Below are 144,179 nucleotides of genomic sequence, written 5' to 3' on the forward strand. Positions count from 1 at the left end.
CATTTGTGACTGATAACCAGGATAATATGCATTGCACTTGCAGGATAACCTTTGCCATTTTCTATTTGGCAAAATGGCTGACTTTTATTATTAGTCATTTATGAATCTCAAGAAGCTATCTCACAATGTCATACTCAATATTGTTATTTAGACAGCACATATTCTGGTTGCTTATAAGCTTCAATGTGAGGAGTAAGCATGCTTTTTAGATTTCATTTCAGCTGTGGAAATTGCCCATAGAACAATAAATGATAAGCTGCATTATTCACCTTCACAGCTTTCATTTCACAATTCATGTATCATTATTGCTACCTCTCAGGTTAATTTTTGGTCATTTTGCTGGCTTTTCAATTCATAGTGAATGTCTCAAGCCATAATGATAACTGTTCTGACCTACATTTCCCTAACATGTCTTGTTGTCTCCTGTCTGCAATCTTTTTATTTATCTTACACTAAGACATGAGACCTTGGAATGGGTTTTCTATTTTAGATTTTTTGTTATGAATACGCAAATACTAACATTGAAACGTCCCATTATAGGATCAAATATCTTCCAGGAAAAAAGGATATTTGAAGTAAAAAATATTACCTGTATCTATTTTATTAATATCTGTATCTATCTAAGTCATTATGCAAATGTATTTATGATATTTAGTCATAGAATGAGTTAGTACAATTTTTTTATAGGTATTAGTCAAAAATTGCTGGTAGTTTTAGCAGGAACAGGTATATTTGTATCGAGCTAGGTCACCTGCTTTGACCTTTACAATTAGCAGACCTAAAATACCTAATTTAAGTCAGTAAAATGACACTTGTCTGTCAAGATAATATTTCCTCGTATTTTTAAAAAGCAAATTCCATATGGCAGTGACATAGATATTTCTAGTTAGAAATGTACTTTCTGATGCCACCCCACCCTTTCTTCCAGATTGCTCACTGAACAGCCACCCACCACTGTGATACCATCTTCCCAATGAGCGACTGATCCGAATGATGGGGGACAAGGAAGGCTGTAAAGCTGAGCCAGGAAGGAATAAGGGGTTGTTTGCGTATTGATCTTCAGGGCTGTGCAGTGTGGCAGAGGGTTTTGAATCTTTTTCTAAGAAAAAAGTCAAATATTATGAAAAGCAAAACAATATTTTCTACTATGTACATATTTGACAAAAATGATTACTAATTTGTGAATAAACTAATCTGTTTTAATCTGTAATCCATTTGTGTATAAGTACTCTTGCTTTATTACCTTTTTTTCCTGTCTCTGTTCTGTAAATTTAAATATTTTTTTCTACAAGCATTAGGGCTTTTATCTGAGAGCTACAGGCAGATATACAGGATGGGGCCAAGCAAGTGGTGACTAGGCACTAGGCAGATATGTGTGAAGAGTAATGTAAATCACTGACGGGCCAACCTTGTAAGTCTTTCATTTTATGACCATTCATATACTGATGGCATCTAAAAACATATTTACATTTTGATTATTTGCCTTTAAAGACGTGTGTAAAATAACTTTGGTATATTAGTTTGACACTAGTTTTTTAGAGTATTAAACACTCATGTTAGGGACTCATGTAAGACCTAAGTAAAAATAATTTAAACTAAACAAACCAGGAAAATTGTCCATTTACCTGCAGTAAAGTTGATGCCGATGAACGAGGAATGTCGCTGGAAACGAACAACGTTTTTGGTGGAACCATTTGGGTAACAATCATTCGCTATCTATTGTGTGTATGGTCGTGTAGTGATTGTGGATAGTTCTGCAGTACACTTTCTCCTGTACACGTCACTTCTTGCATCATTCAAATGATTGTATCTAGTGTGTGTACATTATTGGTGGATTATTTTTTATGTATATTGTTCAAAATCATTGTGAATAATCGTTGATCTGTTGTTAGTCGTTTGTTTTCTAATGACAATTATTGCACGTGTGTACCTAGCCTTAGCTGTTTAATTGGACGAACGTTGCCATACATCTATAGGCTGGCTTTACAAAGACCTATTCTTCTATAAAATTTTTCTTTAACCTGGAAGAAAATCTCATGGTTCAGTTTAAATGTTGTCACAGTTAACTGTCACTAATTTTTTTAAATAATACTCCTATTAATATATTGTTATCACATGGTTCTTACTAAAAGAAACTAACCATAATAATGCATTAGGCTAGGTAAAACATGCAGTTTACAGTGGTTTCCTTTCATTTTTTTTTTAAATTGACCTTAATTTTTAACACAAAAACGATGTATTTAATGCAAGAAAGCTTTTTGGAAAATAGCATTACCCATATCCTCACCCAGTTTTAGATGCCTAAAAGATTAGAAATGCATGGGTTGTTTTTAGTTCTGCAGTGGTCTGATGTAGACCAGGTTGGCAAACATTGGGATATGTGTGCTATCAACCATTTATTACTGTTACTAATACAAAAATTAATTTTGACTTTTCCAATAAAACACATTTTTAAACAATTTTCAAATAGCCTTTATTGGAATTTAAGAAATATTTACTTATAGTATTGCCAGTTTCACCCTCTTTAAATTATTATTATGCAGGTGAGTTTTTATTAGGGGATTTTGATATTTTGCTAGAGGTAGGTGGTTTATTCTTTAGGGTTTTGTATATGGGCATTGAAGCAGGTGATTAAGAAAAAATTTGCACTGTTCATTTGTGCAATACAGTTTTTGTTACTCCCCTAAATACATTACTTGAAAAACTTGAGAGAACACTGAAATCACATTTCAGATCTCAATCACAAAAGTATTCAAGTTAAAAATCTTTCTTTTTTCTTTCCTTTTATCCCAATCAATTGAATTTGGTTTCTTGATGTGGGGTGTTTTATATGTTCAGCCACATCACAATTTTAATTATTAATAAACAAAGAGTACCTTCACATTGTTTGGGATTTCAAAGTGGCATAAAACATTACTATTTTTTTACATTTTTTTTAATTGTTTCATATATTTATTTATTAGCACATGGATAAAATTTCATAAAACTTTTTGTACATGATCAAGTACAAATTTACATCATATTCCCTCCTAAATAATGTGGTTGCCCATAGGAACCCAAAGTAGCTCAAAAGGTTATCCCCTGACTCCTATGGAACCCATAGCTCAATGTGTTTCACAGTAACAAGTCTGCTTCTTCGGGAGTATAGAAGGTGAGTTTTCTATATGACAAAGCAAATAAGTAAAATCAATCAATACCTACAAATTCCACAATTCCACTTTTCATTCACAAATATTAAATTCCAATTGGTTTACCTCTAAAAGAAAAAATCCATTTATAACTCTGCAAAAAACCCTGCAAAACAGGCACCCTTCAGAGCAGGAGTTGGGCAAAACATCAAAGCTATCTCATTGCGGGATCTACATCAGATGACTATTTATATCAGTCCATAAAATTTATCCAGTATTTCTTAGGAACTGATATATCGCTGTATTTAGGAGAAAAGAGATTACCAATGATATTGTTTCCCACTTGGAGTTCTCAAATAACAAATATTACCTCCGTTATTTTGCCATACACTAAATAATTCTTTTTATTTTCAGTACATAGAAAGGTAGGTATATTTGTAGGACTTTCAACTGAGCCCATTTTGTGACATACAAAATGGGCTCAAATATAAAAAAAACAATCTTTTATTAAACACAAGCCATAAAAACAGTAGATGTAAATTCCATAAAAATGCTCAGTACATAGTACAATTGTGTATACCAAACAACTGTGTATATCATTGAGATATTGTAATAGATTCTGATAATCTAACACGTTTCGCAGAATTAATCCGCTTTATCAGGGATTATACAAGACCTCAATAGATAGAATGCACAAGGGTGTAAAACCACAGTATATAGGACTGAGTGTGACTAAGCCTGGCATGGGGTGGAAGGCATGGGGAACAGGAGGACCCCCTCCAGCACCAAGAGAGAGAGACGCTCAAACCAGAACCATATATCAGGTCTATATGCTGAAGGGCTCCTACATCCATTTAGATTTATACCTTCAGTGGTCTTCCACTGACTTAATTCTGATACCTAATTAAAGTCAATGAAGAAGGATCGCATGCACAGAAACAGACTACATACAAAACCTTCAATTTTGTTGGCATATTTTATATATTTATTTTTATATATATTTTTCTCAATAGTACATCAGTGTGACCTCTGGAGAATTTGTCCTGTTGGCTGTCCTTACATTTAAAATATATTTTTTTCTTACCACCTTTGGGGGGATAACTCACTTTAAATTTGTTAATAAACGCGTGTGGTACTATTTATTATTGCACATTATGTAATTAATCATTTCATTTGTAAGCTCTAGCAATATTTGGTAAATCCTAAATACCAAACCCTACCAACAAAAATGTATTTATAATTTATATTATTTTTTAAAATCAAATGTAAAAGATGTTGAAGATGCATTTTTATTATTTATTTATTTGTCATTTGTTGATTTTTTTGTTGCTTTATTTCAGTGTTATATAATTTATGGCTTTAGGAACATTTCCTTCTTGTTCTTTATTGATTCAACATTTTTTTTGTGTCTCAAGGAAAAATTCGGAAACATGCCCAAAACTTTAATTTGTTAATTTCTGCTATTGTATGGCTGTGGTCTGTAAAAATTACCTCTCTTTGTATTTATGGATAGATTTGCTTTACAGCAGACATTCAACTCCATCTTGTATTTGTTGACAGGGGAGCAGGTCACTCTGCAGAGACTGATAATCTTCATTTCCTTTTGCTAGCCTATTGATCATGAAATACAATACATATCATGTAGGCGGACACTTTGTTGTCAATGGTTTTTCTATTGATATTGTCATTGTAACAAACAAAACATCTTTGTGCATATTTTTTAAAGCATAAAATAGACGATAATGCAAAGAATAGATGAATAAATATATAGAAAATGATCTGTCCCAAATGAACCTCTGATATGGTCTTGTCACAAAACACAGATCTATTTTTTTTGTTTCTAAACAGACTTTCAAATCATATTAAACCAAGATTTTTCAGTTCCTTTGTGTCTGGACAGCTTCTGTTTCTCTAAAATTTTACGCTTTAACAGAAAAATAAAGGACAATCTTTATTTCCATAAATCAGAATTGTCACTGCTTTACATAAATTTTCTCCCAGTGGTAGGTCTCATTTGGGGGTCTTTACATTCCAGAGAAAGAAAAGAGCATTCTCTTTGGTTTCTTTAAAAGAGAGCTGTCTAGGGCATCCAAAGAACCAAATTTATGAAAATAATCTGTGTATTTAGAAAAATGTGGAAAGTTTTACTTGCTCACGTCTTTTTACCACACATTAGGTAGCATCAGTTCCTTTTACATCTGTTATATTTATTTTTCATGCAATATGGGACGGGTTTGTTCTTATTGTGTATGTACAGATTTACATTTCATGGTTTTGTTTAGTATGTTCAGGATATCGGATTCATAGGTTGCATAGAGGGACACCTCCTGCCTTTGTCAGTCCTCAAGTTATTTTCAAGTAATTTTATGTTACTAATGTATATGTTCATGTTAGTTTTGTAAAATGAAAATGAAGTTTAGATAGAATCATTGAGTACGTGTTTCTCCTATTAAGAAGGAGGTACATAACTCAGTCAAATGATTTTGGATTTCATTTTAAGAATAGACCTATAAAGATTTTCACACTTTGCTGATTCTAATGAAATTCTTGGCAGCTATTTATATAACTTTCATGTTTGCCTCTGAAGATGATCAAATGTCACTCCATCATTTTTAACAACTTTAAATGTGGAAAAGCAATTTCATCTTGGAGTTCATGGTCAGAAATTGCTATGTTCTTTTTAATGCCAAACAAAATTTTTGTCAATATGCTAAAAGCCCTTTTTATGAAATTCTTCTACTTGATTACATACTGTATATATAATGTTGCATGTGTATGTGGATTTTGTGCATTTTTTAATGTATAAACACCTCTGAAATTGCAATGGTTTTGTGAACCTAATCAAATGCTACCATTTCAAAGAAAATGGTATGGACCATACTAATAAAAGGACTTTGTATAGACCTCTAGATTTTTCCTAGATGATTCATTTTAAGTTACAAAGACATGAAATACACACCAGGACCGGGTCCCTCATTAATATATTCAGATATCTTTTGCTACTGGTATAGATTGTTTTCTTTAACAACTGACAACAACAAGCTATTTATTGGGTTGAAGTTTATAATATTTTTTAACTACAGGAGTAATAGATATCCTTATCATTTTAAGCTATCATTTTTTTTTTTTTTTACTGACCTGCATTTTTACTAACAACAAATTAACAGGAATACTGTATGCAATACAAACTTCCCAGGTATGAATATATTAGTAAAATAGCAATTAAAAAGCAAAATAAAAGCAAATAAACAAAGTTGTTCTTGTGTCTGAAAAATGCCTAGGTATATATCACATCACTTTATGTACTTAACTTTGACAGCCGGTACTTGCAGAGAAATTAGACCATTTTAATGCTTCAAATATCAAAACTGTTAATAACATAACAAATATTGTTGTCTGTTTTTTGCTGCATAACCCAGGTTAACTGATGAAAGTGTATCTTTTCCAGTCTAGGAGAACTTTAATTTATTCGGGCCCTATATATACATATTTTAAAATTAACATTTTAACATCAACCCCAGTGGATCTAAATACAATAAACATCATATGACATATAATACCATATAATCCTTATTGTCCAGTACAGTATGGATCCCAAGAGCCAATATATTCCTTGATCCCCTACCTCCCAAATTTACAGTTAGTTTTGATATCTTTTTCTTCCTGAAAAAGCCAATAGGCCTCTGTGAAACATATTAAAACAGTTTAATTCTTTTGGTTGTCAAAGGGAAATTACTAATAATACTAGGTAAATAAAGTGATGTACAATGTACACTTATTCTTAAAATGTATGACCCATGCAGAAGGGTTTTTGAGACATAGCCCCTGATTCATCAATAAAATCCGCGCTCGCTGGAAGCGCGAAAATACGCGCGGCCATCGATCGCGGTTTACCGCGGTCCGGACTCGAGTGTGCGCGTACACTCGCCTCACTGCCAGCCGGATTCCTGCATTCACAATAATAAGCAATAGGGAGCGCGAATCTGCCAATTAAGGCAGGCCGCAAGCTTTTTCAGTTGCTGAATAGCGCGATCGCGTACGATTTCGGATCGCGAATACGAATGCGCGACTGATAATCCGATTCTGCTTGATGAATCAGGGGCATACTGAGGATTTTGCTTACTTGTTATGTATGTATTGTTGTTATATACCTTATATTGGTATATATTATGTAATTTGTTTTTACATAACACATATTTTAGGTATTTTATTGATAATATAAAAAAAATTATATTTTCATATTTAAGTATTATTGGTGTTAATTGGTATTTTTAAATTCCCATACTGCATAAAATATTTTGGATTTAAACTAAATTGGGAATACATATGTATTTTATTGCTGCCACTGTGCATATGCAAACACAAGTGTTAGAGACCTGTGGCAAAGAAGCAACAATAAACCTTTTTTTAACAATATTTTAACCAGAACTAGATAAAGACAAGGGGTAATGATCCTAGGCCTGATTTATTACTTTGGTGTAACAAATGTATAATTTTCCCTGATTTTACCTCAAGTATACTTAGTAAATCACATCCATTCTGTTTCTTTTCATTCTAAACTTTAGACAAAGAGGGAAGTGTTTTATGATTCCTTTAAAGGCTTTAGCATTTAGTTTGATTGCTTTTTTTCAAGTCAATATTAGGACAGGTGAATTGTTAAACTTTAAGATTTGTGGATGTAAGCAAATGTGACAGATTTATTTGCTGTTTGAATTAAATTAACCCACAAAGCTGGATGTACAAGATGCAGTTGTGATTAAATCTTGTCACTTTTTATCTTTTTACAACAGTCAAACAGTAGCCTTACAACCTGCTTCTCATTAACAAAAATAAAAATGTTGTGTTTTAGATTTACTAAAGCCTTTGACATGTAGAAATATTGAAATAGAACAATGCCTGCTACCCAATTTCATCATAATATACCCTTTCACCTCCTGTGGTCAGAATAGATAGTGTTATAGAGATGATCAGAATACTGAATATTATTCAGAATACAAAGCGTGGATAATAAAACGTAGTGTTTTTAAATGGTCAGTTTCAATAAATGTGGGGGTTTGTGTGTGCTGGAAAATTAGATCTCCCCTAATGCATTTTTTTTACAACTCTTAAACACTGTATTTTTTTACATGGTTTCCTGTATCAATTACAGGGCCACCCCATGTACCATGATTTGTTTTAATTTGTTTAGTAATAAAGTAGAGAGTGGAACAGAAATAAGAGAAATAGCAGAAGACTTTTTCAGCAACCTGTGTTTTGAAATGCCATCACTTTGCTTCTCCCAAGCCTTTCCAATAGTAGATTACCGGCTTCCCCTGCTGCACATTGTGGTTCTTTCTAGAAGCTTGTATATCCTCAATTGACAAATCAGCTGGCAAGGGGACCCACAGCATATAGCAGAAAAGAAAGTATTCTATTCTTCCAGAGATAAGCATACTAACAGGCATATAAAAGTTAAGCACTGTATATCAATCAAAGTTGTTAATAACAAGTAAAATATTAGGAACAAGAGCCTATAATAAAAGCTTTGCTTATATTACATTCTGGACTTTGGATCCACAATCTGGTCTCAGATTTTGAACATAGAAAATTGAATGGCAAAGCAACACTTACTGATGCACAGAATAACTATACAAGGTTTAGAAACATCAAAATGCTACCTTACAAAAACACAAAGGTTTCTGAAGTAATTGGTTCAGTACAATAGCCATAGCTCCTATTCCGCTGCATCTCTTTGTAGTTCTCTCCATTGGCTTCCATTTCACCTTAGAATCAAATTCAAGCTCCTGTGTTTTGCCTTCAAATCCCTACACAGTTATTGTCCCACTTACCTTTCTGACTTGGTAAAAAAGTACTCCCCCTGCAGCTCTCTCTGCTCCTCCAATGACCTCCTAATGACTTCCTCACTCATAACCTCATCACATGCACGGCTCCAAGACTTCTCTAGAGCTTCCCCAACTCTCTGGAATGGTCTTCCTCGTCTTATTCGGCTTGCTCCTACTTTCTGCTCATTTAAAAGGGCGCTCAAAACCCATTTTTTCAAACTTGCCTACCTATCTTCTTCTGTCTTTTGAAACCATCGCTACTTCCCACCACTACATATCTCCCATCCTAAAGTGTGTAAATTCCCCAACCTACTAGATTGTAAGCTCTTCGGGGCAGGGTTCTCTCCTCCTATATCATTGTCTGTATTAGTCTGTCATTTGCAATCCCTATTTAATGGACAGCGCTGCGTAATATGTTGGCGCTATATAAATCCTGTTTATTAATAATAATAATAATAATAGCCAGACAGTTAACATTTCCATAAGACCATCACTATCCCCCATGTTTCTCTCCACACTGGTTACCTTTAAAATTAGATGACATGCTCTAAATAGACAGATTTAAAGTTGAGCTCTCAATTAGTACTAGCTGTTCTCTTTTATTAATGCTTTGCATAAATTACCAAACAGGCAACCTAATTTTTTTTAAATTAGCTCACCCAAATAAATAGATTTAAATGGAGGAATGCTGAAAAAATTCAGCAGCACTTCTGAACATGTTATTATGGCTTTAGTTTGCATTAAATAAATGTTGGAGACAAAGACGGATTAACCAAACAGTATTATGTAAAAGTGATATGCTCTTCCAGCATAAACCTGGCATTTCATTTGCATACGTTTATATTTAATCAACAACAGGGTGCTATGTGTTGCCAGGAAACATTATTTAAGAATTCAGACAGCAGAGTGCCCCTGGGAGCAGTATGGCACATAAATTGAACAGTAAAATGATGTTGGGTGATATCTGAACATACATATCACCAGTAAATGTCTTAGCTTCTTCTAAATAAATGTAACTCTTTGAACACATAATCAGACTGGTTTTGCAAAGAATGAAGGCCATACAATACAGTGTAAATGTTTCTGTTTCATTTCATGATGGGTAGAATATAGGATAATGACAAGTCACTTATTGGTCCTGATTTTTTAAAGCTCTCCAAGGCTGGAGAGGATTCACTTTCATCAGTGAAGCTGGGTGATCCAGCAAACCTGGAATTGATCTGGTCCAGGATTGAAAACATTTGCTAACAAATTACTTTTAGGAAATCCGATCCAAGTTTGCTTTAATAAATCACACCCGATAATTTATTATTACAGAGTCACTATTGCTGTAAAATCATTTTGATTTGGGAACACTGCAATCCTGCCCATCATTTTTATTCTGTTTTAATTGTTTTATTAAATTTTAAACTTAAACATTTTAATTCATTTGATCTAATGTTGGTAAAACATCTCAGTCATCTCAGTTAACGTAGATTCATTATTTTTAATCGTTTTGTATGCACAATGAATGAATAATACAAATGTTAGTATTTTTGAGATATTAAATTACCAAGTTTTTATAAAGGACATGTAGAACTGCAATCTGGTTATAATTAGGAGTTTTTAGGTTGCCTTTACTACAACACATTTTATTATGACACCTGTAATTCTGAAATTTTACTGAAACCAATAATTGTTAGTTGACATTTTTTTTAATCTGGCTATACATAATATAATAAAACAAAGCGTTTTACTTTGCTTACCAAATGTTGCTGTGTTATTTGTTCATCTTCATATATATTGTTTTACCAATATATTCAGGGGTGTAGTGGGGCAGGCACGGTCTGCACTCACTTTTTTAGGGAACCCTTGTATCGGCTCTCCCTGTGCACTCACCACTGATAGCCTTCACTGTTACCGTGCCCCCTCTTTTTTTTTTACGACTACACCTCTGAATATTTTCCCTTTTTCTATTGGTAATTCTTAATATATTTTTTTTGCTTTACTGTCACTGGTGTGTCACTTGTGCCTCAGAGAGAGCAAAATACTCGATCACATTTTATGGTGTAGATTGGTGTGAACGTTATTTAAAAATGTATCATAGGATGCACTTTGGCATAGCAATGTGAGATATCTGAAAGATGTGATTGGGAGCTGAAACTTATGTTTAATATAGAATATATTAAAATGGTTCTTCAGGCAAATGTCTGAATACATGGTTGAGATATGTATACAACAGGAGGGTTTTGAAAGTTTTTCTTCTGAAACAACCACCTTTCTGGGTTGGCTTTCTGATCATCATCAGGCTAGCATGGCTTAATGGCTAGCACTTTTTCCTTTCAGAACAAGAGTTTTAGGTTTGAATCCAGGTTCTAAACTTAAAAGTGAGAGACAGAGAGGATGGTGGTAATCCCCTGTCCAATGGGGACTTTAAGAGTTGGAGAGGCAGTATAAAAAGTTAAATTGCTGAACAAGGAAGAATAATTGGTTTATTAAGAACTATGTGTTTCATATGACTGGCTGTTTAATGTATTTAAAGCACAAGTTTGGCTGTAAAAAAAAAAGAAAATAAAAAGTTTAGCAGGTATTTTTTTTAACTGGCAGCACAGTGTTTTATGCACTATATATATATATGTAGTATGCAGGTTCTGTTTGCATGGGTTTCCACCAGGCCCACTGGTTTCCTCCCACATTCCAAAAACAGGCCGTTAGGTTAATTGACTTCCCCTCTAAAAGAAAAAAAAATGACCTTAGACTGTATTAAAAGACATATGACAATTGTAGGGACATTAGATTGTGAGCTCCTGTGAGGGACAGCTAGTGACATGACTATGGACTTTGTAAAACGCTGCGTAATATGTTGAGGCTATATAAATAACATGTAATAATAACTGTGAATGTAGCTGTTTGCTTGGGATTTTGACTCTAGTCTTTCAATATAAGAAACCAAGCAGTTGATGAGACCACAATCCCTTCAAATGTATTACATTCATCATTAAACCCATTGGTCAAGGACAAACATTTTCCATTTCAAACACTGCAGGATTTAGCAATCTCCCGATTACCCTGTGAAACTTGAACAATGTACTAATTTAGCTCACCAATACCTCTTCTTTTGTTACGCATTTCATTCTGCAGCAAGTGCAGATTAGGTGTGACGTGTGAACCATGGGAAATTACAGAAATGTCATGCTCAATTTGTCGTTTAAAAATTATATATTGAAATATAAAAGGAAATGAGCTGCACTGTATTTGTATATATTTAAACCGACATGATTGCAAATAAAATTTTGATCTAGATTTTAGAGAACTATGTGAAAAAAAATCGCCCAAAAAATCAGAAAAGTAAGTTTACCCTAATTTTTCAAACAACTTTTGAATGATTCCCATATATTGGCAATTCAAAACACATGAATTAAAATAGAATGCTTTTGAAGGACTAGTATCCCACAATTTTCGTACTATCTAAGCTTTGGTTTTTCTGCAGGTGACTGCAGTAGAGTAAAGGAAAGCTGACATGCCATTTCCAAAAAGAACATTTAAATATATCAACAAATAGGTAACAAAGAATCATTTTCATAAGTGACTGATTTATGGATCTAATTAGTTGAAAACATCTGCTCTATGCCTATACATAGAGATTTGAAACTGAGTATGTATATACATACACCCCAGGAACACGTTGCTGGTACCGGGTTGGACCTCCTTTTGTCACCTTCAAAATTGCCCTTGCAAAGTTGCTGCAGATTCGTAGGCTGCACATGATGTGAATGCCTCATTCAACCACATGCCAAGGGTGCTCTATTGGATTGAAATCAGGTGACTGTGGAGGCCATTTGAGTACAGTAATTATTTCACTGTATTGGAAATCATTGGAGTATAGTAAACTGGTTCAAGAAAAAAATATGTTTTGAGCTTGGTGACATGGTGCACTATATTACTGAAAGCACGAATCAGAAGATGGGTACATTGCAGTCGTAAAGTGATAGTCAGCAACAATGCTAGGTAGGATGTATTATTTATACAATGATTAATTTGGTACTAAGGGGTCCAAAGTGGGCCAAGATATTATGCCCACACCATTATTCCACTACCACCATCTGTGGTCAGTTATTACAAGGCAGGATACACCCATGCTTTCATGTTCACACCAAATTCTGACCCTACCATTAAAATGGTGCAGCACAAATCAAGGCTCATCAGATCAGGAATATTTTTGAAAGTTTGTCTTGTTCAGTTTTAGTGAGTCTCTAAATTGTAGCCTCGGGTGCCTGCTCTTACCTGACAAGGAACAGCACTCACTGTGGTCTCATCTGCTTCAAGGTTGTGTTGTGCATTCTGTGATGCTCTTCTGTATACCTCTGCTGTAAAAAGTGGTTCTTTGAGTTACTGATGTTTTTCTATCAACTTGAACCAGTCTGCCCGTTCTCCTCTAACCTCTGGCATCAACAAGGCATTTTTGCACAGAGAACTGTTACTCATTGCATATTTTAACCTCTAAACTCTATAGATCATTGTGAATGAAAATGCTAGCAGATCAGCTGGTTATGAATTACTTAAACCAGCCCACACTTACATCACTTTTATATATAAAATGTTCCTTTTCATTTATATTTAATATGCTTTAGGAGTGATTGTAATTGTGCAATGCTTGACTGCTTGCCTTGATCAAATATTCTTGTTTACAAAAGCAACAAAATGTGATTATGTACACATATTTCTCAAACTCTATTTTAAAAATGCCTCTCTTTAAACATTACCAACAGGGAAAGAAAAAAATTAGGAGAGTTTTAAAACACAGAATGCCCAAAGCAAACACATCAACCTAAAGACATACTTTAGGCGGAGATGCTGAGTAATTAGGCGGACATGTTCTTCTGACGAATACTCTGCTGTTTGTGCAGAGGGATGAACATGTGGTAGGGCACAAGTGATCTCCTCAATGAGGGGGCACACTTTATTACATTTTTATTGTTTCTAAAAGCCTAAATTAAAATGCTGCCAGAAACTTGGCAGAATCCTTTAATAGTAATCCAATAGTTTACATTATTAGGTCTAATTGTTTGCAGGGATTTTATTGTTTCCTTGTACCTATTTCTTGGATTTGTGTACCGTTAGACCTCTGTAGCTTGCCTTTAGGGCAAAAAGTGGAAAAATGTACAGATTTTTTGCATGGCAGGTAGTGCAATGATTATATTACATATTACAATATTTATGTACTTAACTGTATTCAGACAGGAATTATTAGCTTTATTTATGGTAAGCCTCAAAGCTCAGAGGAAGAGCAATTAACCTGCTTAAACCTAGTTCTCAGGATTTGTCAACTTAGGATGCGGAGCTGGCCAGGCTGTCATTTCACTGTATGTGATAGAGTGCTCAGCCACTAAAAACCAACAGACTTATCCTTTAAAATATCAGTGCACTTGAAATTCAATTAGAATCTAGTGCTATGTTCACCATAGGTTTACTGACTATTTTTCTACTGACCTATTTGCTGTGAGTATATTTAACATTATGGTGAAGATAAACTAGACTTGTCTTATTTTTTTAGTACACCACTAGAACTTACTGTTAGCATGCCTGACATAAATAGTAGACATTTTATATTCTGTTTTGGGGGAAAACAAAAATGGAATTATTTCCACTTTTATTTTATATTTTTATATATATATATATATATATATATATATATATATATATAACTAAAATATTATAGGGTAAATTTTTAATCTAACATTACTAAACATGGTAAGGCAGAGAATTAATTACTGTCATTGAAAACACAAAGACCTGGAAGATTCTCCTTCCATAAGTTGTCATCTGAATGTTATATTTACAGCTTTTGACCCTCTATTAACTAAAAAGACATATTTAGCATCCCAGCAGTAACAGATTACCTTTAGTTTTAATGTTTGTCTGAAAACGTGTACTAGGCCATCCAACAAAATGTGAGACACCTCCCCGTAAACAACAATTTTTTACAAACAGAAGAAAACATGTAAACTGACTAGAAATTTAAAATATAAAGCATCTTGTGAAATATATATATATATAACCCTCTAAGATTTATATCTGAAATATTAGTTTCTGATCTGCAGGCCCTTTAAATTTATTTCAACAACTTGAAAAAAGTTGCAATGCAAAAAAGTATAATTGTATAGCTCTGGGTAAACATTTTTAGATAATAATTTCAAATCCAAGTAGATTGCACCTAAAAACATCTACAGCAATATATTAGGTTCTAAACTTGTGTTATAGGGTTTTAACCACCTGGGCGTTGTCTAGATGCACCTAGACAATGATGTCTAGATTTCTGTAAAAAAAGCGGTACACTGTTTTTCATGATATTTTTTTTTAAATTGTAGACCTGTAACTTACATAAATATGTCCGAACAAGGGTCTAGTAGATATCATGAATATAAAAAAAGTTTAAAACACAATCATGTAAAAAAAAAAAAAATTTACTTTAAATAAAATTAAATAAAAAACACAAAAATCAGCCTAAACAAGAACTGAAAATGCAGTAATTCGGTATACTGTATAGTAATATATTTTTCTAAAACACCTCCCTAGTGTGGTAAATTTTACGGGATAAGAAGCAAGAGAGAGGACGTGTCCGGAGGAGCTGCGGGGACCAGGTGAGTATATTCTTACAATTGTAATCCGATTGTCATACAATGTATGACAATCGGATTACAATACAACGTTTGTTAACCACCTGAAAAAAGTACGGGCTTAACGCTTTTTGCAAGTTTTATTACCCCGTACCAAGGTCGGGTTTACCGGCCAGGTGGTTAATTATTTGTGATTAGGTGCTACAACACAACTGTAGTAGTAAACAAAAATGCAGATAATATGTTGTTGTTGTTGTGTAGTTGTGTCATTGTGTAGTATAATGAGTAGCTTTTTGTGCGATTATTAAGATTAGGTAGAGCTGCAAGTCTCTCACAGTAACAGGATTCTTTTAACTTAGAGTAGTAGAAGCAAATTACAATGCCCCAGCACAGGATTTCTCCCTTGCAATCCGTGGGGGAGCTTTTGCAGTTGCTTGTTCTTACCTCTTTTTTTCCTCCTCCATTTCATTATGTTAAAACAGGTACCTACCAGTATGACGGTGGTACGATTGTGAACATCTAGATGGATCATCCAGGTTTTCAGGTGTCCTCATGTCCTCAATGGTCCAGGCTTGTGCCCAAGGAGTCTATAAAAGAAGTAAGAAATAACAGACACAGTTGAAGCGAGCAGTCAAGAAACCTTCCCTCCCTTCCTTTGTCATAGCCTAAAATTAATGGCTTTAGTCTTTTTACTTGAGGAAGATTTTGGAGGTTAATGGTGTCAGTGGAGGTTGATCTGTGATGGCTAAGTTCCTGGTTGGTTAATTGTTTGTTCTGGTATAATAAGAAGAGTTGATGTTTCAGGTTATTAGTGTAAGTGTAAAATGTTAATGGTTAAATAGGGCAATAATAAAGGTTGCAGCCAATTAATTCCAGCTTTGAGTTTTTCAGACTAAAGTAACCACCAATGTCTAGGCCCACGTTTTTTACTCACATTGGAGTTAACTAAAGGAATGGAGCCTGTCCACTTGCAAGGTTAACCTGTGTTAAATACCCATCTGTCATCTGTCAAGGAAATGTCAAGGAAAAGGTTTTGCTATTACATTATAGGTTGATTGAATTTAACACATAATCACCTAATTTACTTAGCTCAGTAAACATTCACTTTGCAAACTGAGTATTCATTCCACCAAGTAAAAAACCCAAATTTTCTGCATGACTCAGCATTCCAGCTTTACTTATTTAAAATGGAAGCCCACAGCAATTAGCCATATATATTAGATGCAACTTTTTTTAATGAGCTTTTACAATATTGACATAAGATGATGGTCATCCATCCACTTTTTGTCCATGGTATGTTGTACATTTTTCCAGTTTGTGCAGATAACTACAGAAAGTGCTGTAATGAAAGCATCTGGAGTTCAAGAAGTGGAATTGTGTATAATATGAAGATCATCACTAATGAACATGTTTGCTTTTCTTAATCAGATAGTATTTACATTATTAAAGGTCATATAGCAATACATTACCATAAAACTGCAATATCTTAAGCTACGTACACACGTCCAATGGTTCTCGCCCGATAATTGGCTCAGGGCCGATATCGGACAAGAATCTGGTGTGTCTACAGCACCCGTCATCTATCATCAGAACGACCGTCCTGGCGGATCCATGGGCGATGGACGATGAACAATCCAAATGCAAGGGAAGTTGGGGAGCGCGCAGCAGGGTGCCGCTCTGTTGTTCTCCCCCTTCCCTTCTGCATAGAGCTGATTGGTGCTGTATGTACAGCACTTGTTCATGCATCGTGCAGTCCATTTAGTCTTTGGAAAGGATTGTGAAAGATCCTTTTCAATGACAATAATTGCACGTGTGTATGGGGCTTTACACCAAGCTCATCAACTAAGCTAATTAATTTCTAATTATTTATTTCCTAAAAGCTATTGTCCATGAAGTGTGGATGCATGCACTTCTGTAACAACAGAGTAATATGCTGTATCTGATATGTTTACTTGATTGATTGATTAAATCAGAAATTTGACATAAAATGTGAGAAATACTTCCATAATACCATGTACTATGGTGGCTTTGGCTTTATTCAGTAGCCTTTTTTTTAATTTTCTACAACTAAATGTCTGCTCTATTTTGATTTTTATTGAATGCCTATCATCTTTGTTTTACAAATAAACATTTACTACTGGTCAAAGAATTCCCAAAAAAGTATAGGTTAGCTGATTGGATAGCACAGTAAAGGAAACTTGGTTTGCCTGATTAAAATAGGGATACAAAATCGTATACATGTCCAAGCCTTAAGTAAAAAGAAAGAAAAAGTAGATTTGTAAAAAATGCCATACATTGCTTCTAATTGCAAAAGAAACAAAAATCATACTCCAAGATTGTGTATTGCAGTTCCATTGGCAGTTACTTTACTGCTTATTCTGCCAAATTTTGTGTGCACTTGTCCTTTCATAAAATATATCTGAACTTTTCTTCAAAATACCTTGAATGTGCAACATAAATGTGTGAATAAACTGTAAATGTTATATTTTCAGAACTTTTTCCATTTCTAAAAAGACAATTTTCTTTTCTTTACTATCTGGTAATGCCCCTGTTATTTTCTTCTGCCTTTTTTACTGAAATTTGCCTAATGTTTGATAGTACAGCAATAGACCATGTTGAATAAGGTGGTATTTAGAAACTAGCAGGTCTATTAAACATACTAATTTGTCTGCCTTAAAAGTGCATATTTCCTAGTACAAACTCAGGGTGCATGCATTGAAGATAAATTTGAGCTTTTCTTTTTGTTGATGCTTTTTATGAGTTATGAATAATTTTTTATATAAATGTTTATATTTTGTTACTAACATTGGTGGAATTAGATTCAGTGCAGTATGTGGTATGTTTTGCCCAGGTGAGCAAACATTTTAAATTTGGAATATCTGAATCCAAACTAAAGTTTACCTTTCTTATCAACTTGGTTGGCAGGATAAACAACATTGGTGACTTCTTAACTGTATACAGTGGCCTGCCTTTGCCTGCTGTAACTGTGGTAAACAATGGTGTGTAAGCCCAATTTTAAGATTTATGGCGGTAAGCATTTTCATTGGGTGGTGGTGATCGGGCAGGACTGAGAATTTGCACTGCTTCTACCACTGTAACACTGTGGCCAAGGTATATGGCAGTGAGGAATTTAAAAAATACAACAGCAACAGTACTAGTTACCATGTGTGTTTCATTTGATTTTTTTGAAGACTTTTAATCCTAATTTTTTTGTATTTAAATGTTTTTGTTTTTATTCTTTCTACTGCTAAAAAAAATTGCAGCATTGTTACCCTTGCTACTGCTGTAACTAGATGTCGGCACCATTGATAGCCCTATCAGAGAATAACCATGCTTTGCTCTACCCACAGCCTCCTAAATTGACAGCACATTCCCCTATCTGTAGAACTTAGGGAATTTACGTAAAAGTGCTCACTACAAGTGAGTTCCCAACCCTCTTTTTAGCACTGTCTGGCATGGTGGAGAAGAAATCCAGCCACCCAACTGAATATACCGTTCCTTGGTATTTTACACAATTTTCACAAATGCATGTTTTTTGTTACTTTTGAAGAGTGAACAAAATTCAGCCCCTAGCTAAAAGAGACAAGGACAGAAAGAGTGTAGAGGAGGGCATCTAAATAAAGTAATATAAATATTATAAGTTATAATGTAAAGTACTTATATAAATAAAGGTCAACTACACTGTATGGAATTAAACTCTTGGGAAGCGATGCATCCAGGGACATATTCGCTTATCGAAGTCCACTTATTGCATATACCAAATGGAAAGCCACGGAAAGGCTACCTTAAAGAGAACAGCTCAACTCTACATAGTTATTGCTCCATCGCTGTACAATCAACAGGCAGGGGGAGGAGAATAGTATTCTCTAAGTGTGACAGCAAAAGTTTTATACTCCTGTACTGTACTGTAAACAGCAACACAAATGTTTTGGCTAGTAAAACAGCAACCATATACAAATGATATATCTGTATAAAAACCTTAACATTCATTTGGAATTAATTAGAATTCAAACTGGAAAACCAGTATTGCTCCAGGTGCTAATTATAAATGTTTTTTTTTTCTTTCATATCATTGGCAATATTTTAAAACCATTTTCAGCTTCCTTACCACAATGGTAATGTTTCTTATTTTCACATGAAAATAGTTTTATTTACTAAAAACAGTAAAGTATTAATCTCCTAAAACTCAAACACTACTGTGCAATATATGTGGTATTTAAAACATACATTTGGAAAGATGTTAAAATGTTTTAGCCATTCACTTTCTACTAACCTAATGATATGCCCCTAAATAAACAAACTGCCTAAGTACTATATGGAGTTAACATACATAACTGTAACACACAATCTAAAATACATCATTTTTACAAAGTGACTTTTATTGCAACCAGTTGGTTTATGACAGGTGGCATATGCAGTTACAAATAACTTCAAGGTTAAACTCTACATATCCTATTCTTGCAGCAGACTGGGTGTTCGGACATCTGGAAAGTAAAAGCATCATGATATAGCTTGGGGTGTTTTACAGAACATTAACTATAATGTTGCAATCCACCACCTGCATTTTATCTGTACTTAAATTACTCTTTTTAAACAGGCACAGTCATTCATCAAAAACAAAAAAAAAACAAAAATACTAGATTAATACTACCAATATAGGTGTGATACGAAGAGAATTTAGCTATTGCAAAGGTTACAAAATCAAGTCAAAATTAGGATGCACATAGTTAGCTTTTGCTTAATACAATGACCTTGCATGTCCAATCTCTCATGGAGCACAGGATGGCGGTCAACTTTGTGAAGCTGTGCACAGCTAAACCTTGTGGACCATAATAAGAGGATAAGTGCAAAATACACTCTCCAAATATACAGGTTGTGAAACACCCCAATAATATCGCCATATTTTACCCTAAAACCAAACTGTTCAGGTTGTTTGTCTTTGATATACCAACCTACATTTTTCTGGATAAAATGTTAGTCCTATTTAATCCTTGACAATGGATAATGACTACCAGAATATGGAGGGGAAGAAGAGATCTCTTTGGAGACTTTTGGAGGTTTTGTTAAAAGTCACGTGCTTTCCTTTTTATTATTATAACTGATGTTAGAGATTTGGCTTATAGTAGTGTTAAAATGAAGTTCTATAGATAAATATTCTCCAATTATTCATCTATTAAAATAATTGAAGACACTTTACAAAAATCAGTTTTGTTAACATAAAAATATAACTTTTTAAAACATTGTAATACATTTACCATTTATATATTTATGTTGTTAAAGTAAAGCCAAAGTATTTTGCACTTCTGGATATTGCAGGTTATGGTTTAAGTCTGTGTCAGCATTTTGTTGTTGTTTTTAATTTGTTGTTTGCTTTATTTGGCGTTTCATTCACTTCCTGCCCTATAGACACAACTATTAGTGAGAAGAAGGGGACCCCCTCTTGTAAAATTATCAGAGAACAAGTATGTTCACTGGAAGATTTCTACTTTATTTCTGACCTATTGGCAACCAATTTTTGGATTTCCCTAGTTTTAAAAAATGGCTACCAGAACAAAAGGAGTCACTGATGGTCTGGATTTTTACCTTTCACCCCTTCTGGGCTTTGTCAATCATTTGTTAGTGAGGAGCTTAAAGGCTTTTTTAATGCATAATGCATCTCCAGCTTAGTAAGATTTCTTCTTAATCTTTTGCATTGTGAGGGTCAAAGGTGGAGAGACAATGCATTCTCAACCTAATCCACACCAAAAGGTGTTTTTAGGTATTTTGCTGAAAGTATGCAAGGAAAATATAATATGTATCATATTTAACATTTAGGAGTTTCAATTATATTATAAGCAAGGCTAGTTTTACAAATTGGTAACAGTTATGTGGTGCCCAATTTCAAATTCGCTTTAAACAGAGCAGCATAACCATCATATAGAATATTAGGTCCCCGAGAAAAGTTACTGGCATTGTGATATTTTCATTTGTTGTGTTAATATACAAAATGAATACATTATGAAAATGCTTTTTTGTTTTCTTATAGGTAAGTGGCACATCCTTTTCATTTCTTGATTCGAAAAATGGTTCCATTGGTAAGTGTTCTTCAAGGTATTATTATTTGTTTGTATTGTACAAAGAGACTCCATGGTTCCTGCTTCCGACTTTTTTTCAGTTTTCAGCCTGGTCCATTTGTGTCGTTACAAAACAATTTTTATTGGCGCTTTCTGATGTTTTTTACTGATGCTGCTATTTGCATGCAAAAAGATGCTGCTTTTGTGGTTCGCCAGTCTGAAATAAAAGCAATAAAGATTTTACATTTGCATTTCACTGAGGTTTATACTTGGTAAATTGGAACATGCACAAAGCAGTTAATTTATTTTTGATAGAAATGTCTTAGCGTCTGCCATACTAAATGCTAACCATTGCTGATGGTAGGTTTGAGCATGATTTGCGATGTTTATGTGACCTTGTGAGAAATGATTTGCATGAAACCTTCAAGAACACGAGGACCCTTCATAGCTGAAAAGGATTTGGTGTGAATTAGCAACTGCTGAGATATCTGTATTGGATTACTGCTGTTCAAACGATAGAAACTTCTGTCTGAAAGTCATTCATTTGAAACACACAATGTATGCATGAGACTGGTTTTTGTTAAGGTTTAGAGGCTTATTCACACTTGTCCATGTTCCTGCATAAAAACACATTAATTTTACATGGAAATGTTTTTTCAACTAGAAATTCAATTTTTTTTCTATTCTGTGTATATATTATTCATTTGTGTGCTACAGGTTATTGTGTTTTTATAGAGATACTATTAGGGCCTATATCCACCTATATTTGTGTTGCGAAAACTAATGAGTGCTTACATTTAATGAACTAGCTCAGTGCTGCTTTCCAGTGTCTTTACTACCAGATTTGTCTTCTAACTCCTCATGAGAGGTGTGTATAAACCCACTACTGCACATGAGTTTTAGGGAAGAATAGAAAAAAAAATAAAATTAAAACTAACCTTTACCATAACCAAGATTTGATTGTGCTATGTTAAATTTACCTACACGTGCTAGATAATTGTTATGTTCTTCTAATGCATACAGCTGGGTCTCATTGTTGTTTGATCTGCAGTGGTGGATTACCAAATTACTAACTAGGGACAACTGATGTGATTTCCTATGGAGGGGAACCAGCAAGGTCCTCCACCCTCCGCACTTCATAGGACTGAACAGTCGTGTGTGTAGCATTCCTTCGTTCTAGTGTCACCCGAAATGATCCTCTTTTCAATTATGAATTTGTTGTGTGTACATAGCTTAACTCTGTGAGACAGCAAATATTTCAAGTGACACCAAAGTAAGTGATACCTGTGCAGAAAACTGGCAATGGGTAGAACTGAGCAGAATGCCTGCAGAAAACTAAAAGGGAGGCTAACACTAGACCGCACTAGATCAATCACCCTGCTCATGGAAAGATAGCAGCAATGATTGGTCTTTTTTATGGAATTTCCTGCACAACGGCATTTCCACCATTGTACATATCTGAATAAAACACAAAAAGTGCACTAAGATTAAAGTAAGCAAATACTTGCTTTTTGGATCTAGACAATATTTGCACTTATTTTTCAGTTCAGCCTCAAATGAATAACTTTTTACATAAGTTGTGCACCGTATATATGCACATTTGCAATTATATTGAACGCTTTAGCCATAGCATAGCCTGCCATTTCCCCATCAATCTCTACCAATATTGTTCTCTTCTTATGTGCCTCTTAGTGTAGGCATAACCATCATTGGCCAAGAATATGGCATATCTTCAAAGTAGTGAATTTATCCTATAATTCTTTTAGCTTCTACGCAAGGCTAAGTTACTATTTTTTGGTGATTTGTTCCTCAAAATCAGGTAAAAATGGAAAGATATACTGCTGTAAAACCAGTGCTCAATCTAGGAAAAGAGACTGTGGAACTCGAGATTAAAGGTTCAGATGCAGCCAAGTTTATTCACAGGAGAGCTTACAAAGATAAATTACTGGCCTCTAAGCCATTTCAGGCACATGGTAAGGCTATTTCTTTATATATTGACTATTAACTGAGGCCAGACAATATCTATTTCTCTGCTTTGATTATTTGGGCATTTCGCACTGACTGCAGCTCAATAGCAGCAGGACATTAAGATGAGATTATGAGAATTTCTGCATGGTTTCACTGAAATGCATAAAACGTTAAAGCTTTGTTTGTAATTAAAGATGTGAAATATAGCAGCAAAGTTAGTTCCTGTTGGGAGTAAGTCATAACATTACTGAAATACTTTTTCGGCAAACAGCATCGCAAACACTTTAATTATTGCAATCTGCCTGCAAACCCACCATGTTGATTGTACATCAGCTACAAATGCCTCAATTAAAACACAAATTATGCAATCAGATGTACTATAGTAATTTGGCACTAAATGAATGTGACTTCGGTCTATTAGACATGTTTTAATGCTCAATGCTATATCCTACAATCTAAACATTGTAAATGATTTTTACATGCATTTTGTTGATGATGTGAAGCAACTGGCAAACAGATTAAACATCACTTTTATGGGACATAAACATTAAAATTAAAATAAACAATAGTAAACTATTGTTAAAATGGTTTGGTAAGGTATGCTTACTCTTTGCTATATTGTCCCCGCTAGCGTCAGAACATCATGCTTTCTCCCTTTCTCGGTGTTTCATTATCTCTTCTTGTAATGCTTGGCTTAGGAGTTGCCTCAGGGTGACAGTCTATACTTAGATAAAAAGATGAGCCTGTCAACTAACAAATCCCTGCAGGTGATTGATGGAAACGTCAGTTTAGCTGTTGTTCACATAGATGAGAGGAGACAACTGAAGCTGAAGGGGCTGCTGCAGATAGTTATCCTAAGGGTAAGATGAACCATACACAGTATGATTTTCACCAACAATGCCACCAATTTGAGGATCACTTGGGCAGTGCAGGGGGTCAGATTCTTAGCAGATAAAACTTGCTAGCCACCAACATTTCAATATGGTACACAACATTAGCTGCAACAATTTGAAATATTGTAAACTACCACACTTTATGCCATTAATTTGAGTTATCACTATTTATAGTACAAGTTTTAACTGAGGTCCAAGGCTGTTGGTAGTATGGAATTTAAAGCAACTCTGTAGCCACCTAAACAATGAAAACAAACTTTTCGGCCACTTCATTGGGTACACATTTTCAACTGTTAGCCGATGGGCTTTAGCAGTAGTAGAGATGCAAGATGCCACTTCTGCTAGCACAAGCCCACCTAAACTGGTCAAAGAAAGATTTGAAATACTTTGCCTGGCCTGATGAGTCCTGGTTTCTGTTGAGAACTTCAGAAGGTAGGTTCAGAATTTAGTATCAAAATCTTTTAGGAATGGATCCATCCTGCCTTGAACAGGCTGGTGGTGGAGGATATTATCCTGGATTATTTTAGGCCCCTTAGTACCAAATAGGCATCCTTTAAATGTCACAGACTGCCTTAGAATTCTTGTTGACCAAGTCCATGCCTTTATGATCACAGTGTGCCCATGTTGTTCTCTACAGGATAATGCATGTCACAAAATCTAATCATCCCAAACTTTTTTCTTGATTTTGACAATGAGTTCCTTGTACATGAATGGTTCCATAGTCACCAGATCTCAGTCCAGTAGAGCACCTTTGGGATGTGGTGGAATAGGAGAGTCACATTATGGACGTGCAGCTGACAAATTATAAGAAGCTTTAATGTCAATATGGACTGAAACTCCTGAGGAATTTTTCCAGCAGTTTCTTATATCTAAGCCACAAAGAGTTACGGCAGTTCTGAAGTCTAAAAAGGGGATCCAACCCAATACTAACATGGTGTACCTAGTAAAGTGACCAGTAAGAACGTAACTCACGGGTGCAAAGACATATGGGTTGCAGGTGGTGCTCCAGTGCATTATCCCTATCAATGACTAATAATAAACATATTCAGAAACACCAGTACACTGTAAGTTGAAACCAACAAAATTCCTATATTGTGCACACAGGTTAAAATACATTGCCTCCATACAGCCAAAATGCGTCAGCTGGTAAAATTAACCACATATCATAGGTAGGGGGGGTACACCAAACATCGGACCCCCAAAAGTGTGCTTAATGCTTTTTTTATGAAGTTTTATTGGCACTCCTTATTTGCCTTGTGCCATTAGGCAGAAGCCTTCTGCATCCTGGGCTCCCAACCTCCCATGTAAACATTTAAAAGATGCACTGCTGTAAAGTACCTGGTAATGTGTTCTGTAGACCCAGCTCCCATACAGAACAACAAAATTAAATCTGCTTTTGAGCCAGTACATATGTACTAGTGTACCACTTGAGTGTTTGCACAGGAGCTAGTGATGCAGTGGACCATAATAATTATATCTACTTAATGGCACATCCCAGATATGGTGTGCCAGTTTAATTTCTTAATTAAAATTTTTGTTTCGGGGGGAAGGATAGCTATACTTTACTGTAAATGTTTGTTTTGGCATTGACATTAGGTAATGTCAATGAATCATAGGTAGAATTTGATGATTTAATCAAGGAAGAAGAGAAGCTGTAAACAGTAAAGGCGTGCAGTGGCTCAGAGGTTAGCACTTTGGCTGGGCTAGGTCCCAGGTTCAAATCTCAGCCAGGACACCATATGCATGGAGTCTGCATGTTCCTTACGTGTTTGCGTGGGTTTTCCCCAGGTACTCCAGTTTCCTTCCAAATTCCAAAAACATACTGTTAGGTTAATTGGCTTTCCCCAAAATTGACCTTAGACTGTGATAATGACATATGACTATGGTTGGACATTTGTGATATGACAATGGACTTTGTGAAGCATTTTGTAATATGTTGCACTATAAATACTGGTTAATAATATTACATTTGCAGAAGTGTTGAGAAGTCACTAAACCTACTACTGGAGGACTTTAAAAAGAACCTACATTGCCATTATATTTCCATAAATGAAAGCCTCTGGGTGTCATTTTACTCTTTGTTCACGCTATGGTGATTTACTGACCTAATATCTAACTATGCATATTGGATGTTGGAACATGCTTCCCCTTGGTTGCTAGTTCATTAGATAAAAAAAGACACTCAAGGAGAGTATTTCAGCAGTGGTGTCTCGCATATTTCCAACTCTAACAGGTTCTCCTTAAGTTTGGGTTTACAATATTTGAAGGTATGTTAGTGCTAACATTTAGAAATATGTAATGGACTCATAAATGTATGTCACTAAATTTTCAAACAAGGCTTTTAATGTCATATGACTCCAACTGATATCACACTGACTTTTTACAAAAGCAAATTGTATGTATGTAGTCTTTTTTTTTTCTACACATTTATATAAATCATTTAGTATATTTTCCAGAAAGCGACTGTTTCCATGTAAGCTAAACCCTGTAAGCTAGTTATTGCAAAGCAAGATAGTATTTCTCTCCAGAAATAAGTGAAACTAATGGTAGGTTGGGTTGAGAAGTGGTTGATATGTTTAGGTAAATGTAACATAATGCCCTTAGGCTATGTTAAAAGCGGTGTCTCACACTTAATTTGGTTCAACACATATGGAAGAAAAAAAGATGGTAGAAGTAAACACCTTCAAGCAGATCCAGCAAAGGCTAATGAGTCTAGGTATATAGGATAATACAGTAAATGTAAACGTACAACCCGAGAAGGCATTGGCGGCAAAGGTAAAAAAAACAAAAACACACTCTGTTTTACTTTACTATATTATTATTTTTTTTATACATTATGGGGTCTATCCACAAAGGAGGTGAATCTGACATTCACTGAAACTCCCTGGCTGAGATACATTTACTGCCATCTGACCTGGAAGATTCTCTACTACAGAATGTTTCAGTAAATCTAAGGTACATTGCTTTATATATAGATAGTAAAATTTATAAATAGTATTAGTAAACTTTAACATTGCAAGAAGTTACAGTGCAGAGACGTAGGCAATATAAATGTTTTCCTGTACAATAGATGTTAACAAGATTTAAACTGAATAACATTGTTTAAAGACTTTCCAAGTGTTGTACCAAATCTAATATGTACCAAATATACCATCTACTATTGATTATTAAAAAAGATGTAACATTGCTGGTCTATCTAGGTTTTATTACTGTTCTTTCTGAATCCATAAAAAAAATACATGAGGCAGAAAAGAGGGATAGTGTACTGAAGGAAGAATAGATGACCGACACATTGTACTGCCCCCTAATAGATGCTATCTATTGTCAGATGGATCTCTAGACCTCATCATATGAATTATAAGCCATAAATTCACTGGAAAATATTTTAGATAACATGCATACTATAGGTAGTCATTATTATCAGACTTGGTCATCTCTATCATGCTAGGAAGGTCACTCCTAATAAAATGTTCAACTCCAATGCATAACACTTTATATTACCTGGTATAGCATGCTTAATTAATGAGTATGGACCACTGGTGTAAATGCTATGTCCTTATTACCAAAATATCAACCCAAATACCTGCTGCTTCATACTCCTAATACTTGCAGATTGCTTCACCTGGCCTGATTCATAATTCCTAGCTCACAGTACTGGCTGTTTAATTTAATTACCCACACCCAAAAGTTCTGTGCGCAGTCAATAGTGATCTAACTTTTTCACATGTTGTATTGGTTCTTCATAGTCACCACAACAAGGATGAAGAAGAAAGGCTTCACTCTTCTTCTCTAGAATCTAAAATGTTATACCTCTATTATGCTACTATACTGATCCTTTTATGATTCCCCAACCTGACCTTCAGTTGCCAGACTGAGCCTCCAACCACCAAAATCACACTGAGATTTCCACAATACAAAAAAAAAATTCAGAACCTCCTTGTGAAGTCCCCTCTTCAAAAAAACTGTTACTTTATGGAGTAAAAAAAAGTAATTATACATACCAATGTTCAAGCCTTATCTAAACTGTATACCTCCCACATCTATTGACTTTATTGAACCTTAGGTTGCAAGACATAACAGTTAATGGGTGATGAACTATGACGACTGTACCAATAATAGTATCATAACTATACCATTAACAGGAATGTGATATATATGCAGCAATATACCAGATATCTTGTTTTTAATGATTGTATATCTTAATCTATGTGTATACAGTTTTAACGATTTGGAAAGGTATGTATTTTATGTCTCTTGAGATGTTAATGAGGTATAACATTTTTTTAAATATACGTTTTGGACTAGAGGTGTTGAAGAACAAATATAAGCCACAATTGTTCTAGTTACTGAATTAAGTCTGACGTTGTACAACAATATTAGAATCTCCCAGGTTTTCCTATTTTATTTAAACACACTCTCAGTAAATGCCTCCACCTAAAGGTCAGGTCTTAAATACAGTGCTTTCAATTTATGGCTGTTAGCCCCATCACACAAAGTCCAAGTGGAATGCTTTTAGCCTCCCACTTTTAATACTTTTATTTAAGAGAATACAGCAACTGAAATTGTGTTTTAGGGTCCTCCTTTAATCATGAGCTAAAATAAAATTTTAATGGTTCAAATAATAATAGAAAATATTCAGTGCTTTAGCTGGCTATAGGCTAATATAATGTATTTAATATGAAGTCAATAAGTTTCAGAAGTAATGTCAGCTGTTTGAAGACAATAGCCATCAACAACATCCCAATGTATGCACTGCTGGCAGTAAAATTCTCACTTATGCACAGTATTGTGCAAAAAAGTGGAAGATGTTACATTTTACTGTATTGCAAAAGGTACTGTCTCTATTCACTTGTTTCACCTAACTTCCAAATAAAATAACTTAATTTGTAATGTCTTTTGTAGGATGATGAATGACTGACAACTTAACATTTTCATTACAGTGCTACTGCATTACGTTTGGTTTGTGGCATGATTGTAGTGCATATGAAATATTGGGCCTGTTTTTTTACAGCTCTACAAGGCTGGAGAGGATACACTTTCATCAGTGAAGCTGGGTGATCCAGCAAACCTGGAATGGATTTCTTCAAAGTCATTTGCTAGCAAATGTTTTGAATCCTGGACCAGATCAGTTCCAGGTTTGCTGGATCACCCAGCTTCACTGATGAAACAGTATCTTCTCCAGCCTTGGAGAGCTTTTTTAAAACAGGCCCATTATGTAGGAAATTATATATTTAAGAGTCCTGTTTGTGTGTTTGGGGGAAGAAGAACAAGAGTATTTGTAAGACTATATATAGCTAGTGCATTGCTGGCAGTTAATGTCTATAACCTTCAAATTCATGCTTTATAACGTTATGCTACAATGATCAGAATTGATGCAGGCAGTAATAATAGGAAAACACAGTAATATGCTTCTAGATGCTCATGTGGCGTGGCTGCTCAGTCTTCCTTATACAAAATCAATACAACTTTGGGATGACACTCTGTCCTCTTGTATTAACACAGTCTATTTCTAATTGACATTCAGTGCAGATTCTTTGTCAGCGGTTCCTTTCTCTCGTTTATATGTATCAATCTACTGTGTGCATTTAAATCATACATTTGCACTTGAAGTATGACATTTCTGTTATTGAACACCATCTTGTTAGCAACTTGCACATGTACAAGTTTAGCACAAACCCCTAGGAAAAAGGCTGCAATAAGCAAAGCATTAGAAATACTATAAAAACCGAGCCAATTTCCGTGTGTATTATGTAATTTATATATCCCTTAACCTGATTACAAACCGGGACTCACCTTCTATACCTTGGTATTATTCATTATCCCTAACATTGTTCTAGGTTATTCCCCTACCTCAGTTTTACTCATAATAATTCATTAATTGGTAAAACTCAATTAGTTGGTATGATAATTTAAAAGCTAGAGGAACTGTAAGGAACTTACCCGCCCTGCGAGCCTGCGGTGTCCCTGGGGTTCCCAGCCACAGATCGGATTGTTACTGACCATTCTGCTTGCTGCCTGCCCTGACTTCGGATTGTTCTTGACCTGCATTTGCCTTATCCTCCTGTACTTCGCTTTATTGGACTTAACCCTTGCCTGATTTAAGGGTATCTGGAGTTGGTCGTGGTTTGTGTGCCCAGGCACATTACAGGAACCTATATTTTTTATGCCCAGCAATGCTAGTAGGTGGGCTTAATAGAGGAAAATACTGCTTTAAGTTATTCAATTGTGTGTGAATATTCACTTATCCAATCATGTAGAAAGCAAAATTCCAGTTTACATTGAATAACCAATCATTTGCAAATATAATCATAACTGCTTTATTGTACTTCTTAAGTAAATATTGCTAATACAGTGATTGTATCTTACCAAATTTGATGTATGTCTGGTTAGTTAGAAGTTCCCACAGGAACACATTACAATTTGTTCTCTATCTTAAGTGGGTAATTGTGGGATTTCTAAAACCAATAGCATTGTCAATGGAACCTCTATGATGAGCATTCATTTTCTTCTAGGAATACTTTGAAAATTGAGTCAAACAGGTAAAGCTGGGCAAATCATCTTAGGCTTAGTAAAATTTCCAGAAGTTTTATTTACCTAAAAAGTTTGGTTACAAACTATAGTATTTGCTACTTATAAAATGCTTTCTTTTCAGCTCCTGGTAAATGTAAGCACTTTATTTGAGCAATTACTTAAAAAGTGTGATTTGTCTTTACTGCTGAATTTTACATGCTTTTAACAGGTAATTTGCAAGATTGGTGCCCTAAGACTGATACTAAACATAAAAGATCTTATGTGCATTTAAATATATTTATCTTTCCATAGTGAATGATTTTTAACAAGTTAAATGTAAAACACCTAGAATTCTAAATTATAGCATAGTATATTTACAGTTGAATTGCAAGGAAAAACACCCCAGGACATTTTAAAACACTATTGACCTAAATTCCAATTATTTAGAATGAATAATTTCATACACTCCTGCTCTATATAGTCATATATTTGGTGATTTCACATTGTCCCAGATGTGTGGGTCTCTTTTTTTTATAATGACTAGGAAAAAATTTTTATTGTTATCTTGACCCTGTTGGGTAACTATTTCTTCGGTTAGAAAAAGATATACATTGACGTTCCCTCCTATTTCCCCCCAAATTTCACCAGCAAAAGCAGGTGACAAGAAATCAACCCAGCAATTAAAAACTGGGCAAACATTCAAACCCTTCCTTTCTTCACTAAAAACAAGAAAAACATTTTGGCCAGGATTCCTCAGTCAAGCTTAAGTCCTCAGAAACACCTTACTAAATGTTATTATAAATGAGTCTTCAACGGGCACAAAAAGACCTGTAAGCATTTCAAATATTGTGTATAATGTTAAACATTATGTTTTGAAGGAAAACATTTATAGGAAGCAAAACCTGAAGCAGAAAGCAATTTAGTATCCAGAAATCAATATTCTGCTTACAAGCTTCCTTTTGATTATTTATAACCTTTTTTCCCAAGCAGGTGTGCCGTGTAAAATGCATACTATAAAAACTTCTAGAACAAATAGTTTTAAATGTAAACATGCTACAATACAATGTATTATATGTATGTATTTGGGTCCTAACAGTAAAATTATTCTTTTTTCATCTATCAATCTTAAATTGAAAATGGTAAACATCAAAAGCTTGCAGATTTTTTTGTATTTTTCTATAGCTTTTCAATATCTAGATTTAGAAAAATTAAACTTAAGGCTGCATTTTTATGTTACAGTAAGGTGATATGTTTTCACATATTGTATGTACTGCTTGAGGCAAAATTAAATAATAAAATAATTTAAGTTTTTAAACACTGAGCATAAATACATAAAATAATGTCTGATTTGTTATAGTTACAAATAACCTTCAATATATAGATTTTCTTGACTCTTTTTTTGCAAACCACATATTTTGAGGAATTAAACTTCAATGTTTTTATGTTTGAATTCTATGGTTGATGGCAGTAGCTTGCTGTTATTTGCGGTTCTTGGGAGTTTGGGTGTGATTATAGTGTTCTTATATTTTAATTTGTTATTGCAAGACTTACATTAAAGTAATATATGTATTTTATCTGCAATAAAGGGTTCCAAGAGCTAAATGCACAGATCCCATTCACTAAGCACACTTATAACACCTTCTTCAAGACCTCACATAACTACACCATAAGGGGGAATTTTAATTACCAGTTAACATATATAGGTATTAAAATTAAAAGATCAGAACAAAGCAAGTGTAAACACTGTCAACTACCTGTGTACACGGGGGCTCATAAGGATTGAAAAACATACAAAAAACACTCCATCCCTCTTTTTTCAATTTTTCTGTGTAAGGGTGACATTCTTCCCACTGGCCAGCAATGTAAGAGAAAGTCTTCCCACTGACCAACACACTAATGTGTTGTAAGATAAAACACTTTTTTTTATCTCTATCTTCCTAAGGGCTGGCAAAGCATTTCAATAGAAGAGGGGGGATATCAATACTTGGATTTAATTCACACAAAAATTTTTATTATTATTATACAGTATTTATATATCACCAACATATTAAGCAGTGCTTTAAAAAGTTCATAGTCATGTCACTAGCTCTCCCTCAAAGGGGTTCACAATCTAATGACCCTACCATAGTCATTAATCAGTTTAAGTCAGTTTATGTCAACCTATTTTCATGTATTTGGAATGTGGGAGGAAACTGGAGTACCTTGAGGAAACCCACGCAGACACAGGGAGAACCTGCAAACTTCATGCAGATAGTGTGCTGGCCGAGAACCTCTGAGCAATAACCCCATCATTCAAGTTATTTTTACACCAAAGCTATATATTATTGTAAGGGAGAGTGGAATATCACCTTGCAATTCATATAATGTGCATTCAGCAAAAAGGATTGTAAGGTGCCCTGATATTTACCCAATGTGTTGCTGAATGGCCAAGGAGCCATGGAGTTGCAGAATCCATGTGAGTTTCATCCATGCTGAAAACCATGCTGTGTTTTGTTCTAAATTACTGTTAAACATGCACCTACTGTTCTACTGTTAAACATGCATCTATAGAAGCTTTTCTATGCATTTCTCCGGTTTACCTGTAACATTGGCAAGAAACTGTACTTTTCTGCCACCACTAAGATTTTGTGATTTTTTTGTCATAAACAACTTTTCTGTGAAGGTTTGCATCGACTTGCCTGGGGGTGTACAACCCCAGTATTTGATGGCCATGATCAGTTTTTAGTATTTTTCAATAAATGACTAAATGTTAATGAATTAATGTTTATATGAAAATCCCAAACTATATGTGGCCCTCAAGGACTGGATTTGGACACCCAAGAACTAAGCAGTATTTAATTCATTGTCTGTAGGTAGCACCTATTTGGCTGACGTAGTCTTCATCCTTTGATATCTGTGCCTGTCGAAAGTACTACAACACCATTCACAAAAATGTAAGATATGTTTTAGAATCTATGAAACAAAGGTTTGGGGAAGATTGGATAAAATGTCATTTAATGGGTTTTCAGAACAGGAATTTAGATAAGTGTATAAAAATGTCTTTTCCCAGACTCAAAAATTGATCTAATAAATACCAAGTTCTATTATGAATTGCCAGTGCTTTGTTGTACACAGAGCTAAATATGAACTTATTGGTATTTGAAAATGCATGCAGTATGCAATAGGAGACAAAATGTTCAGGAAGATACAGCTTTTTATAATTTACATCCGCTACTTTATGGAAGTTTTCCTTTAGTTTAAAGCATAATAGAATATTGTACCCGGAAAGTGTTGAAAATACTTTTTTGAAGCAAAATGTAGGTTAGACGTTACCTTTCAGGCAGATCACAAGGCTAGCCTTTAATGTTTTAGTACAATGCCATTCTTTATACATCCACAAAATATCACATATTTTTTGCAAGACTTTTTTATGAACAGCCCAGCCAGGAAATTAAATTTAGACCCAAGACTAAAAATCTTAATAGCACACTGTTAGAAACAGTTTTACTTTTTCTGTATGCAAGTATTTAAATGGGGTATATAAGGTTAAAACCTTAATATGGAAAAACATCAGGAGGAAAGTGTGAATAAGGTACTTGTATGACCCATATATGCAATATTTGAAGAAAAATATACAGGGAAAGCCAATTATCTGGACATCACAGACAGAACAGCCCCAGCTGTACTTCAAACAAATCATTATAACTAATCCGGTGTGAGCAGGTAATTATTTCCCATTATACTGGAAGAAATCGGCACAAATAGCTTATCTCTCCTTATTTTCTTCAAGATTTAATAATTAAAAGGAAGCATTTATTTTAACCAAAAACACAGCCATCTATGAGTGCTATTTAATAGAATACTAACTATATTTCATTTGATACCACATGAATTTGAATTTGTACTATAAATCATAGTTCGAAGAATTCTTAATCTTTTATTCTGTTTAATGTCTGGATTTCCCAGTATTGTTTGTACCCTATGTTTATAAATCATTGTTGTTCTTCATAAGGAGCCAACGTTTCAATTTTCTAGTTTGTCACAATGAATTCTGCTAAGACTCTCATATTTGCTTATCATCCTAATGTGAGTAGGTTTTCCTGAACACAGAACTGAAAAGTAAGAGTTATGTATGAAACTCAAGGGGCAAAAACACAAAAATGAATTTCTTTTAATGCTTTTGTTGTGTAGGATGCCTGTATTCCCCACTAATTCATGTGGTCACATCCTTTAACAGTCATATAGAGGCTGGTGGAAGTTATTATTGCAATTGAGGTAAAAGAAAAAACTCTATAAAAAATAAAGATATTTATGATATTTATTTTATTGTGCAAAAAATTGAAAAACAAATATTTGTAGAAGATACCTAGGTAAAATTAAACTGGTATGCTTGATGGTATCCATGCCACATTTGGAAAAAGTACATAAAATACCATTGGAAACCTTAACTGAAACATACTCATGTGACTTCGCTTCTCAAAGATCCTTTTCTATTTTGACTCCTCCAAATGTATTCCCCCTACATAGTATGAAGCATGCATGTTGTTGTCCACCAATTGCATAACTTTACATTTATCAGTATTACATGTACATTGCCACTTGGCTGCCCAGTCAAATGGTATCCAGATTTGCTTGTAGGTTATAGGCATCCTGTATGGACTTAATTCCATTACATAGTTTGGTGTCATCTGCAAACAAAGAAATGGTAATTTTATTCCCAAACTCTATATCATTTATAAAGATGTTAAACAGTAAAGGTCCCAACTCTGAAACCTGGGGTAAACCACTAATAACCTTAGACCATTCAGAGTATGAATCATTAATCACTACTATCTGGATGCTGTCTTTGGATGCGGACAGTTCTCTATCCATTTACAGATTGACTTTTCCAAACCTATCAACCCTAAATTGTATATTAACCGTCTGTGGCGTACAGTGTCAAATGCTTTAGCAAAGTCCAAGTACACTATATCAACTGCTACTCCACTGTCTACTTGTTTACGTACTTCCTCAAAAAAAGAGAATACATTTGTTTGACAACTTCAGTCTTTCTCCATGCTATCACTTGTAATATTATTATAGCATAAAATCATTTTCAAACGCTCTAGGATCTTTCCGACTATAAAAGTTAAATTTACTGGTCTGTGGTTACTTGATAATGACTTTGCTCCCTTTTTAAAGATAAGAACCACATTGGCCTTTTGCCAATCCATTGGTACCATGTCAGTGAATAAAGAGTCTCTAAAATTTTGAAACAATGGCTTTGAATAAACAGAGTTCAGCTCTTTGAGAACACATTGATCTTTTAGGTCCTGCTCCTTTATCAACCTTAACTTTATCCAACTATTTCTCAATCATATCTATCTTGAGCCATTGTGGCTCGTTTAGGGCTGTGATATTTATATTTTGGACTTGAGCTCTGCCATTTTCCTCTGTGTACATAGAGAAAAAATTGTAAACAATGTAAAATGTAAAAATAAAATCCACTTTTTCTTTATCCCCAGTTACCAACCCCAAGACATCCCTTAAGGGCATATATGCCCACATACCCAGGTGTGATCTTTTTGCTAATATATTAAAAATATGGGGTTTGACTTACTTCCTTTTGCAATCTTTTATTCATTTTAAAGTTTTGCACATTTGACTTTTTTTACATCTTTTGTTATCTTCTTTTAGTTTTCAAAAGATGAAGAGGAAACTTTATTTTTTGAATGCCATTTTTTATTCCTTATGGCTTTTTTACCATTAGCTGTGAGCAACATAGGTTTTAATTTAGCCTCCTAAAATTATTACCCATTGAAATATGGTTAAGGGACATTTTAGGTACTTAGTGGTTACATCTCCGTAATATATACAGCCTACTTCATGAATACCCATGCTTCACAGCACTGCAATTGTGGTACTAGAAGTAAACTAAAGGCAAGAAATGTTCAGCTATACAATTTAAAGTCTAATTGTACAACCCTCCTAAATGTACAAAATTGTATATAGTGAGGGTTAATTAAACAATCCATTCAATTTGTATCCTCTTAGGCAGGCACTTTAACTAACATTTTTTGATAAATCTAATAGAAAATTTTACAGAAGAAGAAAAAATGCTGATCCTAAATTAGGACACTTTTTAGGGTTCCACAATAACTAAATAAGAAAATTAAATTTTACAACAAACTATAACTTTATTATATTTTAATATAAAAAATCCCCTTTAGTTCTCTTACTATACATGGAACAGTGAACTAATTTGATTATATTTGGTGACTCAATATTTAACAGGAGAATCACTATCCCACAATGGATACAATCACACACTGCAGTCTGCCATGGTTCCATGAAAAGAAAACGATTAATTGTGCCAAGAAAAAGAGAAATCAATTGTAGATCAGTTTACCATTTGTGATAAAAGCTTTTGGCTGGGTGACCACAAGTATCTGATTTTTAAATGGAATCTGTACTTGAGAAGTAATGACTGAAAACACTAATCTTACTTTTAATTCAACAATGTTAAAAACCTACCTTAATTTTTTTTTAATATAATGAATCATGGTTACTGTGAAGAATTAGCAACTTTGACCAAGCATGGTGTTTCAAGTCATGGAAAAACAGAGAAGGTTCTCTAACTTTTGAATTCTCAGTGAAATAACAAAATCCCTATTCAAAGTAATGTTTCATGGGTTGTAAAAAAACTTCTGAAAAGACTGAGTTAACTTAATTATTGTCCTGTGTTAGCAGATCTTTGGAGCTGATTTGACTGTGAAAGTAAGGTATTCAAATGGTAAAACTGGGAAAGTATAGAAATGTAGCTTAGCAACAGCAAATTAGATGGTACTGCATTTGTTAATGTACTGCATTTCCCAGCCTAATACATGCTCTGCTGTACAAGGTTCAAAATCAAATAATCAAACTCAAAGAGTCATCAAATAATGCAGTACAATGCAAGAATTGTTTTAAATGTAAGCTAATTGAACTAAAATGTAAATTACCTTGAAATATATGTTATGCTATTGCAGTTTCTGTACTCCATTTTAGTTAAATTCTTGCCTAATTCAACAATTCATCTTCAACTAGTCTGACTAGTAGGGTGAATGCGTATTGATTCTATAGGTTACAGCACTTTAATAAGCATTTAGGAATATTGAGAAAGGCTTCTAAGCTTCTATTCAGTAGATGTATTACTTTTAGTTAGTTTGTTTTTTTTATATATACAAATATAAAAGTCATTGGATTATAGTCAAAGTGGATCTTTGGCTGGAATTACTTTTTGTAAAGTTATTCTTTATAGGTACACAATGATATTGCTGGCCACTGGTGAACTACAAATTTTGTTCTCATGCAGAGTTACTCCCTGCTGGTCCTTCTAGGAGTGTTTATTACCTTTGTTTTGTGAGCAGACTGTCACCAGTGTTATCCAAAGCCCCTGAGGTACACAAAAGTGACATAGAGGCAGGGGGATGGATCAACAGCACACAGTGGGAAGTCACGAGAATCAGAAACACTCAGGTTAGGTACAGACCATCACAGCTTCTGTTGCTTAACTTAAGAGCAAAAAATTCCATTCATTGGTAGTCAGCAAGTATTATTACTGTACATTTATAGACTTTGTGACAAATTACTCTAATACTTACATATATGGGTGATAATATTAAAAAAAAAACAAAAAAACTTGTAGTTGGCAAAGTTAGAAATATAAAACAAACAAATAAAGTTATACCCATAAAGTTATACAAATGATACAATCCCTCCCCAGTAGGGTCACATGTAGAAGTAAAAACCCAACCACAATTTTACTCTTTGCGCTCTAAACAAACATTGAAATGCATCCATAACATATTTTAAATGCTAACTGTCATATCATATTAAAATTAAGGTGCATGATTTCCTACGTACCAATAAGTGAGCATCATATTCCTTTTTTTACCTTCATGGTTATTAAATAAAGAGATCTGCATCTTTACATATTTTAATAAACATTTAACACATTTTTTAAAATCTCAGACAAAATTTACTGACTATGTTAACATTACATGATCCGTATAATTTATCAATTACTAATAATAATAGTAATAAACAGGGTTCATATAGCGCCAACATATTATGCAGAGCTGTACATTAAATAGGGGTTGGAAATGACAGACAGATATAGGCAGTGACACAGGAGGAAATGAGGAGCCTGCCCAGAAGAGCTTACAATCCAAGAGGTATTTACCAAAGTTTAGTAAAAATAAATTTTTCTTTAGTAAATACACCCCATTATGTAAAATCTAATGTACTTGATATTGCCATAATTGGCTTTTTATTACTATAAGCAAATTCAGATGGAACAGTGAAGTGTAGCTTTTCTTCATTTGAATACATAGACCATATTAGATTTATGAAAGATTAGTTTAGCTCTAGTAATCTTACCAAAGGTGTCTGGTACAATCATACTAATTAATGCCTAATCCTTTTATTTCCATAAATACTTGACTTTTATTTATGCATATTTGTAATTTATGTGCAATAATTATGAAGGAACAAAGCTGTCATAATAAATATATTAATAGGTATAAGAAATGATTTAAGCATCTCTGCTTATACAGTGTAATAATATTCAATAAAAAAAGCATTATTTAAATAAATGATTCCCAGTTAAATTACATTTCCAGATTTATTTTGGAGCTTCAGAGAGAAATATTATCAATCACTGCATCAGGAAACAAATAGATCTAACATTATGTATACATAAACTCTAAAACAAATGGTTGCTTTCTATAATGATTTGTAGACACTAAGACGGTCTGTCTTTACTTGATAGACTAGAAAGCATTTCTTTCCTCTTTGTAGTTGCTTGCTTGTGAAAAAGACAAAGCAAACTACAGATAATTCTATTGTTAAGCTTGGTGACTTCTAGTTAATGACAATTAACTGTTGCCACCTTGTGTTATTAAACTACATGATACCAGCCTTCTGGTTGTTGACCTGTTCTTTCCTGAAACAAAACTCTAACCAACCTTAGATATTTGGGTTTGATTTCTAAGTGGAAAATATTAATTTTGCTTCATATCTTGAAACATCATGTCAATACCCAATGTATTATTTGTAATTAGGTCGTTATAAGGAACAATGTATAATCCAGAGTGCTCTACATATGAATCTAATAAAATGAGGGTCAGAGAAATACAAGCTTTACCTATGCTTGTAATAAACCTATTTTTCTAATACAGACCACTAAATAAAATTAGGATTCTAATTTGTCCTATATTGAAAACAAGGATATTTACATCTTCATTCTGTCCTCTGCATTGCACAAGCACAGACAAGGTCACAGTGACAAGAGAGACCAGAATAAAAATGTTCTTTTCCAGAAATCCGTATTGATTCTGAATTCTAACCATACATTGACATCTCTCTAATGAGGTCAGTAAGTGTGTAGCTTTAAGCTGATTTCATCTTTCCGAACAAACTTAAAATCAGAACATCCTCTTATCTAAAATGCACAAACTATTTTGTTAGCTAGACTCCAACAATAAATGTTTTATGTTCACTTGCTTCCAAAATATTTTTTTTCCAAATTAGGTTTCAGCATATATACTTTATATAGCTGGAAATTTTTTAAGAGATTATTATTATAAATAAATAGGATTTCTATAGTACCAACATATTATGAAGCACTGTTATAATTGCTACATTGGCCATTCATACATTCATTGGGCATTTACTGCATTTGAGAAACACAAGAATCAGGAACCTGCACATTTCCTAAATCAGTGTTGTCCAATTTTCCAGCCACAGCGCGCCACATGTATCTGGCCCTACATGGTGGAAGGCCAAGCATTAGAAGGGAAAATTTGGGGGCCTGGCCAATTTTATTATTTCAAGTTGAAATAATGCATGGCTAAGATGAACTGAGTGTGTCCAGGAAGAATGAAATACATATATTACAAACAGACTGATATCAATGACATACAAATTATACCAGCAACAAGCAGATATTACCAATGACAATAAAATATCAACAGTGCTCATAGACAGGTCCTGCTAATATAAAAAAGGAATAAGCCTTGAACTAAAAAATAGATATAAATGGATACAAGTATGCATCATTATGAGAGGGTAATGATTTCTTTGACTAAAAATAAAAATATGCTGTATATGGTGCATAAATCAATCAAATCATTAATGCATGAGTTGTAAACCCATTGTAATAAATTGTGAATATTCTAGAATTTTGGACATTTTGGGTCACACTTATTAAAGCCCTTATTAAAACTCTCCAGGACTGGTAAAGATAGACTATCAGAGGTGAACCTGGGTGATCCAGCAAACTTGAAATAGAAAAAAATTGCCAACTAATAAAAAGTAATACATAGGAGAAAAAGAAAATGCTAATTTCTGTAATTTTGAATGATTTCTATACCATCTGCCTATTGACAGGAACATTTGGCCTTTCATCAAACATTTTAAAGATCTTTTGAGTATACCATTATAGATTGTTGCTCATTTGTGGAAAAATCTTATTAAATAAACACTAAAACAAAAATATTTTAGCATTTTAGTACAACATGTGCATCATGGATGCTATGCAACATGTGTAAAACCCAATATGGTATTATTATCATATTAGTCATTTTCTACCAAACTCACAAATTCATTTTAGGAAAAGATTTAAAAAATGCAAATTAAATCTCATTTACATTCATGCAGAAGGGTGGAGAAGGTTTTCCTTTTGAAATATGTATTACAAAGAGACTGCAGTATTTTTTATTTCTTGGGGAAAACGATGAAGGGAAGTTTAGTAGTTTGATTTTGGTCTTTTCATCTATTACTGTGTCCCCTGTGCATGCTGAAAAACATCTAAAATCTTTGACTACATTAATAAACATAGGGGGAACTTTACTTCCTAATTTGCACAATAAAAACAAAGTGAAACTTTACCTTGAAATATATGTATGGTAAATCACAATTTACCACAAGTTAAATTCTTCTATTAAAATGTTTTACCTTAGATAAATTTTACCTATTTTTCAATAAATTAAATGCATTAAAGCCTTCACGCACCATGTTATTGAGTTTTTTGAAAGGTCATATATGACTGGAATTTTTTACAAGTGACTTTAAATCTTGATTCATCAAGCATTTCAAATCTAGTTAGAAAAGATAATACCACAAAAGTGCTACCCCTTTGAAATGGCAGCAGTGTTGCACTTAAAGAAAACCTGTTAAATTGTCAAATTAAATTACTGATTTATAAAAGTAACCCTTACTTACCATGGATGATAGAACATGCTAATTTGAGCTTCCTTAACCCCCCTAGAGTTCCAATTCTGTCAGTATTTTTATGCAAAAAGCGTTACAATTTTTTGCATAGAAATATATTTTACATTGTAGGTCTGTAATTCCTAGGAATAACTCACCGAACTATGTCCAATATTTAATAAATTTAAAAATAAACTTGTGAGTGTGACTTGAGGTTATCGCTTCCAGCATCTTTTTTCCACCCCATGTCACACTCGGGGTTACCGCTGGGGAGGTTAATATGCATGAAAAAGCAAATTGCCAGAGTGCTGGACAGGTTCTCCCATAGTAGTCTATCTTCTCCAGTCTTGGAGAGTTTTAATAAATCAAGGCAACTATGAACTTTACTTTACTTGCTTACTTTATACATTGCTTTGTTTATTCTTTCAACTTTTCTACATGTTTTGCTGTGTATCTTTTTTCAATTTAACAAACTGAACCTTAGGAACTTGAAGAAACAAAGATACATGTTGGCAGATTTCTTTAGTGTCAAAGAGAATAGGATTTTTTATTTGCAGTTATGGGTGACCTGGTAAGATATTTTGTTAGCAGTGATAAAAAATAGAGTAGGTCAACCATGATACAGAACAGTGTTCAGAGAGCACAGAAAAATTCAGCGCTACAGTAGAAAGTAATGTGATACCATGCCATCAGCAGAGCAGCAGAGAGCAAATGATCAGAATGGACTGTTAAAGCTGAACAGGATGTCATCTTTCCTTAATAGGCACATTCCTGTAGCAGGAACTGCGGGGCTTAGTATGGATTCTTTTGATTTAAAAATCTGCTGTGAGTCCTTTAAAGTCTTCATCTAATGCTGCTCAATTCCCATGGCAACCAAATAGGATTGTGTTAGCTGGCATCCAGGATTACTTTTTAAAGTCCCAATATGTTTGCTATGTTTTATTCCTTATATAATGTGCCACAGCTCAAAGTGGTTTTGAAGTGTGCAGAAATGGTCAGTTATGTTACTTTTAATGCCAAGAAATATGTTGTCTACAAAGAGCCACTATAATTAGCTTTTCCCAAAGGAATACTAATTTTTATTGAAGTTGGTAAACCAAAGCTAAATCCCACAAACTTCTGCACAAAGAAAAAGTCTACCAATATGTTCGTATAAATAGTTATTTAAAGTATGTGTCACTTTTTGAATACCTTCTTGGCATTCCCCTGTGTGAATAGAATTATATGGGGAATGACAGAATACATTAAGCTACTTTAAAATGGCAAAATACAAAAATTATCAACATTTATATTAAAATCTATGGATAGAGCTATTTCCTGGAAATGTGCAAAATGGGTGCACATTTAAGGCAGCCTATGATTACTACATAATCTCAGCCTTTGATGACTGCAAAGTGCCTTGCTGTGTTTACTAAGATGAAAGGAGATTTCATGTTTATATATACATATATATATATATATATAATGATAAAATGTGAAAATTTATATATGCTGTAAAATGCAGGAAACCAGGACACTGGTTCAAGATGGCTCTGCTTACCCCTCAGTTTATTGTTTTTAGACTTAATTCTTATACATCATGCTGGTGTTACATGTAAATATATATATATATATAAATAAGAAAAAATGTGCAGTTTCACATATTTGCTTCCATGCATGGGGCCATTTGTAATAGGAATAATAATATTTTAATATTTATTATATTATATTATTACGCAGCGATTTAACAACAACATATTACGCAGTGCTTTACATTAATAAAGGGCTAACAAATGCTAGGCGGAGATGGGGGGGAAGCACAGGTTTACTTTTTTTTTTTTCCCTTTTTACACAAAAGGGAAGCACAGGTTTACTTTTTTTATGTAGACCGAAATGGAAGCTTTTTTTATATAAAGCTAAGCACTACATGCATATCAGGGTTCAATGACCGAAGGCCCTGACAGTTTCAATTACAGTTGCTTTCCGTTATGCAGTCGTTGCTGCCATTGCCTAGGGCAAGGGTCAATAGTGCCCTTGGACCTGGACAATAAGACTCCACTGACCTAATTGGTTGCTATAGTTGCTTGTTATAGTGTTTTTCCTCTGGCCTTTGGTCCTAAGGTTCATTCCACCTTGGCCTCCACCATGGACTTGCACTGTAAAGTTTCTGCTGCCTGGACCACTGGGACACTCTTTGTTTTTTTTGTTTTTTTGCTGTGTTTTTCATTAAATATTTTTTTTCAACCTTGAACAATCTTTCTAAAATTGACAATTTTTCCAGGCCTTTTAGGGGTTTAAATAAAGGGAATTAATAAAAAAACCTTGAAAAAGATTGGGCCTAAACCCGGAAAATTTCCTGCAGGTTACAATTCCCTTCCATAAAAAAAAAATAACAATAAACAATTTTTTTGCAGATCAGTATGTATAGCACAGTTTTTGAAGCATTATTTACTGCAGAGAGAATAATTCCATTCATTTGAAGGATCTCAGAGTTTTCTCCTTTGTGATCATTAACTGATGGCTGTCTTCATGCGGACAGAATTTTATGTTGTCTTCTTTTGGATCAAGAATAGCAGTCATACAATACTTTAGAAATGCAATATGTAGTATGTAATGAACTATGTGTAATACTATGACATTATAAATTACCAACGTTTCAGCAAGCCAAATACAGTTTAGAAACAAATCCCTAGTTCTCCAAAACAGTATAATACAGTGGCTGCATTGGCTCACTTGTGTTTGGCCCATTGCCACATATCATATACTGCAACCTATTTTTTTAAGATTATTTCAATTACTGAATTTTATGTGAAATTTTGTAAAATCAAAACATGGAGGTGTTCACAAAAATCATACTGCCTGCTAAGCAGTTTGTTTTTTTAAAATTGGCATTCCTATACTTCACCATCCAAATTTTACACTGCAACTTATTAGATTCAAATTTGCCTTGGAAGCCTGAATGGGATGATACAGAAATAATAATGAGCAAAAGTTAAACAGCACAGGTTTCACGAAGTACACTCCTACTGTCCTCAATCTAATCCTGCTACTGCTGAGGGTCAAACAAAAGTCAGATAAAAGTAAATGAAAAATAAAATAATGAATACTTTCACTTGCTACTTTTCTTTTTGCTCTTATGAGTTGTATTTAATATACTCTGAAAACATAGAACGTTGATTTTCTTGCATGTATTATAAACTTTACAATCTATATAAATTGAACATATACCAAAAACAACAGCTCCTATCAAAAACAGTTTCAAGGATTATTTGGAGCCTACAATCTGATTTTTACACTAACATTGACTTTCATGGTGTTGCCTGAATTTATTAACTGAATGCGGAGAAAATTCTTTTTGTGTATCTAATAGCCTGCAGCTAGCACTGCCAAGTACCACAAAGAATTCCAGACAACTCTAGAATAAAATGTATTTTTATTTCAAACTGAACACAGATTCATCCTTATTTGATGTTATTTATTAGCACATAAACAGTACATATGTTACATTTTTCATTTTTACATGTATACATTTATGTTCGACAATTGACCACCTATTTGGGGAATTGGTCTGGATTTTAGGAAGCTGATTCACCAAAACAAGGGATAATATTTTAAGAATTCTAGATGCACATGCCAATAGTACATACTCCTAGGCTGGGTCTACACGGACTGTTTCCCCAGTGTTTAACCTAAGGCTTTAAAAGCCCATGTTTGAAATTCAGGCATTTTAAAGTTTGTCTTAAAACCGCTGGAAAACCTCTCTTTTGCATTTTGACACATTTTACCACCTTTTTAAAACAATGTTTACAAGCATTTATAGACGCTGAAAATGCCCCCATTGAAATCAATTTACTCGTGTTTACCCACATTAACACCGCATTTTAATTTTTAAAATCAATATTATGCAGCCAGACAGTCACTAGACTCTTTTTTACACCTTTTAAACATCCTTTTATCACAGTGGTGCCTACCTCCTGTGGACCTAAAACCTGTCTTAATATCTGTATGTTAGCTATAGTTGAATGACATTTTGTATGGTGGCTTACCAGGTAGCTTCAAGAAGTAACTAATTTATACCACTACACTGGACAGAAATAGGTGGGGATTTCTATTTACTCCATAAACCCCTTTTAATATAATGCTACATGTTTTGCTCATTCTTCCTTCATAGTGATTTTCAGAACGTATCCTCTGTTGGTACAAATTCAAATTATCAATAATTACTAGTCATAGTAACTTTATTCATACATTCAAAGCTTTATTAAAAAAGAGTATGATTTTTCTTGTTTGCCAGACATCATAAAAAAAGTTAATACATTTTCAGGAAAACAGTTGTAAACTATATCTGAACCATACACAAATATACTTTATAGCAGGCATGTACGAAGTCCGGCCTGGGAGACAATTGCTGCCCGTATTTAGATTTCCACCGGCCTGCAGCCTCTGTCAAAAAATCAATAATATAATACTGTAAAATAAACTTTAATGAAAGACAATGTACTGCTTTTAGACATATAATCCACTGTATTACATTCAATACAGTTATTTTGTAATGAATGCAATACAAAATAATTTGAAATTCCCACCACTCTCCCAATGCAATGGCCGCACATACTGACGTCACTGAAACTCAGATGCAGAGTATGCCAGCCGGTGGATGCGAGATCACAGGGATCAAGAAGAAGGACGCCGGCGGATCAGGTAACGTATTATTTACTATAGTTTTTCATTGTTTTAGCTACCCCGAGTATGACTCGGGATTACTGCTTTCGGCATTTTTTTTTTTACCGCTGGGGAGGTTAATAGCTGCTTAAGGTGAGTAGCAACATTGATACAAGGTGAAAAGGGTCCAGACAGCTATACACATGGGTGTGTGCCCAGAAGTGCTGGGTTCCAGGATAGTTGAAATAATTCTCATATATCAACTAATTTATAATAGAAATTTGTATGCATTTTGCCTACACACTAGGACAGCAATAAAACCTTACCTCCCTATGGATAGCTACGTGTGCTGGTATTTACTTGTCTTCTCTCATTGTCAAAGCAGAAATGTAATTTCAGTATATGACTTTAAGGATTGCCACATAGACTGAATTACTTGAGTTTAGGGCTAATAGTTTAAAAGTTCTGTGGGTCTTTGGAAAAAAGAGTGTAAATTAACAAAGCCATTAGTTTTCTTCCATGTACTCATGGAACCATCTTTTTCATAAATTAGTGTGTTTTATAAGCACTAAAATGAAAAAGGAGAGAAGACAGTGTCTGGTGGTCTTCCGGTCTGATTAACAGTCTGGCACAGGTTCTGGCACAGGTAAACAGAACTCCTAAATATTTACAATGTCTATAATATACTCCATTACCCCTGTTACTGTGGGGATAGGACCCATAGGTTTTCCTAGTTCCTGATATCTAGGCAGTTAATGCTTTGGTTTTTAATAACACAATAATATAATATTTTTTTAGTAAACCACCAATATAAGAACCAGCATTGCACTAGATCATGAGCAAAGTTCCCCCCTTTTTTACATCAGTATAGTTATGACAAAAAGATATAGCTGTATATTTTAAAGTCCCCACAGTTCCTAAAAATGCTGCTGTAATTTTGACTACGAAGACAGCCATTTGAGATGGCATACATTGGCAAGACTGAAATGTTGTTAAAAGTGAAACCTCTAGGAGTTTATGCCTGTCAGAATGAATCATAGTGCAGACCAAAATGAAGCGTTATATACTCTGAGTATTGAAAAAACAGCAGGCAAAATGAAATGTACCTGGCTTTATACAGCATGTTTTCATTCATTATGCAGTACAGACACAGGTTGTATTTATATCTATTGTACATTTGAGGAGCTTGAGATTCCTGCGTTCTGATGGTAGGTTAAGATTGTTTCAGTAATTTATACAATGTTGACAGTCTGATTAACTTTACAGGTAAAAGCTATTTAAAACTCACTGTATAGAACAATATGTCTACAGCATTGTAGGCAAAGCTTGGAAAACATGTGTGTTTATATTTGTATATCTGTATATGCATATGCACATGCATTGTGTATGTATGTAGTGGTGACATCTGGGGGAACTGTTATCAGTTATAGTGATATTTGGGGGAACTGTGATCATTGCAGCACATGGTCCATGAATAACATCTTTAAATAAATTTAAATAAGCTTACAAAAAGAAACTCCGTTTCCCTTCAGCAGAATGATAACATAGTGTCCAGCACCAACTTATACACAGTCCCAAAACTGGCACGGGTTAGTCCCATAACTTGGGGGTTTGTAGCTTCAGCTAGCAGGGTGCCTCAACAGTTATTCTAGAGTCTTTGCTCCAAACTCTGGTAACCAGTTAACACACCTGAGTATCCTCATCCACTCAGGTAAAAAAAAAAAAAAAACTCCAAACAATTGAAGGCTCCACCTGCTAGAAATGTTAACCTCTAGCACACCAGGTCCCTGTTTGGCTAAAGTTTTCCCCTAGGTTCTGTGGTGCAAAGAAAAGACAGTGGAATAGGTTCTCTCAATCATTTACCCGTCAGTTGATTAACTACATGGGCACCTTTCCCAGTTTCCTGCTAATCTTTAAGGGGACCAGAAGCCAAAAATGAGGGAAGTATATATATGAACATACACATTGTATAAAGAATATGATATATTATAGTATGGTATATAAAATTATTTACATTTTTTTTAATACTGTGTAGCCTCTAAATATGTTGTTGCAGATGTAACAACAAAAGATGTAAATTTTTTTTCCATATGTCATCCTTTCAGTTAATTTATATTTTAATTTATATCACCAAGGTAGCCACAAGCACTTTCTTTGTACTAGTTCAGCAGCAATGTTGTCACCCTTATCTGGGATGCAGAGATGAACTTCACAAGCAGTCATGCAAGCCCACAGTGCTCTGGCACATTCTAAAAGTGATGGAGCGCATACATGCCTATAAAGATTAAGGTCCATACAAAAAGCCTACAGAATTTTAACAATGCAGCTAAAGAAAACTGTTTTTTCCCAAAAACATAATGTAGTCTTATTTTACTTATCATATTCTACAAACCTTAATATGTTATCTCAAATTCCCAGCGCCTATGGACATCTGCACACTTACGAAGGGATACAATTTTTCTTTGAAAATATTTGCTGTTTTCTTTCCTCCATATCAGTCATAGATGCATCCTGTTCGTTCTTTATAATACATTGGCCATTATGTAATAACCTTTCTCAGCTGGCAATTGGGTAACATTAATGTATGGACATTGTGTGTAGGTGCTCATGTTACCGTTTCTACCCACACATCACCTTTAACCTTTTCTTTGGAAATATTTTTTACATTAGCATAAATATTAAAGAGGTGCTATTTCTGGTGCATGCAACAGACTGCCTTTAGCTAATCAGTTTTCCATGCATTTAAATAGGAATATTAGAATGTCTGTAATTACTTTAGTACATGATCCATCACTGCATTGACTTTCACTGAATATTAGTCTCCCTGAATAATATATATAAACCTGTTCAAATTGTTGTATTGTATTGAATTTTGTCATCTATTAAAACGTACAATCTTTCCCATTATCATATATAGAAAATTCCATAACATAAGCAGCAACGGATGACTGGCTCTCTAGTTAACACTAGTTCTTCACAGATATGAACCTAGCTCTGGGAATTTGCACTTGTATGGAAGAAACATTTTCAACAGCACTAAGAGCTATGCTAATCTATGCAGAATCTCTCAGTAAATCTTATTTAGCAAGAGAATTTCAGCAATAGATTGTAATAACTGTTCAGTGAAGTGAACACATTTTATCTTGCTGAATCATTGTATGACATCTATACAGATAAATAACAATGAATACTTTCCTAGCTGTAGATTACAAAACTGTATGATGAGAAGGCATTCACATTATAACATCTTGTATGATTTTATTTGGAATCATTACTATTTGTATATTGTGACAGCAATGTTGGTACACTAGAAAAAGAACTCCGGAGGTTCCTTTTCTTAAAATGTCTACCATGTTTCATGCTTGCTCTTTGTGTGTTTTAAATGAATGTTTCCTTCGTGGAAAGAATGATGATGTCCAGTACCTCCTACTTAATTGTTAATAGTCAGTTGAATAAAAATCAATGTATGTGTGCTTGCTATGAAATATTGCTGTTTTCATATTGCTCTTTATCTTATCACATAACATGCTTTCTAAGCCCAGATGAATTTAAAGCAGAACTCCAGGCAGGCAAGAAAGATTAATATTATTGTAGTTTTGTAACAACATTTTAATAAAAGCAGTGTAAGTACCTGAATTTGACTTCTTTAGCCTCCTGCATTCTGTGTATAGCACAGCTTGAACTGAGGGTAGAGAAGCAGCACAAGTAGCAAATCAACTGTGCTATAGTACTAGAAGCATGCTGTTAAGGGGAGCAGGCAGATGTGCCGCTTCTCTTTATACTGTTCAGTCACAGAGTGGGCATGATATCAGTTAAAGTTATGTAGCTACATAGAAAAAAATGAAGTCTCTTGCCATGGTAAACAAGGTTGTGTTGTGTGGCAGAGCTGTCTATATTTCAGAAATAGGTGGAGAGAATTACTGGGCCTGATTTATTAAAGCTCTCCAAGACAAGAGAGGATAGACCAGTGTTTCTCAACCAGGGTTGTGTGGGGCCAGACAAGGGGTCCAAGGCAGGAAACTGGAGGCACATGACCTAGGTCCCTGGGTATTGTGATGCTCAGGAACCTGGGGCATGTGCCTAAACCTCATTATTCATTTCCATTGAGAACTTGGTAAAAAAAATAGAACTGTATTTAGCTTTGAGTTGAAAATAAGGGTAAGTGTAATGCTAAGAGGATGGATCTTAATGATGGAGCCACACAGCTAAAAAGCTGCGTTGAAAAGTCTTATAAACACTACAACATGAGTGGGTGAGAAGGCCACAAGGCCAAGGCTGCACAAGCCTAATTTTTAAAATCATATATTTGTATCCACATTTGTACCTCACAAAACCACACCAAGTATATAGAACTTTTTTATGTGTCCTAATTGTTAGCTGATATATACTTAGCACTATAACATAAGCTATATGGGCTTCTTCATTAGTAGTCTAATTTGTGTTTTTAACATAAGAAGTTTAACTGATTAATATCTCAGACATCATCAGCATATTTTACAAACTCCTTGAGAAAACTCTAAGTAGATATTGACCATTGTGCCAATAACATGATTTATTGGTTGAGAAATTATTGACCAACACAAAATTTGAAACATTATTAGACCGTAAGGAATAATAAATCTTCATCTTGGCTAAACAAGAAGTCAATATGATTATGCTATATGCCGATATGGTTCAAGTAGCTCTAAAAACTTCTATATTATTGCAAGGGAGACATTGACTTGCAGACAGACTGCACCTGGGCAAACATATCTTGCATAAGAAATATTATTTTCCTGTAATTTTAATACTCATGGTTTTGATAAATATATATATATATACTTGGCAGTTTTTTTTTAAACTGAATCAGCTTACAATCAGCTAATATTGACCTTAGTAGACATAGGTAACAAAGTGCCTTGATAATGAAAGCTCTTGGCATTTACAATATAAGGAGGATGCAATCGTAAGTCATAGGAAAACAAAGAACATAATATGCCTATATCAAATCTGGGATTAGAGAAAGTTGAAACAAACTTAGAGAATTTGATTGTATGCTTCTGAGCCAGGTGATGATTTTAAAGCAGTATTTGTGGAAATTAGTTTGGGGAGACAAATAGAAATACTGAGGCAATTCATCTACTAAGTTGATAAAATAATATTTTCTTTGGATAGTTTTACACTTTCACCTAATAGTTTAAGTCCATGTCCCCGTGTTTTTAATATCAGCTTCATATTAAAAATATTGTGCACATGAACCTTTTTCAACCCTTAGTTTGTAGAAGTTTTAGTAATATCCCCTATTTAGTGTTATCCTATCAATATAATTTTCATTTTCAAGAGGTCTCCAGAACTAAACACAGTATCCTAAAAAAGACCTATAAAGTGGAAACAGGACCTTTCTTCACCATGGAGATCCCACTAGTAATTATTCCCAAAATTCTATACTATTTCAACCTCTGCTGGCCTCTAAGTTTTCTAAGTTTGAAATATGCACCCAAATACATTGAGACATTTTTGTCCATATACTGCATAAAAACATTTTTGCAAAACAATATCACCAAAAGAAATTCATATTTGTCTAAAAACAAGGTAAATAGTAAGTAATGACAGTTATTGCAGAATAAAAAGTACCAGTTGTATTAGGGGTACCAGGGTTTTTTTTTTTGCCTTCCCCTGGACCAACTATGTTCATAGTGCTTTTAATCTGGGACATGTTTATTTCCCAAGTGGTTGAACTTAATGGTCTTTTTTCAACCTGACTTACTATGTAACTATGTAACAGGCCCAAAGCTGCATTGTAAAAAATTGTTCTGGTTTGTAAAGTATAGGTGCGAGTTGAAACTGATAAGAAATCCCTAAAGTGTGTACATGTTTTAACTCTCTAAACATTTAGACTAATATACTAAATATAATTTGACAAGCTGGAGTGCACCTTGTATCTCCCAGTGGGAAAGCTTGCCAATACCTTTGAATTGCACTAAATTAAAATATAAAGTAAATAAAAAATAATTAATAAAGAAAAACTATGATGTATTTGTGAAGTGTTACCCTTTTCATTTTCGAATAGGTTTAAATACCAATTTTATGAATTGAATGGCAGTAGTGGTGACATTTTTTTTAAAACAGCTTTCGAATTGTATTACATTCTGATCATATCAATGTGCCAGGAGATGAATAATACAAACAAATATGAAATATTTATTTTCTATCTATCACACTAAAATGACCTTGAGATCCAATAGCAGGCAAATAACTACAGAAATTTATTGTAAAGTTGCAATGTTTACTTTGCTTAAATAGTCTATAAATAATTGAATAGGTTGTCAAATTTCCAGGGTGCTTGATACATTTTCAGTTTAAAAGTGAAAGGTGTAAGCACTTTATAATGTATAAATAAACATTTCTATCATGTTCTGGTAAATTATCATGTACATGCAAACAGGAGCTGAATTATAGGAAAACAATCGCTAGGTCTTGCAATACATGATAATGATGATGATGACCGAAAAGTTCTAAATGTATATGCAGTGGAATAGAAGACTCCACAACAATAAGCAATGTTTGCACATCCGGACAAAAAGGAATGATTTGCATGGCTCTGTCCACTAACCTGAAATAAGGGATAATCCTTCAATTTTGGGATATGTGGTAGAATAAACATTTTCTGCTAAAAGAAGGCCTTACCATGCCATGGAACAGGATTACTGAGTATGGAATGGTTATCAATTTACCAAGAGCAGGGAACAGTATTTCTATCTATTGAAGGTGGTACCTGAGTTTTCAAGTAGAAGTTTCATATGATATCATAAATATTTAGCAATTTCTACCAAGCTACATGGCCACTTGCACATTCTCATACTATCCTTCTCTAATTATACTAATCATGCCTTCTTTCTGTATTACCTGGAGTTAATGAAATCACCACATTATATGCATTTTTATTTGCATCCTGTGGCTGGGATCAATGGGTCCTGCAGCAGGTATTAGAGGCACCCCCAAGGGCCCTGGCAAATGCCCATTTTTCCCTGGCTGAATACCAGCCGTGCTGGTATATTTGTCTTAAGGAGTATTCTGCAGTGACCAGGTCTCATTGATACTACTGATATATTAAATGTTGAGCATTCCAATATTACACTACAATAGATCCCAAAGGTCTGAAGCTGCAAGAATTATAGACAGTTTTACAAACAGGGAATGCTTTATGTGTTTTTTATTCTGTTTCCTTGTACATTGTCCATTGCTCCAGCATACAGAATCAGGAAAACTGATGATTACCCTATATTAGGTCTCTTTTGATGATGATCATATATTTTTCAATTATAATTGTAAATGAATATCATGCACACATGGTACAGTAGCTCAATAGTAAAATCTAACAGTATGCAGTATTATAAAATAGATTTTCATATCCCCTCTGCCATCCAGTTCATCATGGCTTAAACTTGTCAGGGTCAAATCCTTTCGATAATCCTTTTGGATATAAACCATAGGAATATTCCTAGGGATATTTTGTATCTTTAGATAGCAAATAAGGGTTCATCATTAGGTAAACTATATAGATTGATAATATATGCCTGACATGAACTATAGTTAGTTATACATACATCAGTTTACTATTTTGTTTACTCTCTAATCTGATCGATTTATTGACACAGCTGAAATTCAAATATCAGATAATCAACAATTTTACAGGGAATTCCCATACTCCTTAACAAATCTAACTTATCCTGCACTTTTAATGAGCCCATATTCCCCTATGTATAAAATTGACTTGCTGACCTATGGTTACAGAATTGTGAGCATTCAGTCACATGTTCACTGTTGCCCTCCTTTATGATTCAGTGTCATATAGCCATGCATGATCATTTAGGCAACGACTGAGAACTCTGGAAAACAGATAAATCAGTTCTGTGTCTCGTCTTGGACTTATTTTTGCTGCTTACAAAGGAGCTTTGATAGGATTTGAAAAGAAAAACAGACTTTGGAAAAGAAGATTATTTATACTTACATGTTCATAGAATCTTCTCTTATTTGCAGAGCAAAGCCTCTGGCAAAAACTTCCTTTTCAACAAATTTTGGGGTTGTATATCTGTCACCTGTTTTAGATCCTGTAGGATATGTAGGGGCTTGCAGTGAGGCAACACAGGCATCTGAGGTGTTGGTTTGTAAACACAAGCTTTTACATTTTTTAGATCATAAGGCATAAACTTTGCTGATTGTAGAGCTGTGGATTTGACTCAAAAGAGGGCTTGCCCTGACAAGGGCTTGTCAAAAATTTCTGCTAAACTTCCTGCCCCCCTGTGTCCTAATTGTACAGCACAGTCAAGCCTTTTTGATCCCATCCTACCAGTAGTACAAAGGTACCCCATGTCCCAACCTGATTGGGGGCCCTGGTATAGGCTTTTCCACTCAATCTTTATATTGCAGCTCAAATTGACAAATGTGTTGGTGAAATTGGTTTTCATCTTTTGGCTTTTTCTTTATTTTTAACTGGTGAACCTGCCATTGACACATTTCCTGTCCTAATTTGATAACACTCAACAGTCCTGCTGTAGCAGGACAACAGAATGAAAACAGGACTAGTTAGAACCTTCTTCTGTTCTGTAACATAGATCAATAGGGTCCTGTGAATTTCAGAACAATATAACAACATAAAGTTTTTTTAACATATTTTATTAATTTGGAATTGTAAACAAAAGTAGATATATGATTTACAAAATATAAAGGAACAGTAAAGAAGTCAGACACGGAACCAATCAATTTTATCCAAACACATTTAGTAAGATAATATATCATCATAAAATTCAGTTATACACAATATTAAGCCCCATAAAATATATTACAACTGTCCACATTCTATTATCATTGTGAGTAAAAGAATAATTATTAGGGATTAACTAAAGGAAGTGGGGGTAGGGTCCAGGTGGCCTCTATAGTCCAGAGACTATAAAGTGGTGTAAAATTGTCTCTTGTATTGTGAACATGAGAGGTGAGATCCTCCATGCACATAATGTTTTTAACCCTAGTTAACCACTTATTATAGGTAGGGAGGATTGTCTCCATGGAGCAGGGATGCAATCCCTAGCTCCATTGATTAAGTGAACTAAGCTTTTTCAGTATTTAAAAAAAAAACAAAATCATTTGTTTTGCTAAATTTATTTGATCTACCTGAAGATGTTTAGTAAATCCTGAATCATATGCCATAAAAGACATATTTACAAAACTAAATTTTGAAGGGAATCACTAAAAGATTTGCTCAGATGACACATTAAGATTTTTATTTAGGCTGAATTCTACACAGCAACATATATAATATCCTCATATACATTTGATTCAGGTCTAAGGAGAATTAATAGCATCCTTCTGCAAAGTTAAGTATATATCACACAACTACCTGTGTGCTGTATCAGTTTAATATTTACAAATTTAACAAACTGAAATGTGATGTGTGTTATGTTGAACAATATGAATGAAGCATGTGAGTGAATCAAACTTTTTTTAGAGGTATTGTACTTTTATAGACACCTCATTCTTCATGGAAAATGGTTGCACCATGGACTGACAAAGCATAATTAGGGTATTTGCTGTTACCTAGTTCATTTTCAGACTGGCTATAGAATTGAATAATCAATGTCATTATCTGTTTCTCCCTCGTCTAAGTCACATCAGGAGAGCACAGTGGATCAATATGAACAAGAAAAAATGGCAAGGCTCTAGCTCCATTGAGACTTGTTATTTGCCTTACCAAAGACCTGTAAGCTGAATTGTGAAAATGTTTGAATGTTTTGCTATTTGGAGTTTGAAAAAATGTTTTAATAAAATGTATTTAGCTATTGTAGATTTTTGTATGCAATGGTATTATATTGTGTTTGTACAGGCAAGCTGCCAGAAATGTGTAATGGTCTAAAGGGCTAAAGAAGATTTTGCACTTCAAAGACATTGGGCTCAAATGTCTTTTTATGAGTTTTGGTTTACTCAAAGTTCCTTAGGACCTCATCAGAGAATTTTGAAATCATACACTGAGTATGAGGCAAGCTAAACATCACACTTTTTATTTTATAAATGTATGTGTACAATTGTATGTAGAGAACCAAGGTGATTCAGCAAACCCAGGTTCTATTGTGACAGTTTATCTTCACCAGTCTTGGCGTTCCTTAATAAAATTTGCCTGACATAAACAATCAATTGAATGTTGACTTGTTGATTTGAAGCAAAAGTTGGTAAAAGCTAAGAAACTTTATAACCTACCGGTATATGCAAAATATCGACACACATGCAATATGTACACATTGGCAAGTTACAGTATATTTAATTTGTATACTATAATCACCGTAAATTAAGTCACATCCCGCAGTGATTACAAATTTTATTTGGAATGTCTCTCTGTCAAATGTAGGGGTCTTGGTTCTTTAGTGTAAAAAGCATATTGTAAGTCAGTCAAATATTAGCTTATTCTTTCAGTCAATAGAAAAAAGGACAGCGTTATCTGACCAGTTACTGTGGGCAGCCTATTAACTTTTCATGCGCCAATGTGACAGTAAAATGTTAAAATACAATGCAAACATATTCAAATATTTAAATAGCAGACATGGTAGACATAAAATCCTATGTACTACAGATCAATTATTCTCTGTGATTTCTGAATCTCTTCCCATTTTTAATTTTTTCTTTTAAAAAAAGTGCACTACCTCTAGTAATTGTCTAATATTCAAGAAGTATCAACAGATAATGCAAAATTATTAATATTCTATCAAATTAAAAATCACTTGCAATATCAAACCATTAAAATCTCTGGCACATTTTCCTAAACATAATGAGTCACAAAAATATCAAAAATTTATATTATTTTATGATGTTTATGGTACACGTATATAATAAGCAAACTGAGATTTCTGAGTGTTGCTTTTACAACACTGGGGGGGGTGTCATTGTTTTTTTTAAATAAATATTATTATTCACAAATTGTGAATTGAAGATGATCCCCAGGCAAAAAATATAAACATATGTGAACTACTTGTCTGGTAATAGATTTGTAACTCTCTGCGGCCACTTTATACACATCTGCCAAACAGCATAGCCAGGAAATAGCATCTACTGCTTGAACTGAAAGTGTATGTATTTTTTAACCCATTTTTTCATATTTTGACCTGAAAAAAAAATTATTGTCTGTGTCCAATCGGGGAAATTTTCATTTACCTCGTTCCCAAAACAAAGCAACATATAAAGGAGATTTTTCCTCATTTCTTGTTTCTGTAAAAACTCACTCCTGTATCAGTTTTCGCATACTGGAGAAATGCACCAGCACATTGTTGCCCATGCAACATTTTATGGTACCCTTTAATAAATTATAAACCCAATTATAGTAGAAAATATATAGTAGAAAATGTTTGTTTATCAATAATTTGTGTTTATGATATCTGTATCAGTAAATAATCATTTTACTTATTCCTATTCACTATGGCAATACTTTTGAGATGCATATCATTCATATTTTATTTAATAAAACTCCTGATGAAGATGCAGCTGCCAAAAAACACATATAAACCATATAAACCATCCATAAGCAGTGCTTAAAATGACACAAGAAAAGGAAAAGCTAGATTCAATACTATGGTTGATTGCAGTCTACAATATGAGATGGCCAGAAAGGTAAGTTTTGGGCTGTTTCATTGGGGGCATTTGAAAGGTTATTGGTCCTAATGGAAATGAAAAATCTGCTTTTTCAATTACATTCATCTGAAAAGCATCAGCCTCCTAGTGTAACAGCTGGGTCTGATATCTTGCAATGGTTCTGCCAGTTGATTCGTTTCATCACTAAATTTCATTACAGACTCTTTCTTGAAAAGGTATTTTATTTGGAATGCCAGCATTGCGTGTCCCTCTGCAGATGTTATTTCAGATTAAAGTTTATGTAATAGTGAGTAAAAATGGCATGTTCTTCTCCTCTTAGCTTGATGAAATTATATTTCTTAACTGTCTATTGTAAAGCTACACCACTTGCATAACAAGTGGTCTAATGTGATATTTTAGGTGGCTGTACAATGTCAGGATTTATTATACTGCAGGATAAGACAGAGAAGATTCCTTGCAGATATATTCTCAAAATTCCTAAGGGATGTCTTCTGTGATAGGGCGCTCAGTGTATTAATGGCTTTCTGGTTCCCCTGAGGATGTACAAATAGCTATCTGCCCCTCTTTTATGGCAGCCTATCTTATTTGCATTTTTTATTGTCCTATTCATGGTATAATTTCCATCGAGAATTAATTTGGCAGAACAGTGATTTAGCAACTGTGTTCAGTTGGTCAATGACTATAATCTGTTGAAGACAGAATTTAGCTCATATTCAGCGGAATAAAAGAGCACACAGACAGAGCGTCTAATATTTTATGTTTACTAGCTAGAGCTGGAGAAGTTTATGTGCTTCATGAAAAAAGGACATCGCATATTGATATTATTTGTGGTAAACTCATAATTAATTTCCACTCATGCTATTTCTTTTAACTGGTAGATAGTAAATCTCTGAGTGTGCAGGTGAAAGTGACATGTTCATGACTTACCGACATGTGAAATGAAGAGTTTGTTTGCAGCTGATAGGCATAATAAATTATGCTGATGGTGATAGTACTAAATTGTAATTGCTATCCAGTATAACTAAATGCAACTGCTAGGTTACTAAAAATGTGGACATGTTAAGATTTTATTATTGATAGGAAATTTTACACTTTATTCCTCTTTATCCAAACTTGTACTTAAGGGGGGAGTATGGGGAGGAATCGTATGTGTCCCTAACAATTAAGAACAACTAAATTATCAATATGTAAATACTGTTAATGACTATACTTAAAAGCGTCAGGGGCTATATGATATTTGATGTGTTATCCGGTCACATGAAGCTTCGATCTGGGCGGAATTAAAAGGGTAGGCCATTAAGCATAAGCACCATCAGGGAAATGACTTGTTTGTTTCAAACAGGAGAAGAGAGACAAGAAAAAGAAAAAAAAAAGTCCTTACAAGCCATTGCAGGATCAATGGGTTTGGGTCTGTTAGAGAAATATTGTCATGGTGAACCCCAACTGGAGTCCTAAATAAACTTCAGACCATTATTTTCAGATCACCTACCATATAACTGATGTGGTTTCTGGATCCCAGAACTTCAGTTCAAGTCAGCTCTAAACAGTCCAGTAACAGAGCCTCTAATGGCTATTAAAATTTTGGTATTAGACTGGTAAATGGTGGTGTGTTTAAGGTCATTGCTCAGTGCCAACTTGTACAGAGGTGAAAGTCCTCTAGAGTCTTGGCTTGGAACTAAGCATAAATCTTTACAAAAATCAGAAAACCTACAGCATTTCATTGTTTCATTGTTTCAATGTTTCATTTCATTGCCAAATTTTGGTAATATACAATCTATGTAGCCCAAAAAAACTATGCTTTAGAAAAGAGGTCAGCAAACTCCGGCCTTTAGACCAGATACGGCCTAGTCCAGGGGTGGGCAAACTTTTTTAGTCAGGAGCCACAATCTAAAAAAAATAATGACACCCTGAACATGATGTCATGATGACATAATCCTGGCCACTCTCCCATCGCGGATCTGAGCCTGTGATGGGAGAGTGGGCGGGCTGTGTCACTGCACACAACCGCCCCACTCTCCCAACGCAGGCTCAGATCTAGGGACGTATTTAGCGGCGGAACACCCAGAGCTGCGGAACACCCAAAAGGCCGGAGAAACATTATTATTACTACACAGTATTTTTTATAGTGTCATCATATTACGCAGCAGTGTACAAAGTCGATTGTCATGTCACTAAATGTCCCTCAAAGTAGCTCACAATCTAATGTCCCTACCATAGTCATATGTCATTATTGTAGTCTAAGGTCAATTTTTGGGGGGAAGTCAAATAACCTAATGTCTTGTTTTTAGAATGTGGGAGGAAACTGAAGTACCCAGAGGAAACCCACGCAGATACGGGGAGAACCTGCAAACTCCATGCAGATAGTGTCCTGACCGAGATTCAAACCTGGGACTTAGGGCTGCAAAGGCAACTAACCCCTGGGCTAACCCCTGGGCCTTTGATCTGGGCATAATGAATTATGATAAACATACATTTAAATAAATAACTATATTATCATATGAATTGGATAATTTGATCAAGATCACAGTGAAATTTTTTAAAGAAACATTTCTTTTAAACAAAATTAGTATTTTCTTTTATTTATTTTTTTATTTGAACTCCTTATCATTAGAACCTGATATTGTATCTGTCTCTAAGAACATCCAACATCATGTTTCCCATTGATCATACTGTATCGTTAAATAAAAAAACTTTCCTTGGGCACCTTTTTTCTTCTGGCCTTGTGTTCCTTCTTGACCGCCTGAAATTGCCTAGTAGTCCAAAAAGTTTGCTGTCCCCTGCTTTGGAAAAAAGGGGTAATACAACATTGTCATAGAATTGGTGGCCTTTAATAATTGTCCTGAGAGATAAAAGCGTAGACCTGGCATTTATCATGATCCTTATAAACTGGGAAAAGCTTATATATGAAGCAGCACTTAGAGAAGTAAAATCTACAGTAGTTACTTATATAACTAAATGCTTTAGCTCTTCCCCAGTAAGAAGATTAGTTTTTACTAACTCCCAACAAGAACAGAAAAAAGTAATGCAAATGAAAAATTTGAAGAAAAATGTTATTTTAGCATCCTCTTACCACTTCTTAGTGTGTTTTTACAAGCCCTGAAGCGCATTTAAATAATTTAATTGTTTGGAATATTATCTAGTTTCAGCAAGTATGTTATTGCTCAGCCAGAGACGCTGATGTTCACTTCTTGGCAAGGAATGCCTACCTATCCTACTTTCATTTTCATAACGTTGGCGCAAGATACAGAAAAACATGCAACGAAAAACACCAACCTGATTGTTTTTTCTGTTGAAAATAAATTACCTATAATACAAACCATTCATTTATTTTCTAAAAAAAAAAAAAAAAACTGTAGTAATTTCCTTCATACTAATACCTTTCCTGCTGCTACCCAGGAGCCATAAAATATGGTGCTTGATTTAAACGAATAACTCCTACTAATAAACCCATACTAATTAAAAAAAAGAATTACAAAACAAAAACCATACAGTATATCTAAAGCCAAACTTTTTTGGATACAAGGGTTAAACACTTGTCCCATTGGGAGTTTTTTTTATAGTTGCAACAGAGTTTTGCAAAAAATCTTTTGCTACCCAAATAAACCATATATACCCCTCTCAAACAGTGAACTAGCTGCTAGATGTAATTGATTCTTGTAATTATCAGATTATTAATCTTTATGGCCTATGCCCCCTGAAATTTGTGAAACTCCTATCCTTATAAACCTATACATTATTACAGTGATAAAGGTGGCCAATGCACCCGTGAAACACAATGTTGGTTAGTATGGAACCGCAGTAAAAGCATTTTCAAGAAACCGTGAATGCCGATTGGCTAATTGTACTAAAAGTTCAAATCTCTAAATTACATCAGTGAAATATAGTCTCCTAAATAAAATCGCTAATACAGTTAGTACTTATAATATGCTGAAACCTAAGTAAGGAAATTTGGAATAAAAAAGAGGCATCATTATGGTGGAGAGAACCAGATAAACACCTAGCAGACCTTCCCATCCCCAACCAGGCCGCTTCTTACAGCTCCAACCTTGGAGCCTGGCAAAGCAGCAGTAAAAGCCCAGCACCCATGCTGCAGAGGAAGTCAGTATGGCAGTGAGATAGAGAGGGGGGGAGATAGAGGCATCAGCTGCAAATAGTCCGCCCTAATGTGCTTGCAGATGCCAACAGGAGGAAAAGGGCAATATATTAATAGCTTTGTGCTGTGAGATGCATGGTAACCTACAGTACAATATTTTGTTTGTCTGTGGCATCACTTTAACGCGGACCTAAAATTTTTTCAATTGGATAATAGATATTTACATTAAATAGATATAGATATTTTTACATTAAAAAATAGGTGGCTAACCCTTTTATATAATGATAATTGTTTTAATTAAAAAGGGAGGACCCGTCCCCTTCTGTTTTCACTGGCGCAGCATTGAAGACTTACGTGGTAACCTGCAGCCCCTCCTGGGATGCATAAGTCAAAAAGAGATCTTGCATGCAGAAATTCCCGAGAGATTGGGCATGTGCAAGAGAAGCATTACTCCTGAAATGTAAAAAAAAATAGTCACAATCTCACACATGTGCAGTGAGATTGGCACTTTTATTTTTAAATTGACAGGAAACATCCCGATGTTGCGCCTGTCCAGTGCTAGATCGGGTAATGTCACAAGAAGAAGGAAGAAGTTGGTGGTGACGGTGTCCAGCCCGTGCAGCTAAGTAGAAGAAAAACAGGACGACGCAGGACAGATTGGACCAGGATCGCAGAGGAATCAATGGCTTTCCACCTCTAGTGGTATATTTTTTATATACCTTCTTTTATTTTCGTACTGATGGTATGTGACATCAGGGATGGCATGCAATGATCTGATCAAAAGCTGCATGCCTTTCAACTGGGCTGTACCGATGAATGAGAACACTAAAGAAAGGTTTAGAATAAAGCCAAACCCTGTTTTAACCCCTTCAGCTGCAAGGCAATTTGTGCACATCTAGCAAGTGCTATTGTGTCTTCCAGTGCCATCCTCCTGGTTTCCTCTGTCTGGGAAAAATTATAAATATTCTCAGAACCTTTGCCCACCCTTCCCTTGGATTTAAAAATCCAGAAATTCTAGTGCTTAGTTTTACCCTATTACTCCAGCATTTTGTTTCATTATTAATGCAATTACACAAGGGTGGATGAAGATTTGTCACCAGCAAATAGTACAGTGGATAGCACCTTTAGAACCCAATTTATAGCTAGACCTTCTATTGCCAAGGCTCCATATCTAGATTCTTTAGGAAACAATCTTCCTCCTCTTTGTAAGAGTATATTAGGGAAATAATGTTATCAGGTCTCACACCTTCAAGTAACAGAATTAAGACATTTTTGAATATAACCTCTGTCAGAGGATATATAGGGTGTCTACATAATATACATCAGGTACCTTGTTATCATGTTTAATACTAAACATTGCTTTTTGAATATACTGTCATTGAAAATACAAGCTGTGAGTATTCAAATATTTAATTTAACATTTTTTAAAAACTTTTGTTTGCCTTAATATCTGCCTGGCAAGGGACAACTTAAACATTGTCCTTCCGATTAGCTTTAATGCCCAGGAAAAAATAGGCAAGTTTGGATTTCAAGGTTTTTACAAAAGTCATTATTTCTATTCATATTTGAAAATATAGTTTTGTACAGAGTTCAGCCATAGATCATATGTTTGTCTGACACCTATTTATGCAATCCTGTAGACAAAGGGAGACAAATGTTTCTTTTCATGTTTTTGTCTAAATCTCAAAAGCAAGACTGCAACATTTTGATGTCAAGGATTCAAAGCATTTTATTTGTTTGCATTACGTTTTTATCAAGTGACTGATTGCTATGTCAGCCTTGCAAACATACAAAAATAAAACCCACATTTCCTTTTCAGCTATTAAACTCTATTTGTAATTTTATAATGCTCAAGAACAACCTTAGATTTTCTGATTTTGTCAGTAAAACTAGACAGGAAGACTGGGGAATGAATTAGGGTTGGATAAAACATTTTTTGTACTCCTTGATGGATTTTTAGCAAAATAAGATTTTTCACACAAAAGCAAAAATGTACTACTGAAGAAAGTAATGGTTCTGTCAAGTCACATAGGCTGTAATGAAAGTGAAAAGTATAGGCTGTGCTTGAGGAGTTCAGTTCCATTAAACAATGGATTCTGGTTCTAAGCATCAATGACTCTTAATAGGATGAATCTAAAGATCTTAACATTACCACATGTGTTTCTAAAAGAAAGGTCAGAAATAAAATTCAAGACTTCCCTATTTGCAGATTAAAATTACAAAAACAATAATCCTAAAAATATATTTTTTCTACTTATTTAAAATCTGATTTCTAAGATAATATAGTCCTTTGTAAAAGGTACAAATATAGTTACTGTAGTTTAAAAAAATAATTTCAAAATAAATATATTGCTGAATCAACCAATCAATGAATGTCACAAAAAATATCCAGGAACCACAAGATTAATCTCATTACTCTCTCATCCTCCTCCCCCACCAACAAAAAAAAAAAAACATAAGGGCTAATACTCTAATGTTTTATACAGACCCCTTACAATACCTTCTGCTTTTGATATGAGATCCAATTCTATTATTTCTATTCTACAGTTTCACAGTCCCTTATGCGATGAATAATTTGCTTTGCAGAGGTTACATTTTTTTGTCTCTATACCAGGGTTTCCCTGCCTTTTTAACACAGGACAGACCTTGAAATAACTTTCAGGTAGCCAAGGAATACCTGCTATAATAATTATATCTGCAGCTCACAATACATTAAAGTGGTGGCCAGTGGGAAGAATGTCACCCTTGCAGATCCTTTGTGTCACATACATTGACCTAAGAGGCACAAATTACTCAAGGAACTCCTAGCAACCTCCGAAGAAACCCTAGGGTTCCACTTAACCCTGATTGGGAAACATCACTTTAGATGCTAACAGTCTAACCTTTTGTCTGTTGCAAGAACCTTGTAAATTACATTATTATAGGTCCTCTATATGGCTTAGTTTATACATTTATACAAGGTAATTATAAACCCCCTTAAAGGCCTCTTCTCATAGAAGAGAACATTTGAAAATTCTGCAACATTCTGAGAACTTTTTTTATGAACTGGTACTCAAAAATAAACTACATATTCCAGATTAGATGTTTCTTTGCACAGGGCCAAAATTATGCTTCCCCCATTAAAGTCTATTTCTCCTTTAATACAGGAAGGTTTTTGCTTGCTTTAGAAATGATTATTGAGTCCACCAGTTGTCCTCCTGAACATATGTTACATAAACATGATAATAAAAGTGCTTTAAAAGAAATTTGCTTTAGAGCAATTTAGAGCTTTAGAGAAATTTGCTTAATAGCATATGGTCTGATAAATAAGCCATAATGTTTTTTAAAACCATGAGCATGTGTAAAGGTTCCAACAAAGCTGTAAACTGAAGGATATGTGTTTTTTTCTATGTTGCCTTAGGAGCCACATAAAATTACCCTATTCCACTTCTGTACACACTTTTTGTACTGCTGTAGCAACTCCTCAAGACCACAACAAACCACCAGAATATACTCCCAATTAACCACAAGAATGATCTTATAGCAAAAACGTTAAGTAAGTTTAAGGCCCTAAGGCTTTTTTTGTAGCCAATTAGCCAATCAGCATTCACGATTTCTTGAAAATGCTTTTACAATATCAACCAACATTGTCTTTCAGAGGTGCATTGGCCACTTTTATCACTGTAATAAAAAAAAAAACATATACATATAGAAACATTTTTAACTAAATAAAGATGGCCAGACATTCTTTTGTTAAGGCTACATACCTAGTGTCTCACTTATCTCTTCCTCACTAAAGCACAGGCATTTCTCTCCTGCGCATGCAGACAATTCTGACTCTGGGCGTGCCTACGTTCTCAAGCTTTATAAGTTTCGCCCAACCCACTGGTCAATCAGAAAATAGCCCCATTATCATCCCTGGTAATTTAGCTAGCTCAGACACAGTGCTGAGCCCCTAGACTTGCTGAGCTAGTTCCTGTACGCTTGTTGGGTAATTCAGTGTTTCCTCTGTCTAGCTCCTGTGTTGACCCTTTATTGCCCAGTCAGTTGTTTCCAGCCTATTCCCTTGTGCTGTTCCAGTGTTGCCCTCTGTCTGTGGATTCCTGTGTCACCAGTGCCTCCTGTTGCTTCCAGTGTCTCCTGTGTCCCCTGTGTCTGCAGTGGCCCGTGTCACTGGTGTCTATTTTGTGAATCCCTGGTATTTGACCCCTGGCATGTGACTTGACCTCTCTTGCTTGCTTCCTGCCTTGACCCCGGCCTTCTTTGACAAATTTTCTGCCTTGTGTTTTGGTACTGTGTATGCTCCTGCCCACCCTGGTGTGCTCATGGACTTCAACCTGGCGGTAACCAACAGTGCACCATCCTCACCACTAGAGGCTCTGGAGAATACCCTAGACTCTGCGCCTTGGCCCTTCTCAGGGCTCACACTACTTTTGTGCGAGCTGTAGTGCTCCCTAATGGCCCTTTCTCCCCATGCATGACACCTAGTTTCTTTGGAAAACAGTTTCTTACCCACTGACTTTAATGGTGTTCAGACCTGGGATATCTTGAATCCTAAATCATAGGACCAGTTCAGCCTGACAACCGTAGAACCCAACAGCAGTAATTTCAAGCAACATTACTGACCATATTAGTGTCCAGCCATAACACAGCAGAACAGCACGAGAAAACAATTCTTGTACATTCCTTTACTGACAAATTACCCTTTAAGTCCAAACAGACAGCATAAAGCAAAGCTAAAATTTGCAAGGGAATGACTCAGAGAACAAAGAAAATAGCCAATTCTTCATTTTAATATTTGAAATAGAACTATTGGTCAAAACACTATAAAGCAAAGGAAGAAGCATATCCATTAAATTAACTACACTGAGCCTATTCCATTTTCTCACATTCGTTCTTCTAATCTAAATGCATTCTTTTAGATTACATTTTAAAAAATGCTACAAACTCTGAAAAAACATTAGCAGCTTCAAACAGGCAAGTTTTCAATTTAGATTCCATGACTAGTGAGGGGATTTAATGCTTTCCTAAATTGGATTAATGTTCCTATTTATATCGACTTAATTAATACTGCTAAGCTTAACATCTATTAATAGTGCTGCAATTATACTGTTGTTGTTCAGTAAATGTTGTGCAGCTCACAGCAGTCTGCTGTAGAGTTGCTGTGTGGTTAGAAAGTTAAGGGAATGGCTGACTTTACAATACACATGGTTCATATCACTGTCTGCTTTTTATTTAGATAAAAAATCTGCGTACTTTAAAAGAAAGTATTTAGCAGCGTGAAAGTCTGTTAGACAGAATTAATTGAGGTTCTGTGCAGTACTCTCTGGATACCATTTCCATCAGGTGATAAAGCCAAGGCTATGAGTGATGGGCCCTTGCAGCTGATCGATGTGACAATTTCTAAACACTCCCTCCATAAGACAGTTGAGGTTGACCTTGCCAGTAAAAGACGCTTAGAGGTACCCAGTGTATCACCTGAAAACGCAGGCGGCAATCTCTCAACGTCTCTCTTTTACAGCCAAAAAAATCCTTCATTTCACAAGATTTTACAGCCCTGCATAAAGCTGCAAAGGATTTTTACGCCTTCCACACTTTATTTGTGTACTAAACTCCTGGTAGATCCGCTTTACGGCTTATCTTTTTAATAAATTTCCAAGCAATTATATTTCCTGCTTTGTAGTTCAGTAGCTTACAACATTAATTATCTGGAGATATTAAAGGGGAAAAATAGTCATGTTGGTACAGAGAGGTGAATTCTTTGAATATGACAAAAATAATTTGACAGGTTGCATTTACATAAAATACACCAAGTATCTTTATGCAACTTTAAAGAAAACTACAAGATAAAATATGGAATTCAAAAGTAAACAAGCTATAAAGTTGCCTGCCTGTTGTCTGTATATTATTTTTGGCTGACCTTTTTGTCAGGTGAGGAGATTAAGATGGCACAGTTCTCAGCAGATAGGAGTATAAAAGTTTAGTTCTGCGTTACACAAAAAAATCATAAAGTTTTAAATCTTCAAACACGTTCAGTTATTTACATGTTATTACATTTAACAAAAAAAGTTAATTCCTCCTTTAAGATACCTGGTAGCGCAATGCAAACTAGTAATCTGTGCATCCAAGACCAATAGGGTATAAACACAATGTGGATTACATTTAGAGATATCCAAACTTTCATACAGTTGTTTCAGGCTTTTTGATACCTATTGTACCTTCAGTGCCAACTAAATGGAGCTTACCTTCACCTCTTGGAAAAAACACCACCTCTTTGTGCGACACATCCATTGGTTACACAGCCTTGGTGCAGTGCAGGTGGACAGGACTGATAGTAGTAAAATAACAAGGTACTTAATGAAAAGGCAGATTTTTATGCAATACTTACCTTCAATCTGGATCCCTTCCCTTTCTCAAGTTCTCCATTATGGTCAGCATTATTTAACCCATGTCTCTGAACCCAAGCAATTATGGGCCCACTTCTAGATGTGACATGGCAGTAAACCAGAAACACAGTGATGAGCTCTACTGACTTTCAGTCTAGCAGTCTTTAACCAGCTCTAGGTGGAACTGACAGCATTTCCAGGACCCAAGTCAACATTTATTATAAATATATAACATGAAAACTAGACATCTCCAACCCATTTTGGCTACTCCTGTCCTTAGTAACGTCCATCCTGGGATTGGCAGCAATTTCATATTTTTTCAGACTGCTGTAACTTCTCCTATCCCAATACTCATAAGCACATGAACTAATTGGCTTCTTATGCTGCCTTTCCTTTTATGGAACATTCAATAGATGCATTTTAAAAAAAACATTTATTGGTGGGTTCATTATTAACAGAACTTATTATTTGTGTCTTTTTTTCAGCTTGAACTAAAATTGATAGTTTTCAAACTCTATTCTGGATTTAATCTTTAAGTAGGATGAAATTCCTGGAACCATTAGGGTTTGTTTTTCTCCTTTTGACAAATATATAAACTGTTTTAGTATACAATAAGGTGTCAAATGCTGGTGGACCCCATAACCACTAAAAGTAATTTTTTTCTCACTTGTATGGTTGCAGGGAAGCTAAGCCACATGCAAGGTTTTTTTTAGGATTCCTTTGAAAAGATACTTTATGAACTAAGTAGTCCAGTTAAAAATAAAACTATGCCTTGATCACACCCTTGTGTGATGAAATAAAAAACTAGCATACGGAAATGTCATCTTTGAATGGCCTTGGAGATGTACAAGAATGCAGTGTGATTTGACTCATTGGCGAACACATAAATGGTGTGACTGAAGTTCATAGGTTTCCAAGAACCTATTTATGGTAATGTTAAAGCAATTTTTAGTGTTTTTTAGCAGAACTGAGTGATGGAAGACACTGAAAAAAATAAGGATAGATATATTTAATGTGCTGGTAATTTAAGCTGCCCAGTAGTCTAGTAAATGGCCCCACCATTGTACCCTTCCTTAACTCGTTATAATTCAGAGTTCAGAGTATAATTCAGAGCAACACACTGTCTTCATGATACATGTTCGGGAATACCTTAACAAACAGTACAATATATACATAAAAGAAGCTGTAGGGTAGAAGATTTTCACACATTTCTCAAGGTGTGATGTCTCAAGACATGTATTAATCATCATTACGCTTGACAAGTTGTATGATAACATTTAATTAATTAGTTTGAAAGACTAAAGGACACACAATTAACACCTCCTGCTGTAAATGAAGTCCTAAACATAATTAGGAGAAATACTTCATCTGTCTTAAAAAAAATTATGTTTTGACATAGACAAATTAGTTTAAACTATGAGGAAATTAATCAACAAAAATGAATTAGCATAATATTTACTTTATAAAGGACTATCAGGTCATCAGAGGACCCTCCATTCATTCAGAAGATGGAAGGAGCTTTTTTGTGTGTAAACCTCACTGCCTTGTTCTGAGACAGAGATTTGTACATCTACCGAGGATAGGGAAGAAGGAAATGTTTGACCCTATCAAATACATGGCCAGCATACCAGGCAATGCCAAGGGATCCAAAGTATGGAGTGGGTGGGAGCTTTCAAACAAGCACATTCAAATCAGACCTTATATACAAAGTTGAATGGCATAACATGTACCTGAAGCCTAAACATTTTTTTTGCTTTTAGATACAACAGGTAAGGGTTAGGGATTCATTCTCTTTGTTTGCACACTATTGACACTGAGGCTGAAAGGGGATGAAAATCCAAATTTCTGAGTTGTGAACACAGCAGAAATGTTTTCCACAAGGGGCACATTGTAGCTGTTTAAAATTCCTCTCTTCCTGTTGTGTCTAATGGGGTACAGTTGATCAAAAAAAGTAAAACAGTCCTTTTATAAAATGTATTGTCTATAGTCTTCCTGCCATAGGTGGTCAGTGTAATTGTTTATTTATTTAGAAAACTTATTACCGCCCTGGTAGGGTATGCATCCACTTTAATTTTAGAATTGTGTGTATGTGTGCATGAGCCAGAGTAAAGTCTGTGATCTCCAGATAACACATAACATAAAATCTTCCAGCCTGTAACCACATATTGATTATATGTAGCTAAAGACTGATTATGTAACATAATGAATTACATTTTTGATGTTATCTTTGTCTGACATAGCAAGGCAGTTGTAAAGGTCATACTATTCTGTGCCATACTGCCAGATAATAACTGTAACTGTTAATATACAGTTAGTAACTTGATGCAGCACATTTACCATCACCTATTCTACTTGCTGCAAACTTGCTTGTCATTTTTGCTACCTAATGTACAATTAATTTTCCGTGCCCATTTCTTGAAGTTGGGTACTGTGCCACATACTGCAAACTGAACCTACAAAACCCATCTCCCCAACCATAAAAGTTTGCTGAATAAACAGAATTAAAACTATAGGCATATTGTTGGGATAGGGGTTATTACAACTTTATTACCCATCTGGCCAACTGTGGAAGAAAAACGCTGTTTAGCACATTTTTTTACTGACCAAAAAGTAGGTATATCTACTTGTTTTGTTAGTTTATTATTATTATTATTATTATTATTTTGCTATCTGTTTCTTACTGGAGATAGTTGCCTTGATTTCGTGTCCCAGAGACACAACCAAAACTTCTGAAAATATTCCTCATTAGAGATATAACTATAGACTTGTGTATGTAATATGATGGCGCTATATAAGTAATAATAATATTTAGACTGTTGTAACCTGTGCAAGTAGACAGCAATGAGAAACAAAATTTGGATTTAGGAACAGTTTAGTCATAGTCACATTGTTGATCATGTGTATTTTTGGGCTACGGGAATTTTTAAATTTCTATTGAGTTTAATAATTCAGCAATAACTTTGTTGGGATAAATAAGGCTTTCTCCTGGTAATAAGGTATCTAAAAATTAAAGGTCACTGATTATTAACACACAGTATTTATAAAGTGCTGACATAATATGTAGTGCTGTACAAAGTCCATAGTCATGCCACTAGCTGTCCCTCAAAGGGACTCACAATCTAATGGTCTCCCTACCATAGTTTATGCTATATATAGATTATGGTCATATGTCTTTAATACTGTCTAAGGCCATTTTTTTGGGGGGGGAAGCCAATTACTTTAACTGTATGTTTTTGAAATGTGGGAGGAAATCAGAGAACCCACAGGAAACCTAGGCAAACAAGGGGAGAACATGCAAACTCCATGCAGATAGTGCCCTGGCCAAGATCTGAACCTGGGATCTAGTGCTGCTGCCTGCCACCATGCCACCCTGATCTGACATAAAGACAGAGAGGTATTACATCATATTTTATAACTGATGTTTAAAAACAGCATTTGGATGTATAATTTTACACCAAATCTGCTGCAATATGCTCCAAATATAGCAGGGGAACTTGGATCACATGATTGGAAATACAGAATAACATGTAAAATTTTTAATATACTATTTCAAGATAGTACTCTGCTGTTCTTAAAGTGATTAATAATGTTTCCCTGCACACTGTGACTTCCTCACAACAAGCACTAGTTGCAGGAGGTATCTTGAGTCCACCTCATTTCCTGTCTGATGTACTACAAGCATTATCCAGCCCACTTCTCCCCGCCTGTGCTGTTCTGGCACTCCGTTTTGAGAACATTTTGAGATGTTTTTCATTCAACAGAGTTTTGTCAGTAGTTCTTTATATACATCCGGCATGGGATCTAATGTTTTGGCTAAAGTTGCGTTTTTCCAATATTTGATTGCACCTTTATGAAGATATTCAGCATTTTGTAAATGCATCATGAAAAATAATTTGTGTACTGGACCTATTTTTTGGGCATCTTTGGTTGTGGCTGGCACAGTGACACAGTCTATTGCTAAACTATAAGGTAAAGAGGAAAAAGCTTGAATGAAATTCAGCATGGTGTATACATATTTTTCTTGTATGTGTACTTTTCCCATAATCTGTTAACTGTGCTTAATTGAATTTTTAAGATTTACCGCTTTCTTGTAATTGTAAAACCCAATGGTAATCAGTATTGCATGACTAACCTAAGCCTATTTGCAAATGCCACTGTACATATAATGTGAGTTGCAAGGCATTCAAGAATGTTCTCCTGTTCGTGTTTTCTAGATTAGTATAATCCATCAACTAGTATATCACAATGGTTTCTTCTATTTCTTGCTTAGGTATTAATCTTAGATATTTATCTAATACTTTACATCATGATTTTAATAAAGATTAGAATACCTGCATACCCCATTTTATTGAGCTGATTTTGTGTTTTGCATTATGACATTTTGAAAAGCTGATATGTAAATACTTACACATTTTTCAATTTAGGACAAATTTGTTTAAAACGTGTTTTCTCAGCTAATATACATGATTTATTAGTGTTAAAATGACAGAATATGTAGCTTGTATTTATTTGATTGCCTTGGTATATGAATAACCATGACATACTGAAAAATATTTATAATGCTAAATTAGGGTATATCCATGTAAGGCCCCAGTTCAGTGTCAGCGCTCACCAGACACCAGTTCCCCAATCCAACCTCGCACTCTTCACCTATAGTAAGCCTTCGCTCAGCCTAAGGAGGCTACTTAGGCCATCACAGCACACAATTGCCCCCCAGGACGTCAGTGTGCAAATGATGGCGACTGGGGAAGGACTGACAGACGAGCAGAGTCACAATGAATAACCAGATGATCCAAAGTTAATGCACAACAGGAGAGTCCAGAAACAAACCCAAGGGTCATACATACCAGTCAGTCCGCCAAACAAGGTATCCATGGATAAAGACAAAACAGAGTCAGGGTCACATGAAAAAGTCAGTCCAGGCAGAATACAGTCACAGGGTCAGGAAACAGGCAGCAACAGGAAATCCAATGGATAAAGACACCAGCAGCAGGTCAGCTAAACTTAACTGTACAACAGAAAACCGGTGACTAGGAACAGAAAGGCTTTGGAGTCCCAACAGCCCAACCAGGGCAGAATGAAGCCAGGCACTAATCTGCTCCTAAATTCCATTTCAGCTGTACACAGCCTCAGAGAATGTGCTGGGGATGTTGAGCAGATCTTAGGGTGCACAGCTAAAGGAGATGCTGTGAGCTGCTGAGCAGAGGCAGACAACTAATTTCTTGATCTCCTTGCTGCTGGGCATGGCACTGCCAGAGAGAATAAACAGAACAGGATATACTGTGGTGGCGCACAGCGCGGGGGTCGGCCAGATAGGTCTTTCCTAACAACTGAACCTCATTTTACAGTAAAAATATTACATTTCCCTTTATATCATCCCTTTATATCATACCTGCAAAGATACTAAACATAATTCCTATTATACCACTGTCCTACCCCTTATACTTCCAAATTACATGAGATATAAATTACAGAGGCATGGCATGCTGACACTACTTTGAGGGAACTTGGCACCTGCAGATTAAGGATTATCAGCCTGATTATTTGATTTTCTGCTTTCAAGTAAAGAGCTCTAACCTTCTGGTGAGTTTGCTTGACATGTGGGTATAACAAAATTAACTACATATGGGTTCTTGATGTAGTGGTTGGTACAACTCACTTTGGAACAATTAATTTACATTTAAGCTGTTTCTGGTATTAATGAAACACATGTTTTAGTTGGCACAAAACAAGGTTTTAGGTTTCTATTATTTTGTATTTTATTGTTATTTGTTATTGTTTATAATGTGAAAGGAAGTTTGGAAGCATATTGGGTAGTACCGGTACTACATAAATTGGGAATTAAAATTAAATGTAGTATGGTAACTTTGTCTTTGTGTATCTATCATATCTGACACATTTTTAACACACACTTCAATAGAATTACTTTAATATTCATTAAGGTACCTGGCGTCTCACATAGCTACTCCAACTGCTCATCAATTGTCATCAATGCCTGGAACGATAGTTCAAGCAGTCAAATCTACATTCTGTTGTAATCACACTAACAATTCAACTCTTCTTCAAACTGACACATTTTACAAAATGAAGATATAGCAAATCCGAATTCCCCCAAAAAATTTTGACATACTTTGAAGAGATTACCCACAAACTGTTTGTCTACTAAGTATTGTGAACGATGGTGCAGCTCAGGCTTCTGTCTACTTTAGATTTATTTATATTCACAAGATTTATAAATATACTTCTGTCTAATGTGTTATTGGCACTGTCAGATGATATAAAACTTATATAGAACTTTTCTAAAAGTAAAATAAAAGTCAAAATGTAATATGAAATGACTTCCAAATCTGAATTATACCTTGGCATGTGGCATAAAGACCTCCATGATTAATTCATTTTATCAGATTAGAACAGTCTGCTCATAGTCCCTCTAGGCTATTCTTTTGGTGCAAAGTATGAATGATTCAATGCGTATATGAGTATCTGATTTATATGCTCCAGGCTTTGGTGGTAAGTACAGTTTCATATGTTCTTTAGTAAATTATTAATTACATTGAACACGTTTTGTTATATTTACTATGGTCAAAATTGTGAATATTTTCTTGCAATACTTATGGAAACCGATAATATTATTAGTATTATTGCTGGCTATTGTCACGTATTAGTATTAAAAACATTATTTTAGAAAATTATATCTAAGGTAATACCAAGAGGCCAGATTTTCACCATCTCTCAATGTTTTCTTGCATAATTAGCTCTTTCAGGAAAGCAAGCACATTCCTTTCCTTATTTTATATTTTGAGGTAACTGCAGAATTGATAACTGAGACTCTAATACACTATGTGGGTAATAGATTATCAAATCTTACTTGCAGAGCCACAAAACTGCTGTAGGTATTAGGTTATTTCTCAACGGACATTCTACTAAGTTCCCCACTAATAAAATAAGCCTTCTTCTCTTCCTGTTCAACCTAAGATTCCCCAGAAAGGTATTCTTATTATTATGTTTTTAATGTTAGTGAGTACTTAAATTGATTTGTTTCTAAGTAATTCATTGTTATTAAAACTACTGAAGATGGACAGTATTCTTGTCCCAAGTGGTTACTTTCACACATTTGTTTGCTAGTAATTTCCTACTGCTAACTTTAATTTTTTTAAATAATTATATAAAATGGGTATATAAAGAAAGGAATAAAGTGCATAACTAGTTACAATGTTTGCCATCTACAAATTAATTTAAGAAAATAGCAAAAGTTACATAAGGCTGACTATTACCAGTTGACTTAGTTGTTAATTTCTTTGGGGAAAGTATACTGTAAACAATTTTCAGATCAATGAAGACAGCAACAGCAATAAAAAAATCAGGAACACAGCAACATGCTAAATCAATAGGAATATTACTTTAAGGAAAACTTCTGTTGAAAATGTTCTCTTTAAAATAAAGTCTCTTTGAAACAGCTATTCTCCAGGCTCAACTGTATTGAGCTAAAGGGTCAGATAAATCTTGTGTTTTTCCTGCAAGTCTTAGCCGATGTAAGCCCCAGGACAGTGAATGTTCCACAGCAAGGTGTAGCGTTTAGATGCTGGTCTAAACTCTGGACTATAAATGAGAGCAAATTATTCAGTTTGATATAGTCATCCTGATTCATCACAAGCTCTGTGAAATGATGGCAAACTGCTGTTAGCTTTGCTTTTTTAAATCAGTTTCATTAAACCATCCTGAACTCAATACTCAGAACTCTTATGAAAACAGACATACATTTGCATAGACACTTGATAATAAATTGTGTATTGTGAAGGTAAATATCTATATACACCACTAGTAAGGCAGTAGAAGGTCTTGATGCAAAATATATCAAGGCCCACCCTCTCCGTAACCTCCCTGGTGGTATGCATATTAAGTATTTTTAAATGTAAAATGGGTACATTAAAAAAAATTTAATTTCCCGCCTGGCCTCCTAGTCACACTCTCGCACTCGGATGCCCGGCCAGTATCTGCTTCCCCTGGCCACACGCCCCCAACGTTCACACTCCAGGGACGCAGATGCTGGCCGGGCATCGCCAGGTTACACAGATGCCTGGCATCCTCTTCCCCTGGCGATGGACTTTACAGGAAAACTGCTGAAGGACATACCAGGGCACCGTTTACCAGGTAAGCTTTTTCAACTCCCTGGAAATTCCACCCCGAATGTGGCTTGGGGTTACCGCTTTTGGTATGGATAATTTACCCCGAGCCACACTTGGGATTACTGCTAGGGAGGTTAATCCCCAACACTGATTTACAAATGCTTATGCACAAAGGTTGTAGGACTTCATATCATATCCTCATGGCATTTAGTCTACTAACTCATAAATTTATGCATAAGAGACAGTTATAGGACTTTTATAGGATATTTATAAATCAGGGAACCTGACATTTCCATAAACATTCCATATTGGGCATCAATTACTACCATTGAAACATATGGACCTGGAAGATTCCCACAAGGAAATGTCTGATTGAATGACAGATATCCTGTTTTATATATAAGTAATAGAATTTACCTGAAATTATCTTCACTTACAGAATACAAACAGATAAAGACAAATAAAAAATACTTACTATTCATTTATTACAATGAATATATAAAAAATAACAATAAAAACCCAACATTTTGCATTATTAGGAAGCACTGATGCAGAAATTACAAATAAAATAATAAGTGCTGACTATAATATATGTCTTGATGTATTTTTGCTGTGTTTACAATGTTGTGAATTGAGCTAAGTTTCAATAATTCCCTTTTACAGAGCTATACAGGAGAATAAAATGGTTCAAAATCCACATGTAATGCCTTAGATGAAATGGCATACACGTGCCACTGGAATTGACTGCGCCTGTCAATTTTGTGGGATGTATTTAGAAATTACATTGATTTAGTTGGGTTGTTGAGTTCAACAAAACAATCTCTCTTTACAATTGGTCACAGTGAACATGTCAATATTGCAGCTTGCAGTGACATTCAAGGTCAGAAGAATCAGCATTATAATCCAACTCATTACTTTTCACATTCTTAAGTATTTCCTATACAGAAAATCACAATAATAAAACTGAAACAATTATTAAGCCTGCCTTGTGTAAAATGTGTCACAATTCATAGTACAATTTAAAATCCAATAACCTTGTAGAAAAAAGAAAGCTTTTAAAATAGTATAGTAGAGCTGACATGTTAAAGCTGGTGCACAAATTAAATAATTCATTGCAACCATTCTGAATTCTCATTTTTATATTATCATGTTTCTTGTACCGAAACTCAAATATTCAATCAAAATACTAAGGGCTCTATTTAGAAAACAGAGAATATGACATTTTCTGGTGGGAATCAATTACTTTTATTTAAACACATGAACCAAGAAGATTCCCACAAGGGAATGTTTGAATGAATGGCTGATTCCCTGTTCCTGTTTTTCAAGGTTTTATAAAAAAACAAATTTACATTTATACAGCTCAAGAAATATGTAAACAGCTTTCAACCTCTAATGTGTGCAATATCCACCCTTCATTTGACCCAAAAGTATACTTATATTCCAACATAATATATTGACCAGACTATTTATTCAAGGTAATGCTCGAGATCAGTGTTGCTCAATCAGGGTTATGTGGAACCCTAGGGCTTTTCCAGAAGCTGCTAGAGGTTTCTTGAACTTTGAGTGACTTTCAGGTCAGATTAACTGATACCAATGGCTTTTTTGACTATCTGCAAGGGTGACATTCTTCCTACTGGTTATCAAAGTAAAAGGCATTCTTCCTACTGACCTCCATACTAATGTACTGTGAACTGTGTATATGTTAATGATAGTCAGGGGTTTCCCTAAAGAGCTGAAAGTTATTTTGAAGGTTCCTTCAAGTTGAAAAGGTCAAGAGGCACTGATCTAGAGAATGGTGCTGCTCTACAACAAATGCAATGTGTTCATTGTCCAATAGGAACCAAGGTATGATATTTTTTGTACATTTTTGGTATATCAGTTTATTCATTTACTCAATCATTACACCTTGATTTACAAGGTGTAAAATTTGTTTGGCTTCTGTCAGCCATTATAGCTTCAGCTCACCTAATGCCTTGCAACATAAGGGCTTGTGCCACCAAACTTTTTGGTGTGTTTGTGACTTATGCTGCCATGCTTGTGCCACAACTAATTTTAACAGTTAAAAAATCAATTTATATGCTAGTGATACTGTATTTTGTTGCCCACTGACCCCTTTAAAGCATCTGGGAAGTTTCACTTTGTGTACATCTGGAATGGGAGTTGGTAGGTTACTGTAGGCTGGAAGGAGGGTTGATGCAGAAAGAATAAGTACACATTTTGTAAAATTGTACTTGTCATTTAGGAAACACCATATTTTTATGTGGCAACTATAAATAAATGGAGGAGACAAAAGAAAGAAGCTTGCGGTTCAGGGATAAGGTTTAAATAATAATTATGTAATGATACACACTAGTTTCATTCATAATTATACAAATTACATAGTATCCAAAGAGTATCCCCAGTGGAGTTGTATAGTCAGAGGACTGGGATGTTTGGTACTAGACATAAATGTTCTAACTATTTAAATGATGTGACCGTTTTTAGTAGCAAAATAGTCCGGACGCGTTTCGCCAGTATGGGCTTTCTTTAGGGGTTTGATTATACGGTCCATTGATAAGTACAGAAAATATGAACATAGACATATACATACATAGACATAGAAATATATGAAACTATTTAAAGTAATATGTGTATAGGTATATTTGGGTAGTATAGTATATACATACCGTCTCTTGGAGACAAAGATAATTTGAATATAGATGGCTCACATAGTGAGTAAATGTGTTAGGATTCAAAGTAGCAATAAAGTGGTATGTAGTTAATCCATCCAGTGTATTTAGAGTGGGGCTGTAGATCAACAGCAATATTCCAAGTAATCTGGTAATATGAGTAATAAAGGATGATTACAAAGTGTAGTATAATATATAATATTGTATGTTGGTAAAACTTAAGGTAAGTAATTGTATGATTAGGTGGTATAAGATTAAATTCGATATCAGAGTTTATATATTGTAAAGTGTGTTTTCCTGGATGAGATGCAATTGTTTGATGTCACTGTCAGTGATAGCTTTGAGGAGGGACCGACGCTGAAGGAGCGTGCAGTTCTGCCGGAGGTTGTAGCTGTGATGGAGCCTGTCTTATATATAGCATGGCTTCCTTGTTTGTGTGAGCTGCACGTGGCTCCCTAGTATAAACTCTGAAAGACCTGAAGTTGAAAGATAGTGAATATACACATATATTTTTTTGTTTTTCATACCTATGTGGCAACTATGTGAGGCACATAAGAAGAAACATAAGGACTTGTCAAATCCTGGTGCCAGATTAAGATTTATCAGTGAAGAATATATATTGTAATATATAATGGTAAGTAAAATAATGTAATTAATATGGATCATTTGCACAGACTTTAGAAAAGCCCATTTTATCATCTTTTCATCCTTCTTTTCTGTACTTCAGTATAAAAAGTGCTTGTTACAGGCACAGAAATCTTTGAAATATGTTCAAGAGCTGGAGCACGATAATGCTTAATAATTGCTGATGTTTAGCATGACCTGAAGATCCTCTGAAGAGGGGAGAGAAAACTGGGACTGAAACCAAGTTTTGTTAAAACTGTATACATTTTAAATAGACTAATATGGTTTTCCCAGTAAATATGAAATGTCCCAAAATTGGACAATGATAAATATAGTATAATATAGAGAGCTGACAAACCATGCACAATCTTTGTGGGTGTTTTAGGCCCTTGACACCCTATTTTATCAATATATCTCCCTTGTGTACAGACCAAACGTAATTTTCCCATATAAAAAGCACTTTGCTTTTTTATTGCAACTTTAAAAAGGGATAAGAAATAGTAGGTGATTAGAAGACAATCATACCATGGTGTTCAGTAGGGTTGATTTTTTACAGGAGCTTAGGTTGTTCACTTAACATTGGGAATGATCACTCCACAAGAGAATTTGCACTTGGCTGAGTAATTGTGGTGAAAAATAATTTTGCAAACAATACCCAATCAAAGGCATGGAAATGTAGGCGTTAGATGCCTTTCAACTGCAGTTGAAAACCACCACTGTTACATAGCTGCTCCCTTAATAATGCTGGGCAGTTTAACCTTGTTGTGCCAACTACATTTCATCATCAACTGCTCTTAACCTGTGAGTCATACTATTGAGTGTGGTTGTGGTTGAAATTGAAGTTTGCTGTGGTACAGTGTTTTGAGGAAGTTTATGGGGATGCAACAGTACCCCTTACAACCCGCTCCCACCCTCTGTGAGCTACTGTTGAACAAAGTTGCATTCACATCAATGGAAGGGTATGGCCAATCAAGGTCGACCAGAAGCAACTTGTGTTCAGCAACCACAGTCACTATCTACTGCAACCTCAACTACCTGCACAAAATGATAAATAGGTTGGCAGGGCAATTGAGCCTGTGTCAGACTGATGCAGTCAATCGCAGATCTGAAATTAGTCTTACTTTGCTAATTAAACAGCCCAGACTCATTTAGTAAATCAACCCCATTATTTCCTAAAATAGGACCACAGTATTGTTTTTGTTAAGTATCAGTTACTTTAAAACTAAATTAGCAAACAGTATGCAAAATTATGAAACAGTATGCAAATAATTTCATATATATACAATCATAATGTTAGTATATACATTTATTTTCTTATATATTGTGTGCATGTCAAGATCATGTGCAAAATGGGAATCAAAATATTATCCCTGACAAAAAGCTGTCTCTTTACAAATGTTGTTCCAGTCTTTCATATTCCATGCAGGAATAAAGTCATTAGCATTAGCTCCAATCAGTATCCAGTGTGTCACCTACATCTGTTAATCACTTGATTTGGATACCATATGCTCAATGTAATCATGCTGTCACATACAGTGTTGTTTACTCATGTAATGTCACATGTGTACACAAGAGAGAATAATTGGAATGCACTTGCTTTGAGATTTGCTTATTTACAGCCTTTCTAAGCCCAGAGCTGCATTATAAACTACTCTCAGTACCTTTCACTAATATTATATTTTATTATCACCTTAATTCTTCAAGATTAGTCAAATAAAAAAAAAACTAAAAAAGTGGTTTCAATTGAGCATATGCTATGCAATCTAGAAATGATTTATAGAGGTTTTTGTGGTTTGGTGATTTATAGTGAGAGCCGGGAAGATTTTTTCATGACAGCTGTGGATTGATCTGAACAGTTTGACGGATGCAAGCAACACAATATATTGGCCAGCTTCTTTAATCAAGGTAATGCTCTAGAGAAATGTCTGCTTCACCAAACCATCAGAAAAAGTGTGTATAAAGGATGCTGCTTAAGTTGTATACATCTTTTATTTGTTCTACAGCAATATGAATCAATATTAGCAAGGAGCCTTTTAACTATCTTTTCTTGCATTTTAAGACTCTCACATATATTTAAGACTCTCACACACACTCAACACAACAGTGTTCATAGGATGCCCCAGATCTAACCTGGTGAGTTTGTGTTGTTGAGCCTCTTAACAGAAAATCTTTAATTTACTTATATGGGGTAAAGTTAATGTTTTTCCTTGATGCCCACTTACTTTTATGTGAAAAAGCTGATGCTTGGTGATTGGTCCAGTGGTGTTTATGGAAACTAGAGACAATTCTCAACCCTGTGTAAATGCAAAACTTACACATAGTTTCCTCATTTCTCTAGCAGCTAAACAAATTGGCAGGTTGGCGATGAACTGTGTAGATGCTGTTGGGTATAAAAACATTAAAGCAAAGCTGTTGCTTCTGATTATTACTGAGCATCACATTTGGTACTAAGTGGTATATTGCAGTGTTTTGCAAGAAACTCCTTTGGCTTTGTAAATGTTTTAAACTCAATGGGCATCTTACATCAGCTGGTCTACTGTATTTCTTGTTTAAAGTCATATTTGTGGACACAATGCCAACGAGAAAGGCTCTGAACTTTTAGGAAAGCTTGGTAGGCTGTGCACAGCTGAAGGGGATTCTAGAGGCTGATCAGCTCCTGACTCAGTCCTGCTTTGTCATTGGCTGCTGGGGCTTTATAGCTACTCTGCTTCCAGTCTTTTGTGCCTGTTATAGCATCTGCTGGGCTTACCTGTGTTGGAGTGATTTTTGAGTATTCTTCGTTACTGACCTGTGCCTGTTCCTGACTATCTATTGTACTCTGCCTGGAGTGACCTCTGGTTGTGACCCCGACTCTGTTTGTGCCTTTTGTACTTCGCTTGGTGGACTGATTTCCTGTGTGTTTGACCTCGGCTTGTTTTTAGATTTCCTGACATTCTGTAATCTGTATTAATGGGCTCTGGGTCAGCTGCGGGCCTATCTCCAGACACCATCCCTTGCGCACCCTTAGTCCTGGGGGCAACCGAGTGCTGGGAGATGTAACCAGCCTCCCGAGGCTTAGCGGGGGCTGCTATAGGCGAAGACTCTGGAAATAGATTAGGGGATTGGTGTCTGGGGAATACTGGTATTGACCCCGGCCTTACAGTTGCATAGTTGCCTTCCTAGGCAGCACAGGTTCATATGGCTGTTGCTTGCTATGAGGGATATTTACCTTTACGTTTGGTGCAGTAATTCCCTACTGAGTACATTTTAAAATTTCATCTTTGAACTTCAAACTCTCAGAAATCTTGTTTATCCCAGTAACCTTGATCATCTTACTATTAAATTATACTAATGGACCTTTTTTCTAGCCACTGTATTGCATTTGTAATTCGTAGTTTCTGTCTGACACATTAAAACAATATACAGAGGAAATAACAGCTTTCTGTCCTACAGTTGTCCTTTCTAAAAGCAAATCTGTAAAATGTTATATACTAAGCCAGCTTTTTCTTTGGCTGTGTACCTTTGTGCAGTCTAAATATCTAAATATTACTTAAGCCTGGCTTTTAGTGCATGACATCATTAAAATCAAGTTATAACTGCATGAAAATGTTGCAGTAAAACAGGTGGAGGAGTCTGTGCATCGCACCATGCCAGAGAATTTATATTAACACCACTTAATACACTTATTATTATTAATTAAAAATAAAGATGTTATATTGTATTTTTTACAACAAAGAACATCACACGTATGAATTTAACAATTATACCTTGCTCATCCCATACACTTGTTCATAGGCAGCCTTCCAATACCTCAAACCCACACAAGCATAGGTGAAACAAGCATCTCCCACCAAAGCATGAAGTACAAATAGTCCCTGAGTTAAGGAGATCCGACAAACAGACAACTCTTAGATACAAAAGGGGCTTCCCTGGTGTGCAGGGTGGAGGCTTGAAAGGAGGCAGTTCTCATGACTTGCAGAAAAAATGTTTTGCTAAACACAGCTGAGCTCTTCTGCAACATCTTGTAACTCTTTAATGACCAAGACAAACTCTGCAGCTGTCTCTTTTTGCATATCAAAGCACAGCTTGCTCCAGGAGTTAATGAATGGCTAGGCATAAAGTTTTGTTTATTTTTTGCTTTTTTTTTTGCTTTGTTTGTAGATAACTCACAGTTGGGATTTTATACAGAAACTGACACCACGCTGCCTAATAATATGTGACATTTTTTGGTATTGTTTACCAGGAGTTCCAATCTGAAAGCAGTCTCATGTGCATGCACTTGTGAAATCTTGCCTAGGATCTTTTTTTGCTCAAATGGTAAACAGACATTATAGTGTGGCTAAACTATGCATCATGGTGAAAGAGAAGAGAGGATTGAAGAGAAAACATCAAGCAATTTGTAAAGGTTTTCTAACCTACCTGACTGACTGTTTCTCTTAAATTAATCATAGGGAGGTCAAGATCAAGGTTTCTTGGTCATAATAAAGCAATACATAAATGCATAAAGTAACTACAGCCAGTTACTCTATTTAAACTTTTACTACTATAGTTATTGGGTGAGTATTTTTATTTCTCCTTTTTTATGGATATCTCCCTTCCCAAATCCAGTTGTACCATGTTTTGTTATTCTTACCTATTTATTCTCTACTTTTCCTTTAGCCATACAGGTAAATTTTTTATTGTATTAACTACTATAGCTGTTTGTGGTATTTTTCTGCAGCTTTACTTTTAGAAATATAGAAGGGCAATGGCAGAAAACAAGTAATCCCTGAATTTGACTTTTTTAACTTTATGTCTAAGTATTGATTTATATTTTTCCCAGGCATGTTTCTTTTAATCCACCTACTGTAGGGGTTTTTCCTGAGGTTGCTAGGGGTTTCTTAGGCTGTGGCTGACTGACCTACCCAATGGTGTCATCTTCCATGATCATGCCACAGTTTAGTTCTAACCCAACGTTATAAAAATAATGTGAATAGGAGATTAACTATCCAACAATTACTAATTCATTATGTGAGATGGCTGGGTATTTTTCCCCAATAAAATTATACCCTAATAAAATAATAATAAATAATATAGAGTCTCATCTCTCATCTCAGTATCCACTTAAAATCCCCCAAAGCAAAACTAAACTGCACTTTTCTTTGGACAAACTTCACTTGTCTTTAGAATTTTTCTTTTAGTCTCTGAGATTTGTCTCTGTAGCCTCGGAAAATAAATGAGCACAGCAATTTTCCATGTAGCATCATGAGAAGATCTGGAAAACATGGCCTGTTCCCTGGGACGCTACAGGTCAGAATGTATGGAAATGTTAGCACATAACTGAAATGAGAATTACAATGTTTTCTAATTCAATGCAAAACCTGGAAATAAAGGCTTGCAAAAAAAAAACATTCTTTCAATTCCCATCTAAAAACACATAGTTTTTCTCTACAGACCAAATGCAGGATATTTTGATTCTATTTTAGGATTAAAGCTCCAGGTAAGTAATGCAGAGAATGCACTTGAGGAAAAATGCACATTTTGGAATGAAATACAGTCTCAAAGACTTCCACGCTATTATGTTTCTACTTTAAAGGGCTTTGTTAAAGAATGCTCTCAGGGGGACCAGGCTAACTGTGACTTTTTGTAAGTATACACAGAATAACTGCTAAACACTTTCAAGATTTTTAATTTGTACTTTCGCTGAAGCTCACAAAACGCATGGGATTTTCAGCAAGATTTGTCTATACATAAAACCAATCCATATTACAGCTGCAGGCATTGACCAGCATGTAGAAGGTAGTATGATTTATTTGTTTTACTTTTTTAGGTAAAACATTTCTTTAAGTTCAAAAATAACAATGAAAAATGTACTCCCATCCCAGATACTCTTTTGCACAGAAAAAATAATTTTTTTAGATAATTTTATATTATAAAGAATAGAAATCAGGCATATGTCGACTGTGTCAGAAAGAACTAGCCTAGAATGACAGTATTTTTGGACCACACAGCTATAATATACCTTTTCATACCAAAGCAGCTTTTTATTGACTTAAGAATATATTGTAAAGGTTCATTTGTTTGCCAGGGACTAAAGTGAGAAGAAAGGTTATAGAATGAAAGTCTCTTTCAATAATTTAATTGACTGTAACTACAGTGAATCAATTCATATCCAATTGTGGCAGTGTTGCAACCATATCACTTTCTTATAGATAAAGGCAAAGTTCTGTGGTGCATCTTTGATACTTCCCTCTTTATATTTGTGCTGGGCAGGGGTCTTCTATTTTCTGATAAATTTGCCTTCATATTAGTGGACATTGATTACAATATACTTAGGGTTATTTCTGCATATAATATCAGTAAGGAGAAATGGGGATTTTATGCATATTTTATTTTCTATTCTGCTCTTAGTTTAACTGTGGTAAGTCTCTTTGGTGTGATTCATCACAGCGACCACAGGTTGTGGTGCCACTCATTCTAAATGGTTTATCAATACACTAACCAAATGCACCTCTGTGTACACAAATTGTATTACACAACAACACTTGGAAACACTGCATGTACAATTTTTGATGCATTATCAGCCCATTCAAATAGATAGGCAGGTCTCATACACATTACTTTACTGGAGATCTGGAAAACAAAAAATAAATATATCAGTTTTTAACAGGAACTTGCCATATTACATATACACATACATAAAGGCTACATCGACAGTAGCATATATCTATGATGTTGTATATACGGAATAGTTATCATATATTTTACATAAATTACATTGTTCAATTTTTGCATCTAACTCTCACCCTGAAACATTGGACTCAGGACCTCTTTTTGTCTTACTCTGGTTTTTGGAGTATGAAGCTTTACGGTTGCCCCGGTATTGATGTATATGGACATATGCAAAGCAAATATAAATCTCTAGTATGACCAATTTATAATTTATTGCACTTAAGTGTAGTTGTTCTTATTCATATTTGGACATATTGTAAATTGGGGAGCCTGACAGAATTTAGCACCCCTTGATTTTTATGTAACTCATAATTTGTATCTATGAATAATGATATTCATAATAATTGTTAGCATGTATAAACATATAAATAGATAAAATTTATATTTAATTTCCTTTTACCTTAAGTCATTCATTAATAATGTGTGAAAAATTGTATGATAATATAAGACAAGAATCTTTTACCTGTGAGGAATTCAGTATCAACCAAAAACAAAAATTAAGTATACATTAAAGTTTAATTTAACACTAAGTGTGCAACTATGGCCCAGTCCACATATTGTAATTCTCAAAAATACAGCACTTCCTGTACTTTTCACTCAATTACTTTATTCACCTTTACTCTAATGTATCAGTCTGGCAAACATAAAACTTTTTTTCAGACTATATGTAATGGAGAAACCTTGCAACTTTTAAGTATATCCAGTTTGTTTTTATTGAATTAACATCAGAATAAGTGATATTGATCCTAATGTGTCAGAGTAATTGAGAACATTATGGAACAGCAAAGAGGCAAGTTCAATAGGCTAAAAACTGCTAAACACCACTAAGCTTACATCTTCCATTTAATTGTTCTTCTTTTCATTCTTTTTCAGCTACACTTATTTAGTATATATTCTCAGCTAGAATACTATTTTACAAACTATATACAAAAATGTGAATTTAAAAGATATAAACCATTCCAATAACTTGAAAAAAAAAGACACTTCATATTGCCCAATGTTATCATCTCAACATCGATACGATCAAAACATAATATGATCCACATATGACACAAAACATGATTCCCTTTGTCTACACGGACTGTTTCCCCAGCGTTTAACCTGAGGCTTTTAAAGCCCATGTTTGCTTCAAGGCACGTTTCTGAGCGTTATTTTAAACGTTGCTTGCAACGTTTGAAGAAATTAAAACGCTGGATAAACGCGAGAAAACGCCGGAAAATGCATGAAAACGCCTGTAAACGCTTTCATTGAACTCAATGGAGGCTTTTTTAAGCGTTTTTAAGCTTTTATGAAAGCTTCCATTGAAAACAATGGGGGCTTTCATAAATGTTTTTAGCAGGACTTTGGACTCTGGAAGCCCCTTTTAAAAAGGAGACTCCCAGATCTCCACCACCCCACCCTGGGGAATGAGTACAGGGGTACATAGACCCCTTACTCATTCCCTGAAAGGGTTAAAATATGTGTAAAAAAATTGGACGAGGCTTTAATGTTAAAATATTTTATTAAATGTGTGTGTTTGTGTAATTAAACTTTTTTTTTTTTTTTTTACAGGTTATCCTAATGACAGGATGATTTCCAAGGTTGCAATGAGCACAGCCCTGGGAATCCTCCTGACAGTGAGGGATCGCAGGGCACTAGGGGTTACATGAGGACAAGCCTCTCCATTCACCCCTAGTGCTCTGTGATTGGCTGAGGTTTTACATTTCTCAGTCATTCAGCACTAGACATGAGTGGGGAGACTTGTGCCCATTCATCTCTAGTGCTCTGTGATTGGCTGAGAAATAGGTTTCCTATCCTAAAAACAATAAAAAACAGCTGATGAGCTATGTGATAGCTAAAACCTTCCAACATCTACACCCCACCCTGCAGCATACATTACTCTGATAGTCTGATATTAATTTTGTGCAACTTTAGGTTCATAGTGCCAGTTTGTGACCTGTGTTTAATGCCTCATTTTATATGCATCTCTGAAAGATCTTTAGCGAAGAAGCTGAAGAACTACTCTCTTGTAGCCTTAGCCTAACAAGGCAGAGATAACTTATGATATATTTTCTTATCTCATCTTATTCCCTGCATGTGAGCAGGACATAGACATGACTCATGGATGTGACCTGTAGAATAATACTTGTAGGGCACCTACACCATGAAGACGTATACAGCCACAGGAAGGTTTGCTCAACTTGCTACAAATTGTAGTGCTGTTTTGAGTATGGAACATAAATCTTATATATCTGCAGAAAATTATGCCAGACAGACAGTTGTGCATCTGCCCTAATTTTAAAATCTATGTTATCTGAGCACAATGCTGAATTAACTACATGAAACTAACTACATGAAAGTTTGCTGGTTTGCAACTTACCATCAGTAAATATTTCATAGTAGCCCCAGTTTCTCTGTAGTGCTTACCAGTTGGCCTATACTGGCAGTACAATTTCTGACGTAATCCAGTCTGAGATTTGTTTACTAAACTCAGATCAGTGAAATATAATTACCAATTAGTTGTTATTTGTGTCTATACACTGCATGCAATCCATCAAATGAAATTTGTTCATACGGAACTGTCACAGAAAGATTTAATTTTGCATGTAAATGCTGCAACTAACAACATCCTTCAATGCAGTAAATTCCTTCAATGTATCAAAAGAAATGTGCATTCTACTTCATCTTCTAGACTAGCAGACATCCTTTGTGTGGGACTCCTGTAGCAAAAAATCTGCTAAAATATACCTCCTATGATTCATTATTGCTGATAGTTGTAGAAAATGTGCAGGTACAAGTTTTTGATTTGCACTTTACCTGTTCTTTTTATACTATAGTAAATGTAACAAGTGTGCTTTAATTTCCATAATAGGTAATCCCAGTGCTACGGGTAGTTTATGAAACTTCTGCTAATTTTGCTCACACTTGGGGTTTATTTGCTAACAGGGTTTAAGATGTTCATTCAGCAAAGTATTATTATTAATACACAGTATTTATATAGCACCATCATATTACCCAGCGCTGTACAAAGTCCATAGTCGTGTCACTAACTGTCCCTCAAAGCAGCTCACAATCTAATGTCCCTACCATAGTCATTTGTCATTAATGTATTAGTCTAAGGTCAATTTTTAGGGGGAAGACAATTACCCTTACTGCATGTTTTTGGGATGTGGGAGGTACCCGGAGTAAACACACGCAGACACAGGGAGAACCTGCAAACTCCACACAGATAATGTCCTGGCTCGGAATCAAACCTGGAACCTAATGCTGGAAAGGCCCTAGGTGTGTGCTAACCTCTGATCCACCGTGCTGCCCACTCAGCAAAGCAAATTCACTTAGCTTGATAAATGTGGAAGTAGCAGAAAAGGCTGCTGTAGAGAGATGCCATTGTAAAAAGACATGTATATTATCAGGACTGACCAAATGATGATAGAAGAAGTGGCCACTGGAACAACACAATGATTGGAATGGGGTATGTGTGTGTATAAGTAATAATTTGTGTGGCAAATGTGTTTTATTGTCTGTGTGTAGTATTTAGTGTATGTTTTTCATGGGCTATGATCATGTCATGGTAATGATTCTGTCGCTGAGAACAACTGGAGATCCTGATGGATCCATAAATGACCAATGGGGAACGACTGCCATACCAGTCAAGGGAGAAGAGCAGGGCAGAGTGTCGCTTGCTCCTTACCTCTCCACCTCTCCATATAACAGAACGGTACTCTTTGTACAGGGCTCATGGATTCATTTGTCATTCTTTTTCCTGGAAACAATCATGAAAGATTTCTAGCGGCAGAGATTGTAAGTGTGTACGCAGCCTTCTGCTGTGCCTACTATCCTTTCATGCTGAACTATGTGACTCTAGCAAAACAGTCTCCTTGCCTCAAGGAAATAGAATCTTACTGCCTTACAACCCTGTACTATGTACTGGTTCCACTACTGTAAGTTGTTGGCAGCCCCAGAGTGTTTGAGGACTACAACTTGGGCATTGCCACTCAAAGACCATCTTCCCTGGAAGGGTGCACTGGTAAAACTAAAGGGTGTTTGTGCCTCTTTTACACTCCAGTCAGGTGGGCTGGTGGCACATACGTTCCTCCATCTGGCCAGTGATTATCATGTTGTCATGTATTGAGCAAAGTAGATATTGGCTTTGCCTAATATTCTAATCAATGGTAATTTGGATCATTACAGTCAATGTAATTAGGTTGGTAGTCAATAGGTATTCAATTCAGAATAATCTTCAGTGTAAAATGTCCTTACTTTGGTTGTCAGAGGGCTGAGGCCCCCTGACATTGATGGTCAGTGGGAGGAATACTGCCACCTTAGGTTTGTGACTAGTGGAAGAATGCTTACATTGAATAAAAAGAACCCAGCTTGTTTCATATGAAGCCAGCAGATACACATGACACCTAAATACAAAGATTGATCTACATATCCACAGATATAGGACTAAGCACAGCTGCCATCAATGTTTCTCATGTACAGGTTATTAGTTTGATTGAGCGAACCCCCCCCCCCGTTCATTTTTAATTATAATTTCCCCACCAACACCAACCACTGATGTGATTTCCTGTAATATAATAGCATATTCTGCAAACGCTGTATCATGAAAGCACTAATGAGTAATAAATGTATGTTTGTAAAAAAATATACAAATTATTAAATATGCACAAACATTAGTTTTGTAAATGTATGATTACTTAAAATGTAATCATACATTTTAAGTATCATTGTCAATGAAAATAGTATCAACTGAAAAAGAAAAGTCTATATACCAGAATAAACAAGTCTTAATTCTGCACAAAGCTATCACTAAAACTTTCCAAGGGGATGTCTGTATTACAACGTTGAAATCATTAAGTATGTTAAAAATTAACAAACATGACAAATTAATTTTTTTCTGTTTGACAAGAATGAGACAGGTACTAATTCCACCATCTGTGATTTAAGTGCAATAATTATAGTTCTCACAATGACATTTTCCAGATTCCAGACATAACATGATTGTTCTTTTTGTGTCGACATTTTTTTCTTTATTCACAGGCAATCAGTAGTGGGGAGGAGACACCCAGACAGGGATGTGTAGCTGAAGGACCTTAGATGACCTTCAGTGAAATTACCATTTTCCATTTTCTAGCCATTCTGCATATAATATTTCTCGAAAGACAGGATGTAACTGGATGCCACTGTTTAGAGAACAGGTGCACCACCAGAGATGGTAATCGGGTAAATGTCACATACTTTGGTTATAATTAACTGGGGCAACACTGTTTTTTTCTGACAGCTGGCTTTGTTCCTGCTACCTTCACTATACAAGTAAATCAGAACATTTACATTCCTGCTATAGTCAATTAAGCACATTAAACCTGTGTCTGCTGGTTTATATTTTTTATTAAAATCTCCATACCACAATTTGCTATCCTCAGCATCAGCATCTGACTGACTATTGCAACTGTCAGTCAGGAAATAGAAACGGAAGCACAATACACAGGAGCATATTTATAATGGGCACTGTAATATTTTCCAGCAAACACTAAAACAAACAAGTGAAGTACACACAGTGCAGTTTAGTTATATTCAGAGGGGAGGATGAGCAGGGAGCACCCTGCTGCGTCCTCCTCCAAAAGAAATGACAGCCCAGGTTTGCTGTTTAGAGATCCGCCACTCCAGATCACTAAATGACATTGGGAGGCTGTACACATGCTAGAGTTTCACTTCACAATCTGTTTTCAACACACTAGATTTTCCTGTCTTGGGTGAAACTTGCATGTGTATGTATCTTTACAAAGGACAGCAATAAGAAGAAAATGTGAGTGTGTCACTGAAAACAAATAGCAACTTGGCATCTCTTGAATATGGCAACTTGGTAATGTATACCATGTACCCAAAGGTATATACATACCTGGACATTTTGAAGAGTACAAACATTTTCTTAGGGAGCGAGATGAGTGCTATGGCAAAATTGGGGGCATGAACCCCTAATTATTGGCCCCTCAGTAACTGTACAGTGCCACCATCAGAGATTAGCAAACTGATCCAGTACATAGGCAGGTCAGTTGCTGACCCAAAGCCTGAGAGTGCCCATCTTTGCCTATATGGTTTGGAACCAATATGTATATACCCAAATATAAACCAAGATATTTTTTTTTAACCTGAACATTACAATAGAAAAAATCATGTTTATATTCTGTTTATATTCAGGTCACACTACTAAATGGTGCTGGGTCCTCATTTCGACACTTAGCATCTATTTAACTTGGCGCCTCAGGAACAATGTATTTACAGCAGTAGTATGTATTTTCAGTACTACAGACCTTGCACTAGGCAAGTCCGTGACACCAGAAAATTAGGTTGTACCTCTGGAAACAGGTTAATGTTTCCAGCCCTAGCCCTGATAGTATTCATCTGTCAGACAGTTCTGTGCTTGCAGGCTTTTGACTAAAGAAAATGTTCATCTATCAAGCTAATGAAACCATTTGTAAATAGCATTTCAACCCAGATAAATAAGGATATTCAGGGACTGTCTAGTAAATAAATGACATTAAAAAACATCTTTTTTTATTCTGGGGCTTCCAGGTTCAGTCCTACTGACCTGCATATTAATTCATTCAGGCAAATTCCAAAAATATAGGTGCTATGTCCTCGTTCTTATCTTTTATTCTATTTGTTGTCATCTATGTTCATTAAATGCAAAAAGACAGACTGTGGAATCACAAAGAATCTCATTCTTCACTAACAATAAAATATATTTTAAAATGTATTTATATTAGTAGTAGATATTGTTAATGACTTAGATAAGCTTTTAATAGTTTAAAAGAAAACATTTGAATACATATTTTGTTAATTTGAGTTTTTGCCAGGTTAATAGGCAAAGGGTTAAGATGCTCTTTAATCAATTTGCAGGGAAGATATACAGACCCCCATTAAAGCATGGTATGTTGCTTGCCATGTCATACATATTTGTAAATTTAGTGGGGGGAAAAAATTAGGAAAAAATTTTAAACAGCAAAACTCAAATCATCTGCACTGGATTTCAGGAATGGAACAAGAAAAAAACTAGTGTAGTGCATTTAGGAAGTTCTCTCATCTTTGCTCCTGAGATATAAATCCAGCCCTGATTGCTACTGCTCTATAACAGCGAATAGTGTTTGCTATGAATTATGGCTGCATTTTGCTGTCAGCTAACCAGGATTCTTTTGTGTCAAGGCTATTAAAAGGTCTGTCAGGTTTGGGAAAGAAAAGACATCTCAAAACAAAACTGAGATCTTTTCATTGCCAAGTATGGTATATGTTCCTCTAGGGATGTAACCAAGCCAGCTCTGTTTACAGACAGGTTGTATTCTTATTGTGTATATTACTGCGGCAAAAGCTTGCTTTTCTAAATTTGAAAAAATACCTCTTGACTGCTTCTTTTGTGATGCAAAGTAGTAATTGCCCCACAATTATATACATAGCCTTGCAATGTATAAATATGGAATTCTGGTCAATGCTGTATCATATGAAAAAATTCTGTTTATGGCAATGTATGTTCTATTACAAATAGGCAAGAAATTGTGTTTTTTTTTCTTGCTTTGGTAATCTCTTTTAGTTAGGTTTAGTTAGGGTGTACTGATAAAGAATTATAGTGTTAAACTGCCAAGATATAACACAATCAGGGGTATCTCAGCATTTTCATCAACACATTATTTTTACAAAATCTAAAGTATGCAAATGAAAATGATTCTATGTAAACAATCCTAGCAGGACTATAGTTTGCTCCCAACCCTGTGACTAACACGTTTGTGCAAACCTACCATCATTAAATGTATTAATAATATTAGCTATTTGAATTATTATTTTTTTTATAATGGTTCTTTCAAATGCACACATATAGGGGCATCACAGAAAGACAACAGATTTTTAGAAAGGTCCCCACTTTATGTTTTGTGATTTGTAAATTACCTTCACAAATTCACTGGAGACTACAATTACCAACTAGTAGTTAATTATCTCCTAGTAATTAAATCTAATTAACTTGTCACTGTATGAAAGCACAGGGACTTGTAGAATTTTTATGCAGGCAAGAATACTACATAAAAATGCTCATATTATTTTATTATATAAATTAATTTATTAAAGCAGCAACTCATTAGCAACATTTTACACCCATTGGATGCTGTTTTTAGCTTTCATTGATTAAACAGGATATTCTATGAGACAGGATCACATGGAGAGCCTAGTGCAACGAGCCTTGGACAAGCAGATGTCTTTTTGACAACAAGAAACATCTGATTAATCATACTCTGTAGCCAAAAACATATCTATGTTGCTCAACATTGGCCATATGGACTAAAATGGCAATGATCACCTCCCTGCTTTTTGAAGAGAAAAAAGGTCTGCCTATGTTGCATGGAGATCACTACAGTTCTTGTCCAAATGTTTCATTGGGCTGAAATTTTTTTGTCTATCCACATTCATAAGTGTCTGTAAATGGTAATTAACTTGGTGAAACAATAACAATAAAATACTGGTTGAAGTTTTTTTTTCAGTAATACAGCAAGTTGTAATTTTTTTTTTACTATTTACTGTGTTTATTGTGATAATTTACTAATTGTTATGTTTTATGTGGTTGTCAATGCAATGTATTCTATAACACTGGTCAACAAACACTTTTTTGTCAAACAGGATAAATAGATTTTAGGTTATGTTTGATAGACAGATTCCAAATATGCTATTGGTTTTGCTAGATTGGCTCCAGTTTTTAAAATAATGACCTCAATAATAACCTCAATGAAAAGTAATGAAACATGAAAATTAAGCAAAATTTAACTAGATATGCCTACGTATACAAAATTACATCTTTGAAATACCTTATTTCAATATATTCTATAGACAGAATATTTACAGAACTAATCACAAAGAAGTCATTGAAAAACTCTGTTTGTATGATTTCCCTTTATGCTGATGATTAGGACAATCACGTTGAAGGCTCCAGCAGTAGTCTGCCATCATGTGTTTATCGCAAATTTAAACTAGGACAGAAGGGGGCAGTTAAATAAGGTGGCAGAAGGGTTATTCAGGGGTCAGCCACTAGTGGAGGGTGGATTGGGGATAGTTGGGGGGTGGATTATGAATAATTTTAAGGAGCTTCCCATGTTACAAACAAACATTTGATTGTGCAGTACTAATTGTAATAAAAAACAAAAGTCAATCTGTAAATGGATAGAGAACTGGCTTAAAGACCGCATCCAGAGTCGTTGTAATTAATGATTCATACTCTGAATGGTCTAAGGTTATTAGTGGTGTACCCCAGGGTTCAGTGTTGGGACCTTTACTGTGCAACATCTTTATAAATTATATAGAGTTTGGGATTAAAATAACTATTTCTGTCTTTGCAGATGACACCAAACTATGTAATGGAATTATATCCATACAGGATGTCTATAATCTACAAGCAGACCTGGATGTACTGTTTGATTTGGCAGCCAAGTGGCAAATGATATTTATTATAGATAAATGTAAAATTATGCACTTGAGAGAAAACAACATGCATGCTTTATACTGTCTAGGGTGAATAAATTTGGGGGAGTCAGAAATGGAAAAGGATCTGGGGGTTCTGGTAGATCATAGACTTAATAATAGCATGCAATGCCAAGCTGCAATATCTAAAGCTAGTAAAGTACTTTCTTGTATTAAAAGAGGAATAGACTGCAGAGATGGAAACATAATCCTGACCCTGTACAAAGCATTGGTCAGACCACATCTGGAATATGCAGTCCAGTTATGGGCACCAGCTCAAAAAAAGGACGTAATTGAATTGGAGAAAGTGCAAAGAAGGGCAACTAAATTATTAAAAGGAATGGAGGAGCTCAGCTATGAGAAGAGATTCGCTGATCTGAATCTATTCTCCCTTGAGAAGAGACATTTAAGGGGGGATATGATCACCCTGTATAAATATAAACGGTCCATATAGAGAACTCTCCCCCCATTATTCACTTTGAGATCATTACAAAGAACAAGAGGGCACTCTTTGCGTCTGGAGGAAAAGAAGTTTAAGCTTTAAGAAGTTTCAAATAAGGAAGGGAGTCTTCACTGTAAGGTCTGTGAAAATGTAGAATCAGCTCCCGCAGGAAGTAGTTTCACCAACTACTATATATTGCTTTAAGAAAAAGCTGGATGTTTTTCTAGAAGCACAGAATATAACTGGGTATTAAGGCTTTAAAGTAAAAATAACTGTGACTGTTGATCCAGGCAACATCCGATTGCCTCATGGAAACAGGAAGGAATTTTTTTTCCCCTGTTTAAGCAAATTGTACCAATCCTCTGCCTTCCTCTGGACCAACTATGTCTTTTAGGGTTTTATATCTGGGATATGTTTATTTCCCTAGTGGTTGAACTTGATGGACTTATGTCTTTTTTCAACCTAACCTACTATGTAACTACATAACTCTCTGCCCTGATGAATTTCTACCATCACCTTTATATCTTGATGGAACTTCTCCCCTTGTTCCTCACTGAAATCACCAAGGTTTTCTGGAAATTTTTGCTATAACTATGGAGAGTTTTGTACCAGTTCTTCATAATTTTGTGCTTTTATGGTTACCCTAGAAGTTTCTGACAACCATGACATAGCTGTGCCAGGCAGAAGTTTCAGTCATGTAACTTGTGAAATTTGAATCATTTATCAGTTTCTGAATCTGGGGTCCATCAAAGATTCCTGCTTTTAATTTTTCAGTACTCAATCCAGGGAAGAATCTACAAATGTATTTGAAGCAATCACTGTCTTTGTTCAAAGCTCGAACAAATTGCTTCATGAATCCCAACTTTATGTGCAGTGGAGAGAGAATGATTTTTTCTTTGTCCATTGGCTCGTTAATAATGTTCGCTGCACCCTTTTTTCATGTTTTCTCTTGGAGGCCATGTCACTTTTTTCAAGTGATCCTGCTTTCCTCTACTATCCTACAAGCAGATGAAACATGGGTACTTTGTGTATCCACTTTGCTGTCCAATTAGGTAAGTTCACCATTTTTAAATCAACATATATGGACCATTGGTGTTCATGATAGCACAGCTTTTGTAAGACCATTTGGATATTTTCATATTCTTCTTTAAGTTTCGTTGATTGACCAGTTGAAATTGATGCATAGCAGTTGCCATTAGGCAGTAAAACAGATTTCAGACTTCGAGTGGAACTGTCTATGAAAAGCCGCCAGTCTTCTGCTCAGTATTCTGGTACTCCCATATGGGCTAGTAGTCCAGGGATGTTACAACAGTACACAAAGTCTCCATCTTCACTGAAATAAGGTAGGAGTGTCACCTCTCTTGTCCTATAAACTGGTATTTTAACTTCTGGTCTCAGACAGTTCTTTTCTTTAAGCCTGGATGATAAAAGTTCAGATGCTTGTTTTGATAGGCTTAGGTCATGTAATAAATCATTGAGTTCTTCTTGGGAGAACTGCTGGTTTGATGAAACACTTCCTTCATATTCACTTCCACTGCTAACTCCTGCATTACACTCCAAACCCTGTATATCCTCCAGGTCAGATACAGGAATATCAGGGACTGTCCTGAACACTGGTATGGGAACATCAGCACCCTGGGGCACAGGTCGTCCTGCTGATTCCAAATCAGGGTACTCCCATTTGTTTTTCTTGTAGTGATTAAAACCTTTTACATTCACGGCACAAAAATAACAATCATTATGATGATTTTTTGAGCTCGCGCCATACCATAGGTACACCAAATTTCAAACTTTTCAGTTTTCCATTTTTCCACTGACGTAGAAACTCTACACAAGTTTTACTTACAATATGGGGAGCCCAAAATTTATCTTGGTCCCCCAGTTTAATATGAAAATATGCAAGATATGCTTGTTTGACTAATTCTGTAATGTTTCTTCTCTGTTTTTGCTAAGAATATTCACCACAAATGTGGCAAAATACATTAGGATAATTTAAACAACTTCTTCTTGAAGAACTCATATTTCTGTAAAATAAATGTATGAATAAAAAAATCAAAGTTTAGTGAAAATGATGCTATATTTAATAAATAAAATGTAAAACATCGGTGTAAATAAAGATTGATAATAATAATATGCTGTGTTAACATTTGTTGTTGGTAAAATCATCTATTCCGAATCCTGTATCACAAGAACTAGAGCCAATTCACAAAACGTAATTTCTGGTATCAGCAGTATTCTGGTATCAGTATTCAGTTCTGGTATCAGTATGTAATTTCTGGTATCAGCAGACCTGAAATACACTAAACATATTAAAAAATCCTTGACAAGTGAAAAACATTTTTTTTTGTTGAGCTGTGTAATTATAAAGGAAAACCTTGACAGTCAATAATACAGTAAGCAATGTGTTTGTACTGGTTTTGATATCAAGAGCATCAACACCATATGAATAGTTATTATTCCATGCCTGTGTATTTGGTCTCTTGCTGATGATTTATTGAAATACAGATTCTGACTTTGGGATAGATTAACCTGGCTATCAGCTGGCCAAGGGGCAGTTGAAGAAGTTCCAGACAGTGCTAAACTTTCCTACTCAACTATTTAGCAAACATGTTTTTTCTTTACATTCCCTGAACATTCCTGAGTATTCTTTGCAAAGTGAATTTATATTACATTTATTAAGCTGAGTGAAAACTTTTTAACAAAGTGATAATTTACTTGCTAAGTGAACCATCAAAACTCCCTCAGTAAACTGATCCCTGTTAAACGTTTTTGCTGCATTGTCTATTCTGCAGTTTATGGTACCTATCCAAATAGAGATCACTTTTGGCATGTTTTCTGTTAATTATCCTAAAAATAGGACTGTAAGATCCTTGTTACACGTGCCCGCCACTTGGTTCACACCAGGAACATAATACAAAGCAGTATATGCCAGTAAAGAGCCAGATAAATTAACTCAGTGACACATGGTGACATTCATAAATTGCACAGCAATTTCAAAATGCAGAGAATCTCAGGCAGGATCAACAATGCAGATAAGACAGCTGCTGTCATCCTAATTTAAATGCAAAAACACCAGGTTGTCCCAAGAAAATAAGATTTTCCATTTTAATAATTCCACAGCACTTCAACCTTTTTTTTAGTGATTCACAATCTGAAGGCTGTGGCACAATCATACAGGATTTTGTTGTTGTTTTTTTAAACGAAAGCAAGCATAATGCATTCTAATGCAAATATGCCAACATGCAATATGCCAAAAATGAAATATATACAAAACTATAGAACTCACAGCAATATTAGTTTTTGTTTTTATGGTATTTCCACTAGTTACCCTTCTGTTGCATTTGGTACTATTGATTTTGTTGCCCATTTTATGGTTCTTCTACAGAATACATTCAGTCTTGGATACAAGACAAACCAAAGGTTAAGTCCTTGTACTTTTTTTTGTTGGTAAATACTGTAGTTAATTTATTGTCCTGGGTTGATGTGCTGACACCATTTAGGTATATTGCTTGTTGTTTTCTAGCATTTCGACTGCTGTTCATGAATTCATGATGCTGTTTCAAGCAGAGATGTTGTCTAAATGCAAATGTCCCATCCCGAGTATCTTTTGCATTTTCTTTAAAATTGTCATCATTGTAGCCTTAGAAAATTTGAGTCTAATTTTCGGAATATAAGCTATTGTTGCATTTAGAAGGTATTCCACAAGAAAATCTCATGAAACAGACATTTAACTAGGTATATGTTGAGCAATCTCCCACATTTTCAGATATACAGATAACTACGTTTTAATGGGAATCTGGACATCAATACAGCAGGAAACTAATTTTTGGAGAAAGTCAAAAATGTAATAGTCATTGATAGAATTATCATTATCATGTTTAGAAAAAAAAACACAAAAACCTGTATATTTATACAATGGAACTGATGACAAAAACAAGTGCACAAGATTCAGGTGGCACTTTATTTTCTTATATAAGAGTGTTTTGGGGCTTTTTTATGGCCTAATTATTGCTAATACTATCTATATCAACCTTATTGTAAATAAAGACACATCATTGCAAACGTGTATTCATTTTGAATGTCCCTTATAAATAGGAATTTGAAGAATCAGAATTTACATTTAGTGGGATGTTACAAATTCACTCCTTTAATAAATCCATTCTAAAGTGTGTACGGGTGTCTGTGCTGGCCCACAAAAAGTAGAAGATTATTTCAAGCTACAGAAGCCCACGGACATGTCATTTAACACAAAGGTTGTTTTAGATTTGATTTGGGGATAAAGTGTGTGTGCGCATGTATGTATCACACAAGGATGGATATCATTCATACAGAATTCAATAGATAGTAGCTATACAAGTACAGTATATGAATACATGGCAATATTTGCTAAATTTTGGGCAGCCAGAAAGACTTTGTCTATAACTACTTTTAAAGAATATCTAAACCCACAACTAAATTGTAATATATTGCATTTAGCCATTTTTAGGTATAGTATCTGCATTTTTGTCTTCAGGCTTTTTTTGCTACATTTTATTCTGGTGACACTAGCTGTCCTGCCCTATGGGTCACTCATTGTTCTGTATCTTGGAGCAACATTGTTATCCAAGGACATGAAGTGTACTTGGACTTAAGGACAATTCATCTTAATACAGAGACTGTTCTGTAGGATACAGAAGTTACAAATTGTTTGACATCATGCTGAAAAGTACATTGATATATGAACGCACTGGAATTGAATTTGAAGTCAGGAGGACCAGTCACTGTTCTATGCTTTTCTTTCTACAGAACTTAAAATTAAAAGGTAATAAAAGGCCCATTAGGTGAAAAGTGACAGCAGTCATGTAGAGATTACAATGCTGAATTGTCGGCACCAAGATGCTTTAGTTGTCTGCACTTAAGGATAGTTTTAAGTTTAAACATCTCATGTGGCTGTAATGTCAGGGTTCCCTGGTATAGGAATATGTCCTTGTTGAATGGGTCATGTGCCTGCTGCCACCCCTGCTGCCTCCCAAGCCTATTGCAATGGCAATAGGAAAACAAATTTGTATAGGGCCAAGTACTTGTCTTATAGGGCTCAAAAATTGAGCAGGCATAGCTGGGCTAGGTACTTCCCACTTCAGGTTTGTTATGAGTAACACTCAGGAACCAATCTGTATTTGTTAATGTCATATAACTTTAATACTTTTAGTTTAGTCTTTTTTTTAGTTTTTTTGTCTTCTAACTAACCTCTTTAGTTTTTAGAAGCAGACCCCAGCTGGCTCCTCTTTCCTATTTTTTTTCTTCAGCCAATCAGACAAGCTGGCTTACATGATTGGCTAAACAAAAGGACCAGGGACAGGAAGCAGATCTGACAAGGACAGCTGCCGGCGGTTGGGCACAGCCCAGTGCCGTATGTGACCTTGTAGTTGGAGACTCCTGGTTTAGAGGTCCTTTAAATGTATGGTAGGAGCATTTATAATGGTATAAATAAATAGTTCTTGTTGAAACAATAAAGTACATTAAATAAAAAGACAGATAAATGAAAAAAAAAAACTTTGTTTGCATCTTTCTCCTAACTGTTGAAATAAACTCTGAACCTGTAACCTAAGATTTTGTTTCCTGCTCTCAGCCACTAATTTTTCGAAATGATGCTGATTGCTTTTCTATTACATTTCAACCTCTGTAACTAGCATTTACCGAGCGATGACAAACACTTCCCACAAGGTTGCTGTAAAAGACCAATTAAAAAGCAATACTTGGAACTGGATATTTTTCAAAACCATATGCTTAGTATTTGAGTTTCCAGATGTTCATTTAGCTCAAAGTGTTAGTTTAGTGTAGAATATTGGTATAATTTTGTATACAACATAATTTTTCTCTGAAAACTCACAAAGACCTCTACCTAAAGTTGTAAATTTTGTTTTTTTATGAAGCTTGCTAGGGACATTACTTTTCCATGAAACAGATATTCAAATATTTTTAAAAAAGCAGTGGATGTGGCATTCACTAAACATTCACTGTAAGTAAATTAATCACTGTAATTTAAAAACGCAAACACTAGGAATATACACCTGTAGCAAATTTTTGCTGTATCACCTATCACCAGCTTCACTTATGAAAGTGTATCCTCTCCAGCCTTGTGGAGCTTTAATAAATCAAGCCCCATGTGTTTAAAATATCCTATTACATTTATATATTGTATTCTACCCTGGAAGCTTGTGAGTAAGCGATAAATGAAAGAAAATTGGAGTTATTTAAAGATTTAGTGGAGTTGTAAGAAATTCTGCACTATGTTGTCTTGCTGCTGCAGGGGACTAGTTTAGATTCCAGGTGATAGTAAATGTCAGTCCGAGAGTGACAATAAATGACATTGCTTCTGAATGAATGTTTTCTAAATAGACCAGTTCATATTAAATGGCAGGCCTATAGCTTGTGCTGGCCTCATATGTGTTCTCTGTCAGCTATCATTCTTGTTAAGTGTGAATTGTATAAACAGCTGATGACTGTTTAAGTGGCATATATCCTCAGGAATTTCTCCATAAGAAGAAATACGGTAGACACTCTTGTTAAATTGCCCTGAGCCTTGGTGTGCTTGGGTATTATGCCTGTTGCGTAAAACTATGACTTCTAAGCTTTTCAACCAAACAGAATTATGAGTATGTTGGGTTGGTATTGTCATTGTTCATGAACCAACAGTGCTCTGTGAAATTGATGACATGTGCTTGGAAAGCAGTACAGCTTTTCTAAGAGCCTCTGAATACACCAGCTTAAAGCTATCCTGCTCATCTCACTGTTATCCAGACAAAAGGTTTTAGCTCTGAACACGGGCTAAAGATGAAAGATGTGACAACGCTGTTGCCAGCTAATGAAATGACACCTGAATGTGATTTATTCATCAAGCCTGGCAATATGCCATATGGGTTAAATAGAATGTGCAAAATATAAAGGGTAACTTTTAAAAAACAATCCCCATTTTCTGTCGATCCCCACCATCTCCGTTACATTTCCTAAAATGCCTAGAGACAATAGTCAGCATCTGCTTGATATCACTTCCACATATACAATTTTCTTGTAGAAGGTTTAAGGGAAGATTTCCATACCTCCATTGAGGTATATACATTTATAAAATAATGATCTTTCTAATGGTGAGGAAAGTGGAGGGTCTGATTCATTGATCAGCTCACGGTTAAGTGAAGTATTACTATTGTTACAATCATCATTAGTTGCATTATTTTTGGTGTTTTGGTTTGATATATTACTTACTTATAAGGTATTTCCTGTTGGAGTTTGGAGAGCTGGTCTTTCAATACTTTCAAAAATGCCCTGCAGGTAAGACAGCTGTCAAGAAGGGGAAATATTTTGTCAAATGCTCTATTGAAATTGGCCCATAGAAACAAAATTATGTTGAAACTGCAGTGAGACTGTGCTGTTTAGGAGAACACATCAAATTCTGTTTTGTAGATCTATATTAACATTAGCAGAATGGTTAAAGTGCCATAAATTAAAAAGGATCTCCTCTTTAAACAAATGGAGGTTGCATATTCTTGCAATATCACCAATCAAAATTCTGTTACGGGAAATCAAATAAGAAAATCTTGGACTAAAGCTACGTACACACTTCCAATTATTATCGTTGGAAAACGAACGACGAACGATCCTGCACGATATCTACGAACGATCGTATAGCACCGATCCTGCACATAGAGATAACGACACGATCGTTCGTAGATATTGTACACACAATAGATACGATCGTTTGAGCGATAGAGAAACTATGTGCACGACAGGAAAGTGAACGAACGTTCGTTCATTACGCATGCTCAGCCCATGGACGATCAACGAACGACCGTACACACGAACGATGTTCAACGATCGTCGTCCAATCCGATCCGCCGGTCCGGTCGTTCGTTTCCAGCGACTTTCCTCGTTCGTCGGCGTCGTTGGTTACTTTTTTACGAACGATTTTTTGCCCAATCGATCGTTCGTCGTTCGTTTTGAACGATAAAAATTGGAAGTGTGTACGCACCTTAAGGCCTTGGAAATCAGGACTAATGTAGGCTAAGGAATTTTCTGTATTTTGGGTGTGTCTGCTTTAATATATGCCATAAACTTTTATCATAAAATAGAAATGCACTGTAACAGAAAGCCCATACTCCACTGTCACATTGTTGATTGGCTTTTTCCTTAATTTATAGGGTCTGATTTATTAAACACTAAACACTATGTTTAGTTCTGATTTATTAAAGCTCTACAAGACTGGTGAAGTTAGATTATCATAGGTGATTATACAAACATGGAATAGATTTCCTAAAAACAATTTGCTATTAGTTTGGTTCTCCCATGATAGTTTACCTTCTCCAGGCCCATGGTGTTTAGCTGCCATGTACCAATGGACAGGGTACAGAAGTGAGAAAACTTTGCTGTGCAGAAGGAGATATGTAGGAAAGAGGGTCTTGAATCGTCATGGTGTAAAATAAAAACATATAAAAAGGGGGCTGTATGAAGGATAAGTGTAATAAAAGTACAGTTATATATCAAAAGTCTATAAAAATAAGTAAAAATGGTAAATTTCTCATCTGATCGCATCTACATTTTGTGCTTTGATTAAAAAAGTCTCTTCATCTCTTCTTTCTTCAAAGTGTCATAAATAAATTGAAACCTGTGAATTGTTCATTATGAGGCAAATGTTGCACCAGTAATTAAATTAACATATTCTTTCAAATGGTAGTGGGATATATCACTATGAAAGAAAAGTCTTCAAATTGCTAATTAGGTCTGTTATTGGTCAGATAATCTGAAAATAATCCTAATAAACAGATAATGTACAGAATCCATTTTGCTTGATATACTGCATGCACATTTGTATTTGACATAGTCACTGGCAAGTGGATCTCATGGGAATATTTATATAAAGGTCTGTGCACATAAAATGCATTGCCCTATCATTGAAAATATACAGTCAGACCTTATCACACGATGATCAATCCCCTCTGGCTACTTTACCTGCCTGCCACCTTTCATTAACAATTATCTGAAAGTATTATTACCAGTTCAATCCTCTGGGAAACATAAAGGTTACTCTGCGATCACTGTGTCTGTGTGAATTAAAGCTCATGATGGATTTGGATTAGTCTGCACATACATGGCAGCAGAAAACAGTGAGATGTGAAGAAAAATAGCTGTAAAAGTCTATATTTACACAGATGTCTCAGTGTGAGCAAGCAGTGGAAGCCTGACAGCCATTCATATGTGATGATGCCAGTTATCTAATATTAACAATATTGTCTATGATAAAGCAAGTACAGCTAGTTTATGAACGGTGAATTAATTACTTTGGAACATATGAAGGATCTTTACATATGTAGGTATGACATGTGAATGTGTGCAAGGCTTTAGACATAATAAAAAGCTAGAGTTGTGAAAGGATAAATAGTTAGATATAAAATGATATATTACAGTAGCAAAGAAAATGAATGTACTATTATAGAGGCAATATATAATATTTTCAACACAAATTTCACAGCTTGGTGTAAATGAATTTATCAATGTATGTATTAGGAAAATTGTTTCTTTAGATAATGTTTATTAAATATTGGCTGCTTACATAGGTAGTCTTAGCTTATTGATTTCTGGATTTGTGCTTCAAAGCTACTTCTGACAATGCAAGTCTAAGAGCTGGACAACTCATTAAAAATAATGCATTCTCTATATGGTTTACACCTTATCTTGGCAATTATTTGGTTTCATTTGCATGAGCGGTAACTTGGCTTTTAGCTCCAATACCACCATAAATGTTGGCATTTTTCATCAATATTCCAGCATTTATTGAGGTTATTTGCTGAGCTGCCACACGCAATAGTTTTCTACCACTCAAAAAATGCAGTACAAAACTGCACTACAAACTGTTACACACCTGCTTGTGTAAATTTCTTTGGTGTTCCCATTGACTACTACGAGCCGCTGTTTTCTCAGCTCTAGGCAATGTCTTCTCTGTGGTTAAATTGCTTGAAAAACATAAACTTAGCCATACATATAAATGAACACATATTGTTATATTTTATCTTAATATTATAATATTGTATATGCTAACTGTAATGACTAGTCTAAAATTCTCTCCATTTACAATAGTGAATATATAGAAACGAGCAAGCATTTAAAGTGGAGGTAAACTAATCATCCCTTGCTTCTTCAGCAGTGCAGATATCTTACCTTCATCATTTTCTACTTAGTTTTTTTAGATATAGACAAGAATGTGACTTTCTGTCTTGATGCAGTACTCAGGCCTAGGTGGCAAATTCTCAGACCCAGCCACTGTCATGTCATGGAGGGATAATGGAGGGATAATGTCATGGAGGGATGTCCATAGGCTGCAGAACTATTCAACACAGAGCTTGCAGAGGACTTGATCCCTAGCTCAAAAGGAGCATAGAATAGTTTAGAAACGTTGCTAGTGTGTTTTTTAAAGAAAAGATAATATTAGCCTTATAATTGATCACATCATTTCTTAAAACAAAATTTCATTCGAGTTCCATGTAGCATCAATAATCCACATATGGCGCTGATGTTGTAAATGTGTTGGAAAGGCCACAGCGTCTTTAGTGTCAGTAGGAGTTAGGTATTTACACAGAATGACTGGCTGAGCTCATCAAGACTTTTGGAGGTTGGTGCAAGGCATGGACAACAATTTAGGAGAGGTGTTGGGTTTAAGACATCCAGGGATCTGCATATTACCATCTCTTTCAATTAAAGAAATTAGCACAGAGAGGAACATAGACATGGATAATAAAATCTATAAAATAAATGTATGGCACTAATATACTAATCAATGGTTTGGAAATGAAAATGGTAAAATGGTACTTACCCCCTCAAAGCTCCTCCACAGGCAACAGTCCTTTTGGTAGTTGAATGCCAACCATGTTCTCTACAAAATAAACAGTGACGGAATGTTATACAACCGGATCTAAGATGGCTCCAAGAAAAAAAATGTACTAAAAATGGTAAACAATTTCCAAAGGGTAGGAGTGCACCAATGGGGTGGCCTGTCTGACCTAGGGTGAACATTTAACCAGAGGCTTAGAAGCAATGTGCTCTGGAACCAGTGGAGAGATTAAGATTGTGTATTCACATATTTGTATGTATATACGTATTTGCATATGTAGAAAATATAAAAAAACAGCTGGCACATGATTGGCTTATTGAATTTAACATGGCCTTATCTACTAAGCTGAAGGAACATTTATTTTACTATTGAACAACCCTAACAGATTTCTGTGCCTTGGCATCAAAATTATATGTAAATGGACAATAAATGATAATGTAGTTTTAACTTGCACTGACATGTTTCTTCGTAATGCATGATCTAGTTAATTCCACTATTTTAAAGCAGGACAAACTGCAGCACAATGTATTATTTTTTTTTTCCCTTTCACATTTTTCATCTATGTGTAATACAGTTTACTTCCTTTACATTTTTCTCTCTAGCCTCAAAATAAAACATGCTGCAGTTTTGTTCCTGCTGGTTTTTTGAATGGTCCCATTTCATTTCATTTTTAATCTGTTTTCAGTCTAGGTTTTTCACATCTCATTCATAGACTGGTGAAATCATATAGAAAGGGTAGGATTTAAAATAGAATGAAAACTGCAAGTCCTTTTTCGATAAAGGAATGAAACCTTAAAACACTTAGTAAAACGAATAAAATATGCAGTAAAATCTCTTTCTTTCATGACTTTAAAAAATAAAGCAGGAATAATGAAAAAATATTTCCGTGTCTACACCCAGCATGACCAAAGGGTACAGCAGTGATTACTATAGTACGTACTCATCAATACTAGTATATCTCATTTTTTGTGCTGCAAATGTTGTAATTTAAATTAATGTTTTACATTTTCTTACATTTTTTCAATACTAATTTTTTGTTTAAATACTTAAATTACCTCTATACACTCACATCGTCTGCATTAGCATTCATGGTATAAATACAGTGGATTTACCTGTGGGTTTTGTTTTTTTATATTTTTCATTTCCTTCCCTGTCTGCCTTTTTTACATGTTTATTGGCTAAGCCTACAAAAGGTAAATACTAAACAAGATGGTAAATGGCTGGGTGCATTCTCAGCAAAACCATGATATATTCCTCCTTCATATGCACAGCAGAAACTGTTTAATAGATACTGCCATCTAGTGTACATATTTATAACAGCACATTTCCCTGTGTATAACTGATCACTTATTGTGTTCTCCCTCCTACTGGATGTGCACAAATAAATAAATGGAAATGTTTATGATAATGAAAAATATTGTTGAAAGAGTTCACTCTAATACTCTCACCTTGTGGTCATTTTGTGTAACCATTATATAGACATCATTTGTATTTGCATATAAATTACCTGCACAGTATGTCACAGCATGTCATTAATTGGTACATGTATGTATTAATTGTGTAAACAAATAATTATAACCCATGAAGATCAATGTTTTTGGTGAAAGCAATTTTTGACGTGGCTGGTCAAAATTCAATTTTACATAAATAATATTATATAGCTGCATTACAAATACATTATTTTAAAAGGAAACTTTATCAGTGAATGCACTTCACAAAGCAACTTGGGCTTAGATACTAAATAGAAAACTTTAACAATGAGCCTTAGAATAGTCAGACTGCAGTAAACACACAAACTTGCACTTTTTTTATTTACATTGCTATTTAGTTATTTACTTATTGGCTATGCTGTATTTAATTGATAACACACACAGATCTGTACATAATTTTATCTCTGACAGCCTTTGTATATGAATATTGTACTTAAATAAAAGACAGGATAAACTACCTTGAGTTTGTGGTCAGTGATTTATCAAGGGAAGCTGACTTATTTATGATGATAGAATAAGCATTAACGTGCAATCATTGTACAGTGCTAATTAAAAGGTAGAACACATGTATTACAAACAAGTAGTGGATAATACGTTCCTTTTAGAGCAGTGTTTCTCAACCAGTGTTCCTCCAGAGGTTGATCGGGGTTCCTCGTGCAATTTGTGACTCTCAGGTCAGTTTAAGTGACACCAATGATCTTTTCGGCTATCTATAAGGGTGACATTCTTCCCACTGGCCAGCAATGCAAGAGGCAATCTTCCCACTGATTATCACATTAATTTACTAATTATAGAAGGGGTTCCTTGAAGACTTGAAAGTTGTTTAGGCATTCAGATGTGATAGAAAGGTCAAAAGACACTGCTTTAGCAACTCAGAAAGAGGGATTGTTTATTTATGGGCTAACAAGTGAATCATGAATACTTAATCATGCACAGATGAGTTTAGGAAATAGAAATTTCTTTTACATGTATGAAGATAATAGAGCATGGACCTAGTATAGAGGCTCTATTCTTAGCAACATTATTATTTTCACTGTTACCAACAAGATCCAAATTACAAAAACACATTTTACACTTGTCATTAGTAATACTAAGACACAATATAAGAACAGGAAAAACAGTAGGTTATGGTGAGGGACACATATATCCTGCTCGCCCTCCTCTGAGGTTTTTGCAATGAAAACAAGAGCTTTAAGCTTTTTTCTCCTGCACATGATTAGAATTTCAAAGTGCACACAGCTTCACTGAGTACAATATGAGCAGTCTCTACTACTTTACTAAACTCATGTGAATTACTATTCTATCGGAAGATTTCTTCTATTATAGTTCAAATACACTAAGGGCCCAATTAGCTAAAGTGTGAAGTAAGTTAAAGTAAAATGTGTTCACTTATAATATCCAATCATATTATGAAGAATAAAAAAGCACTCTACCTTTATATGCAGGGATGTTGGAAGTAAACACAGGTTCATTGCTAATGTTATGATCATGTATTCTAACCCTTTCTGGTAGCCAATCAGTCGAAAGTTACATACAGACATTAAATGATTGTCACCCAAGATGAATGATCATATTCATTTAAATGAAAATCTAGCATGTTGGGATGACTGTTTTTTTTCTATGGAGGAAGACAAAGTGGGGTACCTTCTTCCTGTCCTCTCTACATAGAACTGAACAGTGCTGTATGTACAGCTCCTATTTGTTCTACTGTCACAGGAAATGTTTAAGAATATTTGTTTCCAGCAGCAGAAATTATCTGCACACAGTTTACCTTGTAGGGTGCTAAAACTTGATTTCTCATAAGAACTAGTGCAATATGTGTACTGTCTTTATACTGGGATTAAAAATCAATCATATTTCAAAAAAGAATGATGGACAGTAACCCGAAACAGACTAATCAAACAATAACTTGCTTTAATATGTCCAATTATAGGCACTGAAAAGTAAATCACAATTGATTGTTAGGGTCTATTACACACTCATCGTTTTCTTGCATGGTTATTTGAATAGAATATTCTTGGATTATTACACAGATCAACGGGTAGAACGAGATCAGGTACAGGTCAAATACAACAGGTATTACACAGATCAACAGGCATTAAAATGCACAGCACTTGTATTCTTACTTTTTGTGTTATTTTGGACATTTGGCCATGCACTGCTATTATTTCCTCCCAAAAAATGCCTTTCATACTGATAAAAGCTCATTTCAGGAGTAGATTTAATATGTGCATTTCCTGGCAATTGGTTCCTTAAAGATTAAAGAGAATTTCTAAATTAGCAGCATTAAGATTGGACATACTTTATCTTTATTTCACCAGGCAATGAATGTACAGTAATTAAGCCATGGCTAATTTTCCCCATGGAGAGATCTATGCAATCGCCCTTATCTTAATTCACGTCAGGCCTGTGCAGTAATAGAGGAGTTAAAGGGCTAGATTTCTATCAGGCAGATCCTGGCACACATGCTGTCAAGACCAGAGCAAGCAATGACAGGTCAATCTCATCAACGTTGCTTAGAATCCCTCTCCTACTGTTCTTAGCAACAGTGACAATTTGATGATCGACAAGGCAGACTAATTAGCTGTATTCTGCAAGCAGCATTTCCAAAGACCTAAGATTTGCTCATGTATTCTACTGAAAACAAATAAAAATGGGAGCTTCTTTTTGTGAGATTGTTTGTAAGGCTGTGTGAATAGTACTTTGTGCCTCTAATTAGAATGCCTCCTATTGATTATCAAGTGCTTTCGCTTCTGGGATCAATAGGGGAGCTAAGCCGAGGGACAATAATTAATTGTGTCAGCTAAAGTCTGGAAATAACAAATCATACAACATCCATACAGCAATCAGTCTCTCCGGTGACAGGAAAAACATGAACCAAGAAAAAGACTGAGAAAATATTATACTAGAGAAAAAAATAGCCTGTTAGCACATTCTCTAAAACAGCATTGCTATAATCCCCCTATTTATATTCATTGGTAAATAAAACATATAGATAAACTAAACTGCTTGTAATCATTACAGGTGCATTAGTAACTATCTTACTAGTCCTTGATGCAGCTTATAGGCAAGAAGCTACTATTAAATAAAAACAAATCCCCACTATACTCACCGGTTCATGTTTTGTTGCAGGGCGCCACCGCCTTCTTTCTACTTCTCTTTCTAGGTAGGATCTTTGGCCATCTTGATAGGCCGGACCAGGATGGGGTAATTTCTGCAAAGGCTTGCATGAGTTCACTAAGTGCCAGGAAACATAGGGGAAGCCAGGTATCTTGCCAACCAACCCTGAGCTTCATATGCTGTGCATGCACAGCTCAACATTTTTGACAGTTTCACAGAATGATCAGACAGGTAAGAATGATAATTGCAGAAGAAACATCTCCTGCCCCCTTCTGCAAAAATGTCCCACCTGATCCAAAATTTTTAAAATTGGAACTTTAGTTCCTCTTTAAAATGTGTAATAACTATGGACATAATTTAAAAAAGAAATAAACATACAGTATATGCATGTCATTATGTTAAAATTTGAGTCCCCCAGGGATACTAACTTTAACAACCTTTAATGTTGAAACACGCAATTTGTAACCTTTGTAACTTCATACATGTAAATTCATACTGAATACTGTCTTCCCAGGTATATGTCACACACAGTGCTTCACAATAAATAGGGGTTGCAAATGACAAACCTGAATAATGGACAAGTACCAAAATTACACAATAGAAGAAAAGGACCCTGGCCAATACAGTACACAATCTAAAATGTGGGGGACCATAGTACACAATGGGAGGAGTGATATAGAGAGGTGGAAAACTAACGATGGGTTAAGAGACAGAAAAAGACAGATAGGGAAGTTTGAAAAGGTGGATTTTAAGGACTCTTTAAAATGTGTAGAAAGTAGGAGGACCATTCCAGGGAGTCTGGGCAGCCCTAGAGGAGTCTTGTAGCTGTGCATGGGAGGAGGTTATAAGTGAGGAAGTCATGGGTAGGTCTTTAAAGGTCTGTATTTTCTCCAGCCTTGGAGATCTTTAATAAATCAGGGCCATTGTGGGGTGTAACAAATACCTGGTGTAACAGTAAGAGTGAAGTCGTTAAGAGTTTCAGAAACCTGCCATACATCCATGATGGGTTGGATGACAGGGAGAATGAAACTTTATCCAGTACTGAGAGGGACAAGTTCGGGGTGGACAGATAGATTTGAGTGCTTTCTGCATACAGTTCGACTGACCCTTGGTGAACACTGACAGGGAGAGGAGTGAAGTAGACCACCACGGTGTAACCAATATCAACTGTATCAAGAATATCTAGAGTTCAGGATCCGCAGTAGAAAAAATATTTAATAAATAAGGGCCTTATTAAAAACAGATGACCATTGGTCTTATACATCAATCCATTTTGTCATCAACATTGCTCAAGCATGGCACATTTGGCAAAATCCAAATGTTGCTTTTCATCAGGGATAAATCTAGATAACAATAGCATTCACATATTTATGTCATAATTGTTACATTTGCCAACAACATCCACACTTTACAAACATGTCCGCAAATCTGCCCAAAAACTGATTTTTCTTTCTTTATTGTCCACTAAAAGTGTGTTTACAAGGTCTTTTGATTCCCCAGGACTCTTGTAGGACCACTGTGCTGCCCTGCCTTTTTTACATAAGCATGCTGAAAAGACTTATTGTTTTCACATGAGAGAAAAAAACAATTTGATGTGTGCTTTGCCAAACAGAAGGATACGGTAATTACCTTCCCCACAGCATCTGCTTCCTGCAGTAATTTTCGTTTTTAAAGAAACACCGTGAACAATGTGAAAAAATGTATAAACAACAAAAAAATTAAGTATTTAAAATGCTTTTATGTTCTACAATTTTTTTTTCCACTTGCTTTGTGCTGTTAAACTTGCTAGAAAAAGTGACTACTCTCTAGCACAGCCTCTTACTTTCTTGCACATCATAGCCCATTCCTCAACTGTGATCATTTATTCACTCTTTCTGCTACCCTAATATCCCTTCACTCCCCTTACCTCCCTATATAACCTTAGCACCTAAGGACAAAGAAGAACACTAAAACGTGTCACTTGAGTAATAGCCCTGAATCTAATAGGGCTGCTGATATTACATGAATGGTGATGGTGCTCACTACCATTGCCAGGGTTTGGGGATGTCTACACCAGAGAGGCTTTGACCTGTAAATACCATGCAAAGGATGTTTAATACACATATAATTATATGGGAATTTTTTTCTGAAAATTAATGATGTGGCAATTGTTTATCTCCTAAAGCAGACCTAAACTCAACATTTTTACTTTACATAGAAGGGAAGACATAGAAGGGTAAAAAAAAAAAAAAAAAAAGGGTGCACCACTGCCCCGGTGATCAAGATTTAATGGGAGCGCAGAGCCTCCCAGGATACCTACGTCATGCATCCCAGGAGGCTCTGGCTGCTACTTCTGCACATCTCGATCTCAGGCATGCACAGAAGGGACATTTTTTCCACCAAGGGGAAAGAGATGCCGATCTCACACATGTGAAGTGAGATCGTCTCACGTTTTTTTTACCTTAACAGAGGCTACGTCACTCAATCACGCACCTGTGGTGTGCGAGATCGGGTGACATAGCAAGAAGACCGAAGAAAATATAGAAGGTGGCGGCTCCCGGTACTTCCTCAGCGCTGGGTTGAAAAGGAATTCCAGGACGATGCAGCACCAGATCGCAGGAAGGACCTGCATGATTAAAGGTAAGTGTCATTTTTTTCCTTTAGTTTAGTTCTGCTTTAAGAGAAAAATAAAGCTCTATTCCAAGCAAATTAGAATGTATGTATTAGATGTATTTTTCACAAAGGCAGTTTTGTGCATTTTCCCAAAATATTTTCTTATAAAATCAATTAAAATCAATGCATAAATGCAAATAATACACACTGATGCAAATCTAAGTGTGCTATGCTGCACATTGTAGTGCATTAGTGTTGGTTGACATATAATGCAAAGCGAATTGCTGTGCACAGTAAAATTTAGGCAATGTGTTGGTATGTGTTTTGATGCAATTTCCCACAAACAACAAAACTGTATAAAATAACGATTTACAACTACATCTGTTAAGCTAGAAAGGGTCTCTTGTCTACGTTCCATTTTGCAGATACAGTGACTAAATGAGCCATAAGAAAATATGCATTTTTTTTAATATGTTATCTAATTGTGTACATAAAGGTCAACAAGACAGACTTCACTAAACATATTAAACAGTGCAAAATACAATGATTATCCTCAAAGCACATTACCTACCAGCAATTAATTAATAGTCTCAGTATGCTGTAGTTAGGTTAGCCACTCAGGTCAGATGTTATCTCATTGAGTACTATGTTGTACTTGACATTGCACAACCTTATTTAATAAGAATATTATTTGTAATTAAATTGGTCCGATAATGCTAACATAATTTTTGGAAAGTGTAATACCTAATCTGATAAACTTTATTATGTGTGAAAGCTGCACTGTCCTTCTTAGCAAAAGGAAGAAGAGATTCAGTTTATGAGCCTGTTTTGTTAATTTTTGTTCTCATCTTACATTGAAAGCAGATAGGATTGTTAATTGTTTTTTTTAATAGTATTGAGTTAAGTCATTTATTTAATGATTGTCAACTTTAATTCTACTTAATTATCTATTTTTTTATTCTCAATGTGTTTTATTGCCTGATTTGTATTTAATAGAAAGTTCTATCTATATGATTCAACTAGACAGGGCATTGATATACCATCATATTCTATTGTTTCACCTAGCAAGAGGAAATAAAACTAATTTGTGAGTAAGGAAATGACAGGCAACTGGTAGAGTTATTTAACAGAGTTACAGTCTGTGTAAGATGAGTTGATGAAAGAACTGTTTAGCGTGCAAGAAGTTACAGGACATTAAACAAATCAAACTTTGAGTTCAGTAGTCTGTGCCAAACCTCGGATTTTCTGGTCTCTGGGATTCAATAAGAGAAGAGTGTTTCTGCATTTTTATGTATTGAGATTTTGCTTGATATGTTGGTACTCAGCATGGACACGTAGTGTGGGCTTGTAGTGCTGACACACCAGAGTAAGGGACCTGGTTTATTAGAATTTATTCTGTCTTGGAGGTACAGATGTTTCCCTTCTGCTATAATTCACCATGGATAACAACAAATTACACTTTAGTAAAGATTACAGTTTTGAGAAGTTGGAATGCCTAAAACATATATGTCTATTTGCATTATTAATTATCTATACAACTCCAGTTTTTCACATTGTTCTACTGATAATTAAGATTTTAAAAAAATCTTATTTTAACCAGTTATTTTAGAAACAAAAATGTATGTATGCAAGTAGGCTTGCCTAAAGTATTCTTGAGTTTTACAAGTTTGGTAATTGTGAAAACCTCAGACACAAAGGAGCAAACAGTAACCTTTACTGTGAGAAATTGGTGTCCCAAATTTTGTTCTGCATGTTATCAATTGTCAGGGCTAACACAATTCATAATCAGTCACTTTAAATGACTATACCATTTCCTTTACCTTATGCCTGTGTATGTAGAATAAATACATAGAAAGAATATAAAATATGGTACCTTCTGTAATGGGGTGTATTGTGAATTAAATAATGAATATTTCCTGATTTAAGTGTTATATTTTGATGACATTCCTTTTTTTTAAATTGCACTTAATGTAATAATTTACAGTATATTTGAGTATTTTTTCACTTGCAGACAGACTTTACTTTACTTTGCAGGCTGCAGTGTTCATCTGTGTTGCCCTCTATTTAGCGTTGTAACTGTCAGACACAGCTGCATTATTACAAAGAAAAACAAAAAAAGTAAATAAAAAACTATTTGATTTTATATATTTGCTGAATTGTCCCTGATGCACTAAATAAAAATACATATATATATAAATACAACATGTCTTATAAACATAACAGGACATTTCTTATTAATCTGCACTAGATCTAACAAGTATGGTAAGCAGCATTTTTAACAGTTAATATTTTACTGCTTCTTGCTATATTTGTAGTCTGCTATTGCTGCACTAAGCCTGCTCATTACTTTCCTTATATAAAACCTAAAAATGGACTACATTGGGTAGGAAGGGGTCCTTTAAGGAAACATCATTCGATTTTCTGTGACAAGCTATCACCTGGGCAGGACATTATGTGTCAAGTTGTAGCTTCACTATCGCTCATATTAAACAAGTTTAGAGGTTGTATTCCCCTTGGTAATTGAGGGTGAAATTGATGGGAACAGAGATTTGGGTACCAGAGTGTAGGAGCAGAAATTACCTTTGTCAACCTTATAAAACACCAGCCAAGAAAAGACAATGCCTGTGTTTTATTTCTGTATAACTCTAACTTGTTCTGACATTTCCATCCATAGATGCCGTGAGGACCTACTGTTTATTCTGTAACTGACTGTCTCAGATGTCTGTTGAAGATAAAGAAAGATTTTATGTACTTGAGCTAGGGGCTGATTAAGTTTTATAAATTAGAGTTTTAGGGAAGGCTGAAAGTCATTGTTGCACTGATATTCTTGCAATAGATATTTAAAAAATTCCGATGGAGGACAAATAACTTCAGGAATGTGCTGTACCTCATCCACACCCTAATCTTTACTTGGCTCAACTCCATGAGATTGGCAGAAACACTGTAATTTGGTCTGAGGACAATCTGTGAGGATGTCATCATTGATTACCCTAAGTTTCCCTGTATGAAACCCAGAGTTCTCCCTTCCCATTTTCCATTGCTCTCTGGGCACTGTGCTTATGGATAGAAGATTATTGCTCCTCCGCAAGAGTATAAGGGTGGGAGAGACATCAGGGGTTTAATAGTGATGTCTTATTAAATGAGACTCTGCCACCCTTCTGTAATGCTATCACATACGGGCCTTATCAATACATTTTGGTGAAAAAAGCTCCATGCTCACATATACGAACATAAACACATGCATGGGACATGCAACTGCCAAATTTATCTTCTACAGATTCTCTGCTTTTCCAAAATATTATATATATTATATGTGTGTGTGTGTGTGTGTGTGTGTGTGTATTTTTCAGACCCAAAATTTATTTTTTACTGTGTGGGTAAAAATATGAAAAAAGTTACATGTTTAAAAGTAGTTTATCCATCTTTAGTTTTTGTTATATAGTACCCATTTGAGAAGAGGGGAGATATACTGGGAAAAAAAGTAGTGGGAAATTTCTGTAGTGGAGGTCCAAAATTGTTTTTTTCAGTAAAATGGGAAAAGGTGAAAACCAAAAGTATGTTATCGTTACTGCCAATGTCTTCCTGTGGCAGTGCTAAACATTCCTATTCCTCTTATATGTGTCTCTGTTATCACTGGGACACAAAGTAAGCTGAAATATCCTCAACGTGACAGCTTTAAGCATCCTATGTCTATGAGGGCAAACTAAAATGGTAGTGTATAAGGAGTGGCATATCTATAATTTCCTGGTTCTATATTTGATATTTGCATAGAGATTTCATTGTAAAGCCATTTGTATCACTTCCTATCACTTTTTTTTTATATCTGTCATTTTTACCTTCAGCTGCGCTTTTTATATACTACTACAACTAAATATACAGTAGACTCTGTTACACTGGGGTTTAATGAATCTAAACCATTTATAGATCCTGCCTTGGAGAGTGTTTATACTTAATGACTTCAGACATGAAGCAGATGTGGTGGATGTGCTGTATAATGACACTTAGAATTTCTAGAAATCTTACATCTAATACTGTAAAACAATTCTATTGGAAGATACTAACATAATTAATAGAGACTCCACTTCTACACATTTTGTCAGCTTTGCTGTAAATTATTGCCGGGGGCAAATAATAAAAGAAAAAAAATTCCTTTTTACACATATTCTATAACATAATGTTAGGTGTGCACATTCTGTTACTTACAGAAACAAGGGTCAACAAAATACATATTAATCAAGTCCACCAGCTCAATACACACCAACAGGTTGTTAATGTTTGCATTGCATACTATTGTAGTTAGGGAACCCAGACCATAATTGGTGGCTGTGGCACCAAAGCACTGTTTCACCCTACTTGCATAATTGTTAGTTCCATACTGTCAGAGGAAAATTCACACCTCTTATTTCCTGGAAGCCTAAAAAACTGAATGCCTTTATATGCACCAAGTGCATTTTATAAAGATTCTTATTGTCATATAATAAGGATATATTGGAGCAGAAAAGCAGAATTACATTTACGGTTTTAGTTAGGTCTCAAAGTCAAAAATAGCGAAGGATTTAGGTAACACAAAGATTCTTGAATGTTTGCTTATACTCATAGGTTCTGTCACTGGTGGCAACTTATCATTGGCAGGGTTATTACAAAAGCATCTTAAACAATTACCTGCTCCATGCCGACTGAATCAGTGATCACGGACAAGCAAGATTCTACAATGGTTTGCAAGCAAGTAAGCAAAGACAGAAGTGATGTGAACCAAAGAAAGTGTACCACAGAAACATCCACGATCACTGACTGATCATACACACAATAAATAGCAAACAATCATCGCCCAATCAGATCCGCCAGAACGGTCATTCATTTCCAGTGACATTCCTCGTTCATCATTGTAGTTGGCCTTTTGTTGTTCACTTTTTTTGTTAACGATTATTGGACGATCAATCGTTAGTCATTTGTTTCCAACGATAATTATTGCATGTGTGTACGTAGCTTAGATAGTGGCTACACTTGTTTTCTGCTTTTTTTTCACGCTTATTTTTACCTTTGATTCTAGCAGTTCTACAGTGAACAGTCAGTTCTCTTCATCCTGGAGAAGCAGTGTTGTCACCCTGGGATACTCTCCTGATTTCTGATAAAATGTCTTCCCCTCTCCATAACATAGAAAGAATGTGTTTACAGAAGATAGTTAATAATTTAGTTTGAGATTTTAGCAAACAGGAAGTTCCAAAGACACAAGCTTTCAAACAAGAATAACAGGTATTTTCTATAAACGTAAAAATGTACTTAGCCTGATAGAAAAAAAAACATGAATGGACACACCACATCTAAAGACTGGTAAGTTGTCTTGGGTTTAAATATATTTTAAGGTCAACACAAAAATAGAGCACCATATACCAGTCTTGGGATCTGATGGCTCGAAGCTAATGGACTAATGTACATTGTACAGTTTTACTCTCAAAAGAAAACAAAGTCGGGACTGCGCATGCGCGTGGACGGGTAGGACGCTCTCCTTCAGGCTCCCGGTCCCGCGCCCTCCATACGCCTGGCATAACACCGCTTACCAGTATCAAGATGGGACGCAGATCACAGCGCAGTATCAGGCAGCAGGGAGACACACCGCGGCCACGTGAAATCGGCTCCTTCTTTCATAAAACGGGCTCTTTGGAGGAAACATCAGAGGACTCCCCTCCCCCCAAGATGGCGCCTTCATCACCACGCGCTCCTCTCGGCTCGCCAGGGGACTTACATACCGGCTCCTCTTCCAGCGGTGAGTCACCTCAGATCAGTGGAGAGTCTAGGGCAGAACTACAGAGGCATGAATCAGGGGGAAACATGTTTGCCAGCCTGGCTATGCAGGCTAACCAGGGACACAGGAGCACGGTAGCATCTCCCCCCAGGAGGGGGGCTGCTTCTAGCAGTGACAGTGAGGGAGAGGAGGATGCTCCCTTTACCAGACGAGATCTGCTGGCATGCTTTGGCAAATTTGAGCATACTATTAAAGAGGAAATGGCTACCTTTAGGAAGGATGTGTCCATTAGGATGGATGACTTTGAAAAAACGGCGGCTGATATACAAGTACAGGTGAACCAGCACGCTGAGACCTTAACCTCTCACTCCATACTGTTAAAACAGTTGTTAATGCAACAAGATGACCTAGAAAACAGAAATAGACGTAACAACATTCGCCTAAGGGGCCTCCCGGAAGATATTACACCTCCTGCTCTACATGCTGCAGCCACAGCGATCTTTAATTCTCTTCTGCATGCTGCCCCTGATTCGGTGATTGAAATAGACCGCATCCACCGAGTTCTAGGCCCTAAGAACCCTGACCCCTCCAGGCCACATGATGTTTTAGGGTCCATTCTTTTGCAATTAAAGAAGCCATAATGAAGGCGGCGAGGCAACAGGAACCCCTTCAGTTCCAAGGCTGTGAGATACAACTGCTACAAGATCTTTCCCGCCATACCCTCCTGCTACGTAAGGCCCTGCGGCCAGTTTTGTTGGCGTTAAGGCAACGGGAAATTCCATACAGATGGGGCTTTCCTTTTCAACTAACCGCACACAAAGAGGGGAAGACAGCGATTTTTCGATCAGAATCGGACCTCCCGTCCTTCTTGGCAACATTTGATCTGCCCTCCACTTCAATTCCTGATTGGCCAACGATGCTGAGACCTCTACCACCAACTCCAGCTGTCCAGTGGCATACGCAGATTGGCAAAAATCGACGTCGCCGTGCTCCACCTCCTCAAGATGGACTAACCTGATCTGGGTTTTCAGAAGGACTGGTCCTACTCCATCTAGAGTCCTCACCTTCAGAACGCCTTCTTTGAACCTTGCACTCCTGTCTATCTGTGACCTCCACGGGACATTTGACCCACCCCTTCAGGAGATGGGTCTGGGTAATTATATATCATATAAGTCTCTACTACAGATTATTTGCTGAGCTACTCTCAGGCGAGTTGTGTAGCTCGCTGCCACTTTCAAGTTTCAGATTATGCCTAAAGTTAGGTTACTATATACCTCATTGTTGAGTCTGTTGAGTAGACTCCCAGTTCTTGTTATTTCATTGTATGCACATTGCCACTTTTCATATGCGTCCTGTATTGTATTGATGATGTTGACGCCATGGCTTATGCGGTGTTATTACCACCAGCTTAAAATTTACCCGGTATTTATTGGGCCGTGTGTGGGGGGCGGGCTGGGGGCCCCCACCCATGCCGTCGTAGAGTTTGTATAACTCCCCCACTTAGGCCTCTCAGGTTTTCTGAGACTTAACACCTTTTGGTGCCTTACGTACCTTTGGTACTTAGTTACTTGGTTGTCCTTCCTCTCCCCTTATCCCCACCTTTCCTAGTCCTCCCCCCTCCCAGCCCTTCCCTGTATCCTAACCCTACTACTCCCCTGCGTTTCTCCTATCCGCCCCCACTCCCCAAGACCGGATTGCACATTCTTTGACCTTTGCGCTTGATCTGATAGGTGTTTCATATTGTGGTGATTTATTGTTGCTGACATGGACCGTATTAAGTTAGCGACATTTAATGTCAAGGGCCTGAATGTCCCGGAGAAACGTTCAGCACTGCTGACTGAATTGGCGAGGTTGCGGGTCCAGGTGGCGCTACTCCAGGAAACTCATTTTAAACATGACAAGATTCCCAAATTATTCAATAGGAAATTTCCAATCAGTTACCATTGTGGCTTGGTGGACTCCAAATCTGGGGGTACTTCCCTCTTGATCTCAGGGTCGGTACGTTGGCATCTTATCGATATATACAGGGAGTACAGAGTACTGTTTGTCAAGGGCACTCTGGAAGAATGTCTTGTAACCTTTGCCTCTATTTATGCCCCCCAAGTGCATCACAAACGATTTATGAAAGGGATGCTTAAGAAGCTGGAGGAGTTCTCTGAGGGTCTGCTCATCTGTGGAGGGGACTTTAACTTTGCTCCTGATCGTGACCTGGATACATCCGGTGTGGCGGGTCCTGCTAGCTCACATCTTTCCGCTCAATTGAAACACTGTCTACATTAACACCAATTGGTTGACGTATGGCGGATCTTGAATCCGACTGGTAGGGATTACACATTTTATTCCCACCCGCACAGGATGTATTCACGCATTGATCATTTTTGGCTTAAGCAGAGGGATCTGACACAGGCCATGGATTGCAGGATTGGGAACATTGCATTCTCAGATCATGCACCGGTGATCCTCACGCTGCATTTAGCCTACACCTCCCCCAGGTCGTGGTGCTGGAAACTAAATGAATCGTTATTGGCTGACCCAGTGGCTGTTGCAGAGCTGACCTCAGAAATGAGAAGCTATTTTGCCTTGAATGTTGCTCCTGAGTGCTCCCCCACTGTGATCTGGGAAGCGCATAAGGCTGTGATTAGGGGAATTCTTATAAAACACGGGGCTAGATTGAAAAAGGAAAGACAGACGGAGATTACCTCCACTATAAAACGCTTGCAGGAGTTGGAGCTCCTCCATAAACGCTCCTTAGACAAACGGGTGGGTTCAGAGTTGGCTCTTTTACGCCAGAAATTGGCCTTGCTCTGTCTTGGCAAAGCGCGGGCAGCACTGGTTAAATGTCGGAGAACTTATGAATATGGGGATAAATGTGGGCGGCTGCTGGCAAGAGCCCTAAGAGGCCTAAGGGCTCGCACGCATGTATCTTTTCTGACTGCTGACTCTGGGGGAAAGGTGTACCGGGTGAAAGAGATAGCTGAAAAATTTAGGGATTATTACGCCTTCCTATAAAATTTAATACCATCTGATCAGTCGAGTACAACACGCAACTCCCATCTGGAGAAAATACAGCGTTATTTAGAGGGGGTTGGTTTACCATGCCTATCTGATTTGGCATGTATGGATATGGAAGTCCCAATAACTGTTGCGGAGTTTCAGGCAGCTATAAAGCAAACCAAGTCAGGGAAGGCGCCAGGCCCTGATGGCTTTTCACTTCCTTACTACAGGAAGTTCGCTGGAGACCTGGCTCCTCACTTTGTGGCTGCTTTTAATTCCCTGACAGATGGGAGCTCTCTACCTCTGGATTCCTTAAGAGCGATCATCACTGTAATTCCTAAGGCAGATAAGGACCCTTCGGCTTGTAGTAGCTACAGGCCTATTTCGCTTCTGAACCAAGATCTTAAACTTTTTACTAAAATTCTAGCTAACCGATTGCAAAGACACATTCATGCCCTTATCCACGTAGATCAAGTAGGGTTTATGCCTTCCAGGGAAGCCCGGGATAATACTCTGAGAGCCATTTCATGGATTCATGCAGCGACCTCTTCTGACAAATCTTCGCTTCTGCTCTCAACCGATGCAGAAAAAGCCTTCGATAGAGTGGATTGGGACTTTATGCTGGCTACGCTCCGTACCATGGGCATGGGGAACAAGATGTTGACCTGGATCCAGGCTCTGTACTCGTCCCCTTCTGCATCGGTCAGGGTAAACGGAGAAGTTTCCTCGCCTTTCAGTATCTCTAATGGCACTAGACAGGGCTGTCCCCTATCCCCCCTTATTTTTATTCTGTCTCTGGAACCTTTATTATCAGCAATACGTTCCAACCCCAATATTCAAGGCCTTATGCTAAATGGTTCTGAGCATAAGGTGGCGGCTTATGCAGATGACCTTCTTTTCATCAGCACTAACCCTCTTACATCCCTACCGAACCTTATTCACACAATACAGGAATAAGGGTCAGTGTCAAACTTTAAAATCAATTACTCTAAATCTGCAGCTTTGAGTATCTCGATGCCTCAGACCCTTCGATCTTGTCTCATTCCATCTTTCTCTTTTATATGGGAAGATAAGGCGCTTCAGTACCTGGGGACTCGGATTCCAGCGGATCTGTCTCAGCTCTATGCTCTAAATTTCGCTCCCATTCTCACTACTATTAATAAAGATTTAGAGCAGTGGTCTTCCCTGACTCTGTCTTGGCTAGGCCGCATACAGGCAGTGAAAATGAATGTCCTGCCACGGGTCCTGTACCTTTTCCAGGCTTTGCCAATCTTTTTGCCGGCCTCATTTTTCAAATCATTACACTCTAAGGTATTCCACTTTATTTGGGGTAAAAAGGGCCATAGACTTAGCAGGAGTCTATTATTCAGAAGCAAGAACGGAGGAGGGCTGGGCGTCCCTAATTTCTCTCTATACTACATGGCGACCCATATGGTCCGAATTTTAGACTGGTTCCGACATGGGGAGTTTAAGCAATGGATAGGTGTGGAACAATCCTTCACGCCTGTACATCTGACAGCGCTCCCCTGGTTACAGAAGCTCCCGCACCCGAATCTGAGAGCTCACCCTGTGATCTTTGCTACTTGGAAAGCTTGTCAGAGACCCTTGTTTGGACTCAACCTGTCGCCTGGACCTTCTCCCTTGTATCTGATCATTGGAAACCCTGCCTTTCCCCCTGGGTTGGAAGATGGGAAATTCGGGGAGTTACGTGAGAGTGGACTCCTCAGGGCGGAACACTATGTCCACCAAGGACGTTGGGTTTCGCTGGAGACATTGACAGATAGTATGGGTGATTTTAATCTTGATTTTTGGAGGTCACTGCAATTACACCACTATTTACGGTCTCTTCCCCCGGAACATTGCAATAACCGCGTGAAAACGAGTTTTGAGATGACCTGTGTGGGAAGTGGACCGCTTAGACATTCTTTGTCTTACCTGTATGCTGTGCTCAACCAGACCCCAGAGAATTTTTCCCCCTCATATTTGCGTGCATGGGAGGCTGAACTGGGGCTTTCTTTGGGACCAAAGCAACAATGTAAGATTTTCTCTTCAGTTCAACGGTCCTCTACGAGCAGCAAATATCGGGAGCTGAGTTTTGGGGTCCTCTCTCGGTGGTATAGGACCCCAGAGCGGCTACATAGTTTGTTCCCTGAAGTCTCAGACAGATGTTGGCGATGTAATCAAGGAAAGGGCACCATGTTGCACATTTTTTGGTCGTGCCCATTATTGGGCCCCTACTGGGATCAGGTGAGAGCACTCATGCAGAAGGTCACAACTCACGATGTACCTGGGGATCCCGGGTTTTTCCTCCTGCACCATAACACTATTCCAGACAAGAGCTACAGGAAATCTATTCTCAGACATCTTGTAGTGGCAGCGATTGCTTGTATTCCTATGTTATGGAAGACGGTGTCAGTCCCTACAGTGGGCATGTGGCTCCACAGGGTTAATGATATAATGCTCATGGAGGACATGACTGCAAGCCTGAGAGGTACGCAAGAGAAATTTAATATGTTATGGGGTAGCTGGATTTATTATCGTGACACCCTGGAGTTCAGGCGCCACCTGGATCCGAGCCTCTCAGGTTGAGGGAGGGGGGCTTGGAGTATCTTGGGTCGTATTTATTTACATACTTGTTTTTTTTATAGCACCTTTTTTTTTTCTCTCCCCTTTGCACCCCGATTGTCCAATGATGATGATATGTCTGTAACTGTACCACAAGTAACTTTTTTGTATTTGATATGCTGTGACATATGCAATGCAACGGTCTTTATTTCCTATATTTACCCCTGTACTGTTCTATTTTACCCTAAGGTTTTATTGTTTCTGCCTATGTTGTTTTTCTGTGTTGTTTTCTTTTGTCAAAATAAAATAAAAATAAAGAATGTTTAAAAAAAAGAAAACAAAGTCATGAAAACATTTTTAACTTTTGTCTAGATTTCATTACTAATCAGTGATTGGAAGTTGAATGCGCCAATTATTGTCATGTTTAAAAACTTTTCTCCAAAATTATTCTGAATGTGTGACAATATAAATCAAGGTACAAACAGATAAAATACTGTTATTAATTTTAACCAACACCATTATTGTATTATATTTTTTAGTTTACCAGAAAGATCATATCAAATATTATATACTGAAAATGTTTTATAATTTACTTTTTATAGTTTTTGTGTCATTACATATCCCAGCCCAGGTGAAGTACAACTGCTCAACAACAAAACTTTTGTGATTTCATGTTGTGTTCAGTAAAGTTTACTAGACATACCACCGTCCTTATCTTTCTCATACTATTTAAAAATTCTCAAGGGTCCTCCACAGGTGCCCCTGTTTACAAAGAGTTGCCCCCATATAGAACCAAAGAAGTAAATGTTAATACAGCTTGCGGAAAAGAAAAAGTTTATTCCAATATCTGATCAACCCCAATTTTTACACTTTGGGTTATGGCCGGTATGGTGCCTTTCTTGGTTTTTAAATAAATAACCCCAATGAGTGCATTGTGATTAGGAAATCAGCAGAGTTTTGGTCTGAATATTTCCATTTCATTATATCTAAGGAGTAACAAGCAGTTCAAAATCCAGGCAATCATGGCTCATGAATTGTATGAGTCTCTTAGACTCGGTTAATCTGCATAGTACACAGTTTAAAAAAAAAACTGTTTGCCAGTTCTGATTTGCAGACCCATGTGGTAATCATTTCTGAATACCTTGATAACCTACCGTATGTATGCTATGTGCAATAAAACTATTTGATGAAACAAAAAAGATTCTAGAACAAACAGGGTTAAATTCTACCAGTTGAGCAATTTGTTACAGCTCTACTAGCCTTCATAGAGAACACAAAGCTTTAAATCTAAGAGAAAATCAAATGTGCACAGAAAACTCTGGGAATTTCTAATCTTTTCTTGAAAGCTGATTAAAAGAATGTGTTTACTGAAGCAGTGATATTTTAAAGACACATCAGGGAGTCTAGCATAAATAAAATTATCAAGACAAATTACTTGGATTCTTGGGTTGATAATTAGCAACAGAAGGAGCTAGTGATTTTTAAACTTGATTTCTTCCAAGGTTACAACAATCAAATGTAAATAGATACTGGCCACTGTAGCCTTCTACATTTTATGTTTAGGTGTTTCATAACTGAAGGGTACCTGTCAAATGGTAAAAATAGATTTTAGCTTTTTTTCTAACTTTATAAACTGTAACCTAATCCTACCCAATGAGGTAAAAAGGCAGCCACACAAACAAACACATTTTTGATCTGTAAAAATGTAGGAAATTCAGGAAACCATGTAATGGTCCACTTAAATTTATACTGCCTGGCCAGAAAAAAGTCACTTACTCTAATATTTAATTGCACTGCCTTTAGCTTTGATTATGGTGCATATTTACTGTTTTGTATTGTTTTTATAAACATATGCAATATCTCTACATTTATTTCCACTTTCCACTTAGAGTTGCATTATTTTTCTCCAAGATCTTGTATTGCAGATGAGTTAAACTGTTGTCTTCTCCAGCACATCACAAAGAATGGGTTTAGGGACTGTACTTTGTGGTGGGCAATCCATGTGAGAAAATTATATCTCACACTCTTTGAACCCTTTGTTCACAATTTGAGCCCAGTTAGGCCTGACCTAGTCATCTTGGAATATGCCCTTGCCATTAGGCAAGAAAAAAATCTATTGGTGGAAACCGGGGAGTCTGTATATTCAGGAACCACGATAACCCTTTTTTTGGCATCATATAACATTTTTTAAACAGTGTATGTTACTCAATTATTTTGTGTGCTCCTCCCTTTGGTGTCACTTTTTACCAACCAGAGAGTCTTACTTCCTCTCTACTTGGAACTATACCTAGCACCTCCAAGAGCTAAGTCGTAGCCTGTCATTTTTTCATGCTAATGGAATAGACCAGTCGAGACATAGGGCCTGATTTATTTAGGCTTTCTGAGACAGGAGAGGATACACTTTAATCAGTGAACCTGTGTGATCTAAAAAAAAAACACGGAATGGATCTTGTCAAGGATTGAAAACATTGGCTAACAAATAGCAGTGATTTTAGGAAATCCATCCAAGGTTTACTGAATCGCCAAGGTTCATCGTTGAATGTAAATCTACTCCAGCCTTGGAAAGCTTTATTAAATCAGGTCTTTTGTGCTAAAAAGCATGCTTGTTCACAAATTAACTTTACTGTATTTAAAAGAACCATCTTGAATAACTAATAAAACCATTGGACTTTGTACAAAAGGACTTTTTTTCGGCTGCCTATTTTACTGCAATCCAACCTGAAATGTTTTGTATATTATGACTTACTGGTTATTACTTTTCTCCCAAAAATCACAGAGTCACATATAGGTTCCTAAGGGCTGACATTCAGCATTAATATCTATATGCAGATATTAATTTGGACAAAGGTTCCTCACTAGGGATAAACATATGCACCATATGTCCACTGTACACTCAAACTGAAAACACTAATTTATCTCATGCCTCACAAAATTGGGATTTTTTTTGTGGTGTGTTAGAGAAGGTGCCCAAGCCCAAGACAGACCCTTTCTGTCTTCCTATTCTTTGTTGAATCCTTATAGTTAATCATGAGAGCCAGGGATCACAAAAGGCCCTGTGAATTGCAATACATCATGCTGATAACACACTTTATTTTCCAGCTAATGTGTGAAAGTAGTTTCAAAGATAGAGTTTTGTCTTTTTTACATTTAACTACACAGCTTTATTATTTTACACTAATATACTGATTCAGTTGGAGGAGGACAGAATGTGCTACCAGTATAAGTTTAACCATTTGGCCTAGTAGATAATCAACAGACTTTAGAAGGAGTATGTGTAAGATTAAGGGGGCACCTAACAATTTTGTAGGTGTAGGGAGGGGATTATAGCAACTAGCTATTGTTAGGTTAAGCTGTCACTGGCTTCTACAGATTTTTCTATATTCACCGGCAACCATTCTCAATATCAGCAGGATGAAGCTGTCAATTCTGTAGCCAACACTGGTGAAAGTCAAATACTGACAACTAAAACTGCCATGACAGAGATCTCACTGACTAAAATTAGCTTTTATTAGGAAGAAAAAACCTAACAAAAATTATTCTGTAGCTTTTTCAATGATTTATTCCAAAATTGCTCATGTAAAATTGCACCTAAAAACTAATTTAGGAGGAAGTAAATGTATATGAATAAAAGCTAAACATTCTTGCATTACATAATTCTTGCTGGAACAGGTTCTCCTTAGGTTTCATCCACTGGCACGGCACAAAGCATGAATTTTGGTGTACTAAAAAAAGAACCCTATTTCATAAATTATTAAAGATATTATAATTAATTTCAGAGTTTTTTAAATTGCTATTTGTAAGGAACTTACCCGCCCTGCGAGCCTGCGGTGTCCCTGGGGTTCCCAGCCACAGAGGGAGACCCCTCAGTAGCAAGCAGCATAATAACCAAGGCTGCTCCTCTGCTCACAGCTTGTCTGTCTCTGCAGGCGGAGGGATCCGCCCTGGACTAATTACTGATCAGCCAGGCAGCAGCCCTTGCATCCCTTTGAATGTGGTTCCTGCTCCCAGCACTGTGCAAGTGCAAAGTAGTGCACGTCCTAGGGGTACTGTGGGAAGAGGTGCGCGTGTTACCATGCGTCCCTCTTGTACCCCCCGAGGGCGTGGCACTCGGCTGCTTCGCCCCAGGGCGGGACATAGTTAGTTTGAATTCCCTGCGGCCAATCAGCTGCAGGGGATTTACTCAGTCTCCCATCAGACAGTGCCAGGTGGCGCAAGGTGATTGGTCATCCTGGCTATTTAAGGAGAGCCTGTCCATCACCCCATTGCCTGCTATAGCCTCTGTTAACACAGTGTGCTTGGGTGTGTCTCTATGTGGTTTAAAGTTTATCTGTTTGTCATTACCTTAGTGACCTGGTCTGAAACTCACCTTGCTTGAACTCTGCCAGCCCTGACCTCGGATTGTTACTGACCATTCTGCTTGCTGCCTGCCCTGACTTCGGATTGTTCTTGACCTGCATTTGCCTTATCCTCCTGTACTTCGCTTTATTGGACTTAACCCTTGCTGTGCTGTATGATATTGAATAAAGCCTGATTTAAGGGTATCTGGAGTTGGTCGTGGTTTGTGTGCCCAGGCGCATTACACTATTAATCTCTTTGCCTTGGGGCCTCCAACATTTATAAGGTCACTGCATCACTTGGCAAATCCTAATATCCTTTAGTTTACATAAAGGGTACATTAGCCTTTCATTGTAATATTTATAATATAAATTGTCAAGTGTGAAACACAGGTAACCTCGCCATAAAGAGAATAGGGGAAGAAATTATTTAAACTAAAATATCCTGCCAACATCTTGGATTGAGAAGGGTTAAAACAGATGAAATTTTTTTCTTTGTTTTGCTATCTTTTCTCATTAAGGAGTTTTGAAGAATTCTCTCACAATGTTCTATTCTGGTGGCAATAAATTCTTGGTAACATTGGTGATAAGGACAATAGGAATCATCTCCTCCTTCTGTGTCACTGTCTGTATCTGTCTGTCGTTTGCAAACCCTATTTAGTGTACAGCAATGTGTAAAATGTTGCCGCTCTAAAAAAATCCTATTTATTAATAAAAATAATAAAAATAGAATTTTCCTAACAGGAACCTAAAACAGTTTTGCCTTTAGTATACTTTAAGTTTGTGTATAATCCAAGATTAGCATTTGCAATAACCCCTATGTGTTTAAGTGATTGTTTCTTCATGAATAAATGTTTGCTAAATATAAGATTCATTGCTTTATACATTAGACCCTTAGGTAAACGTTTATCATTTAAATACACAATATACCAAACTCATTTAATTTATTCATATGCAAGTTTTAAATTACAGTGATTGATTCACTTGCAGGTATTATCACATTCACTGCTTTATAAATATACCCATAGGTGTTTTTAGTTTTCATACTCATGTGTTTTGTAAAGTAATTTCCATTTTCAATTTACATTACAGCATCCTGTCATTTTGTCAATTTATAACGCTTCTGAAGGTCTCATCTCTACTAAAGGAGTTTTTTTTTCCATTCAATCAAAAAACCTATTTTCACTATGATCAACCAGTCATGTACAAATAAATAATAGAAAAGAGATTTCTTTGGAGTGCATACAACTTCATTGAGCAAAGTAAAAAACTCACTGGATTATTAAATCAACCACAATAAACGAACCAACAATAACTCATTTTTCATTTCTTATTAAAACCTTCAGCATAAAATCTGTAGTAACTTTCAAACATGTGGCAAAATATGAAATATTTACTTTTGCAGCCTTAAATATTTACTGATCTTTACAGAGGAGATGAGCTTTTCACACAGCTGACTTTGGTACAGACATAATTAACTGGCTATGGGATGAATGCTAAAACACAGCTTAAATCGACAATAAAAGTAAATATCAGATGTTTGTTTGTAGCAAAATAAAAGGAATGAAGATTTAACTTCTGTCATGGCTAGTTTTTTGTTTCAATTACAGTACCAGGGAATCACATAAGTCAAGTCATGGCCGAACTCCATTCAATAAGAGTCCAGAAGCATGTTATAATAATTAAGTAGAGTACCCAGTGGACCCTTATAAACCTATTTCTTATTGCTCACAGAGCTTAAGATAACACAGTAAAGCCTGCCCTGAAGACAGAATTTGTCTCTGCCTTGTTCAAGGCACGGACATACCTATAAAGACAACCAAAAAAAAAAAAAACAGAGTAGGTGTGCGGAAGGGCGGTAAAAGGAAATAAGGGGTGGGGCAAAGAGAACGGAACTCAGGGGGACACATACCACACACGGTTCTCTGTCACAGGCCAGTACTCATGGCCTTAAAAACCAGTTTTTAAAGAGTAAGAAGTATGACATCAAAACCCTTGGGTAGATAGTATGATATCCATGTATCTCATATCTTCCGGAAATTTTCTATTTTGTCATGTACCCTGGCCACCATATTTTCTTGTACAAAATACCAATGTATGTTATTTTTTACCTGGGCCAACGTAGTTGTAACGGACCACCATACTCGAGCCAACGTTTGTTTAGTAGCTGTAAAGATATAGGTAAGCAATTTGAAATGGTATCAGGTACAATTTTTAAATGGATCCGTTTTAATGCCTCTGTTAAGTATGTCATGGCTAGTTTTATCCAAATTATATAGAATATATATATATATATATATATATATATATATATATATTTATATAGAATATATATATATATATATATATATATATATAGTACATGGATGTCTCATCCTAAAAAATATATATATATATTAGATATTGGATCAGACATATATTACCTATACTACAATAAGGCTCACACCACACCAACAACACCCAGCTTGTGTGCATGTATATCTATCTAAAAGCAAATATGACAAATAGATCCAATCTACTGATATAGAACAAATATAATAATATGAATATAAATCAATACCTAGAAAGAATGTTCTGTAGGAAGGTGATAAAAGTGTGTACCTATATTTGTCCTTATATGTATTCCAACAATCATTCCATTTATGTGTCCCAAAATCATTTTAAACTGTGCAGCACATGGTTCTTTCTTCATTTTCTATATTTGTATATACTTTTGAAAATATGCCAAGTATTGTCTCCCTTTTTTTGGTCAATTCCCATATAATAGAGGAGGCAATGTTTGTTAAATTTCTAGATAAATATGTAACCTACTGTAATGTTGCAGAAGAGGCCACAGGTATATCTACTCAAATATAGTGGAATACATACATTACATGTATGTAGTACATTACACAGAATTACATGTTGAGACTACAGTTGTCCATGTTAGTTGACGATTATCAATACAGTTTGTTAATGATTTTTAATATCACTGTTTTCTAAAAATCTTTTGCCAAAAAAAAAACAACTTACTAAGCTAACTCATCTAACTAAGGTTACCTTTGTTAACTGAAGTTAGAGTTTCTGTTCTTTTTCCATATCATACTAGGCATGTGTCAATCTATCTAGGGAAGGGAAGTGTAACTCTATTAGAATGCAACAAATAGTAACTGCTGTGGCAAACTACTGAGCCAGTGTGTTGCCTAAATGCATTTAAAGTTTAAATTGGCATTAAAATATGTAAGAACCCTGGTAAATAATGGGATGCTGGGGGTAATTATAGGTTCATCACACAAAGACTTAAATACTACTACCCTTCACTGGTTAGGGTTACCAGGTAAGATGATTATGTAATGTGATTCTTTATTCTTTAGCAAGTATGACCCAGTTCAACCAGGCAGAATTCAGAACACTTGGGTATACACAGTATCAATTATGAAATCCATAAATATATATAGCTGCAAAATGTACACATAATATGTTCATTAAGATCCATCAACCGTTACCAACAAAGTATGCACATGAATTGCCGAGTTAGTTAAAAAAAAAAAAACGTTTCTCTAGAATGAGAAAAATGAGTAAAACTGTGCCAAATTGCTGGCAAAGTAAGCTACAAGAGTGATGCTATTGTTAGAGTGTAATCATATATGTCGTTTCCCAAGCAGTTCCTTTTTTGTTATAAATAAATATAACTACCCATTTACTATGCTATATTTGCTGAGCACAGTGTGCCTGACTTTTAAAAACAAACAGGCACTGTGTAATCATCTCCCTGTGTTTTCAAAGCCTCATTTACTTCCTTGGAAACAATTTATTGGTATGCCAATCTTGGCACTTGGTTTGTCTGTAAGGTGTGGTGGATTTATTCAAGGCAGCCCGTGTTGTATAGCCTCATATTAAACAATAATTTTAAAATGTGATGTGTTCCTGAGCCACCATTCTTTTTATGCTGCTTTGGGAGTCCTCAGTGCATGATGGGATAGCGTTTATATAATTCAGAGTATGAGATGTCAGTGCAAATATAGACATGGAGCTAGGTATATTCATTACTTACTGAACCAGGAGGATGTGCAATTGTAAAACATTGCCTTAAACAAACTTCTACTACTACTGTACCTAATGTGATGAAATGAGAGCTTTAATCTAAGGACAAGGAACAATTTGCTGGCATCGTCTCTGGTGAGTACTTCTATATTACTTAATTGTTCTTATGACAAGAAAGGTAATATCTGTACATAGGCATTTATATGAAAATGTGTTAATGTGAAACTTATATTAACTAGCACTTGCAACGATAAAAATGTCAAAATGAATATTATGAGGATTGTTCTAACATTGTTTTAATCTCTTGTACTTGTTTCATTACAAGTACGAATGCAATGTTGACTTTTTTTCAGTCAAAGAAAATTTCTGAATTAAACAGTTAAAAAACAAAGGGAACTTTAAGACTTTGGTTTTAAATTACCAATTCCATAGGCATTTCTGGAGACAATACCATTCCTACTGGTTTCCAAACAGTAGTTCAGAAGCTACTAAAACAAATTCTGCTCGATCAAGGTCCCCAGACAAAATCTCAACCCTAACATAAAAACATTAACAAAATGGTATTGCGCAGTTATGTATAACAGTGTTAGAATTGCACATCTGAATGTTGAATATAGAACTCAGAGTATATGCAATCACAATTCTAGTAATACATAGTGCCTTTATTAAAATAAATTCTATTTCAGCAGCTATATGAAAAAAGGATAAGGCATGGTTGTTAAAGCAGTATACCCCAAAAAATATCTTATAATAATATAAACAAATAAGAAAAATATAGTATGTATATATATACACATACACATTTCCAATAATTCATGCAAAAGATCATCTATTGTGCTAGCAACTAATATTAAAATATATATACAGTAGTATAAAACACGCCAATAGTGAACATTTAACTAGAGTAAAAGTAGCAACAGCTCTGAAGTTGATTCCAGTAAATTGAAAGTAATACCCCTATGTTTACTAGTGTGATACATGGAACTGGCAAAAAAGAAGAGAGGAAAATGAATCAGGGAGAGAATAATCCCAAACAGCAAATACATTGTAATGATGAAAAAAAAATGATGTATCATTGTTTAGCAAAGAAAACATGACAGTAAAAGAAAAGCACTTAAAGCAGGTAAAGCACATGACACAAATTGAGGGGATGAATGCTGTAACTGGGATGAGATTATTGAAGAATAAAAGCTCCAGAAAAATAACTCATACAGTGTTTCCTAGAAAAGTACCTATTGTTTGCTTACGTGTGAGATGTTTTGAGGAGGATATGTAAAATGTATTCATTTGTCTGAGGTTTTTCTCTGTTCAGCTTTACCTGGATTAATTTCCCAACTGCTTTGTGCAAAGAGCTTCTTTGAGTAAAATATATCGTTTACTGGCCCTTTCCTGTAGTGCACTTGCCTAATTTGAATTAAGTGTGCAATAGAAGCTGCAGCATGTCAGACAGAGCCTGTAGCAATACCTGGCTAGAGGACAACCAGCATTGTCCTACCCATATACAGACTTCCTGACCTTGACTCATTTGTTTCATAAAGGTTGAGGATTACATGTGGGCATTACCACATCTTACTGTTGTAAGAAATTACCTGCAGCACCCCACCGGCCATGATTAGCCTGCATAGTATCAACCTGCACCTAGTATGTCACTGGGTCTAAAAAAGGATATGAATTAAAAACAGAGATTTATTTAATCATTTTATTAGTATGTTGATGAGCAGAAAAAGAGGAACTGGGAAGAGGGAAGGGTAAAAGAGGAGAAATAAAAGTTAAAATCAGGAGGAAGGTAATAGCTTTACCCTGCAGATTTGTCTGTTCCCTTGTAGCTAAAATCCAAACAATATATTTGTTTTGAACAGAATTTTTAGAACTATAAGTTTTAATTGCTGTCAGTATCTTCATTCAAAGGTTTACTTTTACTTTTCGTTCTGAAACTATGGATATGAAAGTGAACAGGTACTCAGCAATCAAAAATCTTAAACAAGGAACTACCTCATCATATAAAAAGATAAAATGTGGTCAAAAGTGGCAGAGCGGATAAGGAAGCTGATCTCCCTCTTCTGAAAAGAAAATTGTCACCTTTATTAATGTGATCTCCCTTAACCAGGTCTGATAAATGGCCACTTTACAAACGTGCCAGCAATAGTAAAGGTTTCAGTAAATAGTATGATATGAATTGCTGATTATTCATTAAAGTGGTGATCATGTCAAATATGGAGGAGGAGAACCTTTCATCCATTCCAGTAACAAAACTAAGGTTCTTTTTAGGGAGTTTTTTTGTATCCCAGCATAAATTTTCACAAGACAAGTGAAAAGTAAGGACCAAGCTGTGCATACCAAATTCTGCACGATCATATAAACATCAATCACGATTAATGACACCATTTACATTTTTTCGAGGTTTGTGGTGATCCCATGGCTACCATGGTTCATTTTCTTGGTTTTGGCTGACAGGGGTAGAACTTTGTACTTTGTTGCTATAGTTGACCCACACAAGGTTTAAAGTGATGTTGTCTTTTTTCCACACAAGTGGATATTTGAGCAGTTGTGGACTTCTTTTAAACTTGAATTTACTATCAATCTTTCAATAACAATATTTTTTTTTGTAATTTGTATGAATTTATGTATATTCTTAAAACTGCAGCATGTTAAATTCCCAGAATGTCAGCAGTTTCTTGGATATGAAGTTCTTCTTTGTCAATTTAATTTTTGGTCAAACAACAACTGAATCTCTTGGCCAGTTCTCCATCATTTATGCACTGGCTTGCTTGCCACTTGATTTGTCTGTGAGGCTTTTTTTACAGGTCATTGTATATCTAGCAGTAGTCACGTTCAGCTTTATTGTGGAAAACATTCCATGGCCTTCCAAGCTGCTTCATCAGTTCTGAACCGATAAAGTAGCTTGGAAGGCTACAAAACAACTGAACAAGTCCAGTTGAATGTAACGACTACTATATACACTTGTTTTGCTCTTTGGCATTATTAGGTTGGTATACTTTATAAAGTCACATCCTAATATCTTACAACAGCATATGTTTATTGTATCATATAAGCTCCCTGACATGCTATTTAATTATGCATGGCCAGTTATAATATAAGCTCTGATACCTAAGGGAATTGGTTGTTAAGCAAGAAGCATAGCAAAGACCTAGTCTGCAGTGCTGTGAGCATGCAGTTCCTATCAGTGACAAGTTCACTGACAGTTTGCAAAATTGAGGATTGTGGAGGATCATGAAGAAGGAAGGAATATAGAGCCCGGAAGAGAGGATACAGGCTGTACAGTTCTTGTTGGAAGGGCTGGTCGTAAGTGCAGGTGGTCGGTAAACATTGGCTTCCTGTATATATACTTATCAGTGTGGAAGGTTGCCCATCGTAAAGAAGAGCCAACAGGTGTAAGAGGTGGGACAGGAAAGCAAATTCAACAATTTTTTGCTAAACGTTCAAAAGAGATACAGATGACATTCAAAAATCCGGCAACCTCCAGACCTGAAAAGTGCCAGATTTTCTAAAATTCCAGATTTTTGAACTTGCACAACTTTATATGGCTGAAGTCATCAAAGCTTCAGCTCATTCACTAAATTAAGAGCATATTAAGACAGCGTTTACCACTCCTGGAAGATTGCTACCAACTGCAAGTTGCTCAGAAGCAGTAACCACCTTGCCAAGCAGTGCCCACTTTCACTCCTTTAGTATGCCTGAAAACACTTGAAAAACTGCTTGGAAAAGCGGTAAAAAATGGTTCTAATTCAAATTTTTGGAGATGGCAGGTACAGCATGCTACCCCTGGACTCTGCAAGAAGCATCTGAAAAACTATCCAACAATGCTACTGCATGCAAAAAAAGGGAAAAAGCTAAGTAATTCCTTCCAATAGTAAGGAGTAGCTAAATGCAGGTAACCTGTCTAAAACTGCTTCCCAAAATCACTGGTCTAGTGATAAATCACTAGTGATTTATCCCTTGCAGAGCTATTATTCACTTTGCTAAGTGAAATAGTTTGTTATGTTGTTATTAGTTGGCAAATGTTTTCAATCCTGGGCCATATCCATTCCACGTTTGCTGGATCTTCTCCAGTCTCAGGGAGCTTTAACAAATCAGGCTCAATAAGCCCAAATGAGTGTTATAACGTGGCATAAAACAAAACATTGGTTTACACAAGGAGTATACAGCAGCACACAGGCTGAGATCACATGGAAGCTGGAGGCAAAAGGAAATTTGATCAAGAGCAACATTCTACCTTCTGCCTATTGCTCCCTGGACTGGAGGTTGCATTCTCTTCCCTGGTAGACCAATTTAAATAAATTATCAGCCAAAGCCTAATGCAGTGCAATACTGCCACCCAAACTTTCCACATGTGTACTACTTAGCACAATCAAATGGATTGCATGTTTGGGACCGCTTGACAGGGTCAGAACCCCCTAGCATCAGCTCTCAGCAGATTAAGTATTCAACAAACCAAGAAGGGGGCAGTTTACAAATAAACAGGGCTTAACATTTAATTAGGTATACTACACAAATGTTTTTATGATGTTTACAATTTTGTACTAAAATCATACTCATACAGGGAGTCAAAATAATAAAATTGTACCTTTAAAAAGAAAATATAATTATTCATAACACAAATTTAGTGTAATATTTAGGAAAGTTTTGATACTAGAGTAACTTTAATATGATTGTCCATATGACTTCCTACACATTGTATATCATGCCTCAATTAGGTATTACTTCCCGATTGCCAGTGCATGGGCTAAATGGCAGGGCAAGCAGCAAGTGTAATCCTTGACTTTAGCAAAACACTTGTAAAAGCCCATTATTCTTCAGCACTGACACGACTTCACATCAGGTTTTAATGCAATGACCTCTCTTTTTGGTAATTAAAGTCATGATTGTTGGCCAGTCATCCATCAAACAAAATGGTCTCTGCTGCTGATGTTCACACATTCAGTCAACTAGACCGAAACAATTTAGAGCAGAGAGGAATTTAATCATATACTTGAAATAAACCTCATTCAGCAAATCTCAGCTCTAAAACATGTTTTTTTTTCTGCAATATGTACCTTATCTATTGAGAGCCGATGTCACTGTTTCTAACAAACATTACAGATGTCCACCCAGGGTCATTTATCTTATGACTCTTCCAGTATATTTCCCCCAAAGAGCTGCTTCTTCCATCACTATATATAATACGGTGCTCTATCAATGTCAGTTACCTCCATGTTAGCAAGAGTACATCTGTAGGTTACAAGGCAATTTGCCTTATATCCCCAGTGCTTAACTACTACGCTATTCACTGATTTGACATTTTATTGATAACTTGGCGTGCTCAGCAGCCGGTTAGATAGTATCTTGGTAGCACAATCATACAACTCCTCTTGTCTCTGTCCAGGGAAAAAAAAATGTTCTATTACTATACTCAAATGAAATAAGAAAATCTTTCAAAATTATTACTGGGCTTTCAGGGTAATGAATTCTATGTGATTGTCAAACTCAGGAAGTTTCTACATTTATCATCCAAAATATATCATTATGCAAATAAGAAGACATCAAAGCAATACTGAGGCTCTAAAATGTGACCCAATGGCCTGACAGATTAGGGAAATGACATTGTTACACAAACTTTTCATGTAATTTGAAGATATGCTTGTTGCAGCCATCATCCTTTGTGTTTTCTGGATATTGATGAGTCACTGAACATTTTTCTGTACATCAAATGAATAAAAAAACATTTCTCCCTATAAACTGCAAAGTACAGTAATTTGACAAGTTTTACTTACTGTTAACTATGAGAATATGAATGTATTATGACGGAGCATGAAATAGATTTTCAACCTAATATTTTATTAGAGAAGCTGTGGTTTGACTTTATGCTGACAAAGCTTTATGTTAAACTGCATAACTCTTTGCCCTCTATCACAATTTCAGTGCTTCTTGGGTAGCTTTAATTTTTTTTGTTACCTAGAGTTTCCCATGTATTTTTTAAATACCTCATGTGAGCTTGCTGTGGGGGATTGGTTGTAGCCACATATATTTAGTAGGTCAATGAGGCAGAACACAGTAAATTCAAACAAATGTTCTCCTGCTTCCTTTTAAAAACAGGCTACTGCTTGGGGTTTTTTTTTTCTTAGCACAAAAAATGCCGGTGAACACAGGAAAAAAACTACACCAAAATAGCCCGGCAGGGCAACTAGCTACCTCTTAGCTTCCTCCGAAAAGTTGACCTCTGGAGCTCCTTCCCTTCAAGTTTTGGGAAGCCACTGACTATGCACAATGGACCGGGAGGCTAAACATCCGTAACAATTTTTTTTTGGGCTGCGTCCAGAACCCTTAATATCTGTTTTTCATATAAGGCTGCTAAACATCATAGTTACTTTTCCTGGAGCCCTAGCAGACAAAACTCCCCAACCTGGGCGCTTTATATACCCCATCTACAACTTTCCCTGCCAAGCCATAGGACATCCTTTTATAGCCGACATTAAAGCCATTTCCCAAATTTAACACATGCATATACTCAATACAAATATCCACAGCTTGAACCCTCCAAATACTGAAATCAGTCCTAATTAATTTAAAAAAGCTTTTTGTCTGGGCTAAAGTACTTGCATCTTCAGTAACATATCACAAAGAAATTACCATGAGCTCTGACTGCAAAGTTATAAAGTATTTGCTAGATGATTGCTTTTTTATGTCCACTGCAGCGAAAGCACAAGTTAATAAACACACATTGTGATGAATTTATTTTCTGCAATGGACTTGCAGCATAAGGTCACTTTCAATATCTTTTAATGTAACAGCAAATCTTGTAATACAGTATAAGCATAATAAGTAAAAACAGTTGTGTAGGCAATGCAATATAATTCACCGTTTTTTGAGTCAATTGTTGTATCTTTGTCATAGAGATGAGTTTGTATGTTGTTTGTGTTTGGTCCTTTGGGCAGTGTTGGGATATAAAATTTGCATTGTTGTTCAAAATCTTAGGGAAGCACCTCAGAGGTTATTGGTTCCTCTTAAATACCAGTCTTGGAAGTATTTTTTTTTTATAATCTTTTATTTATTTTGTTTGTTTATGTTTTTTTTATTTAATTTTCCTGGGAATAAAAAAATGAAAAAATAGCACTCAGAAGATGGGATTTCAAGCAAAATAAAGTGGGGAAACCTAACAATCTCTAATGATATGGTAATACGGTGATGATCAAAATAAACATACACAAGCGAGTGCAAATGGAATCCAAACAATTTTAATCCTGGGGTATTTACAGAATAGGCTTTAGGTAATGAGCAGAGCAGACAAACTACCCTATTAATCAACACAAAAAAAAATGTCTAGAGGTTTACAGCAGGGGAGCACTACAGAAAACTAATATGCAGTGCTAAGTAACTGCTATCAGAAGGCCCAGGCCCCTGGCTCTCGCTGCAGTAGCAGCACAGTTGGTCCAAGAGCACAACCTTATCGAATAGATTGATCGAATAAACGTGCCCGAGCAGAAATTTATTTATATAGATTTAGCATGCTAAGGATTGTCTTAGGGCTTATCTTTGATTACTCGGAAAGGAAAATTTGTACCAGATGTTAAAAAGGAAAACAGGGGTTAAAGTGGACTGGCAATGCATTGGGGTTCAGTGCTATGCCTTTGGTCTAATTAATTATGCTTCATAATTTTTCAATGTGCCACAAAGTGCTCAGTGTTGTGGAACTATTGTGCTACACCATTGAATCATATTCAATAATGTGGCTGACACATCATCAATGTTTCCTTAGTCCAATGTTTCCAAAGAGCCTTAAGGAACAATACCAAAGCAACATGCTCTATACTAGGGGGCAGCAAACTTTTTTGGCTACTAGGCCATTTTAGGAAGGCATACTAGGCCAGACTCTCTCTCGAGCTCTGCGCTGATGGCCCCGCCCCCCACCAGGAACGCCCCTGAAGGGAAATCTCTCTCCTCCACAAAGCATACGGAGGAGAGGGAATGATGTCCCCTTACCCCAGTGGTGGAAGTGGTAACACCGGCTGCGGTAAATAGGGAAAGGAGGCTCCGGAGCCACAGGTTGCCAACCCCTGCCGCTGGGATTAGGCCGGATCAACCAGAGGGCGTTAGGCTGGAATGGACTACTGACTAGGCCGGATCTGGCCACAAGGCCGGAGTTTGCTGACCCCTGCCCTATACTTCTTACTTTTAATAATCTACTACTAGATGCCAACACAGTGCGAAAAAACTTTTTTTATGTTTTGAAAGATCATACTGATATTATATATTATGTGCCTTTCAAATATGTACACTATATAAACCCCACAAATAACATACAAAATACAGAATGCTAAGGAGCTGTTCACATTCGATTCTGTTGCTTCCATAATTAAAAAGACTGAAATCCAATGAAAAAAATGGGCAGGTCTGGGACAGTATGGCTGGGAAGGAATGGGTTTGATGATGCTGGATGTATATCAACCGGGAACTCTGACATGTTGCAACTTCCAATGCAAACTACGAGAAGCTGTAACAAGTAAGCAGATTTAGTACAGATGAGGAGTCTGTTCACTGTGAAATATTGAAGGTAAGGCTGAAATTCAGCTTTAAGTTAGGCCTTTAGGTGGTATGAAATTTTGGATGATCAAGTAGTCAAAATTTGTATCTTCAAACGAATCGTTTTTGTTCTGGTTATAAAGCCTCACAAACATTCTCCTCCTAGTCCTTGTAAGTACACAGTTACATTTTAGCAACTCCTCTATATTTTAAAACATTTTTGCTAATCAACTAAAACATTTAACTCTGCAAACAAAAGATTCCAATTATTTCCTTGTTATGCATGTCACAAATACAATACCAGTAGCCAGCCAAGCAAGACAAAAACTCTGAGAAAGTGTCTACTATTCTTCAGTGAAAAAATTGCAAAACATTTTGCTGTGCTGTTTTAGAAAGTAATTACACACAGCAATTATTTGTAAAAGTGTCAATCATTAGTTGTCTTTGCCTTCGGCTTTTTGTATTGTGCCTCCAAATCAATGCAGGTAAAAAGAATGAGAGATAATAGTTGTTAACATAAATACTGTACATGGAATAAAAATGCAACCCCGAGGACAAGTTTGCCTGCTAAGATTCAAAACACTGTTATATTTGATTAAACAATAACGCTGTAGTGTATCTGAGCTTTTGGCAGACAACACATGCTTGTTTTTTGACAATCACATGCAGTGTTTGTCCATTGTTTCGATAATTACTAGTGTACAATGCACAATTTAAGAATCGCAAACCTTGAGGAAATTGGACCTATCCAGTTCTTACTGATATTTAATTAATAAAAACCAACTGGTATTTACATATATTGTCATAATCTGTGTTTTATTTTTTTTTCCTATAGCAAGCATTTGTACAAACTGATCAGATGCTTGCCACATAATTTTGTAAGATTGGGTTTATCTTTAGTATCAACAGCAGAGAGTAGAGGGCTTTCAACTGGGGGAAAAGGCTTAAGCTGCGTACACACTTCCAATTTTTGTTGTTGGAAAGGATCTTTCACGATCCTTTCCAACGACAAGGGAGTGCAC

This window comes from Pyxicephalus adspersus, chromosome 4 (assembly GCF_032062135.1).
Source record: "Pyxicephalus adspersus chromosome 4, UCB_Pads_2.0, whole genome shotgun sequence".
Lineage (NCBI taxonomy): Eukaryota > Metazoa > Chordata > Amphibia > Anura > Pyxicephalidae > Pyxicephalus > Pyxicephalus adspersus.